This window comes from Eriocheir sinensis, unplaced genomic scaffold (genome assembly GCF_024679095.1).
Source record: "Eriocheir sinensis breed Jianghai 21 unplaced genomic scaffold, ASM2467909v1 Scaffold530, whole genome shotgun sequence".
Classification (NCBI taxonomy): domain Eukaryota; kingdom Metazoa; phylum Arthropoda; class Malacostraca; order Decapoda; family Varunidae; genus Eriocheir; species Eriocheir sinensis.
In genome coordinates this window covers 57,573-201,751 of record NW_026111866.1, presented here as the reverse complement: position 1 = coordinate 201,751, position 144,179 = coordinate 57,573, and positions in this window count along the sequence as shown.

The following is a 144,179-nucleotide window of genomic DNA, read 5'->3' as shown; positions in this document are numbered from 1 at the left end:
CTGCCCCTCCTTAAACTACTTATTCAACTAGGCCTGGTTGTTAAAAAAGTGCATGCTATTTATACGTTTAAGCAAAGCACTTTCTTGCGGACTTCATTCAGGATAACATAGAAGCCCGCAAAAGTGCTACTTGCCCTATCAAGAAAAATGCAATCAAGTGTATTTCAAACAGCATTTTTGGTCGATTCCTGATGAACGTGGCCAAATATAGTGAAGACATAGATATTGTCACCAACCGCGAAAAGTTTTTGAAGCTGGCCCGAAGTCCTTACTTTAAACGCGTTGTACTTCTCAATGATGGTCATGTAGTTGTAACTCGCCATAGGAAATATTCACGGGTGAATCATCCAAACTACATTGGCTACTACATCCTAGAGCTGTCCAAGCTGCGACTATATGATTTCTATTACAATGTGTTGAAGGCTCATTACGGAGATCGGGCGAAACTAGTGTATTGCGACACTGATTCCTTAATAACAGAAATTGAAACTCCTGATCTATTAACAGAGTACTCGCAGGAACCCTTCAAAAGCTATATAGACACAAGTAACTTTAGCTCCTCACATTCCTTGTACAGCACAGACAACAAAGGAAAGCTTGGATTTCTCAAGTCTGAAGTGGGGGAAAGAACCATCTCAGAATTTGTAGGTGTAAAACCAAAGTGCTACTCCATCCTCTTGGCAGACGGTGACCGGTTGAGTTCAGCTAAGGGCGTTCCAAAGTTCATAAAGAAGAAAATTGCTCATCAGCGATACAAAGACGCCCTATTCCAGAAGCAAACATTTACCATTGACTATCAGGGATTCACAGTGCGCAATGGACGAATGAGTACAGTAAAATATCCCAAGAGAGGGATATCTGTAGTTGAGGACAAAAGATACTACATTAGCACCTTGGAGTCGCGATCTTACGGTCATCCCGATAATTCTATAGGGATAGAGGAGGAAGAGCAGGAGGAGGAGGTAGCCCAGATCATGACACTGTCAAACGAAGAAAATTTGGAGGAAGGCGATGAAAGAGGCATAACAGAAGCGAGACTAGCCGAGGTAATGGGTGGGCAAGAGATCGGTGAAATGGGAGAACTAGAAGAAGAAACCTATGAATTGTGGGGAGAACGGGATGTGCTGGTCGAGCAATATTTTCCCTTGATAAAACGGGTAGAGGCGGATGATGACATGTTAATGCAAGCCGCGGAACAGGAAGAAATAAATCAAATGCTCTCATCATCCCCCCTTGAATATATGCTAGTAGATACAGACTTTTCAGAATAAATTGTAGCTGTTTATAAGATAGGGACTGGTGTGAATGTTGTATATACTGTTTATAGTGTAAGAATTTGCCTGCTATTTTTATGTTAAATATAAAAGATATGTAAATATATTCTGTATATAGGACTAATGTTGGCGACTATGATATGATAACATTTCACATGATGAATCTGGAATCATAATTTGACCAAATTCCAATAAACATTGAGTTTGTTTGACTTGTTTATATGACCTTTATCAAAAAAAAAAAAAAAAAAACGGATGAAAAAAACACAATAATTGTCTTAAAATTTATTCGATTTGTGGAAACATGAATAAAACGCTTTTATGTTTCGATCCGGCTCATGCATAAAAGACTGCCCGCCAAATCAGGCGGGCGGCGGCGGTAGCGAGAGGTGCGGCGACAGGATGCGACAGGATTGCTCGGGGCCCGGACGGGCGGGCAGGGCAGGGCGGGCAGGGGCTGCACGGGGTAGTGGCGGTGACGAGTGAGGACCTGTGAGTGGAGCCAGACCTCTGATTTAAGCATGGTATACAACCACCCCACCCCCCGATAAAGGAACTAGAAAATTATTTATGCTTAGAATAGTTTCATGGAATGTAATACAATTCAATATGAAAAAATCAATAAGTCAATACTTACTTTTTATGAACACGTGTTAAATGTTTGATGACATACGGGCATTATAAACTTGCTGTAAGCGAATCGCATCACGTGTTCATCATTCCTCGAATATTCGGTCTTGGAAAACTCCATACATATTTTTTCAAGAGTTTCTCTTACACCCAAGTGCGAAACATTGTAGGCAAAGTACATGGCATAAGCCCCGCACACATCGCTTCGCGTGCTTTGAAGTCGAAATGCATTTTTGAGCCCGGGGTAATCAATATATTTGAAATGATCAGAGTATAATTTTGGATCGAGAGCATAACTATCTAGGAACACTGCCATGCCCGGTTCATAGTACAGACAAATCCAGTGTCCCATTTCTCTTTTAGAATAACTTGGTAGCGTATTGACGATGCACACTATAGGTTTTCTATATCGAGGTATAGAGTTTACCTCGTCTGCCAATAACACGCCTAAAAACAAGGCTTGCTTTCTTATGTGCCCCCTCAATCCTCTTTCAATCTCCATGTTGTTCATCGCACAGCCGCTTCAAGCGCGCACATCACACTGCAGCCGTCTTTCAGAATTAACTGTTATTATACCCACTGTTTCGCCAAACAGTATCAACAGACGGTTCTCGTTTTCTCCCTTGCTTAGATTCAAGCTAAGTCTAAGCCCCCCATTCATTTCAACGGGCAAATTATCATTCAAGTTTTCAGCACGCAAATCAAATGTGCAAATCATTGCCCCCTTGCCGAAAATATCCTTTCCGATTAAATGGTCTTTGTGAAAACCAAGTGCATCCAAAGTACGATGGTAGAGCTCAGCATAGTCATGAGGGAATTACTAGGAATATTATACATGGTTCTACCATTAACACTTAAGCTTATTTGACTTATATCGCCATGGCTCAAATACAATGGATTTAGCGTATAGTCGCCAGAATGAGCTTCCATGCTCGTTATAATAAGCGAGAGTTTTTCCGGAATAACATCACCCCACGGTTGATCATACGTTCCTGAGGTTTGGTCTTTGGCTAGCACATAGGTTTTCAAGAGGGTTTTGGTAAATGTCGATTTCAAAAGATTCCCTGTGGCGAGAGACGCGTTCAAAGCATGAAGTGCATTAGGATAAGGAAACAGTCGCGTATAAAGCAGCTTGGCTGAAGCTATATGCAGACGAATGTTATCGCCAGTTGGAGAATTTAGCAGCCATGCATTACTAGATAGTTCCATTCTGAGTCTAATCGAAATACCATCGAGCAAGTAACTGTCTAAAGAACTTATATCCAGAAGAAGCGGGGTACAGAGTTGTATCCCGTGAGTCTTAACCCGCTTCATAATGGTCTTGTGTTGCGCGCTGGCATTGTCAAAGTATTCTGCTGTTACTTTGGAAATAAAACCGTTCTCTGGGATGGTAATATTAGCATTGGCTCCAATTGTATTCAATTTGTTGGGCGACAAAGTATTCAGCATTTTAACGTATGACGTGTACCCATAAAGTACATTATTGTCAACAGCTACATCTCCCAAAAAACATTGCACTGATTTGAATAGGCTGTGCGCGGTATTATTTGCAAATTCAACGTGTTGAGCGTCTTCGAGAGGAGTAGTATTGTCTGGCTTAGTTAAGCGTAAAGAGGTGTGCAACACCAATTTCCCCAAATCAATAAAACTGCCAAGTGTTCCAGGAATGAGAAATTCTATATATCTATCGGATAATTTCATATTGAATCCGAGGTTAGTAGGTAAAACATCAGCATCATAACGGGAGGCAATCGTTGTTTCCAATAATTTCATTTTGTTAGGGCGGGGAAACAATTCACTGACACCGGCGGCATATTGCCCCAGGGGAGAACGCGGGTTCCCGACACCAACCGCGCTGGTGATGCTCGCCATACTGCTCTTAGTTCAACAATGATTACAACTCGGTAAAGATGTCCTTTTTATGACACCTTTTCCTCCCGACTCGCTTGACTTTCTTTTTCCCGCTTCCTCTAGTCAATTTCATTGCAGCTTGCTTTAAGGAATTAATTCCATGCTTTTTTATAGAGCTTCTCAAGTTGCTTCCCTGTGAAATATCATCTAGAACGTTGTTTCCAAATGTTCGAGCTGAAGGCACAATGACATTTTTCACTAGGAAAGAGAAAGCTCTTTTAGCGAGTCCAGCTAAAACCGAGAATAAACCCCCGCCTCTGTGATAGCTTGGTTCATAAGAAAGTGTGACTATATCATCAATACCACTCCCTCGGGATGATATATGTTTGCCATTCGAAAACAGGGTATGATATTCTGCTACGGAAGGAGGGATGAATGTAACCCGCATGGTGGCGGCGAGGAGACTGTCTTTCAAATGGACAACATTCCTATTAATACAGCAAAATGTACTCAAAGATTCAACGCGATCGGATATGAAGTAAACATGTAACAGGGTATCCTTCTTCGAAATGCATAGGACGACCTTTTGATCTGTGAGTTTAATAGAAATCGAATCAATTACTTTGGATTTAAGGGACTTATATAGAGTTGGAGGCACGCCTTTTGTTAGACCTCCGGAGAGCGAAAAGGCAGCAAGAATCTTTACATTTTTCCCTGCATACCTAGAGGGATTGACAAGGTCAGTGTAAATGAGAACACACTGTACGTCACCATTTCTCAACAGAGGGGCATGACCATGTAGCGGAACAAGAATGGTTTTTTTTTGTTCTTCATGTGTACCCAAGGAAGAAAACACAGCATAACCTAAGTTGGGGACAAAACCGAGAACCTGGGCCAGTCGCGCATCAAAGGAAACCTTAATAAATACAACTTGTGGATGATAACCATTGTAGCAGAACAAAGTTAAATGATCATTTGTGGAGCTAAATGCAAGAACCTCTCTAGAATACGCTAGTAAATGGTAGTTGTATCCATCGACCATCTCCTTTATCAATGTCGTTATTATACCGTTAACACACATCAGCAAATACCCAGTGTCATTATACAATATATTAGCATTAATAGCCTTTGACAGTGTGCGTCTTTCAATAGCTTCTGAATCTGACGTTGGTCTTATACCACATTCAAGGTGTATACTACACTCTGGTTCACACGGTTTAACAATGTAATACCGACGGGGAAGCAACACGTTCAGTAGACCGACTTCATATTCCACGTCCTTGTCTAATGTTAGAGTTTGTTTGTATATTATTAGTAAAGCTAGTGCTGGAATTGGGGTAAATTTCCCCATCCGCAATGCTGGTAACATATATATGATGTGACTCCATTTAGAACAAGCAAGACACTAGCAAAAATATTATAATTATTTCATTATATAGAGGTAGACATGACGAGATGCCAATTACATATTGAAGGTAAATCATACTAAACATCATTACATTGTTATTTATTGACATATTTTACATTTAGTGATGTACATAATTATTGGGAAATTGTCTGGAGCTATAGTTATTCAGGACCCACGTCGACTACAGCACCGTCCCGTTTTCTTTTCCATTCGTCAGCCACAGCATCGTCCTCTGTATCCACCAGTTTCCTCTTCCTGTTTCGCTCGGGAGACACAGATAGAGTTAATTTTGTTTCAGGCTCATCGCAGGTCCACCATCTGTCCAGGATGACGCACGATATATTATGCAGTTGGAGTTCAGCCGCAGCCTCTTGGAGATGCGGTTGGTAGTCAGCTTTCCACAACACGTAAATAATTCCAGCGCTTGCAATATTGTAGGGGAAGACGACACTTGTAATGTTGCTTTTAATCACCCATTCTACCAGTTTTGTGATGGACTCTTTAAACCAGCGGAGGCGGTTATCATAACTGTCTTCCTTTACCCCACGAATGAAATTTTGATCTCTTGACGTCTGAAGATATCCTTGGTTTATAGGGTTATTTTCCAGTTCGCGGCCAGGAGCATATTGGGTTAGGATACACGCCACATAAGGGAGATTTTCACTCGGAGGATAGCGAATATGCAGACTACCGGGAATACCACGATCTTCCCAGCGACACCTTTTCAGTTGATAGATCGGGCTTCTTTCGCGGTAGAGATTACTGTGCGAGTATAATCCATGTAGGCGTCCAGTAAACCCCCTCTTTTCGTAGCAGGAACTGCAGTTGAGGGAAGAAACGATGATGGTCTTGTTGTTGCGGTAGATGTCATCGCCAGGAGAACCGTCTTTGTAGTTGAACACGTAGGCGTCCGACATGGTGTCCTCTGGTATACTGGTGAGTGATGAATAGTACCGCTTCAGCTGATGGCGATGGACGAGTAGCGAACCATCGTCCCATCTGCTCTCTCTTATAAGCCCGCTCGGGGCACCACCGTGTCCGAGCGTGTTCGTTCTCGCCTCCGGCATTTCTCTCTCCATGACGTCGCCGCCCCCTCTGTATAAGCCGCGCGTCCAACGCGGTTCAGTATCTACAACGTCCATGATTCTGTTTCTTTCTTGAATCACAATGTAGGACTGCACTAGCACATTGGAAAAGCGGATTTAATATGGGTCCCATCTGTAAGTTGCCAACGATGGTTGTTTGGTGAAACCAGATCCCTGAAACTTTGCCGCACGCGCGTATTTTTTATTTCGCTAGGTAATACACCCGTGGCGTCAATGATGTGTTTTATATCAGCAATGTCAGCAATCGTTGGTTTTTGACTTGCATTAGAGAGTAAATTCAACATGTACAGGATATTGGAGGATCGAACAGAAGACAATAGGTTGCCTCAGCTATCCCATTTTACGATGGGATTGTCTTCTATTCGTTCTAGCATCATATTGACGTATGGCACGTCGATACTTTTAACATACAGAGGTATTAAATTACTTATTTCAGGATTGGAGGATATCTTGTTCTCCTAATCCCTGTGACTCTAAGTTCCACGGGTGGTAGTTTTGTGGTTTTGTATACACCAGATCGCGATATTTTCTTTTTTTTGTAACTTTTCTTTCTTACAGAGCGAGACGACGGGTTCAATCTTGTAGGAGTGCTTGGTCTTGCACCATGGGACGACACGACAGGACCGCTGCTGCTTGCTGGCACATGTTCAGAGACCGGCATATGATCGGGATGGGTCGACTGTGGGTTGAAACACGATTGGCCGTTGACCCCGGACTCGTGGAGTTGGCGCATTTAGGCTTAATACCCGTTAAAACACGCTCAGCGGTAGACTCAGGAACAAGATAATACGTGCGCATTATCCAAATAATTTTCCGATCAAGGAAGCGGCAATAGGTAATATAGCAGCTAATATATTACCGCCCCGTCTCGATGTCAATATAAGTCTTTTCTTATGGAGAGGAGTTTTCTTTCTAGCTATGGCACGTATGTCTTCCCGATAGTTACGTAATTTCTTGATAACTTTGCTATTGAGGGTGAGGTGCTTCTTTAACAAATTGGAAAATATTTCAGATATACAGTTCAATTGTTCTCGAGCTGCTTGCTTAATAGCACGGTTTCTATCTTTTACTTTTAATTTCTTCAAAAGTAAGACAAAGTTTTTGTGTGCACTGAGGAGTGGTGTCTTTTTACGAATTTTCTACAATATCATTAGCGTCAATCCAGCTGTTGAATGAAGCAGGGTATCCCAACCACGATACAAAATACTGCTTTTTTCCTTTATTTTTTCGTGAACGCAGTATTTTAATATCGTATGTCTCAGGCAGAGCGCTTAAGACGAGCTCTGGCGCGTAGAATATCCCCTGTATTGGTTCTCCAGACAAATCTTCTAAGAGATAAGTTCTTGGGCGATTCTTGTGTTTAATTGATTTTATGCGAAAGAGCTCGTGAGTATTTTGCTGCGTGTATCCTTTATGGAATACAGAGGAACGAGCACTTCCAACAAGGCGAACTATTTCCCCAACTGCCAGTCGAGAACTGATGGAAGACGCTGGTTGCTTCGGGTTTTTATACATTGCGTGGAATTGCCGTTTGATCGCAGATGGGTTTTTTAAGTTATGAATATCAATGGGAGTTTGTTTGTTCTTCAGTCCAGAATGGGGCGAGCGGTTGTAGGCACTGACCATGTTTTGCAGCTGATCAATATATCTTGAAGAATTTTGAGACGTGATGAACTTGTAGATGCGTGCTTTAAGTGTACGAATGGCTCGCTCTGCCAAGGCTGCTTTGATCTCACTTGAGTACACACTGTATAGCTTAATGCCCCGGGAACATAAATGGTTTCTTACTTTTCGATTCCAGAATTCTGTGCCCAAGTCGGTGTTTAATCTTCGTAAGCCTTCAGAATCTTTATTTTCCACCACTTGTTTAAAGGCCACGAGCATAGTATTTGCGTCTTTATTCCGACACGGGACAACTTGCATATACCTAGAAAACACGTCTATGCATACTAACAAGTAGCCTATGTTATTATTTTCCTTTCTTATATGTCTCACGTCTGCTAAATCGGCAGCCATGATTACTTTGGGTTTTGAGGCTATTATCTTTTGCCGGGGAAATTTTTTAGTCTGTAGCTTATGCAATGTATATGTTTTATTGCTTCTCAAAAGTTGAATACGTCATCACGTGTTATTGCCGGATTTATACTTTTGCTTTCTCTATAATTTCGCCTGAGAGCTTAAACCATAGGGTTCGTTATGTTGGGAGTATAGTGCGTGTAAGAGTTCCTTCTTCCTGGAGTTCACCATTGGAATACGCGTTCACCTGGGGTTCTCCAACAATGTTTGAGCGAAACTGTAGGGACTCAGGAGTATTTATACCCAAATCAACAAGAAGATATCCATAAGGACGTGAATATACAGCATATTTATATATATCTACAAACTGGTTTGCCTTCTCTTTCCCGAATATTTGTCTGCCCAGAGTGTGAATTTGAGATAAATCGCGCTGTCTTAACAAGAGGAAATGAGAACAGTTCAGACTAATATTCCTTGCATGCTTTCCACCCATATATAGATTTTGAGTGATAAATATGCATGAAATATTGTTGTGCCGTCCGCGAGTAAAAGCATCAACCACAATTTTGTTCCTTACAGCATCAATGAAAATATCGTCAAGTACATACAATGTCCCTCTCTGATCAAACGTATCCTCGTTGGCAATTGGATCAATTATTTCAGATGACACTATAACTTTAGGTCCTATTTCTTTATTTCTTTGAAGAGGATGAGACGTTAAGCCACATATGACAATTTTTTTGAACTTTTCATGATACTTCAGAATAAGCTGCTGTACAAGTTCCGATTTTCCAGAGTTGCTATATCCTGCAACTATTATGCGCGCAGGATATTGGAAAATATCGAGAAGGTTCTCTGAATATGTCTCAGTCATAGCGGAAACTCTATTAATGATGGTAATTATTAAAGTATGATGCTTATATAGCACAGAATATGTGTGTGTGTGTGTGTGTGTTTGTGTGTGTGTGTGTGTGTGTGTGTGTGTGTGTGTGTGTGTGTGTGTGTGTGTGTGTGTGTGTGTGTGTATACAACAAGAACAACAACAACAACAACAACAATAGCAATTACCCTCACTTTGTGCATGCCCCCCACTTCCGTCACCCCCCCGCTGACGGCCCTCTGACCGTCTTACCCCACTCCGTCACCCCTGCTGACCGCCCTTTATTCCGTCACCCCCCCCCCGCTCACCGACCACCCCCCGCCCCCGCCCCCCCCCCGCTCCCGTCCGCACCCCCGCGAGCGGGGGGGGGGGGGGTTAGGGCATGTGAAATAGTGAAAAAAAAAATTGGGGGGTGAAAAGGTAAAATAGATGTGGGTAGGGGGGGGGGGTGAAAAGGTAAAATAGTTGGGGGTACGGGGGGGGGGTAGGGGGGGGTCCTAGATACCCCCTCTTCCGTAACCCCCCCGCTGACCCCCCCAACCCCCACTTCCAGTCCCCCCCACTTCCAATTACCCCCACTTCCGTACATTTGTTACTACTGGTGGCACTCTCAAGCTCTGTGATAGGGAATCAAAAGGTGTCATGTACTGCAGAGAGGCTGTGATGTGTTATAACTATGCTAGTGATATGATTGACTGCACTAATCTGACACTTTAGAAAGGTGATGGTGTAGGAATGTGGCATTCGCTGGCTCAGTGGTAGGGGATCAGAAGGTGTCATGTGCTTCAGAGAGGCTCGGATGTGTTATAACTATGCTAGTGTAATCTGGACTGCACTGATCTGACCCTGTAGGAAGGTGGCACTCTCTGGCTCAGGGCTAGTGAGTCAGAAGGTGTCATGTGGTGTAGAGAGTCTTGGGGGTGGTACAACCATGTTAGTGAAAGGCTGGTCTGCACTGATCTGACCCTGTTGGAAGGCGAAGGTGTAGGAAGGTGGCACTCTCAAGCTCTGTGCTAGGGAATCAGAAGGTGTCATGTGCTGCAGAGAGGCTTGGAGGTGTTATAACTATGCTAGTGTGTTGCCTTCAGCCTCGATCCTCTGTTTTTAATATATTACTATTAAGTGAGTTTCATAGTTGTTAGGGTTACGCAATACAATGTTAAATTATGATTAAGTTTATTCACATTCTGTTGGTGTATAATGGTAGCGAAGCTGTTCAAGTTAAGTAGCAATATTATTTACACTTCATCATTCTGTTGGTAATGATAGCGAGCTTATTGATGTTAATTAACAATGATATTGACAACTCACTCTGTTGGTAATGGAAGCGAGCTTTCACCGAAGTACTCTACAATACTGATTAGAACTCGTCATTCCAATCACCAGAAGGGCCTACCCATATGGGATAATTTCATATATATATATATATATATATATATATATATATATATAGATATATATATATATATATATATATATATATATATATATATATATATATATATATATATACAGATAGATAGATAGATAGATAGATATATAGATATAGATACATATATAGATATAGATATAGATATAGATATATATATAGATATAGATATAGATATAGATATATAGATATATAGATATATAGATATAAAGATATAGATATAGTAGATAGATAGATATAGATATAGAGTCCTGGCAATAGCTATCAAAAACTTCCCTAGTCAAATTTCTATGGTGCAGAATTATACAAAAAAATGTCTCCCTTCAACCAGCGATCGATATGTGTTCACAAAGATGAGCATGTAGTTGGGTCATTAACATTAATTCCGTGACCGTGGTGAGCGAAGGTTCGTTTCTCGGTGGATTTGTCTTCTTAGAAGGTTAAATAAAGATTTTAGCCCCCATGCCCCTCGCGAAAATGTGGGCAAACTTTTTGAGAGCCGTAAATTCAAATTGGCCGCCATCGGCCATATTTGAAATTATCTTTTTAATGGTTTAACCTACAATGTTGTGTAATATATCCTTTCTTGGGTTTTTCATGTCAGGAAAATCATTTCTGATGTTCTTTTTATCATCTGACCTGTTTTTGACCTTCAAATCCAAGATGGCTGCCGATTTGTAAACTATGTACCGATAGTATTGTAATTAATTGCATTTGTGCAGAAGAACGTGAGATGTGTAGCATGATTGTAAATTTAGTTTTTTTTTTTTCACATTATCATATAAATTCATCATTCATTATTCATCAGATCATCAAGTTGTGTTAATATTTATTTGTCTATTTTTGTTATGTTTCGTTCAATGTGTACAAGTTTCGTTTGGTGGCGCAGTGAGGTTGGTGTTTAGAGGTATGTTGTATGTCTGTCCGTTTTCCATTTCTATTCATTGTTTTATCATTCATCATGTATCGTTTCTGTAGGGTTTGTATTGACTTTGACTTCGGACTCACATGACTATAACATGATTATCACATGACTTACACATGACCATGACCTGAAGCGCTAACGAGACCAGACGACTGAAATGTTGAAATAAATCATTCCTAATCTGAATTCGCTCGCGTTTACATCTCTCGATTAACATTACCCTACAGATGCAATCATGTTTTCATGTGCCAGAATGCATGTAATATTGTTATGTATTTCAAATGACTTTTTCTTTATTTCTTTCAGGTTTTGAGTGTGCTGTGTACGTCTTCTACATCAACTGAATATCAAGACAGAATATTTGCTAAACCATAGACGATAGAAAATTATGATGTAGAACCGCATTGTGGTATAAAGAACACTGCTTGCTTGTTACATACATACAACAACATGCCATATGACTGTGTATTAAAGTGTGGCAAAATTTGCCAATCCTCTGACACTATCAGCCGAGGCAAATGGGAAAGTTTACAAGCAAAAACCAGAAACTGGTCAGGACTTGACAAATTTGGGGATGTTTACAACAGCACGTCATGGGCAGATGGACCAGGTGGTCAGTACATGCATCAAGCATGTTATATCTCCATCTCGTCCTTAGACAAACTTGAGAAAGCCAGACAGCGGCAAAGAAAAGAAAGAGACAGTGCCCAAGCTTCTAGTCAAGCAAGTTCTGAATTACAGTCTAGCAACACTCTATCCGATGAACGGCAAGAGAAGCCATGGCCATCCAAACGTCTGCGTTCAGCAGTGTGTGGTCCTCTTCATGACAAGACAAAGTGTGTATGGTGCATGCAAGGTGTGGACGGCAAACACCCAAACAGAGCACGGGGGAAGCTGTACAGAATAACAACACATTCAGCATGGCGCTCCTTCAAGCGTCACCCAGTCCTCATAGAAGACGAGGAACTTAGAGATCGTCTCACACAGCTTGTACAATCAACGACAGTCCTATCAGATCCTTTTGCAAATGACATCATGTACCACCATGCCTGTTGGCAGAAGTACATCAACCACACGAAATTAAAGGAAAATGACCAAATGCATCTTCAGAATGTTTCCCTTTCAGAGGCGAGGGGTTTGTTCTTCAGGCACGTGGATCTTGTCATTTTCACTGAACACGAGATCCGCTCACTGCAGTCCCTCTCAACAGAGTACAAACGCATCGTTGGGGACTATGGTTATGCAGTGGGTGATGTCAAATCATCATACCTTAAGGAACTGCTCATTAATGAGTATCAAGATACCATTGGCTTCAAAGAAAGACATGAGATGAACAGGAGCGAGTGGGTATATGATGTCAAAGGAGGTGGTGACTACATTGAAGCAGCCATCTCTTCCTTAGGGATCAGTGATGAGCAGCTCCTTCAGAACATGGCAACTCGGCTGTCTAAGGAGATCAAAGACACACCAACTGTCTCTTGGCCACCTCGCATTGATCACCTTGAAGAAGGTGAAGAGGTGTGTGAGCTGTTGTTGAAACTGTTGACTTGGCTAAAACACCCAAAGAGAAAAACTGTTGATCTCAACCCTACCACACTCAGTCTGGCCTCTATGATCACGTATTATATCACTGGACAACGTACTTCCACAGCGAGTGTGGGGAATCAACGGATTCAGCTGACGAGTAGTGGTTCATTTTGCATGATATTTTTATGACAAATTGACGGTGAAACAGTGTACTTTCTTGAAATAAAAGGAATTTTGAAATATACGTAAGTCAATATATAAAAAAAACATACACAGTTTGGAAGACTTGCAAAAGCTTTGAAAAGTTATCATTCTGAATAGGAATCGGCAGCCATCTTGGATTTGAAGGTCAAAAACAAGTCAGATGATAAAAAGAACATCAGAAATGATTTTTCTGACATGAAAAACCCAAGAAAGGATATATTACACAACATTGTAGGTTAAACCATTAAAAAGATAATTTCAAATATGGCCGATGGCGGCCAATTTGAATTTACGGCTCTCAAAAAGTTTGCCCACATTTTCGCGAGGGGCATGGGGGCTAAAATCTTTATTTAACCTTCAAAGAAGACAAATCCACCGAGAAACGAACCTTCGCTCACCACGGTCACGGAATTAATGTTAATGACCCAACTAATGGGGGAAGGTATTGGTGTGGGGTTAAGATACCAAGGGGGTGATCATAAGCCCACACAAAAGGGGATGTTCACGTACTACATTGTGACACCCAACAAGTGAGGTACCAGCTCAGTCAGTATGCTAGGGAACTTGTGGGGGTGAGGTCGAGACGGTGTGTGTCAATTCAACTCTTTAAGTAACCTTAACTTTGTATCAATATAACACTAACAAGCTTGGTGACTAGGAGCTGGGTTCAACGTATCAGTAGGGATGAGGTCGAGACGGTGAGTGAGGGAGACTCTCTCACACAGTCGGCTTCTTACCTCTTCCCACTGCCCGCGGGTAGCCAGAGGCTAGTGAACGCATTGATCGGTGGTTTAGTTAACATCCAATTGGCTTGTTCCGCTGTTCAGAAAGAGTTTCGAAGCAAGGGAATCAGAATGTGTCATGTGCTGCAGAGAGACTTGGAGGTGTTTTAACTATGCTAGTGAAAGGCTGGACTGCACTAATCTGTCCCTGTAGGAAGGTGAAGGTGTACAAAGAACAAAAATGAAGAACAAACAACAGCAGACCTGATGGTTCTTACGAGGCTGTTTGCGACAAGCTACACTAACTATCTAATCAAAGGTGGAAGATGAAGGACAGCAAAGGCGAAGGCTCCTCCCCACCCCCCCATCCCTCCAGCCAAAGCTGGCAGGAAAGGAAAAAGAACCATGCAGCATGGAAAGAGGAAAGAGGAAAGAACTACCATTACTGCTACCACTAACTGGGCGATAAAAACGGACAAGGACACCAGTATTCGAAAAAACTTAATGACAATGAGTAATATCTTAGTTAATGATTGGATTCAAAATACTTGTCTAATCTATTCTTGAAAGCCGCAACTGTTGTACTATCAACGACATCACAGGGTAGAGAGTTCCAAACATTAACAACTCGATTGAAAAAGAAGTGTTTAGCTTCGTGCGACGAGAATCTTTTACCACTTATTCTCAAATTTTGATTTCTTCTTGTTCTATCTGATCGATCAATTGTAAAGTAATCTTCCGCATTAATATCACTGAATCCTTTAAACATTTTAAACACTTCTATTAGATCGCCTCGCATTCTTCGTTTTGATAGGCTGAATAAATTGACTTATTTAAGCCTTTGTTCATATGACAAATTTTTCAACCTAGGAATCATCTTTGTTACTCTTCTTTTCTATGTCTTTTCTGTAATAGTGAGACCAAAACTGTACACAGTACTCTAGACGGGGTCGAACCAACGAATTATACAGTTTTAATTACTTTTTTCCGATTTATTATTAAAGACTCGTCCGATAAAGCCAAACAATTTGTTTGGAGTTTTAACTACCTCTGAACAATGCTGACCTGGCTTTAAATCGCTTGATATAGTGATTCCAAGATCCTTTTCTTTACTTACTGCAGAAAGTTGTAGGCCATTCATTACGTACCGAACGCGATTGTTATTTGTTTCCGATGTGCAACACTTTACATTTGTCAACGTTTAATTTCATTTGCCATTGATTGGCCCAACGTGCAAGTCGATCTAGATCTGATTGTAGCTTCTTCGTCGAGTGTCGCAGTTACTTTACTAGCAAATTTTGTATCATCAGCAAATTTTGATACTTTGCAAGTGAGCCCATCATCGATATCATTAACATAAATTAAGAAGAGCATGGGGCCAAGCACTGATCCTTGAGGTGCGCCGCTTCTGACATCGAGCCAGTTAGATGTAACATCGTTTATAATTACTCTCTGTTTCCGCTCAGAGAGCCAGTCCACAAGCCAATTGTGAATGTTACCCGAAATACCGTGCGCCAGTAGTTGGTTGAGCAATCGTTGGTGGGGGACCTTATCAAATGCCTTTTGAAAATCCAGATATATGATATCTACTGATCTGCTTTCATCGAACACCTAAAATATATAATGAAAAAAATCAAGTAGGTTAGTTTAACACGAACGTTTAATACGGAAGCCATGTTGCGAACTATTTATTATATTATTTTCTTCGAAGAGTTTCACCATATTGTCGCGAATGATAGTTTCCATTAACTTACAAACAATCGATGTCAGGCTAATTGGTCGATAGTTTCCTGGATGAGACTTGTCCCTATTTTTGAAAATTGGTGTGACATTTGCTATTTTCCAATCCGACGAAACTTTTCCAGCTGTTAAAGATTTATTGAATATGATGGAGAGCGGCATACAAATTTGATGTTTGATTTCTTTTAAGACCCTAGGGGTAGTTTTGTCTGAACCAGGAGTTTTGATTACCTAAAATTTTTTTCATTTGTGCGTAAAATGTAAAAAAAAGCTCGCTAATCGCTGCTCCCAGAAATAATCAAAAGAGGTGGCCGAAAGAAAGGTCAGTTTCGGGAGGAGAGGTGTCCTGATACCCTCCTCTTGAAAGAGCTCAAGTCGTAGGCAGGAGGAAATACAGATGAAGGAAGATTGTTCCAGAGTTTACCAGCGTGAAGGATGAAACAGTGAAGATGCTGGTTAATTCTTGCAATAGGGGTTTGGACAGTAGAGGGAGAAAGTCGTGTGCAGCGGGGCCGCGGGAAAGGGGGGTGGGGAGGCATGCAGTTAGTAAGTTCAGAAGAGCAGTCAGCGTGAAAATAGCTGCAGAAGATAGGAAGAGAGGCACCATCGCGACGGAATTAAAAAGGTAGAAGACTATCAGTAGGAGGAGGAAAACTGATGAGACGAAGAGCCTTAGACTCCACTCTGTCCAGAAGAACTGTGTTAGTGGAGCCCCCCCACACTTGAGATGCCTACTCCATACGAGGGCGGACAAGGCCACTGTATACGGATAGCAACTGTGCGGGGGAGAAGAACTGGCGGAGACGATACAGAACGCCCAACCTTGAGGAAGCTGATTTAGCGAGAGAGGAGATATGAAGTTTCCAGTTGAGATTTTGAGTTAAGGATAGACTGAGGATATTTGATGTTGAAGAAAGTGACAGCTGAGTGTTGTCGAAGAATTGGGGATAGGTGTTTGGAAGATTGTTTCGAGCTGATAGGGTGAGAAATTAAGTTTTTGAGGCACTGAAGGACACAAGGTTCCTTCTATCCCAATCGGAAATGATAGCAAGGTCTGAGGTTTAACTGTTCTGCAGCTTCCAGTCTGGAGTCGTGTATTTCCTGTTGAGATGGCCTTCTATTGAAAGAAGTCGAATAATGCAAAGTGGAGTCGTCGGCGAATGAGTGGACAGGACAGTTTGTTATGGAAAGATTATTGATGAATAACAGGAAGAGAGTGAGTGATAGAACAGAGCCTTGTGGAACACCACTGTTGATAGGTTTAGGGGAAGAACAGTGACCGTCTACCACCGCAAAGATAGAACGGCCGGAAAGGAAACTGGATATAAAGGAGCAAAGACAGGGATATAATCCTAAAGAGGGCAGTTTAGAAAGCAAAGACTTGTGCCAGACTCTATCGAAAGCATTAGATAAGTCACCGTAACTGCTAAGAGAGGATGACCAGGAGTCAGTTAAGAGAGCAAGAAGATCGCCAGTATAACGCTCATTGCGGAACCCATACTGGCGATCGATCAGATAGAAGGTTAGAAGTGGAAAGGTGCTTTCGAATAATCCGGTTAAGGATTGATTCAAAAGGTTTAGATAGACAGGAAAGTGAAGTAATAGGGCGGTAGTTTGAGGGATTGGAACGGTCACCCTTCTTAGGCACAGGCTGTTCAAAGGAAAACTTCAAGCAAGAAGGAAAGATAGATGTTGACAGGCAGAGGCGAAAGAGTTTGACCAGGCAGGGTGTCATCACGGAGGCAAAGTTTTTAAGGACAATAGAAGGCATTCCATCAGGCAAATTAGACTGCTGAGAGTTAAGGCCAGAGGGGCATAGAAAACATCATTATGAAAAATCTTAATAATAGGTATAAAGGAGTCAGAGGGGTATGAGTAGGAGGAATATGCCCAGAATCGTCTAGGGTGGAGTTCTTACAGAATGTGTGAGCAAAGAGTTCAGCCTTAGAGATAGATAAGACGGCAGTGCTCCCGTCAGGGTTACGGAAGGAGGAAAGAGGAAGAAGTGAAATTGGTGATATTGTTGCTAGGTACCAGAAGTCAAGGGATGAATTAGGGAAAGCAAGGTGTTGACATTTCTATTGATAACAGAGGTTTTGGTAAGTCGGAGAATAGATTTGGCACGATACCGTGCTGAAATGTAAAGTTCATGGTTAGTGAAAGTTAGTTAGTGAAGGCTGCAATACACTAGTCTGACGCTGGAGGAAGGTGAAGGTGTAGAGAGGTGGCACTCTCAACCTCAGTGCTAGGAAATTAGTTGACATGTGCTGCAGAGAGGCTTGGAGGTGTTGTAAATATGCTAGTGAAAGGCTGGACTAAACTAATCTGATCGTGAAGGAAGATGGTGTAGGAAGGTGGCACTCTTTGGATCAGTGCTACGGAATCAGAAGGTGTAATGTGCTTTAGAGAGGCGTGGAGGTGTTATAGTTATGCTAGTGAAAGGCTGGACTGCACTAATCTGTCGCTGTAGGAGGTGAACGTGTAGGAAGGTGGCACTCTCTGGCTCAGTTCAAGGGAATTAGGTGTCATGTGCTTCAGAGAGGCTTGGAGGTGTTTTAACTATGCTAGTGAAAGGCTGGACTGCACTATTCTGACGTTGTAGAAGGAAGGTGGCACTCTCTGATCAGTGCTAGGGAATCAGACGGTGTCATGTGCTGCAGAGAAGCTTGGAGGTTTTATAACTATGCTAGTGAAAGGCTGGACCTGACCCTGTAAGAGGGTGAATGTGAAGGAAGGTGGCACTCTCTGGCTTAGTGCTAATGAATCGGTGCCATGTGCTGCAAAGAGACTTTAAGGTGTCATAACTATGTTAGTGATAGGCTTCACTGCACTAATCTGACCCTGTTGGAGGTGATGGTAGAAAGGTGGCACTCTCTGCTCAGTGTTAAGGAATCAGTTGTCATGTGCTGCAGAGAGGCGTGGAGGTGTTATAACTATCTCTGGCTAGTGAAAGGCTGGTCTTCACTAATGTGACCCTGTAGGAAGGTGCAACTGTCCCTCAGGAAGGAGGCACTTTCTAACTCATTGCTAAGGAATTAAAATGTTTCATGTGCTGCAGAGTGGTTTGAAGGTGTTCTAGCTATGCTAGTGAAAGGCTAGACTGCACTAATTTGACCATGTAAGACGGTGAATGCGTAGAAAGGTGGCACTCTCTGGCCCAGTGCTAGGGAATCAGGTTGCATGTGCTGCAGAGAGGCTTGGAGGTGTTAGAACTATGGTAGTGAAAGACTGGACTGCACTACTCAGTCCATGTGGGAAAGTGAAGGTAGGAATGTGGTACTCTCAAGCGCAGTGCTAGGGAATCAGAAGGTGTCATGTACTACAGAGGGACTTTGAGGTGTTATAACAATGCTAGTAAAAAACTGGACAGCACTAATCTGACCCTCTAGGAAGGTGAAGGTGTAGGACGGTGGCACTCTCTGGCTCAGTGCTAGGGAGTCAGAAGGTGTCATGTGCTGCAGAGAGGCTTGGATATGATATTACTATGCTAGTGAAAGGCTGGACTGCACTAAACTGATCCTGTAAGAGGGTGAAGGTGAAGGGAGGTGGCACTCTCTGGGTCAGTACTAAGGAATCAGGTGTCATGTGCTGCAGAGAGGCTTGGAGGTGTTAGTATTATGCTAGTGAAAGGCCGGACTGCACTAATCTGACCCTGTAGGAAAGTGAAAGTGTAGGAAGGTGGCACTCCCAGGCTCTGTGTTAGGGAATCAAAAGGTGGCATCTGCTGCAGAGAAGCTTGGAGGTGTTATAACTATGCTAGTGAAAGGCCGGACTGCACTAATCTGACACTGTAGGAAGGTGAAGGTGTAGGAAGGTGGAACACTCTGGCTCAGTGTTAGGGAATCAGAAGGTTTCATTTGCAGCGGAGAGGCTTGGAGGTGTTATAACCCCACTAGTGTAAGGCTGGACTGCACTTATCTGACCCTGTAGCAAGATCCACCTGTAGGAAGGAAGCACTCTCTGGCTCAATGCTAGGGAATCAAAAGATGTCATGTGCTGCAGATAGGCTTGAAGGTAGTATGATATTATAAGGCTCGACTGCACTAATCTGTCCCTGTAGGAATATGCAACTGTAGGAAGGAGGCACTCTCTGGCCCTATGCAAAGGAGTTAGAAGGTGTCATGTCCTGCAGAGTTGTTTGAAGGTGTTATAACTATGATAGTGAAAGGCTGGACTGCACTAATATGTTCCTGTAGGAAGGTGAAGGTGTAGGAAGGTGGCACTCTCAAGCTCTGTGCTAGGGAATCAGAAGGTGTCATGTGCTGTAGAGAAGCTTGGAGGTGTTTTAACTATGCTAGTGAAATGCTGGACTGCACTAATCTGACCCTGTAGGAAGGTGGAGGTGTAGGAAGGTGGCTCTCTGACTCAGTGCTAGGGAATTAGGTGTCATGGGCTGCAGAGAGGCTTTGAGGTGTTATAACTATGCTAATGAAAGGCTGGACTGCACTAATCTGACCCTGTAGGAAGGTGGAGGTGTAGGAAGGTGGCTCTCTCTGACTCAGTGCTAGGGAATTAGGTGTCATTTGCTGAAGAGAGGCTTGGAGATGTTATAACTATGCTAGTGAAAGGCTGGACTACACTAATCTGACCCTGTAGTAAGGTGTAACTATAGGAAGGAGGCACTTTCTAATTCAGTTGTCAGGAATTAAAAGGTGTCATGTGCTGCAGAGTGGCTTAAAGGTGTTATAACTATGCTAGTGAAAGACTAGATTATACTAATCTGAACCTGATAAAAGGTGAAACAGTAAGAACGTGGCACTCTCAAGCTCTGTGCTAGGGAATCAGAAGGTTGCATGTGCTGCAGAGGGGCTTGGAGGTCTTATAACTATGCTACTGAAATGTTGGACTGCAGTAATCTGACCCAGTAGGAAAGTGAAGGTGTAGGAAGGTGGCACTCACTGGCTCCGTGCTACGGAATCAAAAGGTGTCATCTGCTGCAGAGAGGCTTGGAGGTGTTGTAACTCTGCTAGTGAAAAGCTGGACTGCACTTATCTGACCCTCTAGCAAGATCCAGCAGTAGGAAGGAGGCACTCTCTGGCTCAATGCTAGGGAATCAAAAGGTGTTATGTGTTGCAGAGAGGCTTGAAGGTAATATGATATTATAAGGCTGGACTGCACTAATCTGTCCCTGTTGGAAGATGCAACTGTAGGAAGGAGGCACTCTCTTGCTCTATGCTAAGGATTTAAAAGGTGTCATATCCTGCAGAGTGGTTTGAAGGTGTTATAACTATGTTAGTGAAAGGCTGGACTGCACTAATCTGTCCCTGTATGAAGGTGAAGGTGTTGGAAGGTGGCACTCTTAAGCTCTGTGCTAAGGAAGCAGGTGTCATGTGCTGTAGTTAGGCTTGGAGGTATTATAACTATGCTAGTGAAATGCTGGACTGCACTAATCTGACCCTGTAGGAAGGTGGAATCGTAGGAAGGTGGCACACTCTCTCTCTCTATATATATATATATATATATATATATATATATATATATATATATATATATATATATATATATATATATATATATATATATATATATATATATATATATATATATATATATATATATATATATATATATATATATATATATATATATATATATATATATATATATATATATATATATATATATATATATATATATATATATATATATATATATATATATATATCTATGTATGAGAGGCTTGGAGGTGTTGTAACTATGCTAGTGAAAAGCTGGACTGCACTAATCTGACCCTCTAGCAAGATCAAGCTGTAGGAAGGATGCACTCTAATGCTCTATGCTAGGGACTCAAAAGGTGGTAGGTGTTGCAGAGAGGCTTGAAGGTAATATGATATTATAAGGCTGGACTGCACTAATCTGTCCCTGTTGGAAGATGCAACTGTAGGAAGGAGGCACTCTCTTGCTCTATGCTAAGGATTTAAAAGGTGTCATATCCTGCAGAGTGGTTTGAAGGTGTTATAACTATGTTAGTGAAAGGCTGGACTGCACTAATCTGTCCCTGTATGAAGGTGAAGGTGTTGGAAGGTGGCACTCTTAAGCTCTGTGCTAGGGAAGCAGGTGTCATGTGCTGTAGTTAGGCTTGGAGGTATTATAACTATGCTAGTGAAATGCTGGACTGCACTAATCTGACCCTGTAGGAAGGTGCTCTCTATATATATATATATATATATATATATATATATATATATATATATATATATATATATATATATATATATATATATATATATATATATATATATATATATATATATATATATATATATATATATATATATATATATATATATATATATATATATATATATATATATATATATATATATATATATATATATATATATATATATATATATATATATATATATATATATATATATATATATATATATATATATATATATATATATATATATATATATATATATATATATATATATATATATATATATATATATATATATATATATATATATATATATATATATATATATATATATATATATATATATATATATATATATATATATATATATATATATATATATATATATATATATATATATATATATATATATATATATATATATATATATATATATATATATATATATATATATATATATATATATATATATATATATATATATATATATATATATATATATATATATATATATATATATATATATATATATATATATATATATATATATATATATATATATATATTTTTTTTTTTCACGTCGTGGCCTATTGAGCCGGTAGGTTTCTTCCTGGTGGATCCTGATGGTCGGCCCAAGGCTTCTTCCCGGTGGATCCTGATGGTCGGCCCAAGGCTTTTTCCCGTTGGATCCTGATGGTCGGCCCAAGGCTTCTTCCCGGTGGATCCTGACGGTCGGCCCAAGGCTTCTTCCCGGTGGGGCCTGGTGGTCGGCCCAGCCCGTTCTGGCGTAGGTGAGTGTCAGACGATAAATTATCGTTGAAAAAAAATTCGCGACCATCTTAATACAAGAACATGTTATGTGAAGAAAACGTAGAAAAAAACAGTAAATTATCACATAAAACCGTAAAACAAGACAAACTTAGTATGTGAATATGTATGTATGAATATTTAGTTATCCTAGAAGAAACGGTAAAATGCTAAACTCATTACGAGAACATGTAGTAAGATAATGTTACAGTAAATTACTGTAAAATTTGAAATAAACAGCTAGTAAATGATTGTTGATTGAAAAAGTATTGCACTGAAACTATCGTAGAGTAAATAACATAACAGGTTATTAGAATAGTAAAACTAAACAGAAATAATACACACTCACCAAGTAAATGTTATGTTTGAATGCAAGCACGTATTGCGACTTATGCTGAAAAACCGGAAAATAACACCTGTAAATTATCGGAGAATAACGATAAACAGGAAAAGACAAGAAATGACACGAGAAAAAGAGTAAATACAGTGAAACGAACAGACACACCAAACACACACTCTCTCTCTCTTTAAATCCTATAGAAATAAATTAACAACGACCATAAGAACTGCCAAAGCAAATTACAATAAAAACAAACTGTCAAGTGAAGCAGGGGACTCCAAAAAGACCTGGTCTACTATAAATAGTCTACTCGGTAAAAATCAAGCGAAACTTCCTTCATCTTTTTTATTCAATGGTGATACCGTAACATATTCTTTTAATGTAGCGAACGCTTTCAATAACTATTTCAGTAATATTGGTAACACGTTAGCCACGAACATCCCAGAGACCCAAACACCTTTTACCACTTATCTCCCCGAATCGGTTCCATTTTCTTTCTACTTACGACCCACTACACTACCAGAAGTTAAGTCTGTCATTCTTAATATAAAAGTATCTTCCCCGGGACATGATGACATTAGTATTAAAATAATTAAGGAATGTTGTGACCTAATTTCTCCCTTTTTAGTTTATATAATTAATACATCTTTTAAAGAGGGCTCTTTTCCAAGTCACCTGCAGATGGCACGTGTTGTTCCAATCTTTAAGAAGGGCGACTCTTCATTACCACTTAATTACAGACCTATTTCCATCTTACCAGCTTTAGCAAAATTTTTGAAAAAATGATGTCAGTAAGACTAATGAATTACCTGTCCAAACACTCACTCCTCACCTCCGTTCAGGATGGCTTCCGTCCTAAGTATTCTACTGAATTAGCACTTCACCATCTTTGTCAAAATATTTACAATGCTTTGGATGCAAAAATGTTCCAGATAACTGTGTTCTGTGATCTCACTAAAGCTTTTGACACCATTTCTCATAACAGTCTACTAGATAAATTGTTTGTTTATGGAATTCGTGGCAATGCGCATAATTGGTTCAAAAGTTACTTAGCACACAGGAAACAATGTACATCGTTTAACAATGTGTCATCGCCATTAGACCTCATCTTGACTATGCGGTTCAGTTCTGGTCACCTTACTATAGAATGGATATCAAAATGTTAGAATCGGTGCAGAGGAGGATGACTAAGATGATTCAGGGGTTGAGAAACTTGCCATACGAGGAAAGACTCAAGCAGTTAAACTTGCATTCTCTAGAAAGGCGAAGGGTGCGTGGAGACATGATCGAGGTTTATAAATGGATGAAGGGCTTTAATAAGGGAGACATTCATAAGGTTTTGTTGGTAAGAGAACCGGTAGGACACGAAGTAATGGGTTTAAACTGGATAAATTCAGATTCAACAGGGACATAGGCAAAATTGGTTTACTAACAGGGTGGTGGATGAGTGGAATAGGCTTAGCAGTTATGTGGTGAGTGCCACAATTGTCACATTAAAAAATAGACTAGATAAATTCATGGACAGCGATATTAGGTGGGGTTAGATACACAGGAGCTTAGGGTCAAAGGAGCTGCTTTGTACAGGCCTACCGGCCTCTTGTAGACTCCTGCATTCTTATGTTCTTATGTTCTTATACAGATACTGCATGTGGTGTGCCTCAGGGATCAATTCTTGGCCCGATTCTTTTCTTAATTTATATAAATGACATACTTCATAGCAGCAATAAATTAAAATTCCTTTTATTTGCCGACGATACCACAATTTTCATTCAAGGACATGATCTTGAAGATATAACAGACGCTTTAAATACTGAGCTTATCAATGTATCAAATTGGATCATGAGTAATAAATTAACATTAAATATTAACAAAACTAAGTTCATGATTTCTAGTCCACTCACGACTCAGCCAGTTCATACATCAATAAAAATTAATAATTTTGCATTAAATGTAGTTACTTATTTTAATTTTTTAGGTATAACTATCGATAATAAATTAAAATGGAAACGACACATTGACATGGTAAAATCAAAGGTAGCCCTGCTAACGGCCGCAATATTCAGATTAAGAGATTCTCTCTAATATATCCGCACCTTCTATACTGTTGTGCCATATGGGGAGGCGCCTATAACACCTTCATCAACAGCCTGATTATTTAAAAAAAAAAAACTCTTAAGTGTTATGTTCTTTAAAGATCGGTATGCTCATACAAATTGTATTTTTAGAGATTTTAGGTTGTAAAAGCTTCCCGATATTATATACCTTCAAACTAACTTATTTGTACACAAAGCTCTTCACTCTTTCCCTGTATACCCTGGCTTTACTGTGATGCCCCGCTCTGTGCCCCGTAGAACTCATCAATTGCGTCTACCGTTATGCAGGACCACACACGCCCAGCAGAGTGTTCTGTCACGGGGATCAAAAAGCTGGAATAACTTGCCTCAGTCCCTTCTAAATAATGATAATCTAGTTTCATTTAAATGAAATTTATTTTCATTGTTACATGGTAATTATACTTAATATTTTTCAGTGAAATATATACCTTAACTACCTCACATTAAGGCATGTTAAAGAGTGCTTGCTATGCTTTCCCCCTATCCTTCTCCTTCCCCCTTTCCCTCCCTTCTCTACTGCTACTACCACTGCTACTACTACTACTACTACTACTACTACTACTACTACTACTACTACTACTATTATAATATGTAATAGTAATGTTCAGGATCAGTATCACTATTATAATTTTATTATCACTATTATTATTATTATTATTATTATTGTTATTATTATTATTATTATTATTATTATTATTATTATTATTATTATTATTATTATTATTATTATGCGTTACTACTGTCACTATTATCATGTTTATCATTAGTATCATGTCCATCCTTATTATGTCTATCATTATTATCATGTCTCATTATTATCATGTATGTCATTATTATTATTATTTTTTTTATTGTCATTATCATTATTATTAGTAATATTGTTATGAAACTATTATTACTGTTAGTAGTATTTTTGTTGCTATTGTTATTGTTATTATTAGTATTAGTATTATCACTTTGTTCTGTTAATCAGGAACAAAAGCCTATTTTCATTAATTTTGTATTGGGGTGCACATGTATATAGTATGCATTCTGAGTTTGCCATACTTAATTTTTTTGCAATCTTTAATATATTTTTATATATATATATATATATATATATATATATATATATATATATATATATATATATATATATATATATATATATATATATATATATATATATATATATATATATATATATATATATATATATATATATATATATATATATATATATAACATGCAGTCCATAAGAGAGCGACGGCTCTATGGTCTAGTGGCTTTAAAGACAATGTAAAATAATCTATGTAACTACCTTGAGGCCAATAAATCAATCAATCAATCAATCTCTCTCTCTCTCTCTCTCTTTCTTGTTTCCATTTCTCATCACATTTGATTCTCCTCACTCTCTCCATTGGCTCTCATCTCGCCTTTCTCTTCTCTCTTCCATCACTCCTCCGCCTCTTCCTCCTCCTGCCGTGAGGGAGGTCTTAGCACTGTCATGATCGTCTGTAAGGCGTTCGAATCAGCGGATCGTCGTTTGGATAGAACTTTTATCCAAAAACTTAGGTTTGTCCTCGTTATTACGCGCCCAGGGGGAAGAAGAAGATGAAGAGGAGGAGGAGGAGGAGGAGTCGATGATGTAGAAACCTGAGTAAAGGAAGAGGTATTGAAGGACAGGTCGAACTTATGAGAAGAACACGGACGAGGACGAGGACGAGGACGAGGAGGAGGAAACAAGGACCCATTGAAAGGCGGCCAAGATGAAGCCTACTGGCTCATTACGAGGACGCCCTCTCCAGTACTGTGATCTGTTCGACAGTCACTTGGTGCCTCCAAAGCAGATCAAGCCAAGATGAAGCTTATTGGCTCACTACGAGGCCGCCCTCTCCAGTACTGTGATCTGTTCGACAGTCACTTGGTGCCTCCAGAGCAGATCAAGCCAAGATGAAGCCTATTGGCTCATTACGAGGCCGCCCTCTCCAGCACTGTGATCTGTTCGACAGTCACTTGGTGCCTCCAGAGCAGATCAGAGAACTTTGGTGCGCACGTTCTGTTTACGCTTGATTCGCGAAGTAGCGGTAGATGCGATTTTTCAAAGAAGTTGATGGTTTCTGAATTTAAGACTTCAGCAGGGAGGTTGTTCCATTGACGCATGATTTGGTTTGAAAAGAAATGCCTAGCAATGTCTGTATTGCCTCGCTTCACTTGACTGGATAAACCGTTGTTTCTAGTTCATGGGATGGTTTGTAACAAAAAAAATGGAGTGGTCGACGTTACTGAAGTTCTTCAAATACTTGAAGATTCATATTCTCGCGTAAACGTCTCTTTTCCAGTGAAATTCGTTTATTCGGTGGAGGAGGAGGAGGAGTAGGAGGAGGAGGAGGAGGAAAATGCGGGCGTGAGGGATACCCAAGAAAGACATTTGAATAGTGAAATATCAGCATTCAAATGTACGTTGTGAGGGAGAGATTTTGCGACAGAGAGAGAAAGCCGCCCCGACACACCCCGCGGCTCGAGGCTTTACTCGGCGTGTTTCGAGGTGTCTTAGAAGCTTTGAAGAACTTGCTCGCCTTAAAGATTCCTCCGGCAGTTGAAATATTAGTCTAGACCTTTTTTGTGTGATTAGGCTTTATATGGTAGTGGCGCTGCTGGTAGAAGAAATAGTAGTAGTAGTAGTAGTAGTAGTAGTAGTAGTAGTAGTAGTAATATTAGTAGTAGTAGTTGTAGTAGAAGTAGTAGTAGCAATATCATCCCCATTATAATTTTTTAAATTATATTCATTAATGTTCCTTTTCTTTCAAAATATTATATTATTCCCCTTTCCCTCTCTTCCTTTGCATCTGCTTGGCTTTTGTGTCTCCTTTTTCTTCTTCCTCCAGCTGTTTTTTTCTTTCACTTTGATCATTACTTATTTTCCTTTTCAAGTCTTTCTGCTTTTTGTGTGCTCGCCCGCACACCCGAACGCGGAGAGAGAGAGAGAGAGAGAGAGAGAGAGAGAGAGAGAGAGAGAGAGAGAGAGAGAGAGAGAGAGAGAGAGAGAGAGAGAGAGAGAGAGAGAGAGAGAGAGAGAGAGAGAGAGAGAGAGAGAGAGAGAGATTGCCGGTTGAACTGATGGTTACTGGTAAGTCATAGTTAAACGTTACATCGATGTCATTTTCTTTTTTACAGCAAAGGAGGCAGCTCAAGGGCAAAAAAAGTAATAATGAGACAAAAAATCCCGCTAAACACCCCCTGATGAGTGAGAACATAACATAAGAACATAAGAACGCAGGAGTCTACAAGAGGCCGGTAGGCCTGTACAAGGCAGCTCCTTTGACCCTAAGCTCCCGTGTATCTAACCCCACCTAATATCGCTGTCCATGAACTTTAGTCTATTTTTGAATGTGACAATTGTATTGGCACTCACCACATGACTGCTAAGCCTATTCCACTTATCCACCACCCTGTTAGTAAACCAATATTTGCCTATGTCCCTGTTGAATCTGAATTTATCCAGTTTAAACCCATTACTTCGTGTCCTACCCGGTTCTCTTACCAACAAAACCTTATGAATGTCTCCCTTATTAAAGCCCTTCATCCATTTATAAACCTCGATCATGTCTCCACGTACTCTTCGCCTTTCTAGAGAATGCAAGTTTAACTGTTTGAGTCTTCCCTCGTATGGCAAGTTTTTCAACCCCTGAATCATCTTAGTCATCCTCCTCTGCACCGATTCTAACATTTTGATATCCATTCTATAGTAAGGTGACCAGAACTGAACCGCATAGTCAAGATGAGGTCTAACTAATGCTAGATAGAGTTTGAGGAAGACTTCGGGGCTTCTGTTGCTTACGCTCCTTGAAATAAATCCCAGTACCCTATTAGCTCGATTTCTAGCTTGAATGCATTGTGCCCTTGGACGGAGATCAGAGCTCACTAAGACCCCTAAATCCCTCTCGCACCCAGACCTACTTATGAGAGTGTCATTTAAGCAATAGTTATGTGAGGGGTTGTTCCTACCTACACTTAGAATACTGCACTTCCCTACATTGAACTCCATTTATCCGCCCAGTCATACAATCTGTTGAGTTCACCTTGGAGAATACTAGCGTCCTGATCCGACTCAATTAATCTACCGATCTTGGTATCATCTGCAAATTCACTAACATCACTAATAATTCCTGTATCTAAGTCATTGATATAAATAATAAACAAAAGTGGACCTAATACCGAACCTTGTGGGACCCCACTCGTAACACATCCCCAGTCAGATCTTTTACCATTGATTTGCACTCTTTGCTTTTTATTGCTAAGCCACGCCTTGACCCAGTTCAAAACTTTACCCTCTACTCCGTGAGCCTGTAATTTAGTGAGAGGCGGTGCAACATGACGACACCTATTACAGCCTCGCTACCAGTGCCTGTTTATGTTTTAGCGAAGTCTACCCCAAAGTTGTTCCTACGAGTGCCGTAATCATCCACATTTGGCACCTAAGCCTGTTTTTGCCAGTTATATCTGCGTCTCAAACATCCTCTCCTAAAGTACCATAAAGGAAACCCAAAAAAAAGCTCGCTACTCGCTGCTCCTGTAAAGACTCAGAAGAGGTTTGCGAAAGAGCAGTTAGTTACGTGAGAAGAGGTGTCCTGATACCTTCCTCTTGAATGAGTTCAAGCCGTAGGCAGGAGGAAATACAGATGAAGGAAGATCGTTCCAGAAATTACCAGCGTGAGGGATAAAAGAGTGAAGATGCTCGTTAACTCTTGCATAAGGGCTTTGGACAGTGTAGGGATGAGCATGAGTAGAAAGTCGTGTGTGGCGGGGCCGCATAAAAGGTGGAAGGCATGCAGTTAGCAAGTTCAGAAGAGCAGTGAGCGTGAAAATATCGATAGAAGATAGAAAAGGAGGCAACATGGCGGCGGAATTTGAGAGGTAGAAGACTATCAGTACAAAGGAACACAAATAAATAACAAACAACAGCAGACCTGCTGGTCCTTACGAGGTTGTTTGTGACAAGCTACACTAACTATCTAATCAAAGGTGGAAGATGAAGGACAGCAAAGGCGAAGGCTCCTCCCCACCCCCCCATCCCTCCAGCCAAAGCTGGCAGGAAAGGAAAAAGAACCATGCAGCATGGAAAACTGCATGGAATTTATGTAGGAAAGAGGAAAGAACTACCATTACTGCTACCACTAACCGGGCGATAAAAGCGGACAAGGACACCAGTATTCGAAAGAACTTAACGTTATTACGACAATGAGTAATATCTTAGTTGCTGGTTGGATTCAAAACACTTGTCTAATCTATTCTTGAAGGCCGTAACTGTTGTACTATCAACGACATCACAAGGTAGAGAGTTCCAAACATTAACAACTCGATTGATGAAGAAGTGTTTAGCTTCGTGCGACGAGAATCTTTTACCACTTATCTTCAAATTGTGATTTCTTCTTGTTCTATTTGATCGATCAATTGTAAAGTAATCTTCCGCATTAATATCACTGAATCCTTTGAACATTTTAAACACTTCTATTAGATCGCCTCGCATTCTTCGTTTTGATAGGCTGAATAAATTTACTTCTTTAAGCTTTTGTTCATATGACAAATTTCTAGACCTAGGAATCATTTTTGTTACTCTTCGTTGGACCTGTTCCAACTTTTCTATGTCTTTTCTGTAGTAGGGAGACCAAAACTGTACACAGTACTCTAGACGGGGTCGAACCAACGAATTATACAGTTTTAATATTACTTTTTTCCGATTTATTATTAAAGACTCGTCCGATGAAACCAACCAATTTGTTTGCAGTTTTAACTACCTCTGAACAATGCTGACCGGGCTTTAAATCGCTTGATATAGTGATTCCAAGATCCTTTTCTTTACTTACTGCAGAAAGTTGTTGGCCATTCATTACGTACCGAACGCGATTGTTATTTTTTCCGATGTGCAACACTTTACATTTCTCAACGTTAAATTTCATTTGCCATTGATTGGCCCAACGTGCAAGTCGATCTATATCTGATTGTAAAGCTTCTTCGTCGAGTATCGCAGTTACTTTACTAGCAATTTTTGTGTCATCAGCAAATTTTGATACTTTGCAAGTGAGCCCATCATCGATATCATTAACATAAATTAAGAAGAGCATGGGGCCAAGCACTGATCCTTGAGGTACGCCGCTTTTGACATCGAGCCAGTTAGATGTAACACCGTTTAGAACTACTCTCTGTTTCCGCTCAGAGAGCCAGTCCACAAGCCAATTGTGAATGTTACCCGAGATACCGTGCGCCAGTAGTTTGCTGAGCAATCGTTGGTGGGGGACCTTATCAAATGCCTTTTGAAAATCCAGATATATGATATCTACTGATCTGCTTTCATCGAACACCTCAAAAATATAGGTAACAAAATCAAGTAAGTTAGTCAAACACGAACGTTTACTACAGAAGCCATGTTGCGAATTATTTATTATATTATTTTCGAAGAATTTCACCATATTGTCGCGAATGATAGTCTCCATTAACTTACAAACAGTAGATGTCAGGCTAATTGGTCGATAGTTTCGTGGATGAGACTTGTCCCCCTTTTTGAAAATTGGTGTGACATTTGCAAGTTTCCAATCCGACGGAACTTTTCCAGCTGTTAAAGATTTATTGAATATGATGGAGAGCGGTTTACAAATTTGATGTTTGATTTCTTTTAGGACCCTAAGGGTAATTTTGTCTGGACCAGGAGCTTTGCTTACTTTAATCTTTTCAATTGTGCGTAAAATGTCACTTTCTACGATGAGCACGCCACTTAACATCTTTTCGGTCCTTCTAACCTCCGGCGGTTGAGGTGATAAACAATCTTCGTCGGTAAATATGGATGCGAAAAAGTTATTTAGGATTGTAGCCATTTCATTTTCATCGTTCGTGTGGTTACCATTTTCATTAGCAAGCGGTCCGATACCACAAGTGAATGACTTTTTTATTATTTACATAGCTGAAAAATTCTTTAAGATTAGATTTACTTGTTTCCGCTATATATTCTTCAAGATTTTTCGTGCTTCGTTTTATTAATTTCTTGGTTTCGCGCCGAATTCTGTCCAACTCTAGTTTGTCAGACTCGCTCTGAGATGGTATGTACCTACTGTATACGCGTTTTTTAAGAGATAGGCTATTTTGAATTTCGTTATTCCACCATTTGGGTTTCTTCCTAGAAGCTGAACGTCTGTTACGATAGGGTACGCATATGCTTAGGGCATTGTTCAATATTGTGGTGAAGGCCCCCCAAGATTTATCAATATCTGTTTCCGCCGTGATTTCAGTCCAGTCAGAATTATTTAGAATTGATCGGAGTCTTACGAAATTCGCTCTCTGATAATCAGGCACCTTTTCTTTACTAGGAGTTACTTTACTTTCTTTCATATTGATGCTGAATGTGATTGTTCGGTGATCGCTAGAACTAAAAATTGGACCAACATTTACTTCGTTAACTAGATCAGCTGTTGTTGAAAAGATAAGGTCAAGTATATTATTTTCCCGAGTCGGTTCTTGAACGTGTTGATGTAAATCACTTTCTAGTAAATTTGTGTACAGGTCGAGCCCTGTATGACAGTTCAACGGTACACCCCATCTTTTCACTGGCAAGTTAAAGTCCACAACAATTACTGCCTCGCAACTGCTACTTGTTTCTAATAATAATTCACTTAATGCGTGGTCGATATCAAGAGTCTGCCTTGGCGGTCTGTAGATAAGTCCAATTACTATTTTACGAGATTTATTTTTAATTTCAATGAAGACCGTGTCTACATTGGTTATAATATCCGTTTTCACGGATACTTGATGGAGAGAGTTGTGGATATAAAAGATAACGCCTCCACCCTGTCTGTTCTCTCTTTCATGACTAAAAATGGTATAAGCCGGTAATCTATATTCCGCAATGAAATCTCTATTTGAAGTGTCTATCCAAGATTCTGTGACTCATATGATGTGATAATGATTTGAAGCTGCGAGGAATTCTAAGTCTTCAAATTTGTTACGTAAGGAGGAGGAGAGATGATGAGACGCAGAGCCTTAGACTCCACTGTGTCCAGAAGAGCTGTATGAGTGGAGCCCCCCACAAGTGAGATGCATACTCCATGCGAGGGTGGGAAGGTAATGGTGGGCTTAGCGACGGAACTTGTACTGCGAAACCCAGTTAAATGAAGGCGGAGAAGATGATAAAAAGATGGAAAGGTAATATGATGAATGATAAGCAAGACGGAAAGGAAATGGCGGGTGCAGCGACAAAACATGTACTGGTGCTGGACGTAGTTTAATGAAGGCGGGTGTAGATGACAAAGTTTAATAAGATGGGAAGATGGTAGTAGATGCGGCAACATGATAATAACTGCAGGAAGTGACTCGGAGAAAGAGGAGCAGATGGTAATGGCTGATAAGATGGATACATAACACTAGACGCGTCAACATAACATGTACTGCAGGGTGTGACTCAGAGGAAAGGGAGTAGCTGATAACGCTGAATAGGATAGAAAGATAATAAAAGGGGCGGGGAATGTAACTAAAAGACGCTAAAGTAAGTAATTGATGAAAGTTAGTAAGATGGAAGCATAATAGTTGATGCCGCAACAGAACGCGACTTAGTACTTTCTTCTTACAGTAAAGGAGACACCTCAAGGTAAAGAAAATTAAACAAAAATAAAAGTCTTGACATAGAAATATCACGGTCGCCACTCTGTTGCTTCGCTTGTCCTGAAATCATCCACACGAGTGGACTCACCCGCCCAGGACGAAAAATGAGCAAAGTTCAGAGAGCATGAAAAGTAGGAAAGGAAAAGAGGTCACCGCCAGAGTTGAGCTCTCTGTCTTTTTGGTCACCAAATAAGATGCAGAAATACAGAAAAAATAGACAAAAAATAGATAAACAGATGTACAGGAAACAGAAGCAACGATATAAGATTGAAGAGAAAAGATGTTTGCAGAGTTGATACACTGAAAACACTTGAAATACATAAAAACACAGATTAATAAAAGACAAAGATGTCTCCTTAATGTCAGCAAATAATTTCAAAACTCCTCGCCGCCCAGCCTCGTCCAGACTGGCGGGACAGCTCGGCAAGGAGTCACTGGGCGGCGCCTGTCGCGGGACGTTAGGCGGCCGATTAGTGTTGAGGTTTAGGAGCCACGGCGCCGCGGGCCGAGGCGTACCTGCCGGTTTTGATTCACCTGACTCAATTACCTGGCATTCCTTACCTGCCCAACGTGTCTCATTTACCTTTCTTATTTATCTTCTATTTCGAACTGTCCTACCTGTCATTCACCTGTCATATTACCTTTCATTTACCTGCTTTTTCTTACCTGCCCAACGTGTCTTGCCTCATTCACCCGCCTTATTTACCTTTTCCAACGTGCCTCTCTTCCCTATGCTTACCTGTCTCATTGACCTTCCTCATTACCTGTCCTTTTCTAACTACCTTATCTGCCTGTCTCCCGTCTCTTGTCCCACCTGCCCGATTACTTACCCTACGTAGCTGCCCTGTCTGTCTCCTTCACCAACCTTATTACCTGCTCTTTTCTAATTACCTTACCTGTTTTCACATGTATAATTTACCTGGTCTGGTGCCTCAGCTACCTGGAAGGGTTGGAAACTTGCCTGCCTAACATGTTCTTATTACCGGTTTTCTTTCTGTTCAACCTCGATCGACTTTGTGTTCTAATTACCAGTCAGAGCCGAAAGTCAAGCCTTCCTAACGCAACTAAACTTAAAAATGCGAGCTTAACTTGTGTTCGGTAAAAGTAGGAAGTCATCAGCAGGAACATATTATAAACAAATACATCATGGCCTCATCATTTTTTTTTTATATCAAAGGATGCGGCTCAAAGGGCAACAAAAAGAGTACAAAAAGAAGCCCGCTACTCGCAACTCCCACAAAAGTAAAAAGTAAAGAGTAGCCAAAAGAGAGGTCAATTTCGGGTGGAGAGGTGTCTTGATACACTCTTTTTGAAAGAGGTCAAGTCATAGGCAGGAGGAAATACAGACGAAGGAAGACTGTTCCAGAGTTTACCAGTGAAGGAGATGAAAGAGTGAAGATGCTAGTTAACTTTTGCATAAGGGGTTTGAACAGTATAGGGATGAGCATGAGTAGAAAGTTGTATGCAACGGGGCAGCGGGAGGGGTTGAGGCATGCAGTTAGCAAGTTCAGAAGAGCAGTCAGCATGAACATATCGATAGAAGATAGAAAGAGAAGCAACATGGCGGCGGAATTTAAGAGGTAGAAGGCTGTCAGTAAGAGGAGGAGAGCTGATGAGACGAAGAGCCTTTGACTCCACCCTGTCCAGAAGAGCTGTGTGAGTAGAGTCCCCCTACACGTGATATGCATGCTCCATACGAGGGCGGACAGGGCCCCTGTATAAGGGTAGCAACTGTGCGGGGGAGAAGAACTGGCGGAGGCTATACAGAACGCCCAAACTCGAGGAAGCTGATTTACCAAGAGAGGAGATGTTAAGTTTCCAGTTGAGATTTTGAGCTAAGGATAGACCAAGGATTTTTTTTTTTTTTTTTTTACAACTAAGGAGACAGTTTAAGGACGTAAAGAAAGAAAAAAAAGACCGCTACTCACTGCTCCTGAATAGAGATCAAAGGAGTGTCCAAAAGAGAGGTCAATTTCGGGAGGAGAGGTGTCCTGATACCCTCCTCTTGAAAGAGTTCAAGTCGTAGGCAGGAGGAAATACAGATGAAGGAAGATTGTTCCAGAGTTTACGAGCGTGAGGGATGAAATAGTGAAGATGCTGGTTGATTCTTGCATAAGGAGTTTGGACAGTATAGGGATGAGCATGAGTAGAAAGTCATGTGCAGCGGGGCCGCGGGAGGGGGGGAGGCATGCAGTTAGCAAGTTCAGAAGAGCAGTCAGCATGAAAATATTGATAGAAGATAGAAAGAGAGGCAACATGGCTGCGGAATTTGAGAGGTAGAAGACTATCAGTATGAGGAGGAGAGTTGATGAGACGAAGAGCCTTTGACTCCACTCTGCCAAGGAGAACTTTGTGAGTGGACCCCTCCCACACACATGAGATGCATACTCCATACGAGGGCGGACTAGGCTCCTGTAAATGGATAGCAACTGTGCTGGGGAGAAGAACTGGCGGAGACGGTACAGAACGCCCAGCCTCGAGGAAGCTGATTTAGTAAGAGATGAGATATGAAGTTTCCAGTTGAGATTTTGAGTTAAGGATAGACCGAGAATGTTTAGTGTTGAAGAAGGTGATAGCTGAGTGTCGTCGAAGAATAGTGGATAGTTGTTTGGAAGATTGTGTCGAGTGGATAGGTGGATAAACTGTGTTTTTTGAGGCGTTGAACGACACCAGGTTCCTCTTGCCCCAATCGGAAATAATAGTAAGGTCTGAGGCTAAGCGTTCTTTTGCCTCCAGCCTTGAATCGTTAAGTTCCTGTGGAGTGGGTCTTCTATTAAAAGAAGTTGAGTAATGCAGAGTGGAGTCATCGGCGTAAAAATGGATAGGTTAGTTCGTTTTGGAAAGAAGATCATCAATGAACAACAGAAAGAGAGTGGGAGATAGGACAGAACCCTGTGGGACACCACTGTTAATAGGTTTATGGGAAGAACAGTGCCCGTCCACCACTGCAGAAATAGAACGGTCAGAAAGGAAACTGGAGATAAAGATACAGAGAGAAGGATAGAAAACGTAGGAGGGTAGTTTGGAAATCAAAGATTTGTGCCAGACCCTATCAAAAGCTTTTGATATGTCCAGCGCAATAGCAAAGGTTTCACCGAAACGGCTAAGAGAGGATGACCAAGAGCCAGTTAGGAAGGCAAGGAGATCATCAGTAGAACGCCCCTTGCGGAGCGCATACTGGCGATCAGATAGAAGGTTAGAAGTGGAAAGGTGCTTTTGAATCTTCCAGTTAAGGATTGATTCAAAAGTTTCAGATAGACAGGAAAGTAAAGCTATAGGGCGGTAGTTTGAGGGATTGGAACGGTCACCCTTCTTAGGCACAGGCTGTACAAAGGCATACTGCCAGCAAGAAGGAAAGGTAGATGTTGATAGGCAGAGGCGAAAGAGTTTGACCAGGCAGGGCGTCAGCACGGAAGCACAGTTTTTAAAGACAATAGGAGGCACTCCATCAGGTCCATAAGCCTTCTGAGAGTTGAGGCCAGAGAAGGCATAGAAAACTTCATTTGGAAAATTTTTAATATCAGGCATGAAGGAGTCAGAGGAGGGATGAGTAGGAGGAATATGCCCAGAACTGTCCAGGGTGGAGTTCTTACAGAAAGTCTGAGCAAAGTTCAGCCTTAGAGACAGATGAGACGGCAGTGCTACCGTGAGGGTTAAGGAGAGGAGGGAAAGAGGAAGAAGTTAAATTGGAGGAGATATTTTTGGCTAGATGCCAGAAGTCACGGAAAGAATTAGAAGAAGCAAGATGTTGACATTTTCTATTGATAAAAGAAGTTTTGGTAAGTCGGAGAATAGATTTGGCACAATTCCGGGCTGAAATGTAAAGTTCAAAGTTAGCGGGTGTTTGAAGGCTCTGGAATATTTTGTGAGCTGCCTCTCTATCTTTAATAGCACGAGGACAAGCATGATTAAACCAAGGCTTTTTAGCAGAGAAAGAACGTGGAATGAATGCCTCCATTCCAGAGACAATCACCTCTGTGATGCGCTGGGCACACACAGAGAGGGGTCTCTCTCCTGGAAGCAGTAATCATTCCACGGTAAATCGGAAAAGTACATCCTCAGGTCGTCCCACCGAGCTAAAGCATAATGCCAGAAGCAACGCCTCTTCGCTGGGTCCAGAGGATGTACAGGAGCAATAGGACAGGATACAGAAATAAGGTTATGATCGGAGGAGCCCAACGGAGAGAACAGTTTGAGAGAGTAAGCAGAAGGCTTAGAGGTAAGGAAGAGGTCTAGAATGTTGGGCCTGTCTCCAAGACGGTAGGGAATACGAGTAGGGTGCTGAACCAACTGCTCTAGGTCGTTGAGGAGAGGAAAGTTGTAGGCTTGTTCATCAGGCTGGTCAGTGAAAGAGGATGAAAGCCAAAGCTGGTTGTGAACATTGAAATCTCCTTAGATGGAGATTTCAGCGAAGGGAGAGTGGGTCAAGATGTGCCCCAGTTTAGAGTTCAAATAGTCAAAGAATTTTACATAGTTAGTAGAGCTAGGTGAGAGATAAACAGCACAGATGTATTTAGTAATAGAATGACAATGAAGTCTTAGCCAGATGGTAAAAAAATTTGAAGAGTCAAGGTCGTGGGCACGAGAGCAAGTGATGTCGTTGCGCACGTAGGCGCAACGTCCAGCTTTGGATTGAAATTTAGGATTGAGATACTAGGAGGGAGCAGAGTAGAGGTTGCTGTCAGAAACCCTCAGAAACCTGTGTTTCGGTGAGGAAGAGAAGGTGTGGTTTAGAGTAGGAGAGATGGTGTTCCACAGAATGAAAATTAGAACGGAGACCGCGAATGTTGCAGAAATTGATAAGGAGGAGGTTCGAGGAGTTATCAGGACACCTCTCAAGTCGGCAGCCAGAAGGGGAGTCCTCCCTGGGGGAATTTATGCCCCCCCACCCACTCCCCCCAGGCAGGGACTCCGAGGTTCTGTAATTTTTCGCCATTTTGAATTTTGAATTTTGGGAAAAGGCGTGTGTGTGTTGTGTGAATGTAGTGTGGTGTAGAAAGAGAGAGGAACTGTCTTTAGGGAGCATGCTGAACTGCTCTCTGGTGTTGATGAGACAAAAGGGAAACGGTTAGTGAGGACATGAGAAGGGTCTTTTAAGGGCTTCAGCACCCTCCTCGCTTCCCATATATCCTTACCGGGAGTAGCTCACGCCCGTTCGGTAGGTGTCTTCCTACCTACTCCTGTTGCAGAAGGTGACAGCTGAGTGTTGTTTAAGAATAGGGGATAGGAGTTTGGAAGTTTGAGTTGATAGTTGGAGAAACTGGGTTTTTGAGGCATTGAAGGACACAATGCTCATTTTACCCCAATCGGAAATGATAGCAAGGTCTGAGGTTGTTGTTCTGCAGCCTCCAGTCTGGAGTCTTGTCTTGTAATTCCTGTTAAAATAAGCCGGTAACGTTTTTATGCAGGAAATTAAATAAATGAGTAGTGTAGAAGTGAATTTATTTCATCTTAGTTAACAAACCATTAATCAACACACTGGTTATTAAAGAACAGGTAATGTAGTTAGATGAGTACCTTATGAAGCGTGGCGTTAAGTACCTTCCTCCTGTTCGTCTTAAAATATTAAAAATATAGTATAAGATAATGTCACTGCCGAACTGCTTTTAAAATTACAACACTGTGCTTACATTCCTTCCCTTTAGTGTTGCTTTCTCTTTCGTACTTCAGTATAACACACCAGGTAAGGATGACTCTACAGGTAGCTAATTAAATAGGCTAAAATAGTTGAAACACGAAGATGGACGTTGTAATGAAATAAAACACCAAATTTGTCTCGTATACGAAATAAATCCTAAACCAATAAGGAATCGCGGAACAAAAAAGTCAAACAAGATTGGAATTACAGGATAGAAAAGGTCATGATGAAGCAAGGTGACACATAAGTGAATAATATAACAGATGACCTTGATTAGTGATGCTTCTTCCTGGAAATGTAACCCTAAATTTTGTATGACCTTAATAACATATTGGATCATTATCAGGGCAGCGAAATTTCCGATGATTGCAACTGGTTTATTTTTAGACCTTACGAGCTAATCCCAGCCGTCACCCTCTTCCACTCGCCCTTATCCTCTCTTCCCTTCCCTTCCCTTTCCTTCCCTTCCTTTCCCTCCATCTCCCTCCCTTTCCTTTCCTTCCCTTCCTTTTCTTCCCTTCCTTTCCCTCCCTTCCCTTCCTTTCCCTTCCTTTTTTTCCCTTCCTTTCCCTCCTTTCCTTTCCCTTTGCTTCCCTTCCTTTCGTTTCGTTCGCCTTGAAGTATGAGGCGGAATATCATCAATGCTATCATCTGAGCATCATTATCTCTTCAACTAACTTGCACACTTCTTTTTTTCGATATCTTGACTTACCTGACTTTATAACATTACAACTGATTCATATTCGCCTGGAAGTGTGAGGCTAACTATCATCGATGCATCATCCTCCCCCTCGTGAATCAAATTGCGTCATTCTTTATTTGTGTCTTGTTTTAATTAACCTCGTTCTTATCACATTGTTATTGCAACCTGTTCGCTTTGGGGTATTAGGGAAAGTATCATCAATGCATCGTCCCTTCTTTTGACTCAAGGGGAGCATTCGAATTCCTCATCTTGCTCTTTTTCTTCGTCTTTTCCATATTTTCACTACTTTTTGTTCGCCTTGAGTGTGAGGGAGAACATCGTCACGGCATGAGGCCACATCGAGGGCGAGATTAAGAACCTCGCAAGTCCTCGTCCTCTGCCTCTTCACCTCCTCGCGTCACTCTTAAGGCCGACACACTGCAGCCACATCGAGAGCGAGACAAAGAGCCCACACGTCCTCCACCTCCTCGTCTTGTCCTCGTCACCTCCTCTCCGCGGCACAGGCTTGAGGGCAACACACTCAGGCCACGACGAAGGGTACGACCGAGAGCAAGGGTCATGAGAACTTAATGAACACCTCACTCGCGTCGGTCGTCACTGTTCCGTCAGCAGGCAAATCAAGGCCGTAAGGAGCGTGTGCACCCATTAGACGCTCGGGGCCCGCCATTACCCCGCCCGACGCCGCCTCCTCGGGACTTGCATCACGGCGAGGGCAACACAGAGCCGCCTCGAGGGTCTGGCGAGCCGGCGCGGTGCCGGGGCGTGTGTGGGAACGCCCTGGGAAGATTGGAGAACGGCTTGTGTGGGGGTGTGGATAGGGGGGCTGGAGGAGAGTAGGGGGATGTTTGGGTGTTTGGGTGGGTGATTTTTGGAGGGGTCAAGGGTGTTTTGGGGATGGGGGGGGGGGTTGTGTGTGTGTGTGTGTGTGTGTGTGTGTGTGTGTGTGTGTGTGTGTGTGTGTGTGTGTGTGTGTGTGTGTGTGTGTGTGTGTGTTCGGAACAGTTCGTAAGGGTTTGGGTGCAGCTTGAGACATTAAGCTGGTAACAAGACTCCTCCAGACTTTGACTGTAAAAAATGAAGACATCGAGTTTTTTTTTTTTTTGTGTGTGTGTGTGTGTGTGCCTGTGTGTATTCGAATTAGCTCATAAGGGTTTGGGTGCAGCTTGACTTAACAAGATTCCTCCAGACTTTGCCCGTAAAAACTGAAGGCCACGTGTGTGTGTGTGTGTGTGTGTGTGTGTGTGTGTGTGTGTGTGCTCTCTTTACATCAGCTCATGAAAGATTATAATTAAAGAACACCAGGAAAGCAACAGTTACCAGCACGGCGGAGCGAATTAACAACTTGCAGACGCGGGAGCTCGTTTTTCATCTTGGCAAATGACGGCAAACTCATGAAACATTTACGAACCTACAACGAGTTTGGGGAAAGAAAAAGGCGGTCCGGCGGGCAGGGGAGGTGGCTGGGTAGGATAGGATAGGGTAGCGGGAGGATACGATACTGTAGGGGACAGGAAGGGTGGGGAGGGGAAGGGGAGGAGGGAAGAGAGGGTACTTTTGCTCCGTTTGACGCGAGTATTGAAGAATGAAGAACATGTTTCGAGAGACATAAAGACGAGAGCCCTTAATGAACTTAAAGGGCAGAACAAAACGAGACACTTCCGCCCAGACCAACTCGCGTGAAGAATAATCGATATCCCTTGAGGAGCCGAAGGATGCGGGGGGGGGGGGGCGGCAAGGGGGGCAAGGATGATTACGTAGGATGGGCAAGGGAGGACAAGGATGTGTAGGCAAGTGTGGGCGAGGGTGGAAAAGACTGGGGAAGGGTGGGCGAGTGTGGACATGGGCAAGGTGGGGGAGGCGAAGGTGGACAAGGGAGAACAATGGTGGGTAAAGGAGTGTAAACATGGAGGGCAAGGGAGGTCAAGGGTGGGTAAAGGAGTGTAAACATGGAGGACAAGGGAGGTCAAGGGTGGGTAAAGGAGTGTAAACATGGAGGGCAAGGGAGGTCAAGGGTGGGTAAAGGAGTGTAAATATGGAGGGCAAGGGAGGTCAAGGGTGGGTAAAGGAGTGTAAACAAGGAGGGCAAGGGAGGTCAAGGGTGGGTAAAGGAGTGTAAACATGGAGGGCAAGGGAGGTCAAAGGTGGGTAAAGGAGTGTAAACAGGGAGGGCAAGGGAGGGCAAGGGTGGGTTAAGGAGGTCAAAGGAGGTCAAAGGAGGAGTGTAAACAGGAAAGGCAAGGGAGGTCAGAGGTGGGTAAAGGAGGCCAAGTGAAGTCAAGGGTGGGTAAAGGAGTGTAAACAGGGAGGGCAAGGGAGGTCAGGGGTGGGTAAAGGAGGTCAAGTGAAGTCAAGGGTGGGTAAAGGAGTGTAAACAGGGAGGGCAAGGGAGGTCAAGGGTGGGTAAAGGAGGTCAATGGAGGTCAAGGGTGGGTAAAGGAGTGTAAACAGGGAGGGCAAGGGAGGTCAGGGGTGGGTAAAGGAGGTCAAGTGAAGTCAAGGGTGGGTAAAGGAGTGTAAACATGGAGGGCAAGGGAGGTCAAGGGTGGGTAAAGGAGGTCAAGTGAAGTCAAGGGTGGGTAAAGGAGTGTAAACAGGGAGGGCAAGGGTGGGTAAAGGAGGTCAAGTGAAGTCAAGGGTGGGTAAAGGAGTGTAAACAGGGAGGGCAAGGGTGGGTAAAGGAGGGCAAGGGAGGGCAAGGGTGGGTAAGAGAGGACAAGGGAGGTTAAGGGTGGGTAAAGGAGTGTAAACACGGAGGGCAAGGGTGGGTAAAGGAGGGCAAGGGAGGTTAAGGGTGGGTAAAGGAGTGTAAACATGGAGGGCAAGGGAGGGCAAGGGTGGGTAAAGGAGGACAAGGGAGGGCAAGGGTGGGTAAAGGAGTGTAGGCAGGGAGGGCAATGGAGGGAAAGGGTGGGTAAAGGAGGTAAACATGGAGGGCAAGGGAGGGCAAGGTGGGTAAAGGAGGACAAGGGAGGGCAAGGGTGGGTAAAGGAGTGTAGACAGGGAGGGCAAGGGAGGGCAAGGGTGGGTAAAGGAGTGTAAACAGGGAGGGCAAGGGAGGGCAAGGGTGGGTAAAGGAGTGTAAACAGGGAGGGCAAGGGAGGGTAAAGGAGTGTAAACAGGGAGGGCAAGGGAGGGCAAGGGTAGGTAAAGGATGGTAAACAGGAAGGGCAAGGAAGGGTAAAGGAGGGTAAACAGGATGGGCAGGGGTGGTCAAGGGTGGGTAAAGGAGTGTAAACAGGGAGGGCAAGGGAGGGCAAGGGTGGGTAAAGTAGGACAAGGGAGGGCAAGGGTGGGTAAAGGAGTGTAAACAGGGAGGGCAAGGGAGGTCAAGGGTGGGTAAAAGAGTGTAAACAGGGAGGGCAAGGGAGGTCTAGGGTGGGTAAAGGAGGACAATGTAGGGCAAGGGAGGACAAGGGTGGTTAAAGTAGGACGAGCGAGGTCAAGGGTGGGTAAAGGAGTGTAAACAGGGAGGGCAAGGGAGGTCAAGGGTGGGTAAAGAAGTGTAAACAGGGAGGGCAAGGGAGGGCAAGGGTGAGTAAAGGAGGACAAGGGAGGGCAAGGGTGGGTAAAGGAGTGTAAACAGGGAGGGCAAGGGAGGTCAAGGGTGGGTAAAGGAGGGCAAGGGAGGGCAAGGGAGGGCAAGGGTGGGTAAAGGAGGACAAGGGAGGGCAAGGGTGGGTAAAGGAGTGTAAACAGGGAGGGCAAGGGAGGTCAAGGGTGGGTAAAGGAGGGTAAACATGGAGGGCAAGGGAGGACAAGGGTGGGTTAAGGAGGGCAAGGGAGGGCAATGGTGAGTAGAGGAGTGTAAACAGGGAGGGCAAGGGAGGTCAAGGGTGGGTAAAAGAGTGTAAACATGGAGGGCAAGGGAGAGCAAAGGTGGGTAAAGGAGGGCAATGGAGGGCAAGGGTGAGTAAAGGAGTGTAAACAGGGAGGGCGAGGGTGGGTAAAGGAGGGCAAGGGTGGGTAAAGGAGTGTAAACAGGGAGGGCAAGGGTGGGTAAAGGAGGGCAAGGGTGGGTAAAGGAGGGCAAGGGTGGGTAAAGGAGGGCAAGGGAGGTCAAGGGTGGGTAAAGGAGGGCAAGGGAGGGCAAGGGTGGGTAAAGGAGGGCAAGGGAGGGCAAGGGTGGGTAAAGGAGTGTAAACAGGAAGGTCAAGGGTGGGTAAGGGAGGGCAAGGGAGGTCAAGGGTTGGTAAAGGAGGGCAAGGGAGGTCAAGGGTGGGTAAAGGAGGGCAAGGGTGGGTAAGAAGGGCGGGTACCTCTGTCCGGCATCAAGTCGTAAATTTGGGAACTTTAAGAACCGCGGAAGCACGTGTTTCAGAACTCCAGAAGAGGAAGACGTGAGAGATTCCTTCAGCTTTGGCTCAAGAAGAGTGAGGAGGAGGAGGAGAAGGAGGAGGAGGAGGAGGAGGAGGAGGGGGAGGAGGAGGAGAAAGAACACAAAAGAAGGAAGAACAAACAACAGCAGACCTGCTGGTCCTTACGATGCTGTTTGTGACAAGCTACACTAACTATCTAATCAAAGGTGGAAGATGAAGGACAGCGAAGGCGAAGGCTCCTCCCCAACCCCCTCCCTCCAGCCAAAGCTGGCAGGAAAGGAAAAAGAACCATGCGTCATGGAAAAACTGCATGGAAATTATGTAGGAAAGAGGAAAGAACTACCATTACTGCTACCACTAACCGGGCGATAAAAGCGGACAAGGACACCAGTATTCGAAAGAACTTAACGTTATTATGACAATGAGTAATATCTTAGTTGCTGGTTGGATTCAAAATACTTGTTTAATCTATTATTGAAGGCCGTAACTGTTGTACTATGAACGACATCACAGGGGAGAGCGTTCCAAACATTAACAACTCGATTGAAGAAGTGTTTAGCTTCGTGCGACGAGAATCTTTTACCACTTATCTTTAAATTGTGATTTCTTCTTGTTCTATTCGATCGATCAATTGTAAAGTAATCATCCGCATTAATATCACTGAGTCCTTTAAACATTTTAAACACTTCTATTAGATCGCCTCGCATTCTTCGTTTTGACAGGCTGAATAAATTTACTTCTTTAAGCCTTTGTTCATATGATAAATTTATCAACCTAGGAATCATCTTTGTTACTCTTCGTTGTACCCTTTCCAACTTTTCTATGTATTTTCTGTAGTAGGGAGACCAAAACTGTACACAGTACTCCAGACGGGGTCGAACCAACGATTTATACAGTTTTAATATTACTTTTTTTCCGATTTATTATTAGACTCGTCTGATGAGGCCAACCAATTTGTTTGCAGTTTTAACTACCTCTGAACAATGCTGAACGGGCTTTAAATCGCTTGATATAGTGATTTCAAGATCCTTTCCTTTACTTACTGCAGAAAGTTGTTGGCCATTCATTACGTACCGAACGTGATTGTTAATTTTTCCGATGTGCAACACTTTACATTTGTCAACGTTAAATTTCATTTGCCATTGATTGGCCCAACGTGCAAGTCGATCTTGTAAAGCTTCTTCGTCGAGTGACGCAGTTACTTTACTAGCAATTTTCGTGTCATCAGCAAATTTTGATACTTTGCAAGTGAGCCCATCATCGATATCATGCACATAAATTAAGAAGAGCATGGGGCCAAGCACTGATCCTTGAGGTACGCCGCTTCTGACATCGAGCCAGTTAGATGTAACACCGTTTAGAACTACTCTCTGTTTCCGCTCAGAGAGCCAGTCCACAAGCCAATTGTGAATGTTACTCAAGATACTGTGCGCCAATAGTTTGCTGAGCAATCGCTGGTGGGGGACCTAATCAAATGCCTTCTGAAAATCCAGATATATGATATCTACTGATCTGTTTCATCGAACACTTCAAAAATATAGTGAAAAAAATCAAGTAAGTTAGTTAAACACGAACGTTTACTACGGAAGCCATGTTGCGAATTATTTATTATATTATTTTCTTCGAAGAATTTCACCATATTGTCGCGAATGATAGTCTCCATTAACTTACAAACAATCGATGTCAGGCTAATTGGTCGCAGATAAAAAAAATGTCAAGTTTCAGAACGTCACAGTTGTCTTGTTTGAATGTGGCTGAGAACATAAGTTTATCCCGTTCAACTTTCTGACATGTGTGCTAATAAATTATAACTCCCTGCCTCTTTTGCCTGTTTGTTGCTCAGATGAATACATCCCTGCCTGTGTAATCCACCATTTAGGAGTTTTTAACTCAGGAACTCAGTTGCTTTGCTTGTGTTTTTCAATTGACACAACCCACCCGTCTAACCTTATCCATTCAGGTGTGTTAAGTCAGACACCCACTCTTTTATTTGTTTGTTGCTAAGAAGAACACAACCCACCCGTCTAACCTCATCCACTCAGGTGTGTTAAGTCAGACACCCACCCTTTTATTTGTTTGTTGCGAAGAAGAACACAACCCCACCTGTCGAACCTCATCCACTCAGGTGTGATATTTAGGCACAAACCCTGTCTTGAGAGGGAAGGCGATCCCACCGCCGCCACTAGACCATTAACCATCACCACCACCATCACCACTATCTCTTTCATCATATTTATTACCACTCCTTCGCTATCATCACCACTACCACTGCTCCAAACACTACCACCTCAATCCCGCCGCCACTAGACCACTAGACGAAGAAAGGACGAGGACGAAGAAAGGAGGAGGACGACGAGTTGAGGAGGACGAGGAGGAGCAGGAGTATAGGAAAATAATTATGCCTTGGCTACGGGAACAGAGAAACATCAAGTGGCGGTGCAACATTAAGGGAACGTCACCACGTTCAGAGTGTTGCGACTCGTGTGTGTTGCGAGGTGAAGGACGCCTGACACCACTGACACCGCCACTGTCACTCCTCATGTGGCTGCTGCTTGCTTCCTCCTCCTTAATCTGCCCTTGCCCTCTCTCCCTCCCTCCCTCCCTCCCTCTCTCCTTCCCTTACTTTTATCCTCTTCCTTCACCTCCTCTTTATGTCCTTCCTTGCCTCTTTCTTTCCCTCTCCTATGTCCTCCTCTCCTCTCATCTCCTCCCCTCTCCTTTTCCCTTACCCCCTCCCTTGCTTCCCTCTGTCCTGGAAGCTGGAAAAGTGATAAGCAGGTGTTATGGGAGGAAGGGGGGAGGGGGGAAGAGGCGGAGGGGGAAGGGGGTCGTCTAGATGCTTTACCAACACTAAAATGGTCTTTATACTGTCAGGTCCAAAGAGGTGTTGTGATGGCAGTAACGCTCGCCTTTACGTGCTAACACCGCCATCACCGCTGACGTGTTACTGCTGCCACCACCACCGCCACCACCACCAGTACTACGACCAAAATGTACATACACTAACTCCATCATTGTAATGCCGGGATGTGTAGGGAGGAGGAAAAACTTAGAGATATAAAACAAAAGACCAGAAGGTACGTCATTATAAGTGATCATAAGTAGTTATAAGTGATTATCAGTCATTATAAGGCCATCATAAGTATGTGATTAATTATAAGAAGCTATCATAAATCACAACCTATAACACTATGTATCGGAAAGCTTGGGTTGTCTATGTATTGTATAACATAACAAATCCCCCCTCAGACTACAATTACACAATGTGGTGCAATACTTCACGCCACTGTCCCGCCAGAATTCAGCGTCAGCCGTCCCTCGAAGCAGTTGCCAGCCACCTTGCTTGTAAATGTCCTATCTGATAAAGTCATCCACCTTACATAGATTTTTTTCGCAGCTCCAAAAGTAAATTTCGTCACCTCTCAAGTTAAGAGATCATAATCCATATGTACTACTTGCCCCCCCCTTTTCCCGCTCTTACGGGACGCCGCTCTCGTTGTAGGCGAGTATAAAAACTCGGGGTGGCTTTTCCCGGGCATCACTTGCCCTCTCACCCAACTGTTGTGCCCACAGGTACATACGTGACTCTCCCTCATCCCCCCATTTTTTCCCCCTACGTGCTCCCCAGTGTTAGTTATCGTCTCCCCTTTAACTAACCTGTGTCTTAATTATCATGTAAATGCATTTCTGATCCTATTAAGTTAAATAGATCACTCGCCCGCTCACCCAACTGTTGTGCCCACAGGTTTGGCGGCCAACTCCTGCCACACCCACCCACAAACCCACACACATACAACCTCTAAACCTACACGAACCCGTGATTCTTTCCCAATGTGTTCTTTTAGTTGTTAACCTCAGTACTCCTCTTTTTTTTCCGTGATAGGGTAGAAAGAAGGAAACCCCTTAACAATATATTCATTTGATCTTCATACAATTTGTAAAAGAGGCAAAATGCAGCTTCTCTCACATGCTTTTGAATTCCAATGTTAAAGAGTAGTAAAACATGAAAGACCTCCTCTAATTTTCCACTTGCATGCTAAAAACAAGTGTAAGAGAGAGAGAGAGAGAGAGAGAGAGAGAGAGAGAGAGAGAGAGAGAGAGAGAGAGAGAGAGAGAGAGAGAGAGAGAGAGAGAGAGAGAGAGAGAGAGAGAATCTTTCTTGGCTATATCCTGCACCGCATACTGCCGCTGCATCGCGCTCCTGGGAATTAGGGGCGCTGTTATGATGACTCATCAGGGTTGGCATTAAAAAAAAAAACACCCTCCCCCCCGAAAAAAAAAAAAAAAAAAAAGTAAGTGTTAAAATATTTTACATAGAATTTAGTTTTATTTCCTATTGATAAATAAGGTCCATATATCTACATGAAATAAAAAGGAAAATCCATAAAGATCTTCCAAAAAAATATAAATAACATCACACAGTTTTTTTTTTCTTTATCTTATTTGTGTTCTAGTTTTTGCTTAGACACACCTGACACATCATCACTCAGCCACCACGCTACGACACAAGCCAAACCATACTCGGATACTCCACATTACACCCAGCCATATCACACAGTCACTCCACAAATCGCACATAAATTGAGGCCATCTTACAACGTGACTATACCTCGCCGCTATAGCAAATCGTTTCGCACAACACCACTTCGTACACATGAAAAACTAGTGTTTTCTATTTCATCAACCTTTTCCATTAAGAATAAATCAGGGCTCAATCTCATAGTTTCCAATGCCACACAGTTTGTGATAATTGTTTTACTGAAATCGACACATCATTTTGAAACTACTATATCAGTAGAGGCAGTAGCCACAAAGGGACTAACCTGCCAAAAAGGAGCAACACCTAAACAAGTGTCTGTCCTTCAGATAACACTTCACACATCTTGTTTTACCCTTCACTACTTTTTAATTTATTATTCAAATTGATTTAATATATAAATACGAAGAATAAACAAAAAACTAATACCCCCAAAAAATAAAGCCCCCGAAACAAAACAACCCTTTTTTTTAAACCCGGGTTTTTTCCAACCCTGTGACTCAGAACAACAATGGCCGCCTTAGCATACACACACTGTACGTATGTACACTTTTCAGTCCACAGACGACAGTGTATTTATTTATTTAGATATAATGTACCAAAATCATAAGAACATAAGAACATAAGAACGCAGGAGTCTGCAAGAGGCCGGTAGGCCTGTACGAGGCAGCTCCTTTCAGTTTCTTTAAAGTTACTGCATTTGAATAGAGATTTGAGTTTACCAACTGATATTATCATGCTGGTGTTAGTAAAATGGCTGTGCAATGTTATAGATTTAAAAACCACATATAATCAAAACCATAATACCTGATGAAAACTACAAGGATACAAAAAAAAAACCCTAGTTTTATTGATGTTTTTTTCGTTTAAACCAGGGGTGTCAAACTCATGGCCCGTGGGATAGTTATAAATGGCTCGCGGTATCACGATAACTTCAATCTTGTCAATGTATTTTCTACCCTTGTTGGCCCCCATGACGGCACTTCAGAGCATGAATTGGCCCTCCAAGGGTTTTGAGTTTGACACCCCTGGTTTAAACCGCCAACCCTGCTGTACATAATTGAAATCTTACATATAGTTAAAAACACAATACTGATTAAACTAACAAAGATACACACAAAAGAAAAAAATGGTTTTATTAGTTGGTTTAAACCAGTGTTTTTTATTGGTTTAAACCACACTTTAAACCATTTGGTTTAAACCGCCAACCCTGACATGTACACATACATACATATTCATATACACATACACTTACCTCCATAATCACACTCATGCATGCTAACACACATTCACACAAATGCACCTATATATGCCAAGCATAAACACAGTCATAAGCAAACAGATAACACAGATACCCATTCAACACAGCCACACATTTCCACACCCCTCTACACCTGCACCTTCATGCACATACACACAACTGTTTATGCCATAAATGTGTATTTATATGTTAAGGTTGCCTCATGTTGGGATCCATTCCTCCTCTACCTCCCGCACCCAGCTTAGCCCCTCTCCCAGTATCACGTTTATTTGTCTTTATTAACTCATTATTAATCATTCCCCAAAACCTGTTCCAGGTTATTCATGACTTGCGGGTCTACTAGTGTTTAGTGTCTTCTTTATTATTTCCTCCTCCAAAGTGTATCATGACTAGGCTTCCTACCCCTGTTCCAGGCCTGTGGTAAGGAAAGGGAGGAAGGAGGAAGAGAAGAGGAAGGGAGATGAAAGAGAGATGGAGAAAGGGAAGGGAGGAAAGGAAGGAAGGAGGGAGAGAAGAGGAAGGAAAAGAAGGAAGGAGAGAGGGAGGGAAAGGCCGAGGAGGGACGGGAAGGGCAGGTGTAGGAAGGGAGTATGGGATTAGAAGATGGGAAGATGGTGTGAAAGAAAATGGGAGGATGATGTGAAAGAAGATGGGAAGATAATGGGAAAGAAAATGGGGAGATGGTGTGAAAGAAAATGGGAGGATGATGTGAAAGAAAATGGGAAGATGATGTGAAAGAAAATGGGAAGATGATGTGAAAGAAGATGGGAAGATGGTGTGAAAGAAGATGGGAAGATGGTGTGAAAGAAAATGGGAAGATGATAGAAAAGAAAATGGGAAGATGTGAAAGAAAATGGGAAGATGTGAAAGAAAATGGGAAGATGATGTGAAAGAAAATGGGAGGATGATGTAAAAGAAAATGGGAAGATGGTGTGAAAGAAGAAGGGAAGATGGTGTGAAAGAAAATGGGATGATGATAGAAAAGAAAATGGGGAGATGGTGTGAAAGAAAATGGGAAGATGTGAAAGAAAATGGGAAGATGTGAAAGAAAATGGGAAGATGATGTGAAAGAAAATGGGAAGATGTGAAAGAAAATGGGAAGATGTGAAAGAAAATGGGAATATGATGGAAAAGAAGATGGGAAGATGGTGTGAAAGAAAATGGGAAGATTATGAAAAAAAAGATGATAAGATGTGAAAGAAAATGGGAAGATGTGAAAGAAAATGGGGAGATGGTGTGAAAGAAAATGGGAAGATGATGGGAAAGAAAATGGGAAGATGATGGGAAAGAAAATGGGGAGATGGTGTGAATGATAATGGGAAGGTGATGGGAAAGAAAATGGGAAGATGATGGGAAAGAAAATGGGAAGATGGTGTGAAAGAAAATGGGAAGATGGTGTGAAAGAAAATGGGAAGATGATGGGAAAGAAAATGGGAAGATGGTGTGAAAGAAAATGGGAAGATGATGGGAAAGAAAATGGGGAGATGGTGTGAATGAAAATGGGAAGATGATGGGAAAGAAAATGGGAAGATGATGGGAAAGAAAATGGGAAGATGGTGTGAAAGAAAATGGGAAGATGATGGGAAAGAAAATGGGAAGATGATGTGAAAGAAAATGGGAAGATAGTGTGAATGAAAATGGGAAGATGATGGAAAAGAAAATGGGAAGATGATGTGAAAGAATATGGGAAGATGATGGAAAAGAAAATGGGAAGATGTAAAGAAAAATGGGAAGATTATGGAAAAGAAGATGGGAAGATGTGAAAGAAAATGGGAAGATGTAAAAGAAAATAGGAAGATTATGGAAAAGAAGATGGGAAGATGTGAAAGAAAATGGGAAGATGATGTGAAAGAAAATGGGAAGTTGTAAAAGAAAATGGGAAGATGATGGAAAAGAAGATGGGAAGATGATGAGAAAGAAGATGGGAAGATGATGTGAAAGAAAATGAGAAGATGATGGGAAAGAAAATGGGAAGATGATGGGAAACAAAATGGGGTGATGATGGGAAAGAAGATGGGAAGATGTGAAAGAAAATGGGAAGATGATGTAAGAGGAGATAGAAAGATGGTAGGCAGGTAAAGGAAGGAAGGAAGGGCGAAGGGAGGGAGGAAGGTGAAGATGGAAGGGAAGGGAGAGGGAGAGGAGAGTTAGGAGAGGAAGGGAGGAAAGTGAAGGAAGGGAGGAAAGGGAGAGAGAGCAGAGGTACAGTTAAGTGAGAGAGGTAAGGAGGAAGGAGAAGGAAGGGATAAATAATGAAAGGTAAAAGAGGGAGAAAGGGAGGACAGTTAAAGAAAGGAAGGAAGGAAATAGAGGAAGTTGTAGTAAAGGAGGGAAGGAGGAGGAAGGAGGAGAAGAGAGAGAGGAGAGGAGAGGAGAGAGAGAGAGAGAGAGAGAGAGAGAGAGAGAGAGAGAGAGAGAGAGAGAGAGAGAGAGAGAGAGAGAGAGAGAGAGAGAGAGAGAGAGAGAGAGAGAGAGAGAGAGAGAGAGAGAGAGAGGTAAGAGAGGAAGGGGAGGAGAGATGAAGGGGAGTGGTAAAGAAAGGTGAATAAAGGGAGGGGAGAGGTAAAAAAAGGAGGAAAGTGAGAGGGAAGGGTGAGGCAGTGAGGGAGGGAGGAGGGAGGTAATGGAGGATGGATAAGGAAAGGAGGGAAGGAGGAGAGAGATTAAGTAAGTGAGGGAGGGAGAGAGGAAGGTGAAGGAAGGGAAGGAAGATGGAGAGAAGAGGTACGGGAGAAAGAGCAAATGAAGAGGTTAATGAAGAGGAGAGGAACAGAGGAGAGGTAAGAAAGGGAGTGAGGGAGGGAGGTAGAACAGGTATAGGACGGGAAAGAGGAAATGGAGGAAGGTTAAGGAAAGGAGGGAAGGAAGAAAGAGATCAAATAAGTGAGGGAGGGAGAGAGGAAGGAAGGTGAAGGAAGGGAAGGGAGATGGAGAGAAGAGGTAAGGGAGAGAGAGCAAAGGATGAGGTAAATGAAATGAAAGGAGAGGAGGGGACAGGTAAGTGGAGAGAAACAGAGGAGAGGTAAGCGAATGAGGGAGGGAGAGAGGAAGGTGAATGAAGGGAAGGAAGATGGAGAGAAGAGGTGAAGGAGAGATAGCAAATGAAGAGGAGAGGGTTGGATGGGTAAGGGGAGAGGAACAGAACAGAGGTAAGAGAGGAAGGGAGGGAGGTCGGGCAGGTAATGGTATGAGCTGCCCACCTGATGCTGTGTGACCTGTAGAAGTGGACGGGCGAGTGTGTCATCCAGTTCTTCATCCACAACACCCGCTCCGGCAAGTCACACCGCCACGCGTTGCCGCTCAGCTTGGCCACACACACACACAAACACACACACACACACACACACACACACACACACACACACAGACACAGACACAGACACACAAAAACACACGAAGGAAGGAAAGGAAAAATTTTTTCACACACACACACACACACACACACACACACACACACACACACACACACACACACACACACACACACACACACACACACACACACACACACACACACACACACACACACACACACACACACACACACACGAGGGAAGGAAAGGAAAAAAAAGAGCATTAGAATCATTGAACAAATTTTTCACACACACACACACACACACACACACACACACACACACACACACACACACACACACACACACACACACACACACACACACACACACACACACACACAGACACAGAGACACAAACACACACGAGGGAAGGAAAGGAAAAAAAAGAGCATTAGAATCATTGAACAACACACACACACACACACACACACACACACACACACACACACACACACACACACACACACACACACACACAGACACACACACACACAGACACAGAGATACAAACACACGAGGGAAGGAAAGGAAAAAAAAGAGCATTAGAATCATTGAACAAACTTTCACACACACACACACACACACACACACACACACACACACACACACACACACACACACACACAGACACAGACACACACACACACACACAGACACAGACACACACGAGGGAAGGAAAGGAAAAAAAAGAGCATTAGAATCATTGAACAAATTTTCACACACACACACACACACACACACACACACACACACACACACACACACACACACACACACACACAAAGGAAGGAAAGGAAAAAAAAAAGAGCATTATAATCATTGAACGATTTTTTTCACACATACACTTAAATACACACACACACACACCCACACACGAAAAAAAAAACGACAAGAGAAAGACGAAACTGCATCATACGGTTTTCATACTGACTCAAACACATCCTCTCTCCTCCTCCTCCTCCTCCCGCTCCTCCTCCTGCTATTGCTTCTGTTCCTGCTCTTCCAACACCCTCACGCAAGACACCAAACCATTAGCATCATAAAAAGAATGCGTTTTACACTTCCCCGCACACGCAGGTTACAAGCCCGACAACGTTCACATCACAGCAGGAATGTATTTTATGGCCTGTTAGCGTACGTAAGAAAGAGAAGGGAGAAGAGAGAGTAGAAGAGAGATGCGAAGAGAAGGGAAGCGAAAAGAAAGGAAGAGAAAAGCAAAGAAGATGAGAGGAGAGGAGAAAAGAGAAGAGAAGACAAGGGAAAAGAAGAAAAAAGATGAAATGAGATGAGAGGACAGTGAGAGGAGACGAGGGGAAAGATGAGATGAAAGGAGAGAAGAGAAATAGAAGAGAGAAGAGAGAGAGAGAGAGAGAGAGAGAGAGAGAGAGAGAGAGAGAGAGAGAGAGAGAGAGAGAGAGAGAGAGAGAGAGAGAGAGAGGTTACCCGCCATTCCTATTCATACACTTTATATTTCATTATTCACGGAGGCTAACAAACAACAAAGGAAATAAACAAACAAACGAACAATCAACCGCGTAGAAACAATAGCAAACCCTCTCTCTCTCTCTCATCACATTCACCCTCGATTGAAATAAAAAGCAAAAAAAAAAAAAAAAAAATCGCATGTCCTCATTTGCATAGATATTGAATGTGTTTTGGAGCCAGACAAGGATAGCATCGAGTACATAAGAACATAAGAACATAAGAACGCAGGAGTCTACAATAGGCCGGTACGCCTATACGAATCAGCTCCTTTGACCCTAAGCTCCCGTGTATCTAACCCCACCTAATATCGCTGTCCATGAACTTATCTAGTCTATTTTTGAATGTGACAATTGTATTGGCACTCACCACATGACTGCTAAGCCTATTCCACTCATCCACCACCCTGTTAGTAAACCAATTTTTGCCTATGTCCCTGTTGAATCTGAATTTATCCAGTTTAAACCCATTACTTCGTGTCCTACCCGGTTCTCTTACCAACAAAACCTTATGAATGTCTCCCTTATTAAAGCCCTCCATCCCTTTATAAACCTCGATCATGCCTCCACGCACCCCTCGCCTTTCTAGAGAATGCAAGTTTAAATGTTTGAGTCTTTCCTCGTATGGCAAGTTTCTCAACCCCTGAATCATCTTAGTCATCCTCCTCTGCACCGATTCTAACATTTTGATATCCATTCTATAGTAAGGTGACCAGAACTGAACTGCATAGTCAAGATGAGGTCTAACTAATGCTAAATATAGTTTGAGGAAGACTTCGGGGCTTCTGTTGCTCACGCTCCTTGAAATAAATCCCAGTACCCTATTAGCTCGATTTCTAGCTTGAATGCATTGTGCCCTTGGACGGAGATCAGAGCTCACTAAGACCCCTAAATCTCTCTCGCACCCAGACCTGCTTATGAGAGTGTCATTTAAGCAATAGTTATGTGAGGGGTTGTTCCTACCTACACTCAGAATACTGCACTTCCCAACATTGAACTCCATCTGCCATTTATCCGCCCAGTCATACAATCTGTTGAGTTCAACTTGGAGAATACTAGCGTCTTCTTGTGTGCGTGTGTGTGTGCGTGTGCGTGTGTGTGTGTGTGTGTGTGTGTGTGTTCGTATATTGCGTGTGCGGCGTGAGTGATGTGTCGCTTTTGTGGTCCCGGATCAAAACAAATGATTAGAATAGATTGAAAAAAGTGAAAAAAATGAAATGAAAAAAAATGGAAAAGATACATATAAGAAAGACTAATTGACTGACTCACTCGTTTTATTTTTTTTCGTTTTGTTTTATCTTAAAAAATATTAATAAAAGAAAACAAGGAAAGGAAAAAAAGGAAAAGAAAAATCGTGAAAAGAAAAAAAAGGAAAAGAAAAAAAAGGAAAAGAAAACAAGAAGATAAAAAGGAAAAGAAAAATCGGGAGCAGAAAACAATGCGAAGAAAAAAAACAATGAACAGAAAACAAAACGGAAAAGATGAGAAAAAAGGAAGGATGAAAAAACGGAAATTAAAAAAAAACACGGAAGAGAAGAAACCGGGAAAAGAAAAAAAAGAAAAAAAAACGAAAAAGATAAATGAAATGAAAAAAAAAAAGAGAATCAACAACGAACGCGCACAGGTTGAGGTTTTTGTGGCGTCTCTATTTTTTTTTATTGTGTTTTTTTTTTTTTTACTGTTGAACGATAAACTATAGGCTGCTGGATACACGAGTTTGTTTGTTTTTCTGTTTGGTTTGTTAAGAGAAGAAATAGTAGTTGTTGTTATTTACTTATGAACGAAAAACTTACTTTATTTTTCAACGGTAAATTATAGGCTTAGAACACACGAGTTTGTCTTTTTGTTTTTTGTTTTACTTGTGGAGGATAAACTATATAGGCTTCTGAGTTTTTTTCTTCTGTTTGGTTTATAGAGAAAAGAAATACTAGCTTTTTTTTTTACTTATGAATGGGAAAGAATATTCATCCGGTGGTGAGTGTCGTTAGTTTTGTTATTGTTGTTGTTATTCATTTTCTTTAAATATGCACGAGTTCGTATTGTTTTGCTTTATAGAGAGAAGAAATATTCACATTTTACTTACAAACAAGAAATTTTGCTCCTCTAGTGATGGATATTGTTTGTTTATGTTGTTATTCGTTGTTACATATACAAGAGTTTGTTTAGTTTTTCTGTTTGGTTGATGGAAACGTATTACAAGTCAAACCCGAGAAGTTTCGGGTCCCTGCAGAGTTCGGGATGAATAATTCTGTAGGGACCCAAAACTTCTCGGATTGGACTTGTAATACGTCCCCTAAACCGACCTTTGTAGTGACCCAAAACTTCTCGGATTGGACTTGTAATACGTCCCCTAAACCGACCTTTGTAGTGACCCAAAACTTCTCGGATTGGACTTGTAATACGTCCCCTAAACCGACCTTTGTAGTGACCCAAAACTTCTCGGATTGGACTTGTAATACGTCCCCTAAACCGACCTTTGTAGTGACCCAAAACTTCTCGGATTGGACTTGTAATACGTCCCCTAAACCGACCTTTGTAGTGACCCAAAACTTCTCGGATTGGACTTGTAATACGTCCCCTAAACCGACCTTTGTAGTGACCCAAAACTTCTCGGATTGGACTTGTAATACGTCCCCTAAACCGACCTTTGTAGTGACCCAAAACTTCTCGGATTGGACTTGTAATACGGCCCCTAAACCGACCTTTGTAGTGACCCAAAACTTCTCGGATTGGACTTGTAATACGTCCCCTAAACCGACCTTTGTAGTGACCCAAAACTTCTCGGATTGGACTTGTAATACGTCCCCTAAACCGACCTTTGTAGTGACCCAAAACTTCTCGGATTGGACTTGTAATACGTCCCTAAACCGACCTTTGTAGTGACCCAAAACTTCTCGGATTGGACTTGTAATACGTCCCCTAAACCGACCTTTGTAGTGAACCCAAACTTCTCGGATTGGACTTGTAATACGTCCCCTAAACCGACCTTTGTAGTGACCCAAAACTTCTCGGATTGGACTTGTAATACGTCCCCTAAACCGACCTTTGTAGTGACCCAAAACTTCTCGGATTGGACTTGTAATACGTCCCCTAAACCGACCTTTGTAGTGACCCTCAACTTCTCGTATTGGACTTGTAATACGTCCCCTAAACTGACCTTTGTAGTGACCCTAAACTTCTCGGATTGGACTTGTAATACGTCCCCTAAACCGACCTTTGTAGTGACCCAAAACTTCTCGGATTGGACTTGTAATACGTCCCCTAAACCGACCTTTGTAGTGACCCAAAACTTCTCGGATTGGACTTGTAATACGTCCCCTAAACCGACCTTTGTAGTGACCCAAAACTTCTCGGATTGGACTTGTAATACGTCCCCTAAACCGACCTTTGTAGTGACCCAAAACTTCTCGGATTGGACTTGTAATACGTCCCCTAAACCGACCTTTGTAGTGACCCAAAACTTCTCGGATTGGACTTGTAATACGTCCCCTAAACTGACCTTTGTAGTGACCCGAAACTTCTCGGATTGGACTTGTAATACGTCCCCTAAACCGACCTTTGTAGTGACCCAAAACTTCTCGGATTGGACTTGTAATACGTCCCCTAAACCGACCTTTGTAGTGACCCGAAACTTCTCGGATTGGACTTGTAATGCGGCCCCTAAACCGACCTTTGTAGTGAACCGAAACTTCTCGGATTGGACTTGTAATGCGGCCCTTAAACCGACCTTTGTAGTGAACCGAAACTTCTCGGATTGGACTTGTAATACGGCCCCTAAACCGACCTTTGTAGTGACCCGAAACTTCTCGGATTGGACTTGTAATGCGGCCCCTAAGCCGACCTTTGTAGTGACTCGAAACTTCTCGGATTGGAATTGTAATGCGGCCCCTAAACCGACCTTTGTAGTGACCCAAAACTTCTCGGACTGGAGTTGTTATACGGCCCCTAAACCGACCTTTGTAGTGACCCGAAACTTCTCGGATTGGACTTGTAATGCGGCCCATAGAGAGAAGAAAATTACCACCTGTTTGTTTTACTTATATACGAGAAATAATATTCGTCTGGTGGTGAATGTTGTTAGTTTGTGTTGTTTTTGTCATTCGTTTTTAGACATACACGAGTTTGTTTTGATTTGTTTGATTTATTAAGAGAATAAATACTATGGTCCGTCTTATTTTGTTTACTTATGAATGAAAAATACTATTCGTCTAGTGGTGAGTGTCGGTAGTTTGTGCTGTCATTGTCATTGTTATTCCTTGTTAGAAATGCGAGGTTTTTATTTTTTTGTTATGGTTTATATAGAGAAGAAATATTCGAGTGTTCTCTTTTTTCACTTTTAAAGGAGAAACTTGTCTGTCTGGTGGTGAATGTTATTACTCTGTGTTGTTATTGTTATTTAATTTTAGATATACACGAGGGTTTGATTTTTCTTTCTGCTTCATTTATAAAGAGAAGAAAAATATTAGTTATGTTTCGTTAATTTTACTTATAAACGAGAAATTTTATTCGTCTCGTTTTGGATACTGATGGTGTGTGTTTTTTATTGTTATTCCTTGTTAAATATACACGAGGTTTTGTTTTGTTCTGTTTGGTTTATACAGAAAAGAAATTCGAGTTTTTTTTCTCACTTTTAAGGAGAAACTCGTCTGTCTGGCGGGTGAATGTTGTTACTCTGTGTTGCTATTGTTATTCCTTTTTAGAAACACACGAGTTTGTTTTTCGGTTTGATTTATAAAGAAAAGAAATACTCGATTCTTTTTCTTTCCTTATAAGCGAGAAACGATCGTGTGCGGTGTATGTCGTTAGTCTGTATGATAGTTGTCCCTATTTAGATATACACGAGTCATTAATTTTTGCCTGTTTGATGTATAACTTAGAGAAATATCCAAGTTTTTTTTAACTTTTTGTAGTATTATCGAGCCCTTACATAACTATACGAATTTCTTTCGATTTTCGATTTTTAAAGATGAGAAATACTGGAGTTTTTTTTTTCTTCCGTTTGGCAGATCTTTTGACTAATGTTTCTCCGTTGGCTTGGTTCCTTTCATTCATTTTCCGTGCGGCCGAGACTCAGACGGAAGGTAAGATATTATTATACAGTTGATGAGAGGAGTAGAAAGGCGCGTGCGTGCGTGTGTGTTTTCTTAAGCTCCGCCTCGGTGAACATATTAATAAAACGAATTTGGAAACGAACGAAAGACTAACTCGCTTCTCTTCTCTTTTCGTTTCGTTTCGTCTCGTCCAATCTTTAAAGAAACTGGGAAAAGAAGAAAACGGGGAAAAGAAAATTGAAAAAAAAACGTAAATAAAAAAATGGAAAAGAAAAGAAAAAAACAGGGAAGTGAAAAAAACAGGGAAATAAAAAAAAACAAAGGAAAAAAAATGGGAAAGGGGATAAAAACAGGGAAATAAAAAAAAATAGGGAGAGGAGAAAAATCGGGGAAAAAACACGGAGAAAGAAACAGGGAGAAGAAAAAGACAGGAAAAAAAACAAAGATTGGATAACAAACGGAAAAGAAAAACATGAAAAAACAAGGAAAGGAGAAAAAAACATGGAAAAGACATACACAGGGAAAAAACAGGGAAAAGAAAAAAACACGGAAAAACAGGGAAAGGAGAAAAAAACAGGGAAAATAAAAAAACACGGAAAAAAACAAGGAAAGGAGAAAAAAACAGGGAAAAGAAAAAAACACGGAAAAACAGGGAAAGAAGAAAAAAAACAGGGAAAAAAACACAGGGAAAAACAGGGAAAGGAGAAAAAAACAGGGAAAAGAAAAAAACACGGAAAAACAGGGAAAGGAGAAAAAAACAGGGAAAAGAAAAAAACACGGAAAAAAACAGGGAAAAGAAAAACACGGAAAAACAGGGAAAGGAGAAAAAAACAGAGAAAATAAAAAAAAACACGGAAAAACAGAGAAAGGAGAAAGAAACAGGGAAAATAAAAAAACACGGAAAAAACAGGGAAAAGAAAAACACACTGAAAAACAAGGATAGGAGAAAAAACCAGGAAAATAGAAACACAGGGAAAAACAGGGAAAGGAGAAAGAAATAGGGAAAATAAAAAACACGGAAAAACAGGGAAAGAAGAAAAAACAAGGAAAAGAAAAACACAGGGAAAAACAGGGAAAGGAGAAAAAAAACAGGGAAAAGAAAAAAACTCGGAAAAACAGGGAAAGGAGAAAAAAACAGGGAAAAGAAAAAAACACGGAAAAAAAACAGGGAAAAGAAAAACACAGGGAAAAACAAGGATAGGAGAAAAAACAAGGAAAATAAAAACAAAAGAACAGGGAAAGGAGGGAGAAAAAAGCAGGGAAAATATAAACACAAGGAAAAGAAAAAAAAATCGGGGAAAATAAAACAAACAGGAAAAAGCAAAAAAAGGGAAAATAAAAAAAATGGAAAAAAAAAAGGAAGAAAACCCACATTCGATTCTGATGACTCAAGGAATTTATTTTTTCTTCTCAGTTTGAAAATTTCTTAGACACGGGAAGTATTTTTTTAAGGTCGATTTTTGGTGTTATTTTTTTGTTAATGAAAGCAAGTCCAATTTTTCTTTTGTTATTGTTAAGCTTGTTAGTCGTGAAAGGTAGGTAATTTTTTTATTCTAATTCATTTACTTCGTCTTACCTTGACTTTTTTTATCCTTTATATCTCATTCCTTTCGTAACTTCTTTTATACTTTCTTTGCTTCTTATCTTTTCTTTCTTTACAAATTTTTACACCTTTCCGTAAGTTCATCTAAGTTCTGTGCATCTTATCTTTCATTTCCTCTATTTTTCCATCCTTTCGCAATTTTCTTTGATAATTTCTTCGATTTTTTCGTTTGCTTTCTTTTTTTCCCACTTTTCGTAACCTGATCTAGTTGACTTGCTCCATCTAATCATTCATTTCTTTATTATCTTTTGACACACCATTCGTACCTTTTTTTCTCCTAATTTCTTTCGACATTATTAGTTTTTTGGGTCCTTTTTGCTTTCCTTTCTTGGGGTCCTTTTTGGGTACCTTTCGGGTCCTGGCTTTGGCGGTAGTGGGTCTGTTATTAATTTGATGATGGTGATGATGATGATGAAGAAGAGAAGGAGGTGGAGGAAGAGGAAGAGGAGGAAGAGGATGAGGAAGAGGAAGAATACGAATAGGAGGAAGATTAAGAGGAAGAGGAAGAAGAAGAGAAAGAAAATGAGAGAAAATAAGAGAAAGAATAAGAATAAAAAAAAAGGAAGAAAAGGAAGAAGAATAGAAAGAAGAAAAGAAAGAAGAAGAGAAAGAAGAAGATAAAGAAAAATAGAAAGAAAAAGAGAAGAAAGAAGAAAAAGAAGAAAATAAATGAGAAGAGAAAGGAGAATAGGAAGAAGAAGAGAAAGAAGAAGAGAAAGAAGAAGAGAAAGGAAAAGAAAAAGTAGAAGAAGAAGAAGAAGATAAAGAAGAAGAGAAAGAAGAGATAGAAGAAGAGAAAGGAGAAGAGGAAGAAGAAGAGAAAGAAGAAGAGGAAGAAGAAGAGAGGAAGAAGAAGAGAGAAAGAAGAAGAGAAAGGAGAAGAGAAAAGAGAAGAGAAAGAAGAAGAGAAAGAAGAAGAGAAAGGAGAAGAGAAAGAAGAAGAGAAAGGAGAAGAGAAAGGAGAAGAGGAAGGAGAAGACGAAGAAGAAGAGAAAGAAGAGAAAGAAGAAGAGAAAGGAGCAGAGGAAGGAGAAGACGAAGAAGAAGAGAAAGAAGAAGAGAAAGGAGAAGAGAAAGAAGAAGAGAAAGGAGAAGAGAAAGGAGAAGAGGAAGGAGAAGAGATAGAAAAAGAAAAAGAAGAAGAGAAAGAAGAAGAGGAAGGAGAAGACGAAGAAGAGAAAGAAGAGAAAGAAGAAGAGAAAGGAGAAGAGGAAGGGGAAGACGAAGAAGAAGAGAAAGAAGAGAAAGAAGAAGAGAAAGGAGAAGAGAAAGGAGAAGACGAAGAAGAAGAGAAAGAAGAGGAGAAAAGAAGAAGAGAAAAAAGAAGAGAAAAAAGAAAAAAAAGAAGAGAAGGAAGAAAAAAAATGGAAAGGAGAGGAAAAAGAAGTGAAAAAAATAAGTGAAAAAGATGAGAAAAAAGAAGAGAAAAAAGAAGAGAAAAAAGAAGAGAAAGAAGAGAAAAAAAAACAGAAGAAGAGAGAGAAGCAGAGAGAGAAGAAGGGAAAGAAGAAGAGAAGAAATAAGAGAAAAAGAGAAAAAGAATAAAGAAGAGAAAAAAAGTAGAGGAGGAGGAATAATAAGAAAAAGAATAAGAGGAAGAAGAGGAGGATGGTGGTGGTGGTGGTGGTGGTTGTGGTGATGATTTTGGTGGTGGTGATGAGGCTTAATTAGGAACGGCATTCCACCACCACCACCACCACCACCACAATAATTATCGCCAGGTAATTAGGAGGTGAATTGTGGCTGAATCAAAAGACAGGTGTGCTAATTAACGTCTAAATATACCTGCCTTATCTTGCCTTATGATTACTTTCTCTCTCACTTTCTCTCACTTTCACTTTCTCTTCCTTTATTCTTTTTTCTGTCACTCAGTTTTTCATTTTCTCTTTTTTTTCTTCCTTTCACGATCCTTTTCTTTTTCTCTGTTTTCTTATCTCTTTCATTTTTTTTTTCTATCGTGTTTTTCTTTCTATTTTTCTCTAATTTTTGCTTTCCCTTTATTTTTCCATCACTTTCATTTTCTCTCATTTTCTCCTTTCTTCTTTTCTTTCTCTTTCTTTTTTATTCATCCCTTTCATTTTCACTTCTATTTTTGTTTTGTTTTGTTTTTTGGTGTTTTTTTCATTCTCTTTATTTTAGATCACTTTCATTTTTACTTTTCACTTTCTTTTTTTCTATTTCTTTTCCTTTCCTTATCTCTCTCTCTCTCTCTCTCTCTCTCTCTCTCTCTCTCTTCGTTGGTCGAGTTTTAATCCTCATAGGGACAGGAAAATATGTTGATGGTAAATAAGGAGGAGGAGGAGGAGGATAAGGAGGAGGAGGAGGAGGAAGAGGAAGAGGAGGAGGAGGAGGAGGAGGAGGAGGAGGGTTTTCATGTATGTGACTTTTCCTTTTCCTTTTTCTCCTTTTTTTTTTTTTGTTTGAAGTGTTGCAATTTTTGATTCGTATTTTTTTTCCATATTTTTCTTGTGTATTGCTGAGTCCTTGTTCTTCTCTTCCTCGTTTTCTACCTTCTCCTCCTCTTCCTCTTCTGCCTGTTTTTTTTTCTCGTTTTGCAACACCTCTCATTTCTCTTCTTATTCCTCGTCCACTTATACTTTCTTCTATTTTTCATTCTCCTTCTCCTCTTCGTCCTTCTCCTCCTCATTATCTTCCAACTCCTCCGTCCACACCTCTAGTTCCTCTTTTTTCTCCTATTCCACTTCTTTCTTCTCCATCGCTTCTTCTTCCTTCTTCTTCTCCTTCATTTATTCATCATCTTTGTTCTCGTAACACTATTTTAATCCCTCTTCGTCTTCCATCACCTCCTCCTCCTCCTCCTCCTCCTCCTCATCTCCCTTCTCATTACGCGGCTAGACTTGGAAGACTTCTTAGTGAGCAGGTGTCACTTTTCAGAGCATAAAAAACAGCGAGCCCCGACAGAGAACGTCACGTAAACAATCAAAGGACCACCAGCCAATCCCACCTTGACCATATAAGCGCGTGTTATGTAAACGCCCGCAGCATTCGAAATAAATTCACAGACCTGGAGGAACTTGCTGCAACGGAAAACTTCCACATTATCGCCGTCGCGGAGTCATGCTTAAATACAAATAACAGAAATTCTATTGCGGAATTTAGCTTACCCGGGTATTCAATTTTTTTTGCGACAGAGAAAACAGAGTTGGTGGTGGCGTCGTCTTATATATTCGTGCTGGTTTAAATCCACGTGTTATCAAAGTCGAAAGAATAAATAATATAGACACCGTTTTCGTAGAAATTAAAAACCGTTCAAGTAAATTAGTTATTGGCATTTTTTATAGACCTCCAAACCAAGCAATGCAAATAGACAGAAAACTGTTCGAACAAATTTCTAACATGCAATCAATCTGAAGCTGTAATTATGGGAGACTTTGACTTACCATTTAAGAGTTGGGGAGACACATTAAATATACACTCGGGTCACGATCTATACAGTAACTTATAAGAAAGTGCGCTTTATCAGCATGTGCATAAACCAACTCGCGAAAATAACATCCTCGATCTAGTTCTTACAACTAAAGAAAGCCTAGTTAAGGATCTCAATGTTGGTACAGATGCGATCATCGAATGATTTCGTTTTAGATAAAAATCAAAGAGAACATGAAGACGAGTGAAGAAAGAATACCTGATTACCGACGTGCGGATTTTGACAAACTAAGAAATTTAGTAGCGAATGCAGACTGGAGCGAAATTTCTGCAGCCTCAGATATAAATAAAGCTTGGGAAACATTCACAGAAACTTTAAGTAGAGCCGTGAATTTATGCGTACCATTCCGTAAAAGACGACCAGCAGCCAACTGGAAGCCTAAGTGGCGGAACAATCAACTCAAACGCCAAATTGAGAATTAAAATCGAGCGCGTCGCAAATACTTGATTACAAATAATGAAACAGACAAAACTGAATTCCAAAGATTACGCCGAGAAACAAAAAGAATCATACGTCTCAATAAAAGAAACCTAGAGCTTCATATTGCAAGCGCAAGAAAAACAAATCCTAAAGAATTTTTTGCTTACATAGAAACAAAAAGGTTCTCACCCCCAGTATTGGCCCAATATCAACTGTAAATGGCGAATCCACGAAAGTGATAAAGAAATCGCTAACATATTGAATGATTTTTTTGCCTCCGTTTTTACAGAAGATATCTTATCCGAAAGGCAACCGGAAGCCCCAAGATATATTGATGACACATCCTTGAGTATTATTAGCGACATTGTAGAAAGTGATTTAGTACAAAATATCGATAATATTAAAGTAAAAAAAAAGCCCGGCCCAGATAAAATATCCCCGCGTATTCTTTAAGAGGCAAAACATCAGATCAGCAAGCCCCTCTTGAACATATTCTCAAAGTCACTAAACACAGGAAAAGTACCACTAGAATGGAAACTCGCTAACGTAACTCCTATCTTTAAAAAAGGCGACAAGTCCCAACCAGGTAATTATCGACCGATCAGTCTAACGTAAATCGTGTGCAAAATTTTAGAGACAATCATTCGCGAAAAAATAGATTTTTTTTTTTTTAAGATAACAGACTAATTAAGGATTCGCAAATGGTTTTCGAAACAAACGTTCCTGTTTGACTTACCTTCTCGATTTCTTCAACTACATCTTTCATGTGTCCGATGAAAGTCAATCAGTAGACATTGTATATTTGGACTTTCAGAAAACATTTGACAAAGTCCCTCACAACCGTCTCCTTAGTAAATTGCAAACTCACGGTATAACCGGTAATATTCATAAGTGGCTCAGAGACTTGCTTACCGACCGTAAACAGAGAGTTGTTATGAATGGTATAGCTAATTTTACGCCTGTTTCAAAGCCGCTGGTGTGTGCGTTACCTAATCTACAGAGAGACTGTAAAAGAGGTTGAAGTGAATTCGTTCCATATTCCTAAACGTCTCGGGTCAGATTAGGACTATTTCCCAAGCCCACAGAGAAGATTAACTGGGTTTTCACGGGGGTGTCCCGTTGAGGGTGCAGAGGTCGTGTATGACAGTCACCGGTGTAACGGGCTTGTCGGGGGGCGTTTAAAGGGTGTTGATTAAGACTTCAGCTTCCTTAAGGCGAATTATATTCGTAGCCTTTATGTACAAGATGCGACCGAGCGAGAGCGACTGTCGTTGTGTGTCAGTCGGACTCTCGTGAAGGAGTCGCGAGTTACAGGTTGGAAAATAATTGTTACAATTGGTCACGTATGTCAAGGTGACCTCCACGCACCATCGGAGTGCGAAGTATACAAAACTGAGACGGTAAACACTGACGGACGACATTCCTATAAGGTGGCGTGATCTATCTGTCGTGGGTTTTTTCCATTGACAATTGTATGCCTAATTCGTGGTGATATTAAATAATAATAATATATTGATATCCTACTATAACACTGCTCGGTCACCTACCAGTGATCGCGACCTCGCGATATATAAAAATCGAAAAAGCAGTCGAGTTACCATGAACATACATAGTGGGAGTTTGTCAAGCAGACTGCCTATGACACAATTACATTAAAACACTGGCTATGTAAGAACAGATGTGGAATTATAATATAAATAGGGAGAGGGAAACCACAACGTGTGTGACATGAAACATAAGAAACCTCTCAAAAGATAAATATAAGGACACATGTATAAGAAACTATCAACTGGCATAGTTACAGACAATGAAACGTTGGTCTAGCTCCTAAAAAAAAATACAGTAGTGAAACACAGTACAATGCTAAGTATAGGAGCAGATGTTGATAGCTGTAAATATGAACCAATAAACGGAACGTGTAGGAATGAATAGTTGCATTGAAACCCTAAAAAGGCAAGAAAGAATGGCTAGCAAGGTGCCTGTATAGACGTAATAGAAGTTAAGGTTATAATGGAATGCCCTAATGATATGGGTATATTGAAAGAATAACTATATAAACAAAGTGGTATGTTAAGTGAGTATACCATTGAAGCTCACGTTGTCTCTCGAGCGGTGAAAAGAAAACGGAGGCAGGGCACACTGATGAAGATTAACTTTGATAAGGGAACCCACACTATACTCAATAGACTCGCTAGCAAACAATAAGAAAGAATCAATATCGTATGCGAATGAACGTTACTCTCACAATTATGACTGAATAACAGTGTTAGGAACACAGAAATAAAAAATTCGTGCCCCTGTACGGACAATAATGAAAATAAGCCGAGTCGGCATATTTGGACAAGAAGGGAATATCCACAAATACCAAGATTAATCAGCTGATGTAGTGGAGAGGGCGACGGCTTGTGATGCCCTGGGTTACGTGCAGTCGTTGTAGGCGCGTCAGGAAACCTCGGCCGCGGCCACAGCGGCGGTGAGAGGTGAGGGATGGGCTGAGATCGGAGGACTCGCAATGGAGGTTGAAAAACTGCTGACCCAGCAATTTGAGCGGCCGCGGATGCGGCGGCTGGGAGCCGGTACACTGCCGCCAGACGTATGATGGCCGCGTCGTCCTTGTTATAGTAAGAGATGGGCGGCTGTGGCAGATAAGACGACTTGGGTGTGTAACCTCTTGAGAAGACGCCTTGCAAGAAACGGTAGTGGGAACAGCTTGCAGTCACCGGGAGATGGCCGCGGGGACCCTTGCTGACTGTTTGCCGGAAGAGGTTTGGGCCGATGCTCCCGGCAGCGGCGGTGGTGCCGCCAGCTGTGGAGCGAGGGGCATGCGGGGTGTCCCAAGGTCAGCGGTGCGTGCCTCCTCGTTGCAGGTGTGAATACTTCTGCCGTATCGTGGAGTGGCTTGCAGGGTTCGTAGCAGTGCAGTGAAGCGGGGGAGCGGCTTGTAGATTATGGCCCTCGCTATCGGCTGCGTAGGCCTGTGGGTGTGCTCGGGGCTTGTAGGCTTGACGCCTGTAGAGTTGCTTGAAGCTGGTGTGCTCGAGGCTTGTAGGCTGGACGCCTGTAGAGTTGCTTGTAGCTGGTATGCTCGAGGCTTGTAGGCTGGACGCCTGTAGAGTTGCTTATAGCTGATGTGCTCGAGGCTTGTAGGCTGGACGCCTGTAGAGTTGCTTGTAGCCGGTGTGTTCGAGGCTTGTAGGCTGGACGCCTGTAGAGTTGCTTATAGCTGGTGTGCTCGAGGCTTGTAGATGGCGCCTTGTGAGTTGCACGTTGGTGGCGACTTGTGAGATGCTTGTAGCTGGCGCCTTGTGAGTTGCACGTAGGTGGCGACTTGTGAGATGCTTGTAGCTGGCGCCTTGTGAGTTGCACGTAGGTGGCGACTTGTGAGATGCTTGTAGCTGGCGCCTTGTGAGTTGCACGTAGGTGGCGACTTGTGAGATGCTTGTAGCTGGCGCCTTGTGAGTTGCACGTAGGTGGCGACTTGTGAGATGCTTGTAGCTGGCGCCTTGTGAGTTACACGTAGGTGGCGACTTGTGAGATGCTTGTAGCTGGCGCCTGGTGCGTTGCCGCGGACGGCAGGTGCGTTGACTCCTTCTTCCCTTGTACGCCTGTCCCCGGAGTTTGTTGGTGAGTTCTCGTGGCTTGGAGGAGAACGAGGTAGCGAAGGCACAGGCGCGGGTGACCGCTGCCAACCAAATGTAACGGGCTTGTCGGGGGGCGTTTAAAGGGTGTTGATTAAGACTTCAGCTTCCTTAAGGCGAATTATATTCGTAGCCTTTATGTACAAGAAGCGACGGAGCGAGAGCGACTGTCGTTGTGTGTCAGTCGGACTCTCGTGAAGGAGTGGCGAGTTACAGGTTGGAAAATAATTGTTACAATTGGTCACGTATGTCAAGGTGACCTCCACGCACCATCGGAGTGCGAAGTATACAAAACTGAGACGGTAAACACTGACGGACGACATTCCTATAAGGTGGCGTGATCTATCTGTCGTGGGTTTTTTCCATTGACAATTGTATGCCTAATTCGTGGTGATATTAAATAATAATAATACATTGATATCCTACTATAACACCGGGATCACGAAACAGTCCGTGAAAACCCTGAAACTTCTACGAGAGGCTTTTAAACAGGCGAACCGAGGCGCCGACGGGTTAAGGATACGTGCCGTGCAGCCTTACTGACCCTTCCCAGCAGCACTGTGTGTGTGTGTCTGTTTACAGCTGACGGTGTGTGTGTGTGTGTGTGTGTGTCATTGTGTGTTCTAATCTCTATGCCTACCCATTTCCCTGCAGTGTAGATATAATTACACATTTCGGAGAGTAGAAACCAGTTCGGACTCCCAACGCTTTACAGCTGTTTTCACATATTCGGTTCCGTATTCAACTGTTCCAATGACTGCCCCGAGGTGTCTTTCGCCAGTCACTGACAGTTTCACGTTACTGCTTTGGAATGCTGTTTTGGCCCGATCGTATGCCTCTGGTTTTACAATCACCACAGACTTAGTGGCGTTGGGACGGTAATCTATTTTAGGGCCGTGTTCATTGACGAGGTCCCACCATTTCCTGAGGTCTGCAGACTTTCCTACCCCTGTGAGGTCATCCGCATACGTCACCTGTTTGACGTTGGTGTTTTCATGGCGGATGATGTCCTGCAGCTTCGTCATTCCCAGGGCAAACATTGCCATGGCCACTGGGTCGCCCTGGGTGGTGCCCTCTGAGGATTACTACTACTACTACTACTACTACTACTATTACTACTAATATTACTACTATTATTACTACTACTACTTCTACTACTACTACTACTACTACTACTACTACTACTACTACTACTACTACTACTACTACTATTACAATTACTACTACTACTACTACTACTACTACTACTACTACTACTACTTTTTTTTTACGGGCCTCCATCTATTAGAGTTGCGTTGTGAGCGGTATATTTTCTCATATCCTTTCACAAAGCAATTCATTGGCCCCACCCCGCCAATGACTGTGGCCGACAACCATCTTTATTTAATATTACAAACTTTACTAAACATTTTATTTTTAAGCTAACAGAGCTTGTGGTTGATACGACTATCAACCACCGTCGCCTCAAAGTCCAGGTCAGCAATGCGGGTGGTTTTGGGTGCAGGTGACCTGGTTCCTCTCAGGCAGACCAAGGCTGACCTCAGGAGGGAGAAGGACAGCCTGCATCTCATCCAGGCGACCACACTGCTTCTTGGCTGTTGTTTCTTATCCGCCAGTGTTTCGGCGAGTCTTGCGTAGAAGCTCTGCGCCCTTGGTACCATCCCTCCTGCCGTCGTGAATACTACCGGGGTGAAGGAGCCCTGGTCCACATTCTGTATTATTTCTTCATATGCTCTGTTCTTCTCTTGTTCGTTTCTTCTGTGGGCTGCATCAAGGGTCAGGTCTCTGTGGCAATGGGCCATAGGATCAAAGATCCTTATATCAAAGTATGCCCTTTGTCCACGAGTCCAAAACCCTCTGGCGCTAACATCCACTCGTGCTTCGTTCGAAACATTAGCGGTGCGTCTGGCGAGGTGTTCGCCTTGCAGAGGGAGCAGCATGGGTTCCACAGTCACGTCGTGGCAGACTTCTTTCAGCATCTGAGCTGTTACGTCTCTTACTTCATCATGTCTCATGCAGACGTATGTCTGGTATGTCTGGTATGGCCAGCCATACCTGAGGGCAAGGGCATCAGTAAATTCTTTTTTGTTTAAGTTGAAGCCTTTTGCCCTGATAGGTAGTGTGGTTAGCCAGTTTGAAGCGCCCACTTCCTGTGCAATATCTGTCCTCCTCCTTGTGTCTTCTGGGAGTTCTCTCATTAGGTCACTCAGAGTGTCTCTGTTTTCCTTCTCTGTTTATGGAGATTTCATTCCTTAGTGACCTAATATCTTGAGGGTTGTCTTCACCCCTTTCATTTTGATTGATAATATATCCGGTCAAGGAGGCTGTGATTCGGATTGAGTTCCCGAATTCAGACTCAGCCAGATTTTGCGGGTTGGTGATGCCGAGCCCACCCATTCTTGGCGGCAACTCCAGCAATCTTCTCTCCTGGTCACTGGGACATCTCCCATTTGCTATCGCCGGTATGAAGGTGTTTCTGATAGCATCTTCCAGAGGTTTTAGTAACGGAGCAACATCAGGAACTGTCCTCATGAGGTAGTTCCATTTATGCTTGACACCGTACGTAAATGCTGCGTAGGCTGCCTGCGGTTCTGTTTTGGCGATCTCGCTCAGTCTCTGCAGTTCGGACTCCCAGCGCTTTACAGCCGTTTTCACATATTCGGTTCTGTACTCAGCTGTTCCAATGGCTGCCCCGAGGTGTCTTTCTCCAGTCACTGACAGTTTCACGTTACTGCCCTGGAATGCTGTTTTGGCCCGATCGTATGCCTCTGGTTTTACAATCACCACAGACTTCGTGGCGTTGGGATGGTACCCTATTTTAGGGCCATGTTCATTGACGAGGTCCCACCATTTCCTGAGGTCTGCAGACTTTCCTACCCCGGTGAGGTCATCCGCATACGCCACCTGTTTGACGTTGGTGTTTTCATGGCGGATGATGTCCTGCAGCTTCATCATTTCCATGGCAAACATTGCCATGGCCACTGGGTCCCCTTGGGTGGTGCCCTCTGAGGATTGTATGGCCACCGGGTCTCCAAGTCGTTGGTTATTATGACTGCTGATGAACAGTCTGGCAGGTTCCTTGTATGTATTTTCAATATATTGGGCGAATATAGGGCACTTGATTTTGATGTTGTGCAGTGCTGTCTCCCTATTGATGTTGTTGAACGCATTTGCAGCGTCCACCATCAGCACCGCCTCGCATTCTGGGTCTTCGAACATTCTCCTGACAGCGTGAATGACCGCTTCACATCCAGCCTGCTGACCCGCACACACTTGGAGGTTTCCCACCGCCTTCCTCACGTCGTCCTTCACCACCTCCATGACAGCCTTGCCTATGATCCTCCTGAGCACCTCCCCTATCCCGATGGGGCGACAGCCTGGTTTTTTATCCAGCGGGATGAGCCGGCAGGCCATCAAAGGCTCGAGGTGTTGGCAATTCTCTGACGCCAATTTTCTTGCTAGGGCGGCTATTGCGTCGCGAAGATCCACAGCTGGATTACCAAAGATGTTCTTACTGAGGAGGTGTTTCCACCCCTTGGCATCCAAGCCTGATGGTCCAGCCGCTCCCTGCGTGTGAAGGGCGTGCTTCCAGATCACGTCACCGCTAATATGGTCGAAGACAACTCGATGCGGTGGGGTGTAGTCTCCAAGGAACTTCATTTCTGGGTGTGGAGGTCTAGCATCTGGATGCTTGTCCTTGAGGATCTGGCGTGTCTCTTCCGTCATGGGAAGGACTCCCGCTGCCTCATCTTCTATTGACAGTGATCTAGTTGCCATGGCCACTTTGCCTTGTCTCATCTTGTCAGCAAAGTTTCTAGCCCTGTCGTTACTGTCCTTCTTGCGACTGTTACGTCTGCCTAGTCTCTCCTGCAGTGTTTTAGCCTCGTCAAGTAGCTTCCGGACGTCCCCTTTCCTCCACAGCTCCATTCTTCTTTGTACCGCCTTCACGTCCTCAGATTGTTTCGACTTTTTGTGAGTCCGTTGGCATATGAGGTGCGGTAGTATGGCCAGAATCTTTAAAGCGTAGGGGGCGATTTGCGTGGAGTTGTTGTACGCTCTAATGAGGTAGGTTTTCTCCTCTATCAAGGTTTTGGTGGCGTTACATCTCGGGGCCTCAAATACGTTACTGGGAGAAAACGTTACCACATGATTATAAGTATCCTCGAGTGTCCACCTCTGCCAGAAGCGGAGCTCGGGCGAGGCGTCCTCACCTTGGTCACCCTGCCCTTGTCTCTCGCCACCTGCACCCCTCTCCACCTGATCATCTCCAGTGCCTTCATTGGCCTGTCCACCCAGCACCACTTGTGGTTGCTCCCCAGTTTCCACATCCTGCCGTTGATTGTTTGGGTTTCGACAATCTCCACCTCTCTTACAGTTCACACAGGGCTGGCCTCGTCTTACGCACGAGCATTGAACACAGTTTTGATTTCGAGACGAACAAATGCAACATTGAGGGGGCTCCATTTCGGTGCCATTATGCATGCTAGTGTATCTTAGTTGCTATTTGTGGTGATGAATAGAGCAATAGTAGTAGACCCCACTTTTACTCTTGTCTCCCCCTATATACCTACACACAGACATACACTTACATATGCTTACTCTACCTTTACGGTAATATTAGAATGATTGTTTATTTTTCCACTACCATTGCTCCTCGCCAACACTTTACAATTTTACTAATGCACCTGACCCTACACATTAAAGTTGAGTAGTAGTAGTAGTAGTGATATCATTACCAGCAGTTCGCCGAGTCAGATACTCTGTATTTTATGGCCCTCAGGCGGGGGTGGGAAGTTACTGGGCAGCGGGGAGGGGTTAGCAGGGACCCGGGAAGTGAGGGGATGTGCGTGGGTAGCGTTAGGGGGGGGGGGGGGGGTTAGGGGCTGTTACTGTTTGCCCTCGGTCTTGAAAACTGACCCACCTCCGCCCATCCCGACACGCCTGCCAGAACTCACCACTCCCTTATGAATCACTGACATTTAATCTATTTGACATACTGAGAAAATATATTGGATGATGTACATGGAAAAACTATAACTTGCTCTCTCTTCTCTCTCCCTCTCTCTCTCCCCTCTCTACTCTCACTCCCCCTCCCCCTCCTCCTCTACCACTCTCCCCCCTCTTCTCCACTCTCTTTCCCTCCTTTCCCCTCTCTCCCTCTTTCCCTCCCTCTTTCCCTCAGCTCTGCCTTCCAATTTTCCACCGTCCGTCCGTCCGTCACAGAGTCGAGCGTCGCTCACAAGCACCGAGGGGACGTGGGCCACTTGACCCAATATTTATCGTTACACCGATGTTTCTAACACTGCCGGCCAGCACACGGCCTCTCTCAAAAGCAGTAATTCGTAATTAACACCTGCATCGTCAATGGCACCAGATTGCACTATATTTCGTTACGTTCACTGCACGTTCACGCGTACGAAGGTATACATTCCAAGGCGGTATCGGCTATAGGACCTAACTTATGACGCAAAACAAAGGAGCTAATCACAGCACGTCCTCTCCCTACGCTACTACCTACTACTACTACTACTACTACTACTACTACTATTACAATTACTACTACTACTACTACTACTAATAATAATAATAATAATAATAATAATAATAATAATAATAATAATATTACTACTAATATTACTACTACTACTTCTACTACTACTACTAATAATAATAATAACAATACTTTTTTTTTTCACAACAAAGGAAGCAGCTCATGGGCACAAAAAAGAAACAATAATAAAAAATAAAAAAAAGCCCGCAAGTCGCTGCTCCTAAAAAAGAATCAAAAGAGGTGGCCGAAAGAGAGGTCAATTTCGGGAGGAGAGGTGTCCTGATACCCTTCTCTTGAAAGAGTTCAAGTCGTAGGCAGGAGGAAATACAGATGAAGGAAGATTGTTCCAGAGTTTACCAGCGTGAGGGATGAAAGAGTAAAGATGCTGGTTAACTCTTGCATTAGGGGTTTGGACAGTATAGGGATGAGCATGAGTAGAAAGTCGTGTGCAGCGGGGCCGCGGGAGGGGGGGGAGGCATGCAGTTAGCAAGTTCAGTAGAGCAGTCAGCGTGGAAATATCGATAGAAGATAGAAAGAGAGGCAACATCGCGACGGAATTTAAGAGGTAGAAGACTATCAGTAGAAGGAGGAGAGCTAACGAGATGAAGAGCTTTAGACTCCACTCTGTCCAGAAGAGCTGTGTGAGTGGAGCCCCCCCACACGTGAGATGCATACTCCATACGAGGGCGGACAAGGCCCCTGTATATGGATAGCAACTGCGCGGGGGAGAAGAACTGGCGGAGACGATACAGAACGCCCAACCTCGAGGAAGCTGATTTAGCGAGAGATGTGAAGTTTCCAGTTGAGATTTTGAGTAAAGGATAGACCGAGGATGTTTAGTGTTGAAGATGGTGATAGCTGAGTGTTGTCGAAGAATAGAGGATAGGTGTTTGGAAGATTGTGTCGAGTTGATAGGTGGAAAAATTGAGTTTTTGAGACATTGAAGGACACAAGGTTCCTTCTGCCTCAATCGGAAATGATAGCAACTACTACTACTTCTACTACTACTACTACTACTACTACAACTACTACTACTATTACTACTAATATTACTACTACTACTACTACTACTACTACTACTACTACTACTACTACTACTACTACTACTATTACTACTACTACTACTACTACTACTACTACTACTACTACTACTACTACTACTACTACTACTACTACTACTACTACTACTACTACTACTACTACTATTACTACTACTATTACTACTACTTCTTCAACTTTTTCTACTACTACTACTACTAATAATAATAATAATAATAATAATAATAATAATAATAATAATAATAATAATAATATGACTACTACTATTACTACTACTACTTCTACTACTACTACTACTATTACTAATAATAATAATAATAATAATAATAATAATAATAATAATAATAATAATAATAATAATAATAATATGACTACTACTACTACTACTACTACTACTACTACTACTACTACTACTACTACTACTAATAATAATAATAATAATAATAATAATAATAATAATAATAATCTGACTACTACTACTACTACTTCTACTACTACTACTACTACTACTACTACTACTACTACTACTACTACTACTACTACTATACAACATAAATGATACCTCCACCCATGTTTATTCTCCCGACACATAATCATGGAGGGCCCCATAGCTTGGAGGTCATTAGCCCCATCTCTGTTCGCTAATGACTGTGACTACTATTACTACTAATATGACTACTACTACTACTACTACTACTACTACTACTACTACTACTACTACTACTACTACTACTACTACTACTACTACTATTACTCGAGTCGGTTCAGCCAAGTCTGAGGTGTTCCGTTATCGTGCGCTTGCAACCTGCTGTCCCACGGCGTGTCCGATTTGATGGATAAATAATATATTATGGCAGCCTATGGATAAGAAATGGGTGTCAGTGTCGACGATATACTGGGAATAATTTTATTAATACCGACACATATTATATATATATATATATATATATATATATATATATATATATATATATATATATATATATATATATATATATATATATATATATATATATATATATATATATATATATATATATATATATATATATATATATATATATATATATATATATATATATATATATATATATATATATATATATATATATATATATATATATATATATATATATATATATATATATATATATATATATATATATATATATATATATATATATAGTAATAATAACTATCACCCAACATGAGGAGTGTGTGTGTGTGTGTGTGTGTGTGTGTGTGTGTGTGTGTGTGTGTGTGTGTGCGTGTGTGTGCGTGTGTGTGTGTGTGTGTGTGTGTGCGTGTGTGTGTGTGTGGGGGGGGTATAAGTATTGCTTTCATAATGTACACATACAAAACAGGTTTACATGACAAACGAGATGGAGTGCACATCAGTCTTACTTACATAAACAGAGAGAGAGAGGGGGGGGGGAGAGAGAGAGAGAGAGAGAGAGAGAGAGAGAGAGAGAGAGAGAGAGAGAGAGAGAGAGAGAGAGAGAGAGAGAGAGAGAGAGAGAGAGAGAGAGAGAGAGAGATTTACATAGAATTACATAGAAAATCATACCACACAGACCACATGGTCCAGACTAGGTGGTCTGTCCTTAAACCTAAGTGATTTTACATTTATTAGAAGGCTCCTAAACGTTGCATTTCTAATCTAGTTGATATTAAGTTGAAGGAAGTGACGGTCGAGCTTTTTTTTGAAGGAGTCCATCGTGTTACTCTGTACCACTGATGGTGGGAGCTTATTACATTCTCGCACTACAACGTTGGTGAAGAAAAATTTGGTGCAGTCTGAATTTACTTGTTTACATCTGAGTTTTACGCCATTGTCCCTCGTACGCAAAGTGTCATCGATCATAAACAATGTTGATCTGTACATTCGTGAAACCATTAAGTATTTTAAAACATTCGATCAGTTTTCCTCGGAGGCGACGTTTCTCAAGAGAGAACATGTTAAGGGTGGAAAGCATTTCTTCGTAGGATTTGTTGCCCAAGGAAGGGATCATTTTCGTTGCCCGACGCTGAACACCTTCTAATGTAGCAATATCCTTTGCATGGTGGGGAGACCAAAACTGTACCGCATATTCCAAGTGGGGTCTGACTAAACTATTGTAGAGCGGAAGTATTACATCTTTATTCTTGAATAAAAAGTTTCTTTTAATGAAGCCCAACATTCTGTTCGCTTTATTTGCTGCATCGATGCACTGATGTGAGAATTTGAGGTTTGACGCGATTTTGACCCCCAAGTCCTTGACGCATTAAACGCTTTTGAGTTTAACGTCGCGCATTTCGTAATCGAACTTCTTATTCCTCGTTCCAACTTGAAGGTCCTGGCACTTGTCTACGTTAAAGGGCATCTCCCATCTATCCGACCAAGCTGAAATTTTGTGCAAATCCTCTTGGAGGTTTTGCCTGTTTTCGTCAGTGAGAACCGAGTTACCAATCTTTGTGTCGTCTGCAAATTTACTAATGCGGTTATTGAGTCCAACATCCACGTCGTTGATGTAAATAATGAAGAGCACTGGGCCAAGAACCGAGCCCTGAGGGACGCCACTAGTGACCGGCGCCCACTCTGAGTTAAATCCGTCAATCACTACTCTTTGTTGTCTGTTGCGATTTAATTTGTAAAGTAATTTATGATGTGGGACTTTATCAAACGCTTTCAAGAAACCAAGATAGACTACGTCCAGTGATTTGGTTACGTCATAAACAGTGAAGAGGTCGTTATAAAAGGTTAATAGGTTTGATAGGCAGGATCTTTTGTTTCGGAAGCCATGTTGTGAGTCCCCAATTAATGAGTGGCTTTCAAGGTAACTCACAATTTTGTCTCTAATTATGCCCTCAAGTAGCTTACCTACAACCGAAGTTAGACTAATGGGGCTATAATTACCTGGTACTTTTTTGTCTCCTTTCTTAAATATCGGTGTCACGTTAGCCTTTTTCCAATCTGAAGGAACGATGCCTTGTCGCAAGAACATATTGAATACGGTTGTGAGGGAGGAGAGTATTTCGCTCTTTGTTTCTTTGAGCAGAGTTGGATATACTTTGTCATGTCCAGGACTTTTATTTGTTTTAAGTGATTTGAGGACTTTAAGGACTTCATCGGGTTTTATTTCAAAGTTAGGCAATGCATGCTCGGGATTTACATTAGTACTGGTGTTGGTGGTAGCGGGAGGAAGACTGTCAGTATTGAACACCGAGGAAAAGTAATTGTTCAATAGGTTTGCAACGTGTTGGCTGTTAGTCACTAGTGCATCGTCGCTGTTTGTAAAGGGTCCAATTCCACTTCTGATCGCCTTTATGTTGTTTATGTAACTGAAGAAGGATTTCGGATTATTTTTACAGTTGGCTGCAATAGTTTCTTCATATCTGCGCTTTGCCTGACGTACTAATCTGTTTACTCGTCGCCTGGCATCATTATAGAGTCTAATGTTTTCGGGCGAGCTTTGTTCTTTCTTTAATCTGTAAAACAGTTTTCTCTCCTTGACTGAGTGTTTAATTTCGCTATTAAACCAAGGTGGGCTTTTATTAGTGTTAATTCGCTTCTCGCACAAGGGGACAAATGTATCTTGCTGAGTGAGTAAGTGATTTTTAAAGCTTATCCAGGCGTCCTCTACATTGCCATCATCTGACAGTCGCATTTCTATTAGTTTTCGTCGGATTTCTACGAAGTTGGCTCTTTTGAAATTGGGCACCTTTACTTTATTTTCAGTCACCGATGTTTGAGCTCTAATGTCAACGTGCACTAACTTATGATCGCAGGAACCGAGGTGTTCTCCTACCGTGACATTACTAACTAGGTTATCTTGGGTCGTTATAACAAGGTGGAGTATGTTATTTTGTCGAGTTGGTTCAGAAACCATTTGGCTTAGATAATTTTCTTCTAAAAATTCGATCATTCTATATGACTCACCTTCTGTACCTGACAGTGTCGCCCAGTCGATATGGGGAAGGTTGAAGTCTCCTAATATTAGTGAGTCGCTGTTGTTAAGTGACTACCTTAAGATGCTGTACATTTCAAGATCGGCATCGAGTGATTGCCCCGGAGGCTTGTAAGTGACAGAGATATTTTTGTTGACTCTTGCTATGTTTACTCGCACGCACAAATGTTCAACGTTACTGTTTCTTGGTGTTTTGTCAGTGGGTTGCAAATAGCTTTTGACATAAAGGGCGACGCCACCGCCTCTACGGTTTACACGATCGTTGTTAAAGAGTCTGTAGCCATCTATGTTGTATTCGGGACTTAAATCAATATTTGTGGTGTCGATAAATGTTTCCGTTATAGCAATTACGTCAAAGTTTTCTGTCAGAGCAAGACATCGCAGTTCATCAAACTGGTGTCTATTTAAACGGGTGGGATGGAAGGACGTGGCTGAGAGTCGTTTTTTGTTCGGACGTTACGTACGGCGTCGTTGAGGAGCCTTCCGAATCTGGCTGCCCCGATGGGGGACAGGTGTATGCCGTCCCTTTGGAAAAGTTTACTCTGGCCGTAGAAACGGTCCGAGGCGTTAAAGAGCACGATGTCAAGCTCTCCGCAGAGAGTCTGTAGGCGGTTGTTGAGGCTGAAGGCCTTACTGTAGAAGTCGCTCTTATCCCACGTCCGTGGTAGAATTCCTGAAATTAAAATATTTGGGGATTTAGACTTATACTGCTGGATGAGCCAACGGCACTTGTCCAGCAGTTCCTCAGACCGGGTCGTGGTGACGTCGTTTGTACCTGTGTGGAGAACAAAGAGTGAGTCATTAGAGGCCTCAGCGGAGACCTCGTCCAGGGCAGCTGTGATGTCGTCAACACCAGCTCCAAGATAACAGTAGTTACGCCTACGACGGGGGACTCTGCCACCAAATTCAACCACCAGGTGGCGAATCATAGAATCACCGACCAAGAAGGTGCTCTGTTCCTCGTCCTCCTCCTCCAGTATGGCAAATCTGTTGTAGCAATGAGTAGAATAAATGGCTCTAGGGGCGGGTCTGGCTCCTCCTCTCACGGGGTGAAGCCTTCGGCGTCAGCTCTACCGGTCCCCTGTGACATGTCTTCTTCGGAAGGTGGCTGGGCATCGACAGCAGGTGCGGAGGGTCATGAGGCATCACTTGCAGCAGGGGCGACGATGTTGGCCTGGATAAACTCCTGCAAGGTTTCAACAGTACTTGTTAGTTCGGTGATCTTCTTCTCGCCAGCGGTCAGCCTTTCGTCCTGTTGATGGAGTCTCGTTTCCATCTGCTGTGTCAACAGGCAGATCTTGCAGACGGTCGATCGTCCTGAGAAGAAATGACCAGAGAAGTTTCCTGTGCAAGTCGAGCATTTCTTTAGCGCTATCTTGGTAAGGAGGAGAGAGCAAGTGAGTAGTGTTTATCTATTTATTTGCTTCACTTTTTCTTTTTCGTAGGGCAGAGGGACGCGCGCGTGAATAAGAGAGAATAAGTGTGTGTGTGTGTGTGTGTGTGTGTGTGTGTGTGAGAGAGAGAGAGACAGACTCATAGATACATACATGTGCACACGCAATACGGTATGTGTTGGGGGGGGGAAGAGTAGGGGAGTAGATATAATATCAACTGATTAAATAATTACATAAGCATTATACCTGTTAAAATGGTCTCTCTCTCTCTCTCTCTCTCTCTCTCTCTCTCTCTCTCTCTCTCTCTCTCTCTCTCATCTATCTCTATCTCACTTTCTTTGGCTCCATGTTTATATACGTAAAACTGATGTGCACTCAATCATCTCGTTTTTAATGTAAACCTGTTTTTGTATGTGTACATTATTAAAGTAATATTTAGTACTCCGCTCACACCCACCCACACGCACACCCATAACACACCCACACCCACCCACCTACACCCATAACCCACACCCACCCAACCACACCAACACCTACACCCACAACAACACCTACACCCATAACCCACACCCACACCCATAACCCATACCCACCCACCCACACCCACACCCACACCCACACCCACACCCATATCCCACACCCACCCACCCACACCCATAGCCCACCCACACCCACACCCACCCACCCACACCCATAGCTCACCCACACTACACCCACACCCACAACCACACCCATAACCCACACCCACCCACACCCACACCTACACCCACACCCACACCCACAACCACACCCACACCCATATCCCACACCCACCCACCTACAATCACACCCATAACCCACACCCACCCACCCACACCTATAGCTCACCCACACCTATACCCACACCCACACCCACACCCACACCCTACACCCACCGAACCACACCCATAACCCACCCACACCCACACCCATAACCTACACCCACCCAACCACACCCATAACCCACCCACACCCACACCCACACCCATAACCCACACCCACCCAACCACACCCAAAACCCCCCCACACCCCCACCCCCCCCCCCACCCACATACATACATACATACATACCTAAATATATATATATATATATATATATATATATATATATATATATATATATATATATATATATACATACACACATACACACATACATACATACATACATACATATACACAGTAAGAGAGAGAGAGAGAGAGAGAGAGAGAGAGAGAGAGAGAGAGAGAGAGAGAGAGAGAGAGAGAGAGAGAGAGAGAGAGAATGAATGAATGCGGTGCTACGCTCCCCGAGGCCACGCCTGTCCGCTTTGCTGCATGGTGACGGAAGTGTGTTCACACTATCCAACACTGACAGGCTCCGGGCCGGGCCGTACCGGCGCGGACCTGCAAAATATTCTCTCCGACAATCCCGCCGGCAAGTGGTTGTGACGGTCCGCGCCGGAGACGTGCAGGTCCGTAGCGGTGTGAACACAACACTGGGTTTCCCACTGAAGAATATTTTGTCGTCCGGAACGGTGCGGTACGGACCGGTCATTTTACGTATGGTGTGAATCAGCCTTTGCCGACCCGAGATGACCCACAAACTACTTCAGCCAATTCTTTTTTCTTTTTTTTTTGTCTTCTTTTCCTTCTCTTTTAAAACTTCTGTTTCTTTTTCTTTATTATTTCACCTTCCTCCTTCCTTTAAACAACTTCTCTTATCTAATCTTTCATCAATCCATTTACTTTTTTTTTACTTTTTCTCTTTTTTTCAACTTTTTCTTCATCGTTTAACTTTCTCTTTTCACCCATTTTCTTCACTTTACTGTTTCTTCAACTTCACTTTTCTTCTGTCAATCAACTTATCTAACGTTTTCTCAACACATTTATTTTTTGTCCTCATTTTCTTTATATTTTATATTTTTTAAATTTCTCTACTTTGTATTTTTCCTTCTTTTTCCTACCTGACTGTGCTCATCCTGAACAGCCTCGCTTCTCTTCCTTCGGATACTTCATCAACTGTTTCCTCATCGCATTACCTTTTTCCGCTACTCTTTGTTTTTTTTCCTTTTTTTTATTTAACCAGTTTTTCCACAACGAGACAATTCGTTCATTAACTTTTTTCTCCTAACAGTTCTTCCTATGTTTAGTCCCTCCTTTCCCTCATCTTCATTTAATTAACGTTTTGTCTGATGGTTAAACCTCCTAACTTTTCCCCTGAGCTCTTTTCATTAGAGTTTCTACCATATCATTTGGTCGTCGTCATTATATATTAACCTTCCCGCGCCTTCCTTACCATAATCATTTAATTCAATCCTTCGTATTGAGCATCATAAAGTACGGATTAAAGATATGGGGATATAGTGCTGCATGCCATATCCAGCAGGTGCAAAAAACAACAGCCAAAGTTGCGCTTGGTGCAATAAATTTGACCATGCAACACCATATATAGGGGAGCTAAAGTGGCTGAAGATATGTGATGTGTACAAGTACGAGTCGGGAATCACTGTGAATAATGTAATGAGTTAAAGATTGCCGGGTTGGTTGTTCTCGCTCCCTAAGGTGAGTGAGACTCGCGATGTCAACACAAGACATCAACACCAACTACTTGTTCCCAAAACTAGAACTTGTATAGGAGACAGGTCTCTACTGGTAGCTGGACCTAAACAGCCTACCTGATCACGTGAAGGACACCAAATATGTCTATTTTCAAAAATGAGTTGAAAAAAACTATCTTTTTTAGTTTTAACGAACAGACTTTCTCCAAGTCGTGACTACACTCATGTATATGATATTTTTGTTTTATTATACATTTTATGACAACATTCTTGTATATGGCTATTATATTATCTTACGACAACGTGTACGCACATTCCTATTTTATTAGTATTATATCATTTTATTCTTGTTTACGGAAAACCTTATGTCTTATATTTTCAAGATCTAGGTTTTATATTGCATCGTTTACTATTATCTTATTTCCTATTTTATCTGTATATCTTAACTTGATATAAGGTCCTAGTATAGAAACCCCAGTATGTTATTTCGCTCTGTACTAGGACGTTTTCGTCACAATGTATGCCAGTAATAACCAGGGCAGTAGCAAGAAGTAGTGAGCCCCCCCAATAAATAAAATATATATGTGGGGGCCCCATACAGACAACCGAGTTTTGCATTTTTTCAGCAATAGTAAGGAGTACAGCTATTAAAAACAATGAATGATGATGTTATACATTTAAGTGGTACTGAGCCGGGCACAACATGGGGGCACGACTGATAAGCAGGCCTATCAGAGTACAAAAATAATGTTTCTCTTAACAAAGTATGATGATTTAAATGCAAAACGATCATTAAAAGGCTTTTTTCGAGCTTTGTGGTTTGCAAACTTATTAACCAAAGCATCAAAATCACGAGATCTAGCAACATCATGTTCAATGAAGATGATTCCTAGAGCAGAGAGCCTCTCATCTGACATTGTTGACCGCAAAATATTTTTTTATTATTTTCATCCTACTAAAGCTTCTCTCTCTGCAACAGTAACTGGAGTTGTTAACATAGCTCTCAACACAATTCCAGTGTTTGGGTATATTTCCTGAAGATTATTACTACAAATATATGTTAAGAAATCTTTAGCAGTAGCAAGAGTTTTTTTTCTCTACTGACAACAGCAATGAAATGTCTCAACTCCATTTCCAGTTCAGGTGCATCAATGTCTCCCATTATTTCCTCATATTTCTTGCATCGAATGTGAAGCTTGTTTTCGTCAATACACTGCTTGAATTGCTTTGTATTTTACAAAAAAGCCAAACAGGTTATGCCACTCCATAAGCTGACAACTCCCGATTTGACGGATGATATAACCTGATCTACTACAACAAAGAAGATCTGACCTTTTTTTTTGTCCTCAGATAAGATACTTTCATTGCGACACATAGTCAAACATGCTTTTCTTTTCTTCGTGTACGCGTCTGCGGACATACTTTGGCTACATTCACCTGCTCAGCTATTTCCGATGCATTTAGATTTTTTATTTTTTTTACAACAAAGGAGGCAGCTCAATGGCACACAAAAAGGAAACAATAATAAAAAAAGCCCGCTACTCGCTGCTCCTAAAAAAGAATCATAAGAGGTGGCCGAAAGAGAGGTCAATTTCGGAAGGAGATGTGTCCTGATACCCTTCTCTTGAAAGAGTTCAAGTCGTAGGCAGGAGGAAATACAGATGAAGGGAGATTGTTCCAGAGTTTACCAGCGTGAGGGATGAAAGAGTGAAGATGCTGGTTAACTCTTGCATAAGGGGTTTGGACAGTATAGGGATGAGCATGAGTAGAAAGTCGTGTGCAGCGGGGTCGCGGGAGGGGGGGAGGCATGCAGTTAGCAAGTTCAGAAGAGCAGTCAGCGTGGAATTATCGATAGAAGATAAAAAGAGAGGCAACATCGCGACGGAATTCAAGAGGTAGAAGACTATCAGTAGGAGGAGGAGAGCAGATGAGACGAAGAGCCTTAGACTCCACTCTGTCCAGAAGAGCTGTGTGAATGGAGCCCCCACACGTGAGATGCATACTCCATACGAGGGCGGACAAGGCCCCTGTATATGGATATTACCTGCGCGGGGAGAAGAACTGGCGGAGACGACACAAAACGCCCAACCTCGAGGAAGCTGATTTACCGAGAGAGGAGATGTGAAGTTTCCAGTTGAGATTTTGAGTTAAGGATAGACCGAGGATGTTTAGTGTTGAAGATGGTGATAGCGAAGAATAGGGGATAGGTGTTTGGAAGATTGTGTCGAGTTGATAGGTGGAGAAATTGAGTTTTTGAGGCATTGAAGGACACAAGGTTCCTTCTGCCCCAATCGGAAATGATAGCAAGGTCTGAGATTAAGCGTTCTGCAGCCTCCAGTCTGGAGTCGTGTACTTCCTGTTGTGATGGGCTTCTATTGAAAGAAGTTGAATAATGCAGAGTGGAGTCGTCGGCGTATGAGTGGACGGGACAGTTTGTTATGGAACAAAGATCATTGATGAATAACACGAAAAGAGTGGGTGATAGGACAGAGCCCTGTGGAACACCACTGTTGATAGGTTTGGGGGAAGAACAGTGACCGTCTACCACCGCAGAGATGGAACGACCGGAAAGGAAACTGGAGATAAAGGACAGAGAGAGGATAGAATCCAAAGAGGGCAATTTAGAAAGCAAAGACTTGTGCCAGACTTTATCGAAGGCTTTCGATATGTCTAGCGCAAAAGAGAAAGTTTCACCGAAACGGCTAAGAAAGGATAACCAAGAGTCAGTTAAGAGAGCAAGAAGATCGCCAGTAGAACGCCCCTTGCGGAACCCATACTGGCGATCAGATAGAAGGTTAGAAGTGGAAAGGTGCTTTTGAATCTTCCGATTAAGGATTGATTCAAAAGCTTTAGATAGACAGGAAAGTAAAGCTATAGGGCGGTAGTTTGAGGATTGGAACGGTCACCCTTCTTTGGCACAGGCTGTACAAAGGCATACTTCCAGCAGGAAGGAAAGGTAGATGTTGATAGGCAGAGACGAAAGAGATTGACCAGGCAGGGTGTCAGCAAGGAAGCACAGTTTTTAAGGACATTAGGAGGCACCCCATCAGGTCCATAAGCCTTCTGAGAGTTGAGGCTAGAGAGGGCATAGAAAACATCATTTGGAAGAATCTTAATAACAGGCATAAAGGAGTCAGAGGGGGGATGAGTAGGAGGTATATGCCCAGAATCGTCCAAGGTGGAGTTCTTACAGAAAGTTTGAGCGAAGAGTTCAGCCTTAGAGACAGATGAGACGGCAGTGCTGACGTCAGAGTTAATGAGAGGAGGGAAAGAGGAAGAAGTGATATTGGAGGAGATATTTTCGGCTAGATGCCAGAAGTCACGGGAAGAATTAGAAGAAGTAAAGTGTTGACATTTTCTATTGATAAAAGAAGTTTTGGTAAGTCGGAAAATAGATTTGGCACGATTCCGGGCTGAAATGTAAAGGTCATAGTTAGCGGGAGTTCGAAGGCTCTGGAACCCTTTGTGAGCTGCCTCTCTATCTTTAATAGCACGAGAACAAGCATGATTAAACCAAGGCTCTTTAGCATGAGGAGTAGAAAAAGAACGTGGAATGTATGCCTCCATTCCAGAGACAATCACTTCTGAGATGCGTTGGGCACACAGAGAGGGGTCTCTCTCCTGAAGCAGTAATCATTCCACGGGAAATCGGAAAAGTACATCCTCAGGTCGTCCCACCGAGCTGAAGCAAAATGCCAGAAGCATCGCCTCCTCGGTGGGTCCAGAGGATGTACAGGAGCGATAGGACAGGAAACAGAAATACGGTTATGATCGGAGGAGCCCAACGGAGAGAACAGTTTGACAGAGTAAGCAGAAGGATTAGAGATAAGGAAGAGGTCTAGAATGTTGGGCCTGTATCCAAGACGGTCGGGAATACGTGTAGGGTGCTGAACCAACTGCTCTTGGTCGTTGAGGAGAGCAAAGTTGTAGGCTTGTTCACCAGGCTGGTCAGTGAAAGAGGATGAAAGCCAAAGCTGGTGGTGAACATTGAAATCTCACAAGATGGGGGTTTAATCGAAGGGAGAGTGAGACAAGATGTGCTCCACTTTAGAATTCAAATAGTCAAAGAATTTTACATAGTTAGTAGAGTTAGGTGAGAGATAAACAGCAGATATGTATTTAGTAATAGAATGACAATGAAGTCTTAGCCAGATGGTGGAAAATTCAGAAGAGTCAAGGTCGTGGGCACGAGAGCAAGTGATGTCGTTGCACACGTAGGCGCAACATCCAGCTTTGAATTGAATTTTAGGATAGAGATAGTAGGAGGGAACAGAGTAGAGGTTGCTGTCAGTAGCCTCAGCCACCTGTGTTTCGGTAAGGAAGAGAAGATGAGGTTTAGAGGAGGAATGATGGTGTTCCACAGAATGAAAATTAGAACGAAGACCGCGAACGTTGCAGAAATTGATAAGGAGGAGGTTCGAGGATTTATCAGGACACCTCTCGGGTCGGCAGCCAGAAGAGGAGTCCTTCCTGCGGGTATTTATGGTCCCCCCCCACAGGCGGCAGCTGTATTATGCCCTGTATTGCGATACTGTTCAAAGAATGCCATAGTAGTAGTCACCCCTGCCTGCAACACACCAATTGTTATGTCTGATGACTGAATAAGCTTGCTGGTCTTATTGATATGAAATAAAATGTCATACCATAAGCAAACTGCTGATAGAAATGGCCATTAGTTCAATATGTCCATGAGTGCACCTGCTCCTGTGGCCACGCCGTCTTTTTTCTCGAGCATATTCTCTCAGCACTGATAAGGCATTGTTAATTTCCTTCATATGATATCGGGTGGTTTAACAGCTTCAATTCGTGACTCCCACCTGTTACCTGATGGACCTTTAACTGTAATAGGCAAACATTCTTCAAGAATAGCCCATCGAGATGTAGATGAGCTAAATATCACATACATTCTGTTCATGATGCCCAAAAATTCAATGGCATAATTTGAGGATTTCGCTGCATCTACAATCACCAAATTCCAGGTATGAGCCACGCAGTACATACAAAGCACGTTGATTCGGTTCTAATGTACGTGCTTGTACTCCTTTATTCTTTCCACTCATGTTAGCACCATGATCGTAAGCTTGTCCTCTCATATCAGATATATCTATCCCAACCCCATTCACCTTGTCAAGGAATGAGTTCAGTAAACCGTCACCAGATGTATCATGCACATTCAAGAAACCAAAAAAGGCCTCACGAATTTTAATCTCTCTCTCTCTCTCTCTCTCTCTCTCTCTCTCTCTCTCTCTCTCTCTCTCTCTCTCTCTCTCTCTCTCTCTCTCTCTCTCTCTCTCTCTCTCTCTCAGGCAAAGGCAAAGCCTCCAAGAGAATTTGCACAAAATTTCAGCTTGGTCGGATAAATGGGAGATGCCCTTTAACGTAGACAAGTGCCAGGTCCTTCAAGTAGGAACAAAAAATAAGAAGTTCGATTACGAAATGCGCGGCGTTAAACTCATAGGAGCTCAATGAGTTAAGGACCTGGGGGTCAAAATCGCGTCAAACCTCAAATTCTCACAGCAATGCATCGATGCAGCAAATAAAGCAAACAGAATGTTGGGCTTCATTAAAAGAAACTTCTTATTCAAGAATAAAGATGTAATACTTCCGCTCTACAATAGTTTAGTCAGACCCCACTTGGAATATGCGGTACAGTTTGGTCGCCCCACCATGCAAAGGACATTGCTAAACTAGAAGGTGTTCAGCGTCGAGCAAAAAAAAATTATCCCTTCCTTGCGCAACAAATCCTACGAAGAAAGACTTTCGACCCTTAACATGTTCTCTTTTGAGAAACGTCGCCTCCGAGGAAAACTGATCGAATGTTTTAAAATACTTAATGGTTTCACGAATGTAGATAGATCAACATTGTTTATGATCGATGACACTTTGCGAACGAGGAACAATGGCATAAAACTCAAATGTAGACAAGTAAATTCAGACTGCACCAAATTTTTCTTCACCAACGTTGTAGTGCGAGAATGGAATAAGCTCCCACCATCAGTGGTCCAGTGTAACACGATTGACTCCTTCAAAAACAAGCTCAACCGTCACTTCCTTGAGATTAATATTAACTAGAGTAGAAAAGCAACGTTTTGGAGCCATCTGATTAATGTAAAATCACTTAGGTTTAAGGATAGACCACCTAGTCTGGACCATGGGGTCTGTGTGGTCTGATTTTCTATGTAATTCTGTGTAATTATCTCTCTCTCTCTCTCTCTCTCTCTCTCTCTCTCTCTCTCTCTCTCTCTCTCTCTCTCTCTCTCTCTCTCTCTCTCTCTCTCTCTCTCTCTTCCCGTCACCTCCCCCCCCCCTCCACAATGCATGGCTCTCAATGAAGACGATTAAACAGTTCCGAAGTTGCTGTTGTGTTGCAAAGGTAACGATCCCCCTCTCGGCCTTCGGGAATAATTGATGTGGGAGTCGAAAGCGCCTGAAAACACCCACGTTAGAGCACTGGGGTCCGTCTGCAGGAGCCACCAACTACACGGTCAAGTCTCTGACATCCCCGGTGGCACCTGGCAGACCTGTGTGTCGCTGCGCCGCGGGTGATTTTAATTATCGAAAAAGAGAACTCGTGTCTCCCGCATTGTTCTTTTTCTTATTTCTAAGCAGGAGCGTGTGGCCGGCAGGCAGGCACGCATGACACACACACACACACACACGGCCCGGTAGCTCAGTTGATAGAAAGTCGGCCTTACAACCAGAAGGACCGGGGTTCGATTCCCCAGCCGGGTGAAGATAAATTGGGTTAATCTTCTTTCACGTGTAGCCCCTGTTCACCTAGCAGTGAGTAGGTACGCGACGTCAGGCAAGGAGTTGTGACCTCGTTGTCGCGGTGTGTTGTGTATGAGTGGTCTCAGCCCTACCCAAAGATCGGTACTACGAGCTCTGTGCTCCTCCGTAGGGAAACGGCTGGCTGTCTCGAGCATAGCTGGGCGTTATCGCGATAAGTTATCGCGATACTTTATCGCTGATAACAAAATCGGGTTATCGGCCATCCGCTACTTATTTAAATATATATCGGTATCTTCGTTACTTTTGTAACCAAACTAGCGATAATCACTACTTTTTTCCGCCTCAGAAAAAAAAAGTCTCCCTACTGCGCATGCGTGGCCGGGCGCCCGGTGTTGTATGAAAAAACTTCGGGGTATGAAATATCTTCGTGTGAAGAGATTTCATACTTAGATCATCAACATTAAAAAAACTAAGTTATGTTTTATATTAGACTCAAAAGTCAATATATCAAAGAGAAAAATCATTTAACTTTGCCCCCAAAATGATTATTCACTGCCTCAAATTTGATATTCCGTATTCGTTTGTGAGCATGTCATGGTATTGAAGGCACCCGGTGTTGTGTTATTTGGTGTCCCATCGTCAAAAGCTGGCGCTTTTGTTTACAAACACTGGTCTCTCGTGAACTGCGCATGTTCAGACCAGTAAGTGAAACCCTGTACAGTCTCACAAAGCTTTTTAACACATTAAGAGTTGCTGGAAGGCTGAATCAGACATACAGTACCACCATCCTCGCTGTTTCTAGAACGACACTCGGTACATATAAATACAACTCGTACAGAGTGTCGTTCTAGAAACAGCGGGATGGTGGTAGTGGTACTGTATGTCTGATTCAGCCTTCCAGCAACTCTTAATTACGGTTAAAAAGCTTTGTGAGACTGTACAGGTCTACGCTTGCTGGTCAGAGCATGCAGTTCTGAGACCAGTGTTTGTTGACGGTGAGGACGCCAAATAACACAACACCGGCTCAGGCGTTCTAGTATTACCGTCCATAGGTACGTGTCAACGTGTGGTTTTCGGGTTTTGTAAGTTTTCTAAAATACAGATAATGAAAATTTGAATTCATCTATGTTTTTCTATTTGAAATATGAATATAGTATCGTTTTCACCTCTCGGACTTATCGCTAGCTAGTATCAGAATTGTGGATTTATATCGGGTATCGGTTATCGGTTATTGGCTATATTTGTGTCTCCAGTTAACGAATATCGGTTATCACCGATAAGGTTTTTCATTATCAGTTATCGGTTATCGGGAATAAGGTTTTCTGTTATAGTGCCCAGCTATGGTCTCGAGAGAGACCCGCAGCAGACCAAGAGGTGAATTACACACACACACACACACACACACACACACACACACACACACACACACACACACACACACACACACACACACACACACACACACACCTCCACCACATTCCAAAGTCTGTCCTTCAATACTTTCATTTTCTATGGGAATTCTGCGTGCTAGAAGGGCGTGTGTGGAGCATCTCAAGGTCGCAGTGCGGGGAGGGATGAATGTGTGCCTCTGAGCGGTGCGGCGGGCAGCGCGGTGTGTGTGTGTGTGTGTGTACGGTCACTCGGTGTGTCCAGGCAGCCCGTCACTGAGGAATGCGAGGAATGCGGCGCGGGTGGACTTTAAACCGGGGTACGCGAGGGTCCGTGGGAACGCTTTTGAATGACGCGGCGCCGGCTATTTATAGATTTGAGGCCATTACTCGCGTGCTCTCAGGAGGGCTGCTGCCCCTGATGGTCCATGACGCAGCCTATTAGCGACATCAGCACGGCACAGGGAGTCTTCTTGCTGCTGTACAGGCTAATCAGCAAAGTGTAATACCCGGGCCTGTCTTCCTAGACATATCGGTGTCTCGGTTCGCCTGTTTGAAAAGCCTCTCGTTGACGTTGCTGGGATTGTCGTGGACTGTTTCGTTATTTCGGCGTTCCTTCTCCTCCTCCTTTTCCTTCTCATCTTTCTATTTCTCATTCATCACAGTCTTCCTTATTCTGTCTTCCTCCTCCTCCTCCTCCTCCTCCTCCTCCTCATCATCATCATCCCCTTCCTCCGTCCACCTTCTCATTTATCTTTCTACTTCTTTTTCATATTGTCTCTCTTCTCTTCTTTTCTCTCCTCCTCCTCCTCCTCCTCCTCCTCCTCCTCTTCCTCTTCTCGTTCCTCCGTCCACCTTCTCATTTATCTTTCTACTTCTTTTTCACTCAGGAAGGCTTTACCATGACTCATCTCCTCTCTCCGAAAATAAGATGACTCAAAAGGAATATAGCGTGACTCACCTCTTCTCTGCAAGCATTATATGACTCAGAAAGACTTGTGTGACACACCTTCCCTGCATACACAAGCCGACTCAGGAGGGACTTCGTGTGACTCACCACTCTGCATGCTTGAAGTAATGACTTAACCCCGTAGACTAAAGGAGAATGCATGCATATTTGTGAGTCATTGAAATATAGACTTTGGGAGAATTTGAGTCAGTGAAGGGAGGAAGGAATGGAGAGGGGGAGGAGGAAAGGGATGAGTCATGAGTCAGTTGTATAAGGTGGATGATGAGAGAGAGAGAGAGAGAGAGAGAGAGAGAGAGAGAGAGAGAGAGAGAGAGAGAGAGAGAGAGAGAGAGAGAGAGAGAGAGATGCCTTTAGCGTAGTGTATTAGCCCTAGTAAGGAGGAGGAGGAGGAGGAGGAGGATAAGAAGAGAAGAAATAAGATTAGGAGGAAGGAAAAAAAAAGGGCCGTGGGGGGAGTAAATAAAGAGAAAGAGAAGGAATAAGAGGATTGGGAAGAGGAGAAGGAGGAGGAGGAGGAATACATAGGAATACATTGAAAGAACAGACACCAGAAGACCTATCGGTCTATGGCGAGGGTGTCTGTTTACTACCGCTACTACTAGTAATCTACGTGTGGTAGGATAGGACAGAAAAGATGAAGGCTCCTCCCCACCCACCTCTCCCTTCGGCAACGTGCCGGCAGGAAATAGTTAGAAGAGAACACCATGTACCTTTAAGGAAGAAAGGGACATGGAAATTTTACAGTAAAGAGAGAAATAAGAGGAAATTACTACCCTTAACTTACACTACTGGTAACCTAAGCTGTGGGGGAAAATGACTTCATTACATGGCGCCACTATAAACACTCGCCTGCGCCAGAACGGGCTGGGCCGACCATCAGGACCTACCGGAAAGAAGCCTTGGACCGACCATCAGGATCCACCGGGAAGAAGCCTACCGGCGCAATAGGCTGCAATGTAAAAAAAAAAAAAAAAAACATAAGAACCTAAGAACATAGAAATACAGGGAGACTGGAAGAGGACGAGTGGCCTACACAGGGCAGCCCCATAATCCCCATTAAGACCCACGATGGGTGAGGTGTAGTTTCAGGGGCACAGGTGGAGGTTTGATCCTCGTTTTACCAGCGGTACAAGGCACGCACCAGTAACCTGTCACCTTACTGCACCCACACCTCACTCCACCTGCCATGCGGACATTAACTGTTGCTTTACTCTATTTTTGACTTTCGCTACTTGCAATCTAGGTTGTGGGGGAGAATTATATGAATATAGGTTGAGGTCTTGCTGCAATCTGTCTAAAAACATGCGAAAAAGGGTCAGTATAATCTTATATCCCTGAAGTACTTATCCAAAGAAGACTTAAAGCTATTGATACTCTGTGCGCTAGCTACTGACGGTGGGAGTCTATTCCAATAATCGACGACTCTCTTATTGAAAATAACTTCCGTGCATCAATGTGTTACATCGATTTTCTTTTAACTTCATACCGTTGCTGCGTGTTATTGTGTTGGTGTCTCTCTGAAATATACTATCTGGGTTAATGTTGTCGAATCCATTAAGGATTTTGAACACTTCAATTAAGTCCCCTCTTATCCTTCGCTTTTTTAGGGAAAACGTATCTAAAAGCTTTAAACGCTCGTCATGTGGCAGGTTTGGGAGCACTGGAATTTGTTTGGTTGCTCGTCGCTGTATCTTTTCTAGCAAAACTTGATCTTCGATATAGCTCGGTGACCAGAACTGAACGGCGTGTTCTAGGTGTGTTCTTACTAATGCTAAATATAATCTCTTCATAAGTTCGGGTGATTTATAATCAAAGTTTTTTGAGATTAATCCCAACATCATATTGGCTTTTTTACTCGCTGCAGAACATTGATCACACATTTTAAGAGTGTTACTGATAATGACACCAAGATCTTTTTCGTGTTTTAATTCGCTGAGCTCATGTCCTTGAATCTGATATTTAAAGTTAGGATTTTTTTCACCTATGTGCATTAAATAAGGAGGTGAATGAAAAAGGAGAGAAGGAGGAATAAGCAAACGAGAATGATATATATATATATATATATATATATATATATATATATATATATATATATATATAGAGAGAGAGAGAGAGAGAGAGAGAGAGAGAGAGAGAGAGAGAGAGAGAGAGAGAGAGAGAGAGAGAGAGAGAGAGAGAGAGAGATTTACATAGATAGATTTACATAGAAAATCAGACCACACAGACCCCATGGTCCAGACTAGGTGGTGTGTCCTTAAACCTAAGTGATTTTACATTAATCAGAAGGCTCCTAAACGTTGCATTTCTACTCTAGTTGATATTAAGTTGAAGGAAGTGACGGTCGAGCTTATTTTTTAAGGAGTCAATCGTGTTACATTGGACCACTGACGGTGGAAGCTTATTCCATTCTCGCACTACAACGTTGGTGAAGAAAAATTGGTGCAGTCTGAATTTACTTGTCTACATTTGAGTTTTACGCCATTGTTCCTCTTGCGCAAAGTGTCATCGATCATAAACAATGTTGATCTGTCTACATTCGTGAAACCATTAAGTATTTTAAGACATTCGATCAGTTTTCCTCGGAGGCGACGTTTCTCAAGAGAGAACATATTAAGGGTAGAAAGCCTTTCTTCGTAGGATTTGTTGCGCAAGGAAGGGATCATTTTCGTTGCCCGACGCTGAACACCTTCTAATTTAGCAATATCCTTTGCATGGTGGGGAGACCAAAACTGTACCGCATATTCCAAGTGGGGTCTGACTAAACTATTGTAGAGCGGGAGTATTACATCTTTATTCTTGAATAAAAAGTTTCTTTTAATGAAGCCCAACATTATGTTCGCTTTATTTGCTGCATCGATGCATTGCTGTGAGAATTTGAGGTTTGACGCGATTTTGATCCCCAAGTCCTTGACGCATTGAACGCTGTTGAGTTTAACGCCGAGCATTTCGTAATCGAACTTCTTATTCCTCGTTCCAACTTGAAGAACCTGGCACTTGCTTACGTTAAAGGGCATCTCCCATCTATCCGACCAAGCTGAAATTTTGTGCAAATCCTCAAGAGACAAAGAAAGACAAAAGAACTAGATATTAGATTCCATAGAGTACAGACGAAGGGAAGAAAGAGAGAGAGGGAGAGAGAGAAAGAGAAGGAAAGAGAGGAGAGGAGAGAGGGAGAAAGAGGGATTGTACTATGGGGCGAAAATTAGCTAAGGGGATGAGTCTGTGGTGAGGGAGAGAAAGGGAGAGAAAGGGGAGAGGGTGAAGGGAAGCGAAAGGGGAGAGGAAAGTAAATGAAGGGAGGAAGGGGATGAGGCTAAGACAGGGAGGGAAGGAGAGGAAGGAGAGGGTGACGGAAAGCGAAGGAAAGGGAAGGTAAGTGGGGCAGGAAGGAGAGAGAAAGGGAAGGGAGGAAGAGGAGAAGCGAGAGAGAGAGAGAGAGAGAGAGAGAGAGAGAGAGAGAGAGAGAGAGAGAGAGAGAGAGAGAGAGAGAGAGAGAGAGAGAGAGAGAGAGAGAGAGAGAACTAAAGAGCAAGGTAGGAGGTGTTATGTACAAATGATGATGATCGTGAAAGAAACAAGATTCATCGATTTTAACGGGGCACTTTAGGTCTGACGTATGTTGTTGATTTTACCTTTAGCTTTTTTGGGAGTATATAGATCTTACTACTTAGCACACATATATACATATATACATACATACATACATACATACATATATATATATATATATATATATATATATATATATATATATATATATATATATATATATATATATATATATATATATATATATATATATATATATATATATACACACACACACACACACACGCGCGCGCGCGTCACGCCCATCGATCACCAGCCATTCGACCAACCAACCTACAAGCCAGCATCACCTCCCCCTTCCCCCTCCTTCCCCTCCCTCCCTTTGTTAGCTTCTAAAGACCCCGTACGTAAAGTTCTCTCCCATATTCCGTCTTCCGTTCTTTCATTGTTCTCTTACCTACATTCCTCCTATCCTCCCTCTTCTTTATTTATCTAACTTTACCGTACCTTACCTAACCTAGCATTACCTGATCTAACCTAGCTTAACCCAATCTAACCTGACTCTTCCTTACCTTACCTAACCTTACCTAGCCTAACCAATCCATACCTCCCCTTACCTAATCTTACCTTACCTAAGTTAACCTAACCTTAGCTAACCTAACCTTTCCTAACCTTATCTAATCTTATCTAACCTTACCTTACCCAGCCTAACGTAGCCTAACCTAACCTCCTACATCTGTTTTTGGTGTCCCTGTTATCCTTTCTCCTTCATTTTAAGGGTGACCTCCTCCTCCTCCTCCTCCTCCTCGTCCCCTACACACCGACCAATATTCCGTCCCTTCCTTCACACGTCTTCCTTTCCTTTAGTGTGTGTATTTTCCTTCTCTTTTCTGCATTTTATCGTGTTTTCCCTCTTTCTAACTTTGTCACTTTCTTCTTTTCACCTCAAAATATCTATCTATCTCTTTTACATCGACTTTTCTTTTTCCTCTTTTTTTCCTTCACATTTTCCTCTTTTCCTTCGCACTATCCTGTTCTTTCTATCTCAAAACATCTATATTTTATCCTCTATCTTTTCCTCTTCCTCTTTTTTCCTTCGCTTTTCCTCTTTTTATCAATATTAACATCTGCATTTTTTTCCACATGTTCTACTTCATTTATTTATCTTCCTCTTTTCTCTTCCCATTTTCCTCTTTTCTCATCTTTATCACTCGTCTTTCTACCTCAAAACCACTATATTTTCTCCTTTATCTTTTCCTCTTCCTCTTTTTGCTGCACTTTTCATCTTTTTATCAATCTTAACATCTGCCCTTTTTTTTTTTTTTTGCTTCTTCTATTTCGTTCTTTTTCCTCCTCTTTTCTCTTCACTTTCTCCTCCCTTACAATCTTCTTCACTCTTCTTTCTACCTCAAAATAATTAATCATCTTTCTCTACTGCTTCATCTTTTCTTCTTCCTCTTCTTCTTCTTCCTCTCATTTTCATTTTTCCTAGTATCTCCTCCACCCCTTTCCTTCACTTCTTTTCACCTTCACACTCGTCTCCCTCCTCCTCCTCCTCCTCCTCTTCCTCTTCTCCTCCTCATCCTCTCCGTTTCCAAGATTAGCTTTCGTCCAACTTCACATGCTATTCTCTCTCTCTCTCTCTCTCTCTCTCTCTCTCTCTCTCTCTCTCTCTCTCTCTCTCTCTCTCTCTCTCTCTCTCTCTCTCTCTCTCTCTCTCTCTCTCTCTTTATTTAAACATCAAGATATATGATAAGATAGAAGGGGCGGGGAAATTGTCTCCATGCTAAAGACGACCTCTGTCTTGAGGTCGCCTATGTTAAAGCATTGCCACTAATGTTGTGGTGTGCTTGTACTCAGGCGGATGTGACTAGGGCGGGTAGGTGCGACACCAGGCATGAGCCGCCACCTTCACCTATTGGGTGTTCATTGCACCTGGCTCTGCGGCTTCTCGGGATTTCAAGGAGGAGTTCGCTAGCCACCGCCGCTCTCGTGGTGTGCTGGTTTCTCCTCCAAGGGACCCGTAGTGCCGCCAGGTGAGGTGTATGTTGGACCTGGGCCTTGTGCAGGACTGTGATGGCACCGACCCTTCTCCGGTGCCCGAGGCTGTCGAGCATACAGCGGGGGGCGTCCTGCTGGTGATGATCTGCCGGTGCCGCCACTGGTGTCCATGTGGTCGCTCCTGCTGAGGGCTGCTGGCATCGCGGATGAGTCGCTCTGCCCTCCTCTGCACTCTGCCCAGCAGCGAGAGGTAACATTGGGCACTGCTCATCCAGGAGAGAGGGGAGTATTCCATGACGGACCTTACCTGGGCTTTGTACAGCCTCAGGAGGTCGTCTGCGTCGAGCAGGTGCCGAACGCGACGCAGGAGTGTCACCCTCAGGGAGGCTCCGCGCGCCACACACTCCAGGTGGCGATCCAAACTGAGTCTGGAGTCGACCTCCACCCCCAAGATGTTGATGGAGTCCTTGATGACCAGGGTGTCGTCCCCAAACTTCAGCCGTCCCTGCAGGAGTCTGGCGTCCTCTTCCGAACGCGATATGACCATGGCCTGGGTCTTCTCGGCAGCAAACTTGACTTGCCAACGTCGTCCCCAGGCCATGATGTCACCAAGATGGCGGTTGGTGGCTTCGATCATGTTCGAGGTTTCCTCCCTGGTGTAGCTGTGGGACAGGGTGCAGTCGTCAGTGTAGGCTGAGGCGACTAGTAGGCCACGGAGCAGCTCGTCGAAGTATGCGTTCCAAAGGATCGGGCCCGGTACTGATCCTTGTAGAACGCTGGCAGTGACTGGGTAACTGCCTGACGTGCACCCGTTCACCACTACCCTCAGACTCCGGCCTTGCAGGTAGCTCGAAAACAGCTGCAGCAGTTGTCCTGTGATGCCGTGTTCGAGCTTGGCCAGGAGGCCCCTGTGCCACACAAAGTCGAATGCCCCAGTAATATCTAGGGCAACAACAAGTGAGGGCCGACCGGAGTCCAGGGCGTCATGCCAAGACTTGCTGAGAAGGAAGAGGAGGTCTGATGCCGAGCGATCTCTCCTGAACCCGTGCTGGCGAGGAGACAATAGATGGTTCTCCTCCAGGTGGCGCGTCATCTGCTCAGCAATAATCCGCTCCAGGATCTTGCTAACAACTGACAGGAGCGAGATTGGGCGGTAGTAAGTTGGGTCTGTCCTGTCCTTCTTCTTGAAAACCGGTGTGACACGAGCCTCTTTCCATAGGGTCGGCCAGGCCCCTGCGCTTAGGCACTGTCTGAATATACGTGTGAGGGGGGAAGACAGCTCACCTGTACAGTGCTTTAGCAGGAAAGGGCTGATGTCATCAGGGCCTAGGGCTTTCCTGATGTTGGTGTCTCGTAGGTGCTTGGCCACTGTGCTCTCTCTCTCTCTCTCTCTCTCTCTCTCTCTCTCTCTCTCTCTCTCTCTCTCTCTCTCGCTTTCCTGGTTCTTTCTGTCTCTCTCTGTGTCTCTATATCTCTGTCACTTTGTGTATTCTTTTCTCTCTCTCTGTATTTTTTTTTTTTTACAGCAAAGGAGAGAGTTCAAGGGCACACAAAAAACAAACATTAATAAAAAAAAAGCCCGCTACTCACTGCTCCTAAAAAGAATCCAAAGAGGTGGCCGAAAGATAGGTCAGTTTCGGGAGGAGAGTTGTCCTGATACCCTCCTCTTGAAAGAGTTTAAGTCGTAGGCAGGAGGAAATACAGATGAAGGAAGAGTGTTCCAGAGTCTACCAGCGTGAGGGATGAAAGAGTGAAGATGCTGGTTAACTCTTGCATAAGGGGTTTGGACAGTATAGGGATGAGCATGAGTAGAAAGTCGAGTGCAGCGGGGCATGGGAGGGTGGAGGCATGCAGTTAGCAAGTTCAGAAGAGCAGTCAGCGTGGAAATATCGATAGAAGATAGAAAGAGAGGCAACATTGCGGCGGAATTTAAGAGGTAGAAGACTATCAGTATGAGGAGGAGAGCTGATGAGACGAAGAGCCTTAGCCTTCACTCTGTCCAGAAGAGCTGTGTGAGTGGAGCCCCCCCAGACATGAGATGCATACTCCATACGAGGGCGGACAAGGCCCCTGTATATGGACAGCAACTGTGCAGGGGAGAAGAACTGGCGGAGACGGTACAGAACGCCCAGCCTCGAGGAAGCTGATTTAGTAAGAGATGAGATATGAAGTTTCCAGTTGAGATTTTGAGTTAAGGATAGACCGAGAATGTTTAGTGTTGAGGAAGGTGATAGCTGGGTGTTGTCAAAGAATAGGGGATAGTTGTTTGGAAGATTGTGTCGAGTGGATAGGTGGAGAAACTGTGTTTTTGAGGCATTGAAGGACACCAGGTTCTTCTTGCCCCAATCGGAAATAATAGTAAGGTCTGAGGCTAAGCGTTCTGCAGTCTCCAGCCTTGAGTCGTTAAGCTCCTGAAGGGTGGGTCTTCTATTAAAAGAAGTTGAATAATGCAGAGTGGAATCATCGGCGTAGGAATGGATAGGACAGTTCGTTTTGGAAAGAAGATCATCAATGAACAACAGAAAAAGAGTGGGAGATAGGACAGAACCCTTTGGGACACCACTGTCAATAGATTTAGGGGAAGAACAGTGACCGTCTACCACGGCAGAAATAGAACGGTCAGAGAGGAAACTGGAGATAAAGGTACAGAGAGAAGGATAGAAACCGTAGGAGGGTAGTTTAGAAAGCAAAGATTTGTGCCAGACCCTATCAAAAGCTTTTGATATGTCCAGCGCAATAGCAAAAGTTTCACCGAAACGGCTAAGAGAGGATGACCAAGAGTCAGTTAAGAAGGCTAGGAGATCACCAGGAGAACGCCCCTTGCGGAACCCATACTGGCGATCAGATAGAAGGTCAGAAGTGGAAAGGTGCTTTTGAATCTTCCGGTTAAGGATTGATTCAAAAGCTTTAGATAGACAAGAAAGTAAAGCAATAGGACGGTAGTTTGAGGGATTGGAGCGGTCACTCTTCTTAGGTACAGGCTGTATGAAGGCATACTTCAAGCAAGAAGGAAAGGTAGATGTTGACAGGCAGAGGCGAAAGAGTTTGACCAGGCAGGGTGACAGCACGGAGGCACAGTTTTTAAGGACAATAGGAGGCACTCCATCAGGTCCATAAGCCTTCTGAGGATTGAGGCCAGAGAGGGCATAGAAAACATCATTTTGAATAATCTTTATAGCAGGCATAAAGGAGTCAGAGGGAGGATGAGTAGGAGGAATATGCCCAGAATCGTCCAGAGTGGAGTTTTTAGAAAAAGTTTGAGAGAAGAGTTCAGCCTTAGAGATAGATGAGACGGCAGTGTTGCCGTCAGGACTGAGGAGTGGAGGGAAAGATGAAGAAGTGAAGTTGGAGGAGATGTTTTTGGCTAGATGCCAGAAGTCACGGGAAGAGTTAGAGAAAGCAAGGTTTTGACATTTTCTATTAATGAAATAATTTTTGGTTAGTCGGAGAATAGATTTGGCACGATTTCGGGCAGAAATGTAAAGTTCATAATTAGCATTAGTTTGAAGGCTCTGGTACCTTTTGTGAGCTATGTCTCTATCATTGACAGCACGAGAACAAGCGTGATTAAACCAAGGCTTTTTTGCGTGAGGAGTAGAGAAAGAACGAGGAATGTATGCCTCCATTCTAGAGATAATCGCCTCTGTGATGCGCTGAGCACACACAGAGGGGTTTCTATCCTGGAAGCAATAATCATTCCACGGGAAACCGGAAAAGTACATCCTCAGGTCGTCCCACCGAGCTGAAGCAAAATGCCAGAAGCATCGCCTCTTCGGTGGGTCCAGAGGGTGTACAGGAGCGATAGGACAGGATGCAGAAATAAGATTGTGATCGGAGGAGCCCAACAGAGAGAACAGTTTGACAGAATAAGCAGAAGGGTTTGAGGTAAGGAAGAGGTCTAGAATGTTGGGCCGATCTCCAAGACGGTCGGGAATACGTGTAGGGTGCTGGACCAGCTGCTCTAGGTCGTTGAGGATAGCAAAGTTGTAGGCTTGTTCACCAAGATGGTCAGTGAAAGAGGATGAAAGCCAAAGCTGGTGGTGAACATTGAAATCTCCTAAGATGGAGATTTCAGCGAAGGGAGAGTGGGTCAAGATGTGCTCCACTTTAGAATTCAAATAGTCAAAGAATTTTACATAGTTGGTAGAGTTAGGTGAGAGATAGACAGCACAGATGTATTTAGTAATAGAATGACAGTGAAGTCTTAACCAGATGGTGGAAAATTCAGAAGAGTCAAGGTCGTGGGCACGAGAGCAAGTGATGTCGTTGCGCACGTAGGCGCAACATCCAGCTTTGGATTGAAATTTAGGATAGAGATAGTAGGAGGGAACAGAGTAGAGATTGCTGTCAGTAGCCTCAGAAACCTGTGTTTCGGTAAGGAAGAGAAGGTGAGGTTTAGAGGAGGAGAGATGATGTTCCACAGAATGAAAAATGTTTGTCTGTCTGTTTCTGTATCTGACTGTCTATCTTTTTCTCTGTTTTTATAGTTTCTTCTTCTTAATTTTCTTGTTCTTCTTTTTCTTGTTTTCTTTCTCCTTTGTCGTCATTATCAGGAGACTTATATATCTCTATCTGTCTATCTGTGTATTGCCCGTTGTCCCTCTGTGTTCTTTCTGTCTGTCTGTTTTTCTGTCTCTCTTTCTTGTTGCTGTTGATATTATAGTTTTCTTCTTTATCATCTTGTTCTTCTTATTCTTCTTTCGCTCTCTTCAGCGTCATATAACTTGTCACCTCCTCCTCCTCCTTCTTCTTCCTCTTTCTCCTTCTCGTCTTCCTTCATTATATTTTTCTCTATCATCTTATTCATCTCGTTCTTCTTCCTCCTCTTTCTGTTTCAGCATCATAAGACTCGTCATCTCTTTCTCTTCCTCCTCCTTCTTCTCCTGTTCCTTCCTTCCTTTATTTCCCGTACAAAGACTTTCGTTTCTTTATTCCGACACACAAACACACACACACACACACACACACACACACACACACACACACACACACACACACACACACACACACACACACACACACACATGCACTCACACACTCACTCAGTAATTCAAGCGATGGATTCCTGCACGCCGGTCTCCCTCACCCCTCGCTCCTTTGTTTTCCCTGTAAGTTTTCAAGCAGCACACCTCACCCTAGGTATATAACACGACCAGGGGATATTACTGGAACAGCGATACGGCGTATAACTCACTCTCTCCTGCAGCTTTCCTTCCCTATATCTCCTTCCTCTTCTGCCAGGGGACCCAGACCAGAGACCGCTTTGATGTGCTTTCTTCTTCTCCTTCCCAAACTTGTCACACGAGACGTCTTCTTCCTGCGCCAGGGTCGTATCACCCGGTTTAGTCTTGATCTAGAGAAACGGCGGATACGTGGTCAAAGAGGAGAGAGAGAAAAGATGCTGCGTGAGATGGAGAGGTAAGATGGAAGGAAGCATCATGGGTTAGGGAACAGAATAAGGCTGGATATATTACGATTAAGACTAAGGAGTGGGCTTGGGCACGTCGTGTTATGGGTAGAAATGATGACAGACGGACAACCAAAGATGCTGCGTGAGATGGAGAGGTACGATGGAAGGAAGCATCATGGGTTAGGAGAACAGTATAAGGTTGGCGATGTTAAGATTAAGCTAAAAAGATGACTTACGGTGGTCGTTTCATGGGTAGAAATGATGACAGACGGACAACCAAAGATGCTGCGTGGGATGGAGTGGTAATGGAAGGAAGCGAGCGAGCGTCACGGGTTTTGAGACAGAATAAGGTTGGAGATGTTAAGATCGAGCGTAATAAGTGGACTTGTCGAGGTCGTATTATGTGTAGAAATGATAACAGACGAATAACCGAGGATGCTGGGTAAGACGAAGAGATAGAAAAGAAGGAACAAATAAAGAAAAGAAAGAAGAACATGAGGAAAGGAGGAGATAGAGAGAGGAAACAAGAGACAAAGACAGAGAGAAAGCAACAGAGAGAGAAAGGGAAAAAAAAAGAAAGAAGAAGAAGTAGTAGATGAAAGTCAAGTCATAGATAATTTGCCAGGACAGAATGGAGTACACTGAGAGGCGAAAGACAGGTAGATAATGTGAGTTAGTTAAATACATATAAAACTGAATCTGTATATCTTAGCTTGTGAGTGTTAGCGTAGCAGCCACACACTATTACATTTGTTCACGATCTTAGGCAAGGGAAAGTTTAATATATATAAGACTTACTGACACTCGTATGTTTTAAGCCCCAAATATTACCTAGAGAAAAGTTAGAAATGATGTTAATCGATAGTGTTGTGTTTGGAATAGTTAATCAGTGACCCATCGAACTTTTACTCTCCTGAACTAAAGAAAGTGAGAGTATGATGTAACTAATATTATAATAAGCTTAACGCCTCATTGAAATATTGCCAAAATAGGAAAAAGTGATGACTTATATCAGTGGTGCTCAACATTATTGGGTGGCAGGGCCACATTAGATGGGCAATGTGTGATAAGGGCCTCATATTTCCTGCAATGTGAATATGCATAGTAATTAATATACGTATTCTGCAGACTAATAATACTGATTATGTTGTGTATATATTGTAACCTTCCGGAAAGAGTCGTAATCAAAACACTTTTCACATAAATTGCAGGTCATGGGAAATGGGCAATTATAAAGTACAATAAAGTGAAGACCTATTTACGAGCGACACCATTTAGCTGTTGGGCAGGGAGAGGGGAAACGTGGAGCGGCTGCTGTGTGCCGGGAGGGTGGGGAACTCAATTGGGTAGGGGTACAGGGGAGGTGGCGTGGAAGACGATGGGTAAGGGGAGAGGGCTAGGAGTGGATGGGCAACGGTGGGGAAGTCCCGGAATGGAGCGGTTGGGTAGGAGAGGGGTAGGGAGCCAGAGACCAGGACTGATTGAGAGGATGAGTGGGGGGATGAGAGGGCAGGGACATGAGCGAAGGGAATAGCCAGGAGGGAGTTTCCCCCCCAAAAAAAAGCCTAGATTAGCCTGTTTTCAAGGGAAAATAGCCAAGGCGCCAAGGTCCCAGCTCAAAAGCCAAGATCTAGTAAAAAATGCCAAGGAGTGGCAACACGGGACTCACGTCAACAAAATCAGTGAGGCTAGCCAGCTTTCAGGCTGCCAGATGAGGAATAGCATTTTTATCATTATAATAGTATAACGTCATAAAGTTCACTTATAATAAGATATTCAGTAACATCAATCATAATATAATTTATATTGCTACATGTCATTAAAATTAAATGTGAACTAATATTATACGTATTATGATAGGGATAAGTAGGTTATTTTTTTGGTTACTTGCCGAGGGCCGCATTAAACTTTATTGAGGGCCACATGCAGCCCTCAAACAGTGGGTTGAGCACCCCTGACCTATATTATTGTGTATGCATTCCTTCACCACTCAACCATTAATAAAAGCAAACAGCATTATATGACTGACCTATATATCATGAAAGCCACACGAAATATTGTTAGAGAGAAGATGAAATTGTGACTGATCTTCAAAGTCTCGTCTAAATTTCCACCTTCCTATGACTTGTACTCTTTCTTACACGGGGGGAGGATCAAGACACCTGAACATAATCTTTTGGAATTCATTAATACTTCATCTTGGGAGTATTAGTCTCTTTTTTTTCCCGATTTTTTTTTCTTTTCCTCTACTGCTTCTGATATATGAAAAAAACAAAAAACAATTTCTTAGTCAACCATTAAACAAGTCCTTTGTTCAGGTAGTAAGGAGGAGTAGTTTTGCATTTTCTCTACGTGTTTTATTTTTTTGTTTTTTCTTGACTGCTTCTTCTGATATATAAACAAACACCCATTGGTGCTACTTTGGTTTGTCATGAATCTACTTTGGTATGTGATCTACACTTTATATTGCGGTCTACGTGTCATGAATCTACTTTGGTATGCTATCTAAATGGTTGATGCATGGTCTAGATTGTCTAGACTCCGACTATAGAGGGTAATAGCGGTGGTAGAGAGGTAGTTGAGTCCCGGCTCAACAAGGTACAAGAACAAGAAAACACGTGTCGTGATTACGAGAGAATGTCTGGTTAGAGTGTCGAAGCGCCGGTCCCGAACAAGGAAAACACTCGTCGTGGTTTCGAGAGAATGTTTGCTTAGAGTGTCGAAGCTCCGGTCCCGACTCAACAAGGTACATGTGGCAACAGCACACTTCGTTCCGCCATAGACATCAATCTCGACAGCTTTGGTATGTTACCTGCAAGCTAGTTTGTTACATCATGGACTTCTTTGATAACTTCAATGGAGGTGTACTGCTCATAACAGTTTTGCAGTTCTACGCAAGAAAAGAAATCCCCACACTCGAAAAAATTCATGAAGAAGTGAAGAACAACCTCTCATATCCTGGCAGCCGTGAAACACTGAGAAAAGTTCTGAAGAAAATCGGATTTCACCATGCAAAGGTTGATGGGCGAAAATTCCTCTTGGAAAATAATGATGTGCAATATGCACGAAGCAAGTTTTTAAGAGAAATAAGGAAACACTTAAGCTCAGACAAGAACATCGTATATTTGGACGAGTCGTGGGTTAACCAAAACTACACGGTTTCCAAATGTTGGGTGCACGAAGAAAATGCAGGACAGGCTATAGGAGTAAGGGTGCATACTGGGAAGGGAGGCCGCTTGATCATTCAGCACGCTGGATCATAAGAACATAAGAACTCAGGAGTTCACAAGAGGCCGGTAGGCCTGTACGAGGCAGCTCCTTTGACCCTAAGCTCCCGTGTATCTAACCCCACCTAATATCGCTGTCCATGAATTTTTCTAGTCTATTTTTGAATGTGACAATTGTATTGGCACTCACCACATGACTGCTAAGCCCATTCCACTCATCCACCACCCTGTTAGTAAACCAATTTTTTGCCTATGTCCCTGTTGAATCTGAACTTATCCAGTTTAAACCCATTACTTCGTGTCCTACCCGGTTCTCTTACCAACAAAACCTTATGAATGTCTCCCTTATTAAAGCCCTTCATCCATTTATAAACCTCGATCATGTCTCCACGCACCCTTCGCCTTTCTAGAGAATGCAAGTTTAACTGTTTGAGTCTTTCCTCGTATGGCAAGTTTCTCAACCCCTGAATCATCTTAGTCATCCTCCTCTGCACCGATTCTAACATTTTGATATCCATTATATAGTAAGGTAACCAGAACTGAGCCGCATAGTCAAGATGAGGTCTAACTAATGCTAAATATAGTTTGAGGAAGACTTCGGGGCTTCTGTTGCTTACGCTCCTTGAAATAAATCCCAGTACCCTATTAGCTCGATGATTTGTTCCCGGGGGCCGCCCTTGTTTTCCAGGCAAAAAATGTCGGGGATTACCATGATCAGATGAATGCAGAAACATTTGAAAAGTGGTTCACACATCAACTCTTACCAAACATTCCTTCAGCGTTAGTAATTGTGATGGATAATGCATCTTATCACTCAAGAAAAATTCACAAGCCACCAACATCTGCAAACAACAAAGCTACGATACGAGAGTGGCTGGAGAAGAGGGGCGTAGCAGTGCCAGAAGTTATCCTCAAGACAGACCTTCTGCATCTTGTAAGTCAACACGTCTCTTCTGCCGACACAAACTACGTTGTCGACAAGATGGCTTCAGATCACGGACATAAGAGTAGTGCGCCTGCCACCATACCACTGTCACTACAACCCCAATGAGCTGGTTTGGGCTCAAGTTAAAGGCTACATCTAGAAAAAAAAAACATTCAAGACTGCCGACCTAAAACCACTCATAGAAGAATCAATACAAAATGTTACCAAGGAAATCTGAAGAATGCTGTCCGGCACGCGGAAAACTGCAGTCATAGGATGCAGAGAGAGATGTCGTGATTGACAACTTCATTGATTCTTTCATCATCACTCTCACATCTTCTGATGAGCATTCATCCTAAGTCATCCAAGATGCAGTGAAGAGAGGAATAGGCCTATCGGGAATATATACCTCTTAAAAAAAACGCGCCATGATTTTTACCTCTCGGGTGGTGTGGAAATAAAGTCGGTTATATAATCTGTACAATACAATGGTAAGGACTAAAACCAAATTTATCGTATAAACCCACAATTTATGTATTATAACCTAATAAATCAGGTTGAATAAACGAGAGAGAGAGAGAGAGAGAGAGAGAGAGAGAGAGAGAGAGAGAGAGAGAGAGAGAGAGAGAGAGAGAGAGAGAGAGAGAGAGAGAGAGAGAGAGAGAGAGAGAGAGAGAGAGAGAGAGAGAGAGAGAGAGGTAACCAAGGTGGGGATAAAACGTGGCACCGCTGTACTGCTGCTTACTCCCTAGAGGCCTACGTCACAGCCGCACGTTTGAGCTAGCCGGAGTATAACCTCCCTAAATCCTCATTTATATTTCAGTCATTGACGCAGCCCTAAAGCGTGCACAATAATTCTACAACGAAATCAGCGACGAAACTAAAGCACAGGCATTTTTAAGAAGACATGGATTTTGGATGAAAAACAAAGTGTTTCACCGTGTCATCGATGTGGCGGAGAGGTGAAGGACGCTCGGAAAAAAAGACGAAATGGCGAATTTATTCCCGTTCTTCGTTGCAGAAACCGTGGATGTCAAACTTTTCGTTCCGTTCGCAGAGGTAATGTATTCATCCACTTCACAGATTTAAATAACAAACTAAATTGCAAGCTCTCTTTGTCAAATTTTAGAATTGATCTTTTATTTTATACAAGACCTCTTATGATCTGGTTCAAAGATTAACTGGTAGAGGTACCGAAGCAATATGCGACTGGTTCAACATGTGCAGAGAAGTTTGTACAGCGAATGTTTCAGTCCAACATCGTGGTCATATGGCAGGGACTGAAGAAGAGCCTGTGCAAATTGATGAAGCACGCTTTGTAGGACAACTAAAGCACAACAGAGTCCGAATGTTGCAAGGAGACCGGGCTCCAAATTCAACAGACGGTGAAGCTGAAGTGGACAGTAACCGTAACCATGGGAGACGTATTGATGGTGTTTGGTTTGAAGAGAGGCTCAGAGTGCCGATATTTTTACGTTCAAAGAAGAGACAGTGAGACACTTCAACCAATTATTCAGAGAGAAGTCGCTGAAGGCTCACTAATCCATTCCGACGACTGGCCAGCTTACCGTAAATCATCAGCAGTATTACGTCGATCCTAACACGGGGCACATACACAAGGAACTGAAAGGTCCTGGCTTGATGCGAAGACTCGGGTATTGAAAAACATGAGAGGCAGCAATCAAAGAACTTTTCAGTCGCACCTAGACTACTTCTGTTGGCGGATGATGAGAAAATAAGCTCCTGACATACATTTAGCATTTTTAGCTGATATATGTGATGTTTACCGATATAACATTTTTAATAAAAAAAATGTTTTTATTATGTTTTACCATGTATATATCATTACAAAGTAAAATATCAACGGTGTAGATACTTTTCCTTGTAGATAACAAGCCAAAGTACGGTGTAGATATTTTTTTCTTATAGATAACAAGCCAAAGTAGCACCCACCCATTTTTTTCAGTCATCCATTTAGTACCTTTTTAAAGTAGTGAGAGGAAATTCAAGTTAAAGAAAATGGAATGAGGTTAGTCTGTAGGAGGTGCTTGATACGGGGTCTAAAATTTGCCTTGAAGGGGCTGGATTTTTTTACAACAAGGAGACAGATCAAGGGCACACACAAAAAGTAAACAATAATAAAATAAAAGCCTGCTACTGCTGCTCATAAAAGAATCCAAAGAGGTGGCCGAAAGCTAGGTCAATTTCGGGAGGAGAGGTGTCCAGATACCCTTCTCTTGAAAGAGTTCAAGTCGTAGGCAGGAGGAAATACAGAAGAAGGAAGATTGTTCCAGAGTTTACCAGCGTGAGGGATGAAAGCGTGAAGATCCTGGTTAACTCTTGCATAAGGTGGTTGGACAGTATAGGGATGAGCATGAGTAGAAAGTCGCGTGCAGCGGGGCCGCGGGAGGGGGGGTGGCATGCAGTTAGCAAGTTCAAAAGAGCCGTCAGCGTGAAAATATCGATAGAAGATAGAAAGAGAGGCAACATGGCGCATAAATTAAGAGGTAGAAGACTATCAGTAAGAGGAGGAGAGCTGATGAGACGAAGAGACTTATACTTCACTCTGTCCAAGAGAGCTGTGTGAGTGGAGCCCCCACACGTGAGATGCATACTCCATATGAGGGCGGACAATGCCCCTGTATATGGATAGCAACTGCGGGGGAGAAGAAGTGGCGGAGACGATACAAAACCCCCAGCCTCGAGGAAGCTGATTTAGTGAGAGACGAGATGTGAAGTCTCCAGTTAAGATTTAGAGTTAAGGATAGACCGAGGATGTTTAGTGTTGAAGATGGTTACAGCTGGGTGTTGTCGAAGAATAGGGGATAGGTGTTTGGAAGATTGTGTCGAGTTGATAGGTGGAGAAATTGAGTTTTTGAGGCATTGAAGGACACGAGGTTCCTTTTACCCCAATCGGAAATGATAGTAAGGTCTGAGGTTGCGTTCTGCAGCTACCAGCTTGAGTCATGTAATTCCTGTTGAGAGGGTCTTCTGTTGAAAGAAGCTGAATAATGCAGAGGGAGTCATCAGCGCGTGGATAGGACAGTTTGTTATGGAAAGAAGATCATTGATGAATAACAGGAAGAGAGTGGGTGATAGGACAGAGCCCTGTGGAACACCACTGTTAATAGGTTTAGGAGAAGAACAGTGACCGTCTACCACGGCAGAGATAGAACGGCCGGAAATGAAACTGGAGATAAAGGAACAGAGAGAAGGAGAGAATCAGAAAGAGGGCAGTTTGAAAGAAGACTTGTGCCAGACTCTATCGAAGGCCTTCGATATGTCTAGCGCAACTGAGAAGGTTTCACCGAAACGGCTAAGAGAGGATGACCAAGAATCAATTAGCAGAACAAGAAGATCGCCAGTAGAACGCAGATGGAAGGTTATAGGTGGAAAGGTGCTTTTGAATCTTCCGGTTAAGGATTGATTCTAAAGCTTTATATAGACAGGAAAGTAAAGCTATAGGGCGGTAGTTTGAGGGATTGGAACGGTCACCCTTCTTAGGCACAGGCTGTACGAAGGCGTACTTCCAGCAGAAAGGAAAGGTAGATGTTGATAGGCAGAGGCGAAAGAGTTTGACCAGGCATGGTGTCAGCACGGAAGCACAGTTTTTAAGGACAATAGGAGGCGCTATATCAAGTCCATAAGCCTGCTGAGAGTTGAGGCCAGAGAGGGCATAAAAAACATCATTAGGAAGAATCTTAATAACATGCAGGCATAAAGGAGTCGGAAAGGGGGTGAGTAAGAGGAATATGCCCATAATCGTCCAGAGTGGAGTTGTTACAGAAAGTTTGAGCGAAGAGTTTAACCTTAGAGATAGAAGAAACGGCAGTGCTGTCTGCTAAGAAGAGGCGGGAAAGAGGAAGAAGTGAAATTGGAGGAGATATTTTGGCTATGCCAGAAGTCTCTGGAAGAATTAGAGAAAGCAAGGTGTTCACATTTGCTATGGATAAAGGAGTTTTGGTAAGTCGAAGAATAGATTTGGCAAGATTCCGGGCTGAAATGTAAAGGTCAAAGTTAGCGGAGTTTGAAGGCTCTGGTACCTTTTGTAAGCTGCCTCTATCTTTGACAGCACGAGAACAAGCGTGATTAAACCAAGGCTTTTATCATGGGGAGTAGAGAGTACGTGGAATGTATGCCTCCATTCTTTAGACAATCACCTCTGTGATGCGCTGAGCATACACAGAGGGTCTCTCTCCTGGAAGCAGTAATCATTCCACGGAATGGAAAAGTACATCCTCAGGTCGTCCCACCGAGCTGAAGCGAAATGCCAGAAGCATCGCCTTAGGTGGGTCCAGAGGGTGTACAGGAGCGATAGGACAGAATACAGAAATAAGATTGTGATCGGAGGAGCCCAACGGAGAGAACAGTTTGACAGAGTAAGTCGAAGGGTTAGAGGTAAGGAAGAGGTCTAGTATGTTGGGCCGGTCTCCAAGACGGTCGGGAATACGTGTAGGGTGCTGAACCAACTGCTCTAGGTCATTGAGGAGAGCAAAGTTGTATGCTTGTTCACCAGGCTGGTCAGTGAAAGAGGATGAAAGCCAAAGCTGGTGGTGAGCATTGAAATCTCCTAGGATGGAGATTTCAGGGAAGGGAGAGTGAGTCAAGATGTGCTCCACTTTAGAGTTCAGGTAGTCAAAGAATTTTACATTGTTAGTAGAATTAGGTGAAAGATAAACAGCACAGTTGTATTTAGCAATATAATGACAATGAAGTCTTAGCCAGATGGTGGAAAATTCAGGAGAGTCAAGGTCGTGGGCACGAGAGCAAGTGATGTCATTGCGTACGTAGACGCAACATCCAGCTTTTTATTGAAATTTAGGATAGAGATAGTAGGAGGGAACAGAGTAGAGATCGATGTCAGTAGCCTCAGAAACCTGTGTTTCGGTGAAGAAGAGAAGGTGAGGTTTAGAGGAGGAGAGATGATGTTCCACAGAATGAATATTAGTACGAAGACCGCGAATATTGCAGAAATTGATAAGAAAAAGGTTTGAGGAGTTATCAAAACACCTCTCAGGTCGGCAGCAAGAAGGGGAGGCCTCCCTGAGGGAATTTATGGCCACCCCACCAGGCGGGGACTCCGAGGCATTGTTGTTCAACGCCATTTTGAATTTTGGGAAAAGGTGTGTGTGTTGTGTGAATGTAGTGTGGTGTAGATAGAGAGAGTATCTGTCTTTTGAGAGCATGCTGAACTACTCTCTGGTGTAGATGAGACAATAGTGAAACGGTTAGTGAGGTAATGGGAAGGGTCTTTGGAGGGCTTAAGCACCCATCTCACTTCCCATATATACCTCACCGGGAGTGGTTTGCGCCCGTTCGGTAGGTGTCTTCCTACCTAATTCCTACCTACTCCGAGACGGCAGCACTGCTGTCTCGTCTGTCTCTAAGGCTGAAATCCTCGCTCAAACTTTCTGTAAGAACTCCACCCTGGACGATTCTGGGCATATTCCTCCTACTCATCCGCCCTCTGACTCCTTTATGCCTGTTATTAAGATTTTTCCAAATGATGTTTTCTATGCCCTCTCTGGCCTCAACTCTCAGAAGGCTTATGGACCTGATGGAGTGCCTCATATTGTCCTTAAAAACTGTGCTTCCGTGCTGACACCCTGCCTGGTCAAACTCTTTCGCCTCTGCCTATCAATATCTACCTTTCCTTCCTGCTGGAAGTATGCCTTTGTACAGCCTGTGCCTAATAAGGGTGACCGTTCCAATCCCTGAAACTACCGCCCTATAGCTGTACTTTCAAGTATATCTAAAGCTTTTGAATCAATCCTTAACAGGAAGATTCAAAAGCACCTTGCCACATCTAACCTTCTATCTGATCGCCAGTATGGGTTCCGCAAGGGCGTTCTGCTGGCGATCTTCTTGCTCTCTTAACTGACTCTTGGTCATTCTCTCAGCCGTTTCGGTGGAACTTTCTGTTGCGCTAGACATATCGAAAGCCTACGATAGAGTCTGGCACCAGTCTTTGCTTTCTAAACTGCCCTTTCGGATTCTATCCCTCCCTTTGTTCCTTTATCTCCAGTTTCCTTTCCGGCCGTTCTATCTTTGCTCTTCCCCTAAACCTATCAAAAGTGGCGTTCCACAGGGCTCTGTCCTATCACCCACTCTCTTCCTGTTATTCATCAACGATCTTCTTTCCATAACAAACTGTCCTGTCCACTCATTCGCCGACGACTCCACTCTGCATTATTCAACTTCTTTCAATAGAAGACCCTCTCAACAGGAAGTACACGACTCCAGACTGGAGGCTGCAGGAGGCTTAACTTCAGACCTTGCTATCATTTCCGATTGGGGCAGAAGGAACCTTGTGTCCTTCAATGCCTCAAAAACTTAATTTATCCACCTATCAACTCGACACAATCTTCGAAACACCTATCCCCTATTCTTCGACAACACTCAGCTGTCACCGTCTTCAGCAGTAAACATCTTCGGTCTATCCTTAACTCAAAATCTCAACTGGAAACTTCATATCTCCTCTCTCGCTAAATCAGCTTCCTCGAGGTCGGGCGTTCTGTATCGTCTCCGCCAGTTTTTCTCCCCCGCGCAGTTGCTATCCATATACAGGGGACTTGTCCGCCCTCGTATGGAGTATGCGTCTCACGTGTGGGGAGGCTCCACTCACACAGCTCTTCTGGACAGAGTGGAGTCTAAGGCTCTTCGTCTCATCAGCTCTCCTCCTCCTACTGATAGTCTTTTACCTCTTAAATTCCGCCACGATGTTGCCTCTCTTTCTATCTTCTATCGATATTTCCATGCTGACTGCCCCGTCGAAAGGGAGTCACCTTGTCGTGGTGACGGGGATTGAAGCGAGGTCGGCCACCACCTTCCGTGGTGGCTTGCCCACCCCGATAGGGCTCGATGTCCGTTGGCCTCGTGGACTAAGTGCTCCCCCCTCATCACCGGTAGAGGAGGCCTACTGGTGATGTTGCTTGCCCCCTGCCCTGCCCTCTTACCACCCAGGTCAGGGCTACTCTCTCCCACGTGTTTGCCGTGCGTGGCGTCCCGTATACTCCTGTGCCCTCTCATCTGGCGGTTGAGTCCACCGCGGGGATGTAGTTCCCCGGTGGGCAACACGCTAATTTGGTGGGAGGGCTGGGGTAAGACGGGCGGTTCAGTGTGGCCCCATTGAATCAATCGGCTGGTCATGCGATGGCTTGGGTCAAGTAGTCACTGCCGGGTGGGCGGTCGCAAAGGTCCCGCGGCCGCCGTCAAACACCTGGCAGTGGATGCGTATACTTCCCCATTATCCCTGGGGCTGTTGGGTGCGGTCTGGCCCCAACATTCAGCCTCCCCTTGTTGGGCTCCGTGGTGGGTGGGGTTGTGGGGGAGTGAAACACCTCCCTGTGTATGGGTAAGTTTCCCTTGCCTCGGCCTGCCTCTCTCCCTGACGTCCGCCTGTCCTCGATTACCCCTACACGGTCCTCTCGTCGCCACCTTGAGCCTTTCACGGCTCCTGGTGGTGCCGCTGAAAAGTCCCTACCTCCTAGAGGGGTTGACCAAGATAAGTCCGTGCGACACAAAAGTCCACGTGTCTGACAAGGCCTCCCATTCCGGGGTAACTCTGATGTGCGTCCTCTACCAAGCTGGACGCACTTCAGATGGTGAATATCGATCCATCGTTTTCCTACCGTGCCTTGCGCTCCTTATTCAAGCCATTTGGCACAGTCCTTCGTATCCGTCTCATTTATGATGGAGACTTCAAGTCAAACAGATGCTATGTGACCTTTTCCTCCAGCGCTGAAGCCCAGTCGGCGTGTGATGCTGTTGCGACTCTGCCTATCGCAGGTGCTGGATGTCAAGCGAAACTTCTTCTCTTCGGACAGTGACAGGGACTATTTCCCGAACCTAGTTGAAGACAATTTGTTATAGCCAACGCCCAGTGCCAGCCAGGTCCCTCCCCATCGTTGGTTTGTTGAATACTATAGGAATGGGCGTGGCAACTTCATTCATGCTGCTAGGTACCTCGCCAAAGAAATTGGCACGATCCCTGAGGGGAATCTGAAAAGTATGAAAAGGAGTGTTAGTCAGGGCTAAAGATATTACACAAGCTAAAATGGTTCAACATCTACAATGCACTGCTGACAACATGTTTGAAACGGTCAAAGCACATCATACCTTCAATTATAGTAAAGGCAGTATATATAACCATGACCTCTATGAGCTCTCTGAGGAGGAAATATTTGGGATGTGCCCTAGTTCTGTTCATAAGGTGTCCAAGTTAAAGGGTGCAGCTAACATGATACCCTCCCTGACCGTGTCAGTACTGGCCCCCTCCATCTAGATAAAGCAGACTGGCAGCGGTTTAAGGAACTTAGCTCCTATCTTCGTCCGGTGGCTGACTTTTGAACTTCCGATGAGGTTGCATCCTATTTCACTGATGCCCTACATTCTGCAGCCCTTCAATCCGTCCCCAGGACGTCTGGCCAGTTCCCTAAACGTCCTGTTCCCTGGTGGAACGCCGCTTGCACAACTGCTGTGCAAGAGAAGCGTGCTGCATTCTCTCGACTTCGTCGTCACCGTGGGGACCCCCAGTGTTTGGATGTTTTTCGGGGAACGCGTGCTCGAGCACGACGTACTTTCAAGGAGGCTCGACGAATTTCTTGAAGGCTTATCTTTCTTCCATCACTACCAGAACTACACTCACAGAAGTCTTTAACAGAGTTCGTAAGATCTCTGGGTAGTTTTCCCCCCCTCCCCCCCCAGTGCTATCGCATACAGGGGAGACGGTGGCGGACCCTAAGATTGTTGCTGACCTAATCGCCAAGCACTTTGCCAGTGCCTCTAGGAAAGATCCTACTGCACCAGGGGCTCGTCATCGCCGGGATTTGGAATCACTCGGCGTTAACTTCGCTTCCACCGGAGGGGAATCTTATAATATCCCATTTTCTTTCCGAGCTGAAGACGGCTTTATCACAGTGTCATGATTCCTCGCCAGGCCCAGACGACATCCCTTATGCTTTCTTACGCCACATGTCTGACTGTGGTTTTACATTTTATTGGATCTTACAATTTCATTTGGCGTACCGGTGATTTTCCATCTCTGTGGAGTGTGGCTGTAATTCTCCCATTCTGAAGCCGGGGAAAGATCCTCTCCACGCACCTAACTATCGTCCTATTTCGTTAACCTCCTGCACTTGTAAAGTGATGGAGAAGATGGTGAATGTCAGGGTTATGTGGTTCTTGGAGAGCCGGAATTCATTGACCCTGGTGCAATATGGTTTCGAAAGGTGCGCTCCACCTCGGATATTCTTTTATCCATGGAATCCTCAGTTTGTGAGGCGTTTGCCAATAATCACCACCAGGTGACCGTGTTTTTTGATCTGGAGAAGGCCTATGACGCTGCTTGGTGTCATGGAATTTTACTTAACCTGTTTGAGTTTGGTCTTCGTGGCCGTCTCCCTGTTTTTATTCAGGAGTTTTTATCTCGTCGTCTTTACGGGTTAGAGTAGGGAGTACTCTTCCGAGGTTTGTCCACTTGAGGATGGAGTACCACAGGGAAGTATTATCAGTGTTACGCTATTTGCTGTGGCTATTAATGGAGTCGTTGGTGTCCTGCCTGATGGAGTTCATAGCTCCTTATATGTAGACGGTTTATCCATTTCGTTCTCTGTGGCAAGGATGTCGCTGATTGAACAAAACTGCAATTGATAATTAATAGAGTCGCCAATTGGGCAAATACGCGGCTTTCGATTTTCGTCCTCAAAGACAGTAGCTATGTATTCTGTCGTCTTCGAGACGTTCATCCGGACCCTGACTTATATCTTGGCAATAGGCGACTGTCCTGTAGAGACGACTCGTTACCTCGGTTTTATTTGATAGCCGCCTAACCTGGGTGCCTCATTTACGTTACGTTAAGGCGGCTTGTCAGAAAGCCCTAAGATTACTCAATGCTAGCAAAGCTATGGTATTAACGTGCAATGGTCATCATACCTTCAATTATAGTAAAGGCGGTATATCAATAACCATGACCTCTATGAGCTCTCTGAGGAGAAATATTCCAGGATGTGCCCTAGTTCTGTTCATAAGGTGTCCGTTAAAAGGGTTCAGCTAATGATGATACTCTCTCACCTTTTGGTTCTACCCCTCCCTGACCGTGTCAATACTGGCCCCTCCATTCAGATAAAGCAGAGACTGGCAGCGGTTTACGGAACTTAGCTCCTCCCTTCGTCCGTTGGCTGACTTTGGAACTTCCGACGAGGTTGCATCCCTATTTCACTGATGCCCTACATTCTGCAGCCCTTCGAATCCGTCCTCTCAGGACGCCTGGCCAGTTCCCTAAAACGTCCTGTTCCCTGGTATTCGCCGCTTGCACAACTGCTGTGCAAGAGAAGCGTGTTGCATTCTCGACTTCGTCGTCACCGTGGGGACCCCAGTGTTTTGGATGTTGTGAGCAAGCGTGCCTGAGCACGACGTACTTCCAAGGAGGCTCGACGAATTTCTTGAAGGCTTATCTTCTTCCATCACTACCAGAACTACACTCACAGAAGTCTTTAACAGAGTTCAAGATCTCTGGCGAGGTTTTCCTCCCCCCCCAGTGCCATTTGCCAGGGGAGACGGTGGCGGACCCCAAGATTGTTGCTGACCTAATCGCCAAGCACTTTGCCAGTGCCTCTAGGAAAGATCTCTACTGCACCAGGCTCGTCATCGTTGGATTTGGAATCACTCGGCGTTAACTTCTGCTTCCACCGGAGGGGAATCTTATAATATCCCATTTTCTTTCCGAGCTGAAGACGGCTCATCCCAGTGTCATGATCTCGCCAGGTCCAGACGACATCCCTTATGCTTTCTTACGCCACATGTCTGACTGTGGTTTTACATTTTTATTGGATTCATAATTTCATTTATGTACCGGTGATTTTCCATCTCTGTGGAGTGTGGTTGCACTCCCCATTCTGAAGCCTGGGAAAGATCATTCCAAGCAATCAACTATCGTCCTATTTCTTTAACATCCTGCATTTGTAAAGTGATGGAGAAGATGGTGAATGTCAGGCTTATGTGGTACTTGGAGAGCCGGAATTCGCTGACCGGTGCAAGTGGTTTCCGGTGCGCTCCACCTCGGATGTTCTTTTTATCCTTGGAATCTCAGTCAGAATCAGCGCTAACAATCACCACCAGGTGACCGTGTTTTTGATCTGAAGGCCTATGACGCCGCTGGTGTCATGGATTTTACTTTGTTCCGTTTGAGTTTGGCTCGTGGCCGTCTCCCTGTTTTTGGTGAGCTTTTATCTCGTCGTCTTTTGCCAGAGTAGGAGTACTTCCGAGGTTTGTCCACTTGAGGATGGAGTACTGGTAAAGTATTATCAGTGTTACGCTATTTGTTGTATTAATGAGTCGTTGAAATCCTGCCTGATGGAGTTCATAGCCTCGGTATGTAGACGATTTATCCATTTCTGTTCTCTGGGTGCAAGGATGTCGCTGATTGAATAAAACCGCAATTGATAATTAATAGAGTCGCCACTGGCAATACGCGGGCTTTCTCTTGATTTCGTCCTCAAAGACAATAGCTAGTATTCTGTCGTCTGAGACGCTCATCCGGACCCTGGACTTATATCTTGCACAGGCGACTGTCCTGTGTAGAGACGACTCGTTACCTCGGTTTTATTTATGCCGCTCAACCTGGGTGCTCATTTACGTTTACGTTAAGGCGGCTTGTCAGAAAGCCCTAAGATTACTCAATGCTAGCAAAGCTTGGTGGTATTAACGTGCAATGGTCATCATACCAAAATATGTAGTAATTAATTATACATGTCAACCTACTTATTTTCATGAGATCATGGTATGACCACTGAAAAACATAGCTTTTTATCTTGGTTCCATTCCAAAATCTTAGGTCACTTGGTAAAGTGTTCACCTAAGTCCGACCCAAGCTGACAACATAAACCTTTTTTTTTACAGCAAAGGAGACAGTTCAAGGGCACAAAAAGCAAACATTAATAAAAAAGCCCGCTACTCACTGCTCCTAAAAAGAATCCAAAGAGGTGGCCGAGAGATAGGTCAGTTTCGGGAGGAGAGGTGTCCTGATTCCCTCCTCTTGAAAAAGCTCAAGTCGTAGGCAGGAGGAAATACAGATGAAGGAAGATTGTTCCAGAGTTTACCAGCGTGAGGGATGAAAGAGTGAAGATGCTGGTTAACTCTTGCATAAGGGGTTTGGACAGTATAGGGATGAGCATGAGTAGAAAGTCGAGTGCAGCGGGGACGCGGGAGGGGGGGAGGCATGCAGTTAGCAAGTTCAGAAGAGCAGTCAGCGTGGAAATATCGATAGAAGATAGAAAGAGAGGCAACATTGCGGCGGAATTTAAGAGGTAGAAGACTATCAATATGAGGAGGAGAGCTGATGAGACGAAGAGCCTTAGCCTCCACTCTGTCCAGAAGAGCTGTGTGAGTGGAGCCCCCCCACACATGAGATGCATACTCCATACGAGGGCGGACAAGGCCCCTATATATGGACAGCATCTGCAGGGAGAAGATCTGGCGGAGACGGTACAGAACGCCCAGCCTCGAGGAAGCTGATTTAGTAAGAGATGAGATATGAAGTTTCCAGTTGATATTTTGAGTTAAGGATAGACAGAGGATGTTTAGTGTTGAGGAAGGTGATAGCTGGGCGTTGCCAAAGAATAGGGGATAGTTGTTTGGAAGATTGTGTCGAGTGGATAGGTGGAGAAACTGTGTTTTTGAGGCGTTGAAGGACACCAGGTTCTTCTTGCCCCAATCGGAAATAATAGTAAGGTCTGAGGCTAAGCGTTCTGCAGCCTCCAGCCTTGAGTCGTTAAGTTCCTGAAGGGTGGGTCTTCTATTAAAAGAAGTTGAATAATGCAGAGTGGAATCATCGGCGTAGGAATGGATAGGACAGTTCGTTTTGGAAAGAAGATCATCAATGAACAACAGAAAAAGAGTGGGAGATAGGACAGAACCCTGTGGGACACCACTGTTAATGTATTTAGGGGAAGAACAGTGACCGTCTACCACGGCAGAAATAGAACGGTCAGAAAGGAAACTGGAGATAAAGGTACAGAGAGAAGGATAGAAACCGTAGGAGGGTAGTTTAGAAAGCAAAGATTTGTGCCAGACCCTATCAAAAGCTTTTGATATGTCCAGCGCAATAGCAAAAGTTTCACCGAAACGGCTAAGAGAGGATGACCAAGAGTCAGTTAAGATTAGAGATCACCAGTAGAACGCCCCTTGCGGAACCCATACTGGCGATCAGATAGAAGGTCAGAAGTGGAAAGGTGCTTTTGAATCTTTCGGTTAAGGATTGATTCAAAAGCTTTAGATAGACAAGAAAGCAATAGGACGGTAGTTTGAGGGATTGGAGCGGTCACCCTTCTTAGGTACAGGCTGTATGAAGGCATACTTCCAGCAAGAAGGAAAGGTAGATGTTGACAGGCAGAGGCGAAAGAGTTTGACCAGGCAAAGCGTGTTTGCAAGCTGAGTGCTTAGAATATTGGCATAATAATAAAAGATGCTGAAAACTGGATTCCACTACTTTATTTAATATATGAGTAATTATATACTGAATTTGTAATGGAGCTAAGATAAAAAATCTATGTTTTTCAGTGGTCATACCATGATCTCATGAAAATAAATAGGTTGACATATATAATTAATTACTACGTATTTTGTTATGACGACTATTGCACATTAATACCATAGCTTTGAACCCAATGATGAATATCTTCAAGCAAGACACAAATAGCAACAGATTGGTCACCAATTAACTCAGTAAACAAATTCATATATTCAATAAAGTAGTGGAATCCATTTTCAGCATCTTTATTATTATGCCAATATTCTAAGCACTCAGCTTGCAAACACGCTTAGGTTTATGTTGTCAGCTTGGGTCGGACTTAGGTGAACACTTTACCAAGTGACCTAAGATTACTCAATGCTACCATAGAGGTACACAACAACTTTGATTGTGAGTGCATCAGAGAGCACTGGAGAGCAGCATGAGTCTAATTAGGTGCTAATGAATATCCTGCCTGCATCACAGACTACATAAAATGCAAATATGATCGGTGCCTAAAGGTGTTATAAGTTAATGATGGTAATATATATATATATATATATATATATATATATATATATATATATATATATATATATATATATATATATATATATATATATATATATAAAACTGTCTGCCTAATGTCCTCCCACTTTTGAGGTCCAAATGACGCCCCTGATTGTAACAACGTATCTTGTAACACCCATGACTGGGTGCCGGTGCAAATCTCCTCATTGAACACCGAGAAATTAATCTAGGCTCTAGGGAACTCGGAAAAATCCAAGTTAGAGAGTGCTGGCTGTGGTGATTGAGCCAGCGACCTTCGACATACAATGTCTTTCAGTCGAGCCAATAAAGGTAAAGGTAAAGTTGGGGCATACGCTGTAGCAGCGCGTGGCCTCGGTGCTCATCTCTGTAACATTGGCCCTTGAGCCTGTGGTGGGAGGGAGCCCACTACCCCGGGACACAGGGCCAGTGTGACATCCGTTACCACAGTTTCCCCAGGTAGTCATTTATCGACCAGCCTGAGAGGGAGAATGATCAGCTGGGTGAGCTGCACGCCGACTGCCCAGGCCGGGATTCGAACCCGGGCCCGTAGAAGCCAGGCATGCTGACCACTAGACCACGGAGGCGTATTGGAGCCCAATCTCAAGTGAACCCACTCACAATGGCACACAATTTTTTTCTGGAAAATTTTGTGCTTTGAATGAATTGCTAACCATTTCTGTCGAAAACAGCACAGATTATTTTTCACCCTTCCACCCAAACCTCCTCAGTAATAAAAAAAAAAGTGACAAAATCATAGCCTTGAGGCAGTAATATTCAGCCCCAGCATCAAAAAATTATACTGCTGCCCTATGAAAGGCATCTCTTCACTCCGATGAAGTAGGTGGTGACTGGTGGAGCAGCTTCATTGTCATCCCTTGCAGTGGCAGGTGTCATTGGACCAGCAGATGATGAAGCAGTGGCTGGTGTCATTGGGCCAGCAGATGATGAAGCAGTGGCTGGTGTCATTGGGCCAGCAGATGATGAAGCAGTGGCTGGTGTCATTGGGCCAGCAGATGATGAAGCAGTGGCTGGTGTCATTGGGCCAGCAGATGATGAAGCAGTGGCAGGTGTCATTGGGCCAGCAGATGATGAAGCAGTGGCTGGTGTCATTGGGCCACCAGATGATGAAGCAGTGGCAGGTGTGTTGGGCCAGCAGATGATGAAGCAGTGGCAGGTGTCATTGGGCCAGCAGATGATGAAGCAGTGGTTGGTGTTATTGGGCCAGCAGATGATGAAGCAGTGGATGGTGTCATTAGGCCAGCAGATGATGAAGCAGTGGCTGGTGTCATAGGGTCAGCAGATGATGAAGCAGTGGCAGGTGTCATAGGGTCAGCAGATGATGAAGCAGTGGCAGGTGTCATTGGGCCAGCAGATGATGAAGCAGTGGCTGGTGTCATTAAATAGCAGATGATGAAGCAGTGGCTGGTGTCATTGGGCCAGCAGATGATGAAGCAGTGGCAGGTGTCATAGGGCCAGCAGATGATGAAGCAGTGGCTGGTGTCATTGGGCCAGCAGATGATGAAGCAGTGGCTGGTGTCATAGGGTCAGCAGATGATGAAGCAGTGGCTGGTGTCATAGGGTCAGCAGATGATGAAGCAGTGGCAGGTGTCAGAGGGTCAGCAGATGATGAAGCAGTGGCAGGTGTCATTGGGCAGCAGATGATGAAGCAGGGGCAGGTGTCATTGGGCCAGCAGATGATGAAGCAGTGGCTGGTGTCATTGGGCCAGCAGATGATGAAGCAGTGGCAGGTGTCATTGGGCCAGCAGATGATGAAGCAGTGGCAGGTGTCATTGGGCCAGCAGATGATGAAGCAGTGGCACGTGTCATAGGGCCAGCAGATGATGAAGCAGTGGCAGGTGTCATTGGGCCAGCAGATGATGAAGCAGTGGCACGTGTCATAGGGCCAGCAGATGATGAAGCAGTGGCAGGTGTCATTGGGCCAGCAGATGATGAAGCAGTGGCACGTGTCATAGGGCCAGCAGATGATGAAGCAGTGGCTGGTGTCATTGGGCCAGCAGATGATGAAGCAGTGGCTGGTGTCATAGGGCCAGCAGATGATGAAGCAGTGGCTGCTGCCGGAGCAGCAGATGGTATATTTTCCACAAGTAATGAACAATGCGCTGGGATGGTCTCTAGCAATACAGCAGCTGAAAAAAAGCGTCATATATTAGTCATGATTAATGCATGTAACTTAACCCCTTAACTGCGGATTTCCTGCAAGAAAACGTCACCAAACCACAGAAATGGAACAAATAGTGGCTGCTACAATTCAGTGAAGAAAATTTAATCCTACACCTTGGGAGGGGATATCCAGCATACCAATACCACATGGGAAACACTCCACTATCCACCGCAGAGGCAGAGAAAGACCTGGGACTATTATGTTACCAGGCTAGCAGTGGAAGCCAAATCCATGCCAATCGTAGCGGATGGGTTAAATAGGTACGTAGTTGAAGAAAAAGGATCTTAAAGGTGAAATATTACTTATTAACAGAAATATTCCACTATTTGTTATTGGTTGTAAAATAATTGACTGATAAAGTGTGTATCTACAAAGAATATGAATTTAAGAGTGATTAATAAATTGTTTTAATGAGAATATAAAAGTTTTTCCCCCATAACATACAGGCCAGTCAATATTTCACTGCTGCTTGACTGTTGCTGCTGTCCTATCCCTAACACATCATCAGCTGTGTCAATGCTGAGTGGCTCTGGTACCCTTCAAATACATGAGACGAGCAGCCTATGATGTCATCCACCAGTTTATCTACCACAGTTAATGTCTGCGTATCTGTGGTGCCACACGTGTGGGGCACTCAGGTGCTGGGGGAAATGTCATTGTTATGAAGGGGCAAGGGTAAACCAGTGTATGCTGTGAGGCCTTGGTGTGGAAGTTCCCTGTCTGAACTGTGCAGCTAATCCCCCATGCAGTGAGGGCCTTTTTTACTCCCTCAGGGGCTGTGCAGCTGAGAGAGTGGTGTACATGAGTGTGAGTGTGTGAGTGAGTGTGTGCCTGTCTTGGCTAAAACCCTTCATTGGGGGAAGACAGCCAAGGTATTTCGATAGATTGATAGTCATTGACAGATGAACATCAAAAAAATTTATATATAAAATATACAGTTCACTGCTATGTACTTATTAACTTTAAGCTGAAATAAAGGCATTGTGGCCAGTATAGCTGCATTCTGTGAGCACATAAAAAAACTAACTAATATAAGTCTTACATTTAAAGACATAACAACTAAAAAAAATACCAGTCTACCGCTGCTCATTCTTGCACTTGGCAATGCGAGGCTTTGATTTTTGTTGTACGTTGTACCAACGCCTCTCACAGTCATCCTGCGTACGTGGTCCACTCCCAGGGAAGGCACTGTCAAGGTATAAATGTAAAGCGAGTATTTTAATCGTTTCACTATGGCATGCTATTTATTTCCCATACCTTCTCCAATAACATTTAATACATGCTGTGATGGAAAGCTAAATCAGTACCGGTATTTTATTTACATGCATCATAAGACATTAACTTTTTAGTTGTTATGAACATGGCCATAAATACTACTTTTCATTACCTACTTTTCTAAAATGCTTTTCTCTAAGTAGGATGATATTACACAATACAGCTATACAAAAAAATTCAAAGCATTAATCTTAATTCCATTCTTTTGAGGACTTCTAACCTAACATTATATCACCAGAAACTGTTTGACCAATGCTATCAAAATAATATTTTAATCTTACTTTACCATTCTCATCAAATCTACCTATTCCGATATCGTCTTAACATAAAATACTTGTAAAAGTGTTGAGAGTCTGGCATGCCCAACCCACCCACCCCCCAAAAAAAATCTAAATAAGGAATAAATAAAATAACAGGTAAATATGACTTGACTCTCTTATACTAACCCCCTTTCCACCCTAACAAACTTGGGGACCTACCATGTTAGGTTAGGACGTGCTAGGTAGGACAGGTTTAGCAGGAGTTGGTTTAGTTATGTTAGATGGCGCAATAGGCAACAACGTAAAAAAAAAAAAAAAAAAAAAGATTGTTGAGGGAGTGGGGGTTGCAGCAGAAATGGTCATGATAATGCTATTCACGTGGAGCAGTAGGAAAAAGTATGTTCTGTTTGGAAACTCTGTGGTTGTGTTTGTATACAAAAATACCCATTTGACGAGGTTAGGATAGTTTGCAAGTTACTTGAATCATGAACGTGTGAATATGTAACAAACAAAATAAAAGCGTTAACCTTAATCTCATTATCTTGAGTACATTCCAATCTAACATTATATCACCATAATCTGTTTGACCAATGCTATAAATATACTATTTTAATCCTACTTTACCATTCTCACGAAACTTACCTATTCCCATATAGTCTTGACATAAAGTATTTGTAAAAGTGTCCATAGTCTGGCATGCCTAGCAATAAAAAAATAATAAACAAATGAAAAATAATAAAAAATAAAAAAAGGTCAAATATGCCTTAACTATCTAAAGCAACCCCCTCTTACCCCCCAACAAACTTGGCATGTTAAGTTAGGATGTGTTCGGTAGGACGGGGCAGGTTTGGCATGGTTAGGTTTAGCTATGTTAGGTCATAATGAAACTATTCAGATACAGAATGAAAAGGTATGTTCTGTTTGGAAGGTCAGTGGTTGTGTTATTATGCAAAAAATACCCACTTGATTTGGTTAGGTTAGTTTGTAAGCTAACTGAAGCATGACTATGTGATTACCAACCTTGTTACAGCTTCTGCCACTTCAGTCCACGCTCTCTTCTTATCCTCAGGGGTGATGCTCTTCCCGTAACACCCTCTGATTGTACGTATTTTTTCATGAATTTGACGTAAGAAGACCGTTTCATCTGGCGACCAATTAAACTTACTCCTTTTCTGCGCTGGTTCTCCGGCCCGTAGATCATTGGGGCAGATGACGTGGTTATGGTGCGGTAATTTCAGCAGAGCAAGTTGTGACGCAGGCGGGGAGATACGGGTATTGACGAGTGACGGAGTAAAAACAGCCTTGGAGGCTGCTTCTATCTGCCACAAAACTCAGTATTTTCTTGTGTTTGCCATTTATTATGTTTCTGTTGTACATTTATACATCTTTTCTTTATTTTTCTTTTGAAATATATACTTAATTCATGTCGGATGTTTACGTTTTGCACGGAGGCGTCCTTAGCAACGAGCCCGCCATAAAGAAGAAGAAGAAGAAGATAATAGTAGCCAGGATTTGCTAATACTTACACTCAAAGTTGACGAGGATAGCTGTTACTCTTAATAAATTGAAACTATTAACTTTGATAGGAACTTTAAGAGTAAAAGTTAATAGCTCGTGAGGATACGGGCCCAGGTGATCTATTTTGAGAGACATTCATTGACGACGTAGGCTCACGTGGCCGTAGCCTATTCATGTTATCCGTATAATATTTTCTGACCACAAATTCCAAATTTCTAAAAATTATGATTGATAGACTTCATTTTCTGTTTATGTAGTACTTTTTTTCTATAGCGTGTGTCATTTCTTGAATTCACGCAGGCTTGGGATTTGTGTCTTTCCATTCTTTACATATTTCCTCCTTGGCCACAAAACGCCAGAAAACGCTTCACGTACGTACTCTATGTAATGTAGGAAAGTCATTACTGACTCGGCTGATGCCCGGATAATTCAGTTAATCAGGTGGGTAAATAATGAAATAATGATTAAGAATAATTACTGCAAAACACGTTAGGTGAAGAATCATCAGCCAAGCCTAATCTATAGCAATAAGTGACCCAGGTTTTCTCATGAGTTTGGAAGAGCTCACCTCAGTTCTAAGCGTCACTAAACCCTTGCCAGAAAAGCTGCAGGGGTCACAACAAGAACTGATGGGTGCTCTTGGAAGTGTAGCTACACAGAGCTGCATAGATGCATTTCAGTTCTATCGTGATGGAAATAAGTTCAACCAACTTTTTGCCCAAGCTGAGGAAAGGTACGGAGATATCATCCAGAAGCCTTGAACAATCAGTGGTCATCATAAACATAATTAAGGCTAACCCTTCAACAGCAACTCCATAGGAGTACTATCGAAGAGCTATTTTTCTCCCATTTTCGGACACTGCTATAGCACAACTTAGGGAAAGGTTTGCATCTAAACACATTAGGAGTTTTTTGTTGGGAAATCTTGTTCCCTCTTTTTCAGTTGATAATGGCTTTGGTAAACTGAAGGAGTCAGTTGAATTTTATGGAAATTTCTTGATGGAGATGCCGATCTCGTTGAAGATGACTATCTACGGGGGCAGAGTTATTGGGAGCGTCGTGAATCTCATGAGAGGTCAAAGCAAGTTCTTGAGACATTAGCATGTGCCAAAAAATTGGGCACACGTCCAAAATTTTCCACCCTATTGCAAATTTTTCAACCCGACCTGTTAGCACTTTCACCAATGAGCGATTATTAAGTGCCCTTAAATTGCTTAAAACATACCTTAGGAACGCAGTGACAGTCGTTTAAATGGACTGGCCTTACTCTGTCCATTGTGACACAAATCTTGATCATGAAGTCCTTGATGAATTTGCACGTAAGAACAGACGCCTAAATTTGAGGTAAACCAGTTACAATGTATTGTTGTTGACAGTAACGAATCTAATTCATCTAGTTAATTTTTATTTTATATTCATAAAATACCTGACCCAGTTTCCATGTATCTTGTAAAAATATGTATTACAGCAGCAGCTTGTATAAACGAAGATTATACATGTTATATGAATATAACATTTTTTTCCTTGCCAGTATATTACTTTTTTATCAGAACATTTAGTTCTAGAGTAAGTAGTGTTGTTTCGAGGGTAAATTTTTGCAGTCCAAATTACAGAAATGAACAAGATTTCTCCCCTCTCCACACCCACCATACTTCACTTCCCTTCTGCCACTGACTCTCATTCATCACCTCCTCTCCCTTTCCTCCACCTCTTCCCTCCTTCCGTCTCTTCCTGCTCTTCCTCGCATTCTCTCCTTGTCCTCCCCACATCACCTCCCCCCTCTGCTACCACTACCTCCCTGCCTCCTCCTCCTCCCCACCTCCCTCCTCTCCTCCTCCCCTGCCTCCCCCACCACCTCCGCCACCACCTCAGCCACCTCCTCCTCTCCCCCTCCCCCTTCGACGTCATCCTCTTCCTCTCGCTCCTTCTTCCACTCATCGTCCTCCTCCTCCTCCTCCTCCTCCTCCTCCTCTCCCCTCCTCCCTGCCTCCCCACCACCTCCGCCACCACCTCAGCCACCTTCTCCTCCCCCTCCCCTTCGACGTCATCTCCTTCCTCTCTCCTTCTTCCAATCATCGTCCTCCTCCTCCTCTTCCTCCTCCTCCTCCTCCTCCTCCTCCTCCTCCTCTTCCTCCCACTCCCTGCTACCGCCACTCCCTCTCCTCCTGTAGCGGCCTCCCTTCCGTCTACTGACAAAGTTAATAAGAGGAATGTACTGGTGGTTGGGGACTCTCAAGTCAGGTTCATTGACAGGTACTTTTGTTCAAGGGATAAGGAAAATAGGCTTCGAGTGTGCTTTCCTGGGCAGGCATCCAGCACGTATCTAACAGAATGGAGGAAATTTTAGCAGGGAGGGACACAGCCAATCGTCTTCTGCAGTTACGGTGGTAATGACATCAGTAAGGTGGGTAGCGAAGAGATATTTCGGCGCTTCAGGGAATCGTTTGCTAAGTGAGGGACTTGGGGGTGCCGGCTGTTGTGGGTTTTGCCGAGGAGGGGGGTGGGAGAGGGATGGCTTTCCAGAGCCTTAGCAGTAAACAGCAGGCTGGCGGCCCACTGTAAGCGAAATAGTTGGCTTTTCCTTGACAATTGGGACCTCTTCTACAATAAAGCCACCTTGTATGCCAAGGATGGCGTGCATCTGTCACTCCAGGGGGTGGAGGTTCTCGCAGACTCCCTCGAGCGATCACTTAGCACCCTACATAGTTTTTTAGAGTAGGCGAGGGGGGAGGGCCTGTCAATGTATAGCAGACTGGGACCAGGGGGCGCAGGAGAAATCGAAAGGATATAAGAAAGGATGGGCTAACGGCTTATTACACCAACAGTAGGAGTCTCAGGAACAAGATAGATCTACTGAGGGGGAAAGCATGTGTCGAGAAATTCGACATTATAGCTATCACGGAAACATGGGTGGATACTGCCAACAAAAACTTTGTGTCTGAGTATGAAATAGATGGTTACCAGATGTTTCACAAAGATAGAAAGGGAAGAAGGGGAGGGGGGGTGGCACTTTATGTTAAAGACACACTTAAATGTTCCGCTAACAACTCTATTCAAACAAATGGCGACTCAGAATCAGTTTGGGTGGACGTCCACAAAGGGAAGGACGAACTAATTCTAGGGGTTCTTTACAGGCCACCCAACCTCAGCAGGCAGGACACTGATATATTACTACAAGAGGTAGGCAGGGCGAGCAGGAGCAAAAATGTCTGCATAATGGGGGATTTTAACTATAGGAATATAGATTGGGAAGGCGTGGTGGGTGATCTAGAATCTGAGGATTTTCTGAAAGTAATACAAGATAATTTTCTCAAGCAGACAGTAACAGAGCCCACCAGGGGTAACAACATTCTGGACTTGGCCTTAACTAACACCGAGTATATGATCAGCGAGCTAGATGTTGAGGGAGAATTAGGTGGCAGTGATCACAAGGAAATTAGGTTTAAATTAGACTGGGCGGTGACCCATGAACTCAACCCTGTGTTGGTGCCCGACTTTAGAAGAGCTGATTATATTTATGAGGGGCTCAGAAGACACCTTGAGGAGGTAAATTGGGAAACCTTAGGGCTGGATGAGGGCCAGATCTCAGGGCTGGAACCGGAAAGACAGGGGAACCATGTAGAAATGACCTACAATAATTTAGTTAGAGAAATTGCAGAGGGTCAGAGACAGCATATCCCTTACCAAGCACGTAGGAAGGAAAATAACGACCCCAAATGGATGACCCGCAGACTCAAGCATGAAATAGGCTTGAAGAGAGGAATTTATAGGAAAATAAAGAACGGAGAGATCCATCTCAGGGGTAGGTATGTTGAGCTCGTCAGATCGGTGAAGAAGAACACCCGCCTAGCAAAAAGAAATTATGAGATTAGGGTAGCCAACGCGGCCAAGAGCGATCCCAAGGGCTTCTTTAAATTGTACAGGACGAAAACAAGGGACAGAATTGGACCGTTGAAAACAAACACGGGCGAGCTCGTTGAGAATGGAGAAGATATGAGTCAAATGATGAATGACTATTTCCTCTCAGTTTTCACGCAGGAAAATCTAACAACCATTCCGGAGAGAGTTCAGATATATGAGGGTGACGAGAACGACAAGTTGAGGGATGTGATCATCACTAGGCAAGTAGTCCAGGATGAGATTGGTAGGTTGAGGAAAAACAAATCGCCGGGCCCAGACGAAGTATTCTCAAGGGTTCTGAAAGAGTGCAAGGAAGTCCTTAGTGGCCCTCTTGCCGATATCTTTAAGATGTCGGTAAATTCTGGGTATGTGCCCAATCAATGGAAAGTAACTAATGTGACGCCGATTTTCAAAAAGGGAGACAAGTCAGCCACCTCAAACTATCGCCCAATTAGCTTAACATCAGTTGTAGGAAAGATTTTAGAGTCAATTATAGCCCGGAGCATTCGGGACCATCTAGAAAAGCATAATTTAATTCATGATTCACAACATGGGGTCACAAAGGGTAGGTCTTGCCTTACTAACCTGTTGTCCTTCTACACTAAAGTAATCGAGGCGGTTGACAGAGATGAAAACTATGACATATTATATCTAGATTTCAGTAAAGCGTTCGACAAAGTCCCTCATCACCGGCTATTACTAAAATTACAGGCTCACGGCGTAGATGGGAAAGTTTTGAACTGGATCAGGGCGTGGCTTAGTGGTAAGAAGCTGAGAGTGCAAATCAATGGTAGGAAATCTGAGTGGGGCAGTGTTACGAGTGGAGTCCCACTCTATTGACATAGAGTAATCCAATCAGACAGCGACGCTACCGTTCTCCAGGATGAGCTTGACAGACTATATAATTGGGCGAGGAAGTGGCAGATGGAATTCAATGTCAGGAAGTGTAGCATTTTGAGTGTAGATAGGAATAACCCCTTACACAATTACTCCTTAAATGACACTCCTCTAAGCAGGTCTGGGCGTGAGAGAGACTTAGGAGTCCTAGTGAGCGCTGACCTCCGTCCTAGGGCTCAATGCATTCAGGCTAAAAATCGGGCAAACAGAGTACTAGGTTTCATCTCAAGGAGCGTGAGCAATAGGAGTGCTGAAGTCATCCTCAAACTTTACTTAGCACTAGTTCGACCTCATCTCGATTATGCAGTTCAGTTCTGGTCCCCCTATTATAGAATGGATATCAAGATGTTAGAATCTGTACGGAGGAGGATGACAAAGATGATTCAGGGGGTGAGAAACTTGCTTTATGAAGACAGGCTGAAGCAGTTAAATCTACACTCTCTAGAAAGGCGAAGGTTGCGAGGAGACTTGATCGAAGTTTATAAATGGATGAAGGGATTTAATAAAGGGGATGTCAATAAAATTTTGAGAGTGAAAGAGCCAGGTAGGACGCGTGGCAATGGTTTTAAGTTAGACAAATTCAGATTCCACAAAGACATATACAAAAATTGGTTCACCAATAGAGTGGTGGACAAATGGAACAGGCTTGGGAGCCATGTTGTGTGTGCCAATACCATAGATACATTCAAGAAGAGGTTAGATAAAGCCATGGATGGTGAGGTAAGGTGGGGTTGAGTGTACAGGAGCTGCCTTGTATAGGCCAACCGGCCTCTTGCAGACTCCTTACGTTCTTATGTTCTTATGTTAAAAGTAATGTTTGCTCAAGTAACATAAAATTAGTACTTTTAAGATTATTTAAATCTCCCAGGTTTATGTTGTACTTATATGCTGCCAATAAACTTCTAAAATGTACAATGTATGTATATGTATGTATCAATACATGTATGTATAAAAAATAACAAATTTACCCTAGCGATCTAACCCGAATCCTCAAGCTCTATGGGATCCCTGCGCTTGTAATAATACTGGACGCAGAAAAATTATATATATATATATATATATATATATATATATATATATATATATATATATATATATATATATATATATATATATATATATATATATATATATATATATATATATATATATTGGCCCCCCCTTTTCAATTTTCTGGTACGCCAGTGTTTAACGTTATCTCAATGCCAGCAAACTATACGCATCACATTCCCCACACACATACAAGGCACACACAGTGTTTAACGTTATCTCCATGCCAGCAAACTATACGCATCACATTCCCCACACACATACAAGGCACACACAGTGTTTAACGTTATCTCCATGCCAGCAAACTATACGCACCACATTCCCCACACACATACAAGGCACACACAGTGTTTAACGTTATCTCAATGCCAGCAAACTATACGCATCACATTCCCCACACACATACAAGGCACACACAGTGTTTAACGTTATCTCCATGCCAGCAAACTATACGCATCACATTCCCCACACACATACAAGGCACACACACTGACACACAAGGCCGCAGTGTGATGTAGGGAACAACACGACGACTGTAGCTGAGACACAAGGCGAGCTGATCACGCTGAGCACAGCGGCGAGGCGTCACCCTGAATTTGGAGTGTGCTGGAAATAGCGAGGCGGAGCTGTGCTGAGGGAGCAGGGAATGTGGCGTGTGGGAACACAACACTTCCTTTGTAACAGTGGCAGCGTTTCACGGGCACGGCCGTCTCGTCAATACTGAATAGGCTTTTCACTAACACCCATGAAAAAAATAATATCCCCACCTTGATGGATAACAAAACAAGAAAGAAACACACGGAGGCAGGCGACGTCTGGCTCACTTCCTCTCTTTTTCTCTCTTCGTCTTTGTCCTTCATTCAGTCTCCTTCTCTTTTGCTCCGTCTCGTTCATGCCCGCACCTGTTCTTCCTCTTCCAGCCCCAACACACTTTCCTTTCCTGTCCCACTGCCAGTCACCGTCTCCTGTCTATTTTATCTAATACTTGCTCGTACATTCTTTCTTTCAGTTTCTTTCTATTCGTGTCTCTCCGTCCCTCCTTCATCTGTTAATATATTCCATTTATTCCTCGTCCTTTATCCGTCTGTATATTATCCCCGTTACTCCTTCACCCGTCTATATATTCCCTTCCCCCCCCCATCTCTCTCTCTCTCTCTCTCTCTCTCAGTCCAGCAGTCAGTCAATCAGTCAGTCAGTCACTCAGTCAGTTAGCCAGTCAGTTAGATAGTTAACCCGGTAGCAGCGACGGTCCAAATTTGTGGCTTCACCTTGTAGCAGCGACGGGCCAAATTTGTGCCATGATATAAACCCCCCTAAATAGATGATACATAATCTGATCACAAATGCTTGGATATATATTATGAAGTGGTTTGTGTGAGGGGTGATTTTTTCTCATTTTTCTCACTTGGAGGAACCATTAAGAAACGATCCCCGCTGCTTCCTTCCGGGTTAACCATTCACTCATTCATTCAGTCAGTCCGTTTGCCATTCATTCATTCATTCATTCAGTCAGTCAGTCAGTCATTTAGTCAGTCAGGCAACAAATCATTTTTTTTACGTAGCCACAGAGTCAGTCAGTCAGTCAGTCAGCCAAATCAGTCATTCAATTATACATTAGTTAGTCTGGCAGTCAGACAGTTACGTAGGTAGTCAGACTGCTAGTCAGTCAGTCAGTCAGTCAGTCATTTAGTCAGTCAGGCATTCAGTCAGCTATTTTCGTAGCCACACAGCCAGCGAGTCAGTCAGTCAGTCAGCCACCTACATCAGCATGGTCAGCTAGTCAAGATAAGTCAGTCAGTCAGTCAAGGCATTCAATCAGCCATTCTTAAACTAAGTCAGTCACTCCAGCAGGGAGCGCCATCAAATCCCGGAGTCTGCCTTACAAAAATCCCGTTTTCTATCGTGTGCCGGGGCGGGGGTAAGGCCAGCGTGACCTTGAGGGCGGCGCAGGGATGAATGATGGGCCTTTAAACTCTGCCATGCATGCCGGACCCGAGCCAGTCGCGGCGCCCTGAATCACGCGTCACCGGCTACTTCGGGGGTCATGTTGGTAAACCTTTCGGCGTCCAGGCACACACACTGGGCAAGGCTGTCGTGGAGTGGTGGGCGCGTCCAGGGGTAGTTTACGGCCCTGGCGGTAGTCTGACGAGGCTTCTGTGATGGGATCTTGAAAATACTCCGGAAAACTCGATTACTCGCCTTCGTGGCCTTGTAAACGTTTGTTGTGAGGTGGAAAGCGTTTTACAGTTACAGTTGCTATTGCGCTTGCAATATGAAGCTCTAGGTTTCTTTTATTGAGACGTATGATTCTTTTTGTTTCTCGGCGTAATCTTTGGAATTCAGTTGTGTCTGTTTCATTACTTGTAATCAAGTATTTGCGACGCGCTCGATTTTTATTCTTAATTTGGCGTTTGAGTTGATTGTTCCGCCACTTAGGCTTCCAGTTGGCTGCTGGTCGTCTTTTACGGAATGGTACGCATAAATTCACGGCTCTACTTAAAGTTTATGTGAATGTTTCCCAAGCTTTATTTATATCTGAGGCTGCAGAAATTTCGCTCCAGTCTGCATTCGCTACTAAATTTCTTAGTTTGTCAAAATCCGCACGTCGGTAATCAGGTATTCTTTCTTCACTCGTTTTCATGTTCTCTTTGATTTTTATCTTAAACGAAATCATTCGATGATCGCTTCTGTACCAACATTGAGATCCTTAACTAGGCTTTCTTTAGTTGTGAGAACTAGATCGAGGATGTTATTTTCGCGAGTTGGTTTATGCACATGCTGATAAAGCGCACTTTCTAATGAGTTACTGTATAGATCGTGACCCGAGTGTATATTTAACGTGTCTCCCCAACTCTTAAATGGTAAGTTAAAGTCTCCCATAATTACGGCTTCAAATTGATTGCATGTTAGAAATTTGTTCGAACAGTTTTCTGTCTATTTGCATTGCTTGGTTTGGAGGTCTGTAAACAATGCCAATAACTAATTTACTCGAATGGTTTTTAATCTCTACGAAAACGGTGTCTATATTATTTATTCTTTCGACTTTGATAACACGTGGATTTAAATCAGCACGAATATATAAGACGACGCCACCACCAACTCTGTTTTCTCTGTCGCAAAAAAAATGAATAGCCGAGTAAGCTAAATTCCGCAATAAAATCTCTGTTATTTGTATTTAACCATGACTCCGCGACGGCGATAATGTGGAAGTTTTCCGTTGCAGCAAGCTCCTCCAGGTCTGTGAATTTATTTCGAATGCTGCGGGCGTTTACATAACACGCGCTTATATGGTCAAGGTGGGATTGGCTGGTGGTCCTTTGATTGTTTACGTGACGTTCTCTGTCGGGGCTCGCTGTTTTTTATGCTCTGAAAAGTGACACCTGCTCACTAAGAAGTCTTCCAAGTCTAGCCGCGTAATGAGAAGGGAGATGAGGAGGAGGAGGAGGAGGAGGAGGTGATGGAAGACGAAGAGGGATTAAAATAGTGTTACGAGAACAAAGATGAGGAATAAATGAAGGAGAAGAAGAAGGAAGAAGAAGCGATGGAGAAGAAAGAAGTGGAATAGGAGAAAAAAGAGGAACTAGAGGTGTGGACGGAGGAGTTGGAAGATGATGAGGAGGAGAAGGACGAGGAGGAGAAGGAGAATGAAAAATAGAAGAAAGTATAAGTGGACGAGGAATAAGAAGAGAAATGAGAGGTGTTGCAAAAGGAGAAAAAAATAACAGGCAGAAGAGGAAGAGGAGTAGAAGGTAGAAAACGAGGAAGAGAAGAACAAGGACTCAGCAATACACAAGAAAAATATGGAAAAAAAATACGAATCAAAAATTGCAACACTTCAAACAAAAAAACAAAAAAAGGAGAAAAAGGAAAAGGAAAAGTCATATTTAAATTCATGGACAGTGATATTAGGTGGGGTAAGATTCACAGGAGCTTAGGTTCACAGGAGCTACCTTGTACAGGCCTACCAGCCTCTTGCAGACTCCTTCCGTTCTTTTTATGTTCTTATGTTATCTGTCACATCCCCACCCAGTCATACACTCTGTCTAGTTCATCCTGGATCTGAGCCGCTCCATTCAGCGCCTTCACCCGAAACTCGAAACCGGCTCACGATGACTCAACAGAACCGAGTGATCTGTTGTGATCTTGCAGGGGAGGTGGCTATGAACACAACAACAACAACAACAACAACAGAATATCTAGATTGATAAGAAAGACAAGAAATGATAAGAAATGCTAAGAAACATGGTGCTAAGGCGGCCGTCACGGGTCACAGGCATGTCCGTGGCTCGCTTACTGAGCCTCAGCGGCCTCGCGCCTCCGCCACTCGGCGATCTCGTCGCGTATGTGTTGGTGGCATCGCAGAACGGCGTCCCTGTTGCCCTTGATGTGCAGGGTTCGCCTGACCCGCACGATGCTGACGCCGTGGCTCCGCCGCAGGTCCTCCAGCTGGCGGTCACTGGGTCCTGCGAGGCGGGAGATGAATCTCTGCGCCACGGTGAGGCTGCGGTAGGCGAGGGAAGCTGTGGCGGGGGCGGCAGGGACGGTCACTGGTGAATGGACTTCGCCCCGAGAGGCTTCTCCGTGCAGGGGTGCCTCCTCTTCTGCGGCACCGACATCAGAGGCTTCCTCCTCTCTTGTGGCACCGACATCAGTGGCTTTTTCCTCCTCTGCGGCAGGAACATCAGAGGCTTCTTCCTTTTCTACGGCAGGAACATCAGAGGCTTCTTCCTCTTCAGCGGCACCGACATCAGAGGTTTCTTCCTTCTCTGCGGCGGTAACATCAGAGGCTTCTTCCTCTTCAGCGGCACCGACATCAGAGGTTTCTTCCTTCTCTGCGGCGGTAACATCAGAGGCTTCTTCCTCTTCAGCGGCACCGACATCAGAGGTTTCTTCCTTTTCTACGGCGGCAACATCAGAGGCTTCTTCCTCTTCAGCGGCACCGACATTAGAGGCTTCTTCCTTTTCTACGGCGGTAACATCAGAGGCTTCTTCCTCTTCAGCGGCACCGACATCAGAGGTTTCTTCCTCCTCTGCGGCGGTAACATCAGAGGCTTCTTCCTCTTCAGCGGCACCGACATCAGAAGTTTCTTCCTCCTCTGCGGCGGTAACATCAGAGGCTTCTTCCGCTTCAGCGGCAGGAACATCAGAGGTTTCTTCTTCCTCTGCGGCGGTAACATCAGAGGCTTTCTCCTCTCCTTCGGCACCGACATCAGAGGCATCTTCATCCTCTGCGGCACCGACATCAGAGGCTTCTTCATCCTCTGCGGCAGGAACATCAGAGGCTTCTTTCTCTTCTGCGTCACCAGCATCAGAGGCTTCTTCTTCTTCCTCTTTCGCGGCAGAAACATTTGAGGCTTCCTCCTCTTCTGTTGCATCGGCATCAGAGGCTTCCACAACCTCGTGCGCCGCCTCGCCAAAGTCTTTATCTTTCACCGTAAGCACCCTTTCCGGGAGATTCTTCCGTTCATTGTAGGTGTCATCGTCATTGTAAGTGTCCTCGTCATTGTAAGTGTCATCGTCATGATCGTCCACCGCAAACACCTTTTCTAGGTAAACTTTCCATTCGTTGTAGGTGTCTTCATCATTGGGGGTGTCTCCTTCATCGTCTTCCACCGCAAACACCTTTTCTAGGTAAACTTTCCATTCGTTGTAGGTGTCTTCATCATTGGCGGTGTTTCCTTCAGTATACATGGCCTTCTTTCCCTTGTCGGGTTTCTGCTCCAGTGGCCATGTTGTGGGAAGGGCCTGGAACTGCTGACTGGCTTGCTGGAGGCCGACTTTGTCTTCATAGATGTACAAGTAGAAGCTGCCAGGTCGCCCATCCAGCAGCGCCTCCAGGAACTCCTCCAGGCTAACGCGGGCCTTGCGAGTTGCACCGCGGCGGTACGCCACACAGATCTTGATCTGCGTGGCTTCGGCGTCTGGTTTCCCGCTGCACCTGAAGAGGTACTCCAGGTCCAGCGGGGCAGTGACGGAGGTGGGGCTGGACGCCTCCGGGAAGGCGAAGGCGGCCACCTTCCGCGAGCTGAGGGCTCGCCAGCACCCCCGACGCCGGCAAAGGGTGATGGTCACCTTGTGGGGCCGCGCCCCGCCGCTGGCGCCGCCGTCGGCGGCCAGCACGACGCAGGTGCCGAGCACGGTGCGTCGGATGTTGTGCTTGCTGCAGGTTTTAGGGAACATTCTGCTCACTAATTTTGTCTTCATTTGTATTGTAAATGTTTGACAAAACTCATGGTGAACGAGGCGGCGGCAGTTACAACAAAATAAGCTGGTGGCGGCCGCCGCCCCTTGCCCGGCAGAGCCTGCCCCCACTGCTGCCAAGGCTCAGTTTCCTGCATTGTGTGTTTGTGTGTGTGTGTGAGAGAGAGAGAGAGAGAGAGAGAGAGAGAGAGAGAGAGAGAGAGAGAGAGAGAGAGAGAGAGAGAGAGAGAGGGGAGGGAGAGGGGGCGTGGTTCTACATACATATAAGCCATAAATTCTGAGTGCTCCCCATACACACTCGGGGTACAAAAAAACAATGGTAAACACAATGAAATATAGAAACGACGCAGAGGCTTTTCTTTACGTCCGGAGCAAGAGGAGGAGGAGGAGGAGGAGGAGGGAGTTATGTTAAAGTTGATGAAGAATATGTAGATTATGAAAAAAAAAAAAAAAAACGAGGTAGGCGATGAAAGGAAGAAGTTTATAATAAAAAAGAAGGAAGAATATGAAGAAGAGAAAGAAGGCGAAGAAGTAAAATATTAACAAGAAGATGAAAAAGAAGAAGAAGATGGGAGAGAAAAGTGGGAGAAAGACTATAAATTAAGAAAAAACGTATAAAAAGAGAAAGGGATTGAACAGAACAAGAAGAAGACAAAGAAGGAGGATACATAGGAAGTGAAGAAGACGTAAAGATGAGGAAAAAAAATAAAATAAAGAGAGGGAGGAAACCGATAAACAATAAGAAATAGAACAAAACGTAGACATGAAGGAAACGAAGAAAAAGAAAAGAAAATAGAGAAAATACCAACAGAAGTAAGAGTAGCATAGGAAATAAGCAGAAAGCGAGGATGATGAAGAAGGAAGAGCAGGAGAGAGAGAGAGAGAGAGAGAGAGAGAGAGAGAGAGAGAGAGAGAGAGAGAGAGAGAGAGAGAGAGATTTACATAGATTTACATAGAAAATCAGACCACACAGACCCCATGGTCCAGACTTGGTGGTCTGTCCTTAAACCTAAGTGATTTTACATTAATCAGAAGACTCCAAAACGTTGCATTTCTACTCTAGTTGATATTAAGTTGAAGGAAGTGACGGTCGAGCTTATTTTTGAAGGAGTCAATCGTGTTACACTGGACCACTGATGATGGGAGCTTATTCCATTCTCGCACTACAACGTTGGTGAAGAAAAATTTGGTGCAGTCTGAATTTACTTGTCTACATCTGAGTTTTACGCCATTGTTCCTCGTGCGCAAAGTGTCATCGATCATAAACAATGTTGATCTGTCTACATTCGTGAAACCATTAAGTATTTTAAAACATTCGATCAGTTTTCCTCGGAGGCGACGTTTCTCAAGAGAGAACATGTTAAGGGTAGAAAGCCTTTCTTCGTAGGATTTGTTGCGCAAGGAAGGGATAATTTTCGTTGCCCGACGCTGAACACCTTCTAATTTAGCAATATCCTTTGCATGGTGGGGAGACCAAAACTGTACCGCATATTCCAAGTGGGGTCTGACTAAACTGTTGTAGAGCGGAGTATTACATCTTTATTCTTAAATAAAAGTTTCTTTTAATGAAGCCCAACATTCTGTTCGCTTTATTTGCTGCATCGATGCATTGCTGTGAGAATTTGAGGTTTGACGCGATTTTGACCCCCAAGTCCTTGACGCATTGAACGCTTTTGAGTTTAACGCCGCGCATTTCGTAATCAAACTTCTTATTCCTCGTTCCAACTTGAAGGACCTGGCACTTGTCTACGTTAAAGGGCATCTCCCATCTATCCGACCAAGCTGAAATTTTGTGCAAATCCTCTTGGAGGCTTTGCCTGTCTTCGTCAGTGAGAACCGAGTTACCAATCTTTGTGTCGTCTGCAAATTTACTAATGCGGTTATTGAGTCCAACATCCACGTCGTTGATGTAAATAATGAAGAGCACTGGGCCAAAAACCGAGCCCTGAGGGATGCCACTAGTGACAGGCGCCCACTCTGAGTTAAATCCGTCAATCACTACTCTTTGTTGTCTGTTGCTCAACCAATTCGCGATCCATTGGTTTACCTGACCGTCAATACCTATTTGCTTTAATTTGTAAAGTAATTTATGATGCGGGACTTTATCAAACGCTTTCTGGAAATCAAGATAGACTACGTCCAGTGATTTGGTTACGTCATAAACAGTGAAGAGGTCGTTATAAAAGTTTAATCGATATGATAGGCAGGATCTTTTGTTTCGAAGCCATGTTGTGAGTCCCCAATTAATGAGTGGCTTTCAAGGTAACTCACAATTTTGTCTCTAATTATGCCCTCAAATAGCTTACCTACCACCGAAGGTAGACTAAGGGGCCTGTAATTCCCTGGTACTGTTGTGTCTCCTTTCTTAAAATCGGTGTCACGTTAGCCTTTTCCAAACTGAAGGGACAATGCCTTGTCGCAAGGACATATTGAATACGGTTGTGAGGGAGGAGAGTATTTCGCTCTTTTTTTCTTTCAGCAGAGTTGGATATACTTTATCAGGTCCAGGACTTTTATTTGTTTTAAGTGATTTGAGGGCTTTAAGGACTTCATCGGGTTTTATTTCAAAGTTAGACAATGCATGCTCGGGATTTACATTAGTACTGGTGTTGGTGGTGATGGTGGGAGGACTGTTATTATTAAACACCGAGGAAAAGTAATTATTTAATAGGTTTGCAACGTGTTGGCTGTCAGTCACTAGTGCACCGTCGCTGTTTGTTAAAGGTCCAATTCCACTTCTGATCGCCTTTCTGTTGTTTATGTAACTGAAGAAGGATTTCGGATTATTTTTACAGTTGGCTGCAATATTTTCTTCATATCTACGCTTTGCCTGATGCACTAATCTTTTTACTCGTCGCCTTGCATCATTATAAAGTCTAATGTTTTCGGGCGTGCTTTGGTCTTTCTTTAACCTGTAAGACAATTTTCTATCCTTGACTGAGTGTTTAATTTCGCTATTAAACCAAGGTGGACTTTATTAGTGTTAATTCGCTTCTCGCACAAGGGGACAAATGTGTCCTGCTGAGTGAGTAAGTGATTTTAAAGTTTAGCCAGGCGTCCTCTGCATTGCCGTCATCTGATAGTTGCATATCTATTAGTTTTCGTCGGATTTCTACGAAGTTGGCTCTTTGAAATTGGGCACCTTAACTTTATTTTCAGTCACCGATGTTTGAGCTCTAATGTCAACGCGCACTAGTTTATGATCGCAGGAACCGAGGTGTTCTCCTACCGTGACATTACTGACTAGATTATCTTGGGTCGCTATAACAAGGTCAAGTATGTTATTTTGTCGAGTTGGGTCAGAAACCATTTGGCTTAGATAATTTTCCTCTAGAAATTCGATCATTCTATGGGACTCACCTTCTGTACCCGACAGTGTCGCCCAGTCGATATGGGGGAGGTTAAAGTCTCCTAGTATCAGTGAGTCGCTGTTATTAAGTGACTGCCTTAAGACGCTGTACATTTCAAGATCGCCATCAAGTGATTGCCCCGGAGGCCTGTAAGTGACAGATATATTTAAATTGACTTTTGCAATGTTTACTCGCACGCACAAATGTTCAACGTTACTGTTTCTTGGTGTTTTGTCAGTAGGTTGCAAGTAGCTTTTTGACAAAAGGGCGACACCACCCCCTCTACGGTTTACACGATCATTGTTGAAGAATCTGTAGCCATCTATGTTGTATTCGGAACTTAAATCAATATTAGTGGTGTCGATAAAGGTTTCGGTTATAGCAATTACGTCAAAGTTTTCTGTCAGAGCAAGACATCGCAGTTCATCAAACTTGTTTCTTAGGCTACGCGCATTGAAACTAAGGACTCTTAGGTTATCTTGAAGCTTGGTAATAGAGGTACTGGAGGGTTCAATGTTACGAGTCTGTTGCGGTGTGAGGTGTCTATTTACACGGGCGGGATGGAAGGACGTGGCTGAGAGTCGTTTTTTGTTTTTCGGGCGTTAACTACGGCGTTGTTGAGGAGCCATCCAAATCTGGCTGCCCCGATGGGGGACAGGTGTATTCCGTCCCATTTGAAAAGTCTACTCAGGCCGTAGAAATCGTTCCAGGCGTTAAAGAATTCGACGTCAAGCTCTCCGCAGAGAGTCTGCAGGCGGTTGTTGAGGCTGAAGGCCTTACTGTAGAAGTCGCCCTCATCCCATGTCCGTGGTAGAATTCCTGAAATCAAAATATTAGGGGATTTAGTCTTATACTGCTGGATGAGCCTACGGTACTTGTCCAGCAGTTCCTCAGACCGGGTCGTGGTGACGTCGTTTGTACCTGTGTGGAGAACAAAGAGTGAGTCATTAGAGGCCACAGCGGAGACCTCGTCCAGTGCAGCTGTGATGTCGTCAACACCAGCTCCAGGATAACAGTAGTTACGCCTACGACGGGGGACTCTGCCACAGAATTCAACCACCTGATGGCGAATCATAGAGTCACCGACCAAGAAGGTGCTCTGTTCCTCGTCCTCCTCCTCCAGTATGGCAAATCTGTTGTAGCAATGAGTAGGATAAATGGCTCTAGGGGCGGGTCTGGCTCCTCCTCTCACGGGGGTGAAGCATTCAGCGTCAGCTCCACCGGTTCCCTGTGACGTGCCTTCTTCGGAAGGTGGCTGGGCATCGAGTGCAGGTGAGGAGGGTGATGAGGCGTCAATTGCAGCAGGGCGACGATGTTGGCCTGGATAAACTCCTGCAAGGTATCAACAGTACTTGTTAGTTCGGTGATCTTCTTCTCGCCAGCCGTCAGCCTTTCGTCCTGTTGAAGGAGTCTCGTTTCCATCTGCTGAGTCAACAGGCAGATCTTGCAGACGGTCGATCGTCCTGAGAAGAAATGACCAGAGAAGTTTCCTGTGCAAGTCGAACATTTCTTTAGCGCCATCTTGGTAAGGAGGAGAGAGCAAGTGAGTAGTGTTTA